The 115,370-nt window shown below is 40.4% G+C and overlaps 6 protein-coding genes across 8 annotated transcripts in view; 5 read left to right on the top strand and 1 right to left on the bottom strand.

The window, feature by feature from the left end:
- Positions 1-9,024, top strand: part of LOC147221736 (tetraspanin-15) — an 11,282-nt gene extending 2,258 nt beyond the window's left edge. Inside the window, exons 2-8 of the mRNA XM_086169577.1 lie at positions 2,984-3,169; positions 3,769-3,843; positions 3,993-4,088; positions 5,438-5,551; positions 6,317-6,367; positions 7,156-7,272; positions 7,810-9,024. Of these exons, the coding sequence (XP_086025703.1) occupies positions 2,984-3,169; positions 3,769-3,843; positions 3,993-4,088; positions 5,438-5,551; positions 6,317-6,367; positions 7,156-7,272; positions 7,810-8,145 (975 nt within the window). The 3' untranslated portion in view covers positions 8,146-9,024. The remainder of the gene's footprint in view (positions 1-2,983; positions 3,170-3,768; positions 3,844-3,992; positions 4,089-5,437; positions 5,552-6,316; positions 6,368-7,155; positions 7,273-7,809) is intronic.
- A 6,406-nt stretch (positions 9,025-15,430) lies between these two features.
- slc4a5a (solute carrier family 4 member 5a) lies at positions 15,431-51,797 on the top strand. Its single transcript, XM_086169525.1, has 26 exons — positions 15,431-15,594; positions 18,967-19,025; positions 20,065-20,277; positions 23,847-23,976; positions 25,977-26,137; positions 28,229-28,381; positions 28,802-28,918; positions 30,898-30,953; positions 32,438-32,595; positions 32,687-32,774; positions 34,864-35,018; positions 35,242-35,370; positions 36,122-36,296; positions 38,779-38,912; positions 41,514-41,785; positions 42,659-42,693; positions 43,028-43,219; positions 44,280-44,393; positions 45,014-45,175; positions 45,343-45,521; positions 45,706-45,778; positions 46,598-46,666; positions 47,113-47,286; positions 47,941-48,114; positions 48,233-48,291; positions 50,977-51,797. The coding sequence occupies exons 2-26, from the start codon at positions 18,968-18,970 to the stop codon at positions 51,140-51,142; spliced, it is 3,396 nt and encodes a 1,131-aa protein (XP_086025651.1). The 5' UTR covers positions 15,431-15,594; position 18,967; the 3' UTR covers positions 51,143-51,797.
- A 1,936-nt stretch (positions 51,798-53,733) lies between these two features.
- On the bottom strand, positions 53,734-60,508 carry ogfod2 (2-oxoglutarate and iron-dependent oxygenase domain containing 2). Its single transcript, XM_086169528.1, is given in 8 exon segments — positions 53,734-56,238; positions 56,240-56,466; positions 56,911-57,168; positions 57,691-57,815; positions 58,879-58,978; positions 59,057-59,167; positions 60,176-60,232; positions 60,374-60,508. Coding segments are annotated over 8 exon segments (1,050 nt in total). The 3' UTR covers positions 53,734-56,201.
- A 321-nt stretch (positions 60,509-60,829) lies between these two features.
- LOC147221739 (gypsy retrotransposon integrase-like protein 1) lies at positions 60,830-66,186 on the top strand. Of its 2 annotated transcripts, none has more exons than XM_086169526.1 (8): positions 60,830-61,164; positions 61,883-62,076; positions 62,177-62,288; positions 62,380-62,518; positions 63,401-63,455; positions 63,556-63,813; positions 63,894-64,010; positions 64,692-66,186. In XM_086169526.1, the coding sequence occupies exons 1-8, from the start codon at positions 60,834-60,836 to the stop codon at positions 64,947-64,949; spliced, it is 1,464 nt and encodes a 487-aa protein (XP_086025652.1). In that variant the 5' UTR covers positions 60,830-60,833; the 3' UTR covers positions 64,950-66,186. The 2 variants fall into 2 exon arrangements, with proteins under 2 accessions (XP_086025652.1, XP_086025653.1); XM_086169527.1 differs by having other exon boundaries at positions 63,894-63,998.
- Positions 66,187-67,981: 1,795 nt separating this feature from the next.
- On the top strand, positions 67,982-79,269 carry abcb9 (ATP-binding cassette, sub-family B (MDR/TAP), member 9). Of its 2 annotated transcripts, XM_086170043.1 has the most exons (12): positions 67,982-68,098; positions 68,631-69,272; positions 70,308-70,422; positions 72,044-72,174; positions 73,687-73,892; positions 73,981-74,178; positions 74,261-74,389; positions 74,486-74,674; positions 76,179-76,352; positions 76,816-76,975; positions 77,558-77,694; positions 77,822-79,269. In XM_086170043.1, the coding sequence occupies exons 2-12, from the start codon at positions 68,639-68,641 to the stop codon at positions 78,134-78,136; spliced, it is 2,388 nt and encodes a 795-aa protein (XP_086026169.1). In that variant the 5' UTR covers positions 67,982-68,098; positions 68,631-68,638; the 3' UTR covers positions 78,137-79,269. The 2 variants fall into 2 exon arrangements, with proteins under 2 accessions (XP_086026169.1, XP_086026168.1); XM_086170042.1 differs by having other exon boundaries at positions 68,081-69,272.
- A 2,397-nt stretch (positions 79,270-81,666) lies between these two features.
- Positions 81,667-98,748, top strand: vps37ba (VPS37B subunit of ESCRT-I a). The gene is made up of 4 exons (XM_086170044.1): positions 81,667-81,928; positions 88,924-89,095; positions 94,316-94,398; positions 96,136-98,748. Exons 1-4 carry the CDS (start codon positions 81,824-81,826, stop codon positions 96,610-96,612), a joined length of 837 nt encoding a protein of 278 aa, XP_086026170.1. The 5' UTR covers positions 81,667-81,823; the 3' UTR covers positions 96,613-98,748.
- The last annotated feature ends 16,622 nt before the right edge of the window (positions 98,749-115,370 follow it).

Raw genomic sequence — 115,370 nt, forward strand, 5'->3', positions numbered from 1 at the left:
CAAGCCATTCTTTACGTAAATCAGACTCACACATACATTATCTGAGGTTTGTATGGGTCATGATCACTGTTGGGCAATAAATTGGAATATACTGAATATTGTACTTCTATACTATTGTGATCGACATTTTTACTGCCTATATTCATATATTAAGTGCCCTTTCACCTATTTGGACAATACCTGAATGAAAAAATTGAAAAATGCGTTAAATTTTCTTCAGCAAATTTACTGTGTTTTTTTTTTACAGTGTTTTTAGAAACACTGTAAAGTTTCCACTGTTTCTAAAAACACTGTATTGTTTACAGTGTAAACAATAAATGATCTTGACGATGACTTTAAAGTCAAAATTGAAGAAAAATGAAGAAACTTCCTAAATTAAATTATTTTCTTTATTAAAGTAGGAAATAACTGTTAAAATCACAGTGTGCATATTCCTTTTAAGGAATAAAATATGAACCTAAAATCACAAAGAAAGTCACAAAAATCATTCAGAGATGTCCTGAAACATAAGGAATTGGCCAGATAACAGTTGAGTCACTGAATATTTACATATGAATTTTTCCACATCAGTACCTCTTGTCTCTGCACAGTCCCACCCCAAATTATCAACACTGTTTAAGTCTTGCACATAAACTGTGCAATTGCAAAATCATGGTGGTCATCATCTTTCAATCAAAGTTTAGGCACAAGACAGCCACTATTTTTCCAGTACTTGGAACCTTGCAACATATAACCAGATCCAGAGTTCACCTGTTCCTCCGCACAATCTCTCGTCTAGCATATAAAAGCTGTTACTCAGTATTGTCTTCTCACTGCAGCAGTGTTAAGGGTAGGGTGACATTAGACACACAAACCGGGTCATATGTGTCTCTCAAAACTTTATGGATGGACGTGGGCACTATACGTGTTCTTGTAGATGAACCTCTCTCTTAAGGCGGATTACCTTCCGTTTCCAATTGAAAATCAATAGCACTGAGGCGTACTCTTTATTACCACTCTCCTGGAAATACATTAGTAAAATAAAGACGTGCAATCAATTGTCTGTATATGTTGAGCAAAACCATCAGTGTGTCAGCAGAAATAGTTGGATTGATCATCCTACAGTTAATGAGTCAGCGAAGTGATGTTCAAATTTGGCTTGTATTTCTGTCTAATGTAGCACCACACCTGGTGCAGGATATCATATCCTATACTACCTCATTGGCAAGTTCCTACAACTCACTGTAACTTCTTCAAAATGTTCCAGAACTTGTCCGGCCTTATTCAGTTCCAAACAAACCAATCTACCCCGTTGCTCAAATCACAAGTTCCCCCCGTTGGTCTTTCATCAAATTCCGGTCCTTGATGCTTGCTGACCTAACTGAATCCTTCACTCAGGTCTTCGCTCCCCTCAGGTCATTGCACTCGGCCATGAAAAGGCAACTGGCATTTCCACCTCAACAGGTGCAAGTCTCTCTTGCCCTTCTGTTCTGTAGTTTCCCGGTGAGACTGAGGACCTAGCTCTTTCGCAGACACCTCCACACTCCACAGATTTTAAAAATAAACCTGTTCCTATGCGTCATTTCCCCTCCAGTCGTCTGTGTTCTGTCAGAATAAATCTTTGCGTCACATGTTTTTTTTTACTCGTGTTTCTCGTGATTAGTACCTTGTAGGTGTTGTAGGATCTCGCAAATATAGATTCAAGACCATAAATATTCAGTTGGCAAGGGGGTGTCGTGCAGTTTTCTCTCTACTACATAACAATGGATTTAAATTGAGGCACCAGAGCACAAACTTTCACCTTTAATTGTATTATTTGGTAAATATTACTTTAAGCCTCAGAGAATTACAGCTATTTTGATACATAGATCATACGTTTCGATGCATCAAAAGTAACTGAACATTTGATAGGCAGTTTCATGGTCTGTAGAGGGATATTGATCCAAAAGTTACTGTGAAAGCCTTTGAAGAGTATCCCATGGTAAAGAAATTGAGTATTATTTAATGGCCAAGGCAGTTATTTGATTTCAACTTAGCAGAGCATGCTTTTGTCTGCAGGAGCCAATCCCAGCTGATATAGAGCAATTACCCCGTAGATCCAAGCTATATTGGGCGATGCAACCGATGTATGATTCTGGACCATGGGAGGAAGTTGGAGAAGCCACACAAGCGGGACGAGGATGTACAAACTCCATTAAGAAATCCCTTCGTGTTTGAACCTAGAACCCTCTTGCTCGGAGGCGTGAGCCTTCACGACAATATAGGTTGAAATATAGGTTGGATAGTCACTGCTCTTCATTTTGATGAGGGGTTAGATTCTAAAATCCCAACAGTGTTTATGTAACCCAATTTAGCGTCTTGTCACAGAGTGTTCTCTGACCATCATCATGTTTGATTTGCCTTGTATTATCACTCTCTGTCTGATCCCATTTAAATAGCCATCTTTTTTTTAAGTGGGGAGGCTTTTCATTCACAGCATGATCCCAGTAAGTGCTTATGTCGGCTCTGTACCTGCCGCCTCATCCTTAGACAAGCAGACCTCAAGGAGCAACCAACCTGCTTATTTTAATTTGAATACATTTCAGATTATTTTATATTCCCATCAGTCTCTGAAGAAATCAGTCATTTGATTCAAAGTCATTTATTTATGCGTTTGTTTGTTTTTTATTTCCCGGAAAATGCGATCTTCTTATGGGGATGAGTCAATGTTAAGTCATAGGATAAACTATTGAATGTTGTCTTTTCGTGACGGTCGAGACAATACAAACCATCAGATCGAATCAGCAGTCTTTTCAAAGTCCGTTTTGTTATGAGAATCCTCATCAGATTGGCTTCTCTCTCATACAAGTGCAATATATTTACAATGGAGACTACAGGCAGATAAAAGATGCTGGTTTCTGCTCAATAACTGCATCGGTTCATGTCCGCCCTGCTTTTAAATGTCTCTTTTGAGGTTATTTGATATACCGACTTCCCAAAGCAGTTTGTCCCTTACCCTCCCCAGCTGATGGGTCTCTGTGTGCTGTGCGTGGGGGTGTACGCCGAGGTGGAGAGGCAGAGGAATCGAACCCTGGAGGGTCTTTTTCTGGCTCCTGCAGTGGTTCTGATCCTGCTGGGTCTGGTGATGTTCACCGTGTCAGTGGTGGGCATGGTGGGATCCCTAAGGGACAACAAGACGCTACTGCATATGGTGAGCATGGAAAATGCACTGAGAGTTTGTGTGTCTGTCTCTCTGTCAGAAAGCATATATACATATAGATAACATGCAGTAAATGGATACTTCTACGAGCTTGTTAATCGCAAATCATATGTCAGATTGTGTATGGCTGGGCCATATGGTTCTACTGTTGAAATCGTAAATGTCATGGCTGGTACAGAAACGGAATGGAAAGTCAGGAGCGATCACAATCACTTTATTAAAAAAAAGTGTGAGGGAGATACTGTATCTTAATGTAATGTAACCAAGGCGCACAGCTTATAAATAACTCGCTTCAAGTATTGCAGTTTCTCTCTGCCAACAAATTATGCACTAAAAGTCTCCTACCACTAAATTAGAAGACTGTCATTCTGCTGATTCAGGGCAAATTATTTGACAACCGTATGGCTTGTTTAAGATGTGTAACCACGGTGATGATAAAACACATTTCAGGGATTACTTGGAGAACATAGTCTCAGTGCCAAGGTTTTGTCCAGCCTTTCACTTTGCCCTAATTTCAGTCTGTATAATTATAGAAAGACGGATTTGGAGATGTAAGGAAATGATCAGTCGTTGTCTATCTACCCCCACAGTTTCTCTGTGTTCTGTGTGTGCTGCTGCTCCTCCAGGCCATCGGCCTCACCACAGCGCTCATCTTTGAAAAGAAGGTTTGTTTCTCTCCTGTAAACATGCTCGCACACCTCCTGCCGTTAAATATTTTGGCTGCTCATAATAATCGCCAGGACCCAATCCATTTCGCCATCCATTTCCCCATTGTCTCTTCAAGCCAGCTAAAAACTCTGCGGGTGTCTTTCAGACGTCTGCCTTATTCCAGAGCAGCATACGGGAGGGAATTAAACACTACTATGACGACCTGGACTTCAAAAACATACTGGATTATGTGCAGCAAAAGGTAGTACTATTGGTTCTTTTGACAAACTTGGATAGAATGATACAAATCAATGAACTTGGCGTGGGATATATTATCATGTCACAGTGGTTGGGCTGCAGTCTGATCTTAGATATGATTTTGTTATTGACCTGAGTGTGACTGAAAAGTATAGGTCAAAGATCACATGATTAGCTCGGATATCAAGCGTTGTCACCAAGAGGCTATCAAAGTAAAATTTTATGACCGTCTTCCCTCGTCAACATGCAGTGGCAAAGTACGAGACTGACTTTACAGCACAACTTTAAGAAACCCAGGAATTTGAGGCAGGGGGAATTAGCTTCTTGTTATTTGTTAAATCTCGACAGTGCACCTCCCAGAGACTACCGTGGGTGAAGTGGCGCAGCAGAGTCTGTTCACCCTACAAGACACAGTGGATGATTGTAACTGAGACCCAACAGTGTCTCAGCTCCACTAATGCATGTGCAAGCAATTATAATTATATTGCGGTTTGACCATTAACAACCATGTGTTTAGAAAACTGTCTGGAAATAACCCCTATTTTCACAGTAAGAAGCCTTAATAATGAAAAATATTCTGGGGTTTCAGCCCCATGAGTATATCTTATCATTGCATGGTGGAATAAATAATTCTGATGCTCAGTTTTCTGAATACATGACTGATATGTTTCTGACTTCTGAACATTCGAGGATCCCCACCAAGGATAATGAAGCCACCGGGTCCTACCGGTTGCCCAAAGCAGTGTTGCTGTCTTGTAACAGAGACCTGGATTAACCCCCTTGATAATATGAGGGAAAACCCAAATCTGATCAGCGTTAATCTAAGGCTAAACAGACAGCTCGTTCTTCGAGTGACCACAGATTTTATCTACATTTCTTGCCTTGACTTTAACCAATAACTTAAGACCAGGTAAAGTTATTTGAATTTATTTTAAATTATTTTTTTACAAAATTTCTTCAGCCCTTCTTGATACTGCTCTCAATTCTAAATTGTTTTTATGTGCCATTATTCTGTTAAGTACTTTTCATTGCTCCTGTCTCTGAAATGTACGATACGACTGGAGGAATCTTGCCTATAATGGAAAATATATGCTGTGGCTCTGTGATGTTTGGTCTGACAGCTTGTTATAAAATTTTTTTTGTACAAGTCGTATAAGGTTCCACAATGGCCTAAGGAGTGTTGCAAAATGTAGCTGATGTGAGGGGGATGGGTTTCGTAACTTTTTGGAACAAATAAATGAATAACTAGATAAAAAGCTGCTCACCCTTTGAACCCATATCCCTGAATCACCTCTCTTGTTTTCCAGGAATTTCATGCACATAGAGACTTATGTTTCTGCATTTTTTATCCAGTTTTCTTGCTGCGGAGGGGATGAATATAAGGACTGGGGTGTCAACCAGTACCATTTCTGCAATGGCACAGGTCCGTTGGCGTGCGGGGTTCCGTACACCTGTTGTGTGCACAAGGTGAGGCGGAGCAACGGGCTACGCAGACACACGCTGTCCCATGAATTCGGTATAACATCTTCGCAAACATAGGCTACAGAAGTAATAACAGATGGTGAACTTTTTTAGCTGGACATAGAGGAATGTCACAACCGGACACACCAGGACTGTTCCCGGCTCCTGGTGCATTCGGTTATATTTCTGAGGAATGGCAGATTAAACAGAGAATAGCCGGGAACATGAATCAGCCCGGATTGATTGTTATTTTGGCCATTAAAATTAAAAACTTCCTTGATTTTGCTTAGCCAGTTTGCTCTCTGCAAGCTGATATCTGCTCTTCACAATCGTTGATGTGAAGAAGCTGTACAACAAGCAAGTGAAGACCCTAAATCTCTAGAAATCTACCCAGCAAACAGGACGCGTGTTTTAATTTAAAGGTATATAGAGCCTTCCATGTATGGAATGGGAGATATGGATTTCTCTTTAATGAAAAAGGCGGTCCCCGAGGGCCTCAGTACTTCATATGTCCGATCTCACCTTTGAAGCACTTACACTTTCTCTGGAGGCAGTGTAGCTGAGCAGGAGAAGTTAAAGGCAGAATGACACTGACACAGCAGATAGAGAAAGAGAGGTTAAACACTCCTTGACTCAGTTCTTGCCTGTCAGGACTCCAACCTTCCTGCACACAGGTACCGGTATATTCACCCCCCTTATAGGGAGCACATATCTCCCCTCTCCCCTGGTTTTTCTATGTCCCAACTTTCTGCATCTATTCTCTCTCCACAGTTGGGTGAGGTCATAAACACTCTTTGTGGTCATCAGACTCTAGACAAGCAGGTAAGAGAACCGCCGCTTACTCTCGAGCTTTTTCTCCTGGAGTTCAAACTTTAGCCAACGTTTTACAGTGAGAATAAGGACAAACCGGGAATTTTCATTCGCTACCACGGTAGGGCTTTAAAAAGATTTGCTTATAATGTAAGATGCCAAAGCATTTACAAAAGGCTTCCTGAATTGGAGCTGAGCAGTATGTTAATATGAAATTAATCTAGTCAATCTTAACCAGGGGGATTTTGTTTTGTAATGCAAGTTAACGCACGGGATTTTACCATTTTAAATGAAGAATTGTGATGGACTGGTATCTCTGCTCGATATCAACATTTTGTACTCTGCATGTGGATGTAAAGAATGAAGGATTTGAAGCATTTACAAAAGGCTAGATGCAGAGAGCAAGGTTTGAAAATGTACCGCTATGTATTACAAAGGAGGAACCTTCAACACATCCATCAAAAATTTTATCTTATCTTTTGTTCAACAACATGGTGTCTTTGGGTACTTCAGTTTAGGGTTGAGAGATGTATGAAAATAAAAAAAAAACTGGATTTTACCACAATATGATGACACATTGCCCAATATTTGTTCCTGTTCTTGAACTATTTATTTTTGAATAAACAACAAATGGCAATGTGAAACGTTCGCCAACGTTTGCTTGCAAATGAAGCTTATCATCTATGGGCCATAACGCAATACATATTCCTGCATGTGACACACCTTGGGAGATGAGTGTGTGCATGTTTGCAATGCCAAGTTGAAAACTGAAAGCTTAAACCCTCTGGTTTGTGTACTAGCGGGAAACCTTGCACGATGTGATTTATGTGCGAGGCTGCATCCATGCGGTCAATCTGTGGATGAGCGACAACATCGGAATAACCATCGCCCTCTGCTGTGCCATCGGGCTGCCACAGGTACTTTTAAAGTCAGAGCGCCGAGTAGCCAAGTCGCCGTCTGACTTCCTTGCCATATTTCATCCGTGTCTAAAAGCCAGTTCACATGTAATATTCATCCTTGCACAAGTTCCCGCAATTCACAAAATCAGTGTAGCGTGAAAGAAAGGTTCATATAGTTAGAGTACCTGCTGGCGGAATATCCAGTGTGTGCAAAAGCTGAGAGTTTGGGAGCTGTATGGTTTTTTTTTTAAATTTTTTTTTTAACCTTTATTTAACCAGGAAAGTCCCATTGAGATTAAAAACCTCTTTTTCAAGGGAGTCCTGGCCAAAAGGCAGCAAAAGATTTAAAATGTAATTAAAATGACATACAAATCACAAAACAGATGTTCAGCTCTGAAATGCATTTTTTTTAATTTTCTCTGATTAGTGTTGCTCGAAAACAATTTATATCTAGATATTTTAGTCCAACCACTAAACACTTCATTTAAGAAGATATTCTTTCTAAGTGAATTGAGAGTGAATCAGCATTTGAACGAGGCTGTGTCTCCCCTGCAGCTGCTGGGCATTGTCCTGAGCTGCGTCTTCTGGAACCTCCTGGTCGAAATGAGCAACTCTGCCGACATGGTGGACTTCAAGCTGAAAAAGACCGAGTTCGAGTACAACGAGCTGGACCTGGCCGGCGCCGGCTGGTGCATGTGCCTGCCGAGGGACGGCGGCTACCTGCCCGTCCCCGCCTCCGAGCCCGAACTGGATCCCATTGACATTCACCTGGAGAAACTGAAGAAGCAGCTGCCTCGCACACACTCCCAGCTTCGAGAACTCCAGCAGTCTAGATCAGCCACGGGGCTAGACGAAGTGGATGTCAGCCGGAAGCAAAAAAGGGAACACTGAGTGGTCTTTTTACCTTTTCTTGCCTTTTGGGTTTTGCATATTATTTTTTCTTTTCGTTCATAATAATTGCATTCGTTCCATTTGTGTTGCACTATAAGGTTGAACCTCTGTCATAGAATCAAATGTGTGTTAAGCTAAAGGAATCAGACGAACTTTGGCACTTTGTTAGGGTGATTTGTTTACACAAAATAATGAACAACCTTTGACACTGGCTTTTTCGACATTTTTTTTTTTTGCGATGGATGACATTCAAGGATCTTCAGCATTATATCACATTGAAGTACATTATTTTTATTTTTTTATATTTTTTTGGCCTTTGAAATCAAGCTGCGTGTCAAGTGCTGAAGCTTACCTCAGGCTGTTTGGAAGCAGCCCAGTCGTCCATGGACAGTTCCATTAGATGTATAAATTAATGGTAGCTTGAAATGAAGTTTTTTCATTGTTGTTGGAGAAATAGGAATAGCAAAGTATGTCTTGCGTGTTGCGTCTGTGGCGGATGTGTACAGTTTGTGGAGAAATTCCTTTTTATGAGTTCCTGTTTTAATTTTGTGCAATCGGTGTACAATTGTCAGACTGATAGTTATGGTTTAACATGGGATGCATGTTTTGTACTGTATATGATGTAAGTTATTGAGGAAAAAAAAAAAGAAATGGTTTCCATGTTAGATTCTCATACAGGGGTACTTGAGTCTTTTCCATTTTTAAATTCAACTTTTTATTCCTTCCACATTTTAAACAAACACCTGAAGGGATTATTCAGATAACGAATTCAGTGAAAAGCATTTGCTTTTGTATCTGAGCACTGTTTTTGAGCTCCCCCCTAGCTCTAGCCTCGTATCAGCTCTACTGATCTTGCCAATAAAGCTGGATTTGTCTACTGACTTGTGTGACGCGGTTCAGTTTTTTTTTTTTTTTTTTTGGTTTGACCTTTGGCCCAGTTTGGCTCTTTCTCATTTTCCATCTCATTAATCCTGAAACATTTGAATTCATGTCATCATAGAGCGGGTGTTCCTTAAATTGTAAGGTTGGCGGTTTGATTCTCAGCTCCTGTCCGCATGTTAAAGTATCCTTGGCCGAGACCCGTTTTCCCCCTGATGTTCACGTTAGCGCCCTGCATGGCAGCCCTCTGCTGCCATCTGTCCAGCAAGTACAGTAAGCTGGACTGGGTTAAAAAATACAGATGCGGCATACAAAGAAGGTCAGAGCGGCCCGTGTTTTCTCAGGAGACTCAAGTCTTTCAATTCTGCAGAACCATGCTGTAGATGTTCGATCACACTGCTGGTGTCCAGCAGCATCTGTGCTGAAGCGTGCCGGGGCAGATGGCTGAAGGCAGCTGACGATAACGTAACCTCATCAGGGAGGCTGGTTCCGTCCTCGGAGTAGAATGTGAGTAGTTAGCCGAGGTGTCTGAGAGGCGGATGCTGTGGATCTGCTCAGTATCAGGGACAACCTCTCACCTCTCACACGATTGTGGAGTCCTGCCAGTTTTTTTGTCTCGCACACAATCAATTCCTCCTCGGCAGAAGCGACGTAGCAGCCAGGCCATGTTATTTCCACCCACACGAGGCAGGTGGATGCGCACGTCTCTCCTGCAGGTCGTTCATCCCTCACCTCTCCTCCCTTGCCACGAGGAGAAAGAGACAGTGGGTGGAATAATCACTGGGGAAGGGAAGGATTTCTGTCTTCAAAACAGATAAGGCCTGTAAACTGGGAAAGGTGTAGGATGTGCACACATCCAAACAAGCTTTGATTGACAGTTCGGACATGAATTTAGTCTGTCTGGGGAGGAATCACATCTGTGGAGGATTAGTGTGCACAGAGTGTACCATTTTTGACTTCAGGCAAACACATGTAGACTGGTTGGGGTCCACTGTTCTATGACCAGGACGAAAACCCTCACTGGATCCAAGATTCAACAACCCGGCGGACCCTCTTCTCCAGCATCGCTGAGTAGACCTTACAAGGGAGCCTGAGGAGTGTGATCCCCTGTACTTGGAGCACACCCTCTGATCCCCAGCTTCAAAAAGGGGGATCACAACCCCTGTCTACCAGTCCGGTGGCACTATCCCTGACATCCACACAATGCTACTGAGGCGTGTCAGTCAGGACAGCCCTACAGCATCCAAATCCTTGAGAAACCCAGGGGGAACCTCATCAATCCCCGGGGCCCTGCTACTGAAGAGTTTTTAACTGCTTCGGTAACTTCAGCCCCAGAAACAGGTGTGTCCGCTCCAGAGTCCTCCGGTTCTGCCTTCTCACTGGAAGGTGTTTTCACGTGATTGAGGAGGTCTCGGAAGTATTCCTGCCTCCGATCTACAACGTCTTGAGTTGAGGTCAGCTGCGCCCCGCTCCCACCGTACACAGTGTTGACAGGGCCAGAAAGGCTCGATAGAACTCCTTTTTCAGGTTGTCAGAATTTGATGGCTGGGGTCCACCAGCGGGTTCAAGGGCTGCTGCCCAGAGAGGCGCCAACTGCTTTATGGCCGCACCTCCAGTCCGCCACCTTGACAATGGAAGCACGGAACATGGCCCATTCAGACTCAATGTCACCCGCCTCCCCTCGGGACGTGGTGGTCGTTCTTCCAGAGGTGAAAGTTGAAACTCCCTCTGACAGGGGAATTTGCCATACGTTCCCAGCAGACCCTCACGTTACGTTTGGATCTGCCAGGTCTTACCGGCATCCTCCCCCACCATCGAAGCCAGCTCACCACCAGGTGGTGATCAGTTGACAGCTCTGCCCTTCTCTTCACTCGAGTGTCCAGGACATGCGGCCGCAAGTCTGATAACACGATTACAAGGTCGGTCAAAGAACTGTGGCCTAAGCTGTGTTGGTGCCAAGTGCACATATGGACACCTTTATGACTGAACATGGTGTTTGTTATGGACAATTAGAGCAGAGACGTCCAATCACAAAACAGCACTCTGATTCAAATCGGGGGAGACGTTCCTCCCAATCATGTCCTTCCAAGTTTTTTTTTTTTTTTTTTTTTTTTTTGGCAAGATGGCGGGCAGGAGGACGCTGGCGCATTTGGCTGCCGCTTCCCGCTCTCCTACCAATCAACCAAACCAAAGACAAAGGCTCACCTGGACAATCTCCAGCAAGCTACCAAACTAGCTTGCCGACCTGAGCAGGCTGGTTCGCTAGCTAGCCTCTCAAAACTCCAGATCCCGACGGTGACCTGAGCAGGCTGGCTGGCTGGCAAGCTAGCCGGCTAGCCTTTCGAAACTCTGGATCTCGACGGTGGCCTGAGCAGGCTGGTTTGTTAGCTAGCCTCTCGAAACTCCGGATCCCGATGGCGCCTAGCAGGACGGCATTTCCATCGGCCGAAATCTTCTTGCTCCTCCTGCTCCACCATCTCTCCCTCCACCAAAAATCCATCTCCGACATCCAGCTCCAACACTTGACTCCTCACAGCAGCACGACACTCAGCTGCACACCGGCGAAGCCCCTCCAGCTTGTCCCTGGACTGGCGCTCATCGCCACACTCTCCAATTTGGACTTCTTCCCAATAATTCTGTGTATGTTTTGTTCCCTCTGTTTTGTTTTGTTTTTTTTTTTTTTTTACTTGTGAAGCGTCTTTGAGTGTAATGAAAAGCGCTATAAAAATCCCATGTATTATTATTATTATTATTATTAAGTTGTTGCCCACGTGAGTGTTGAAAGTCTCCCAGAAGAATGAGGGAGTCCCCGGTAGGAGCGCTCTCTAGCAGCCACTCCAGGGGCCCCAAGAAGGGTGGGTTAACTGAGGTGTTGTTAGGTGCATAGCAACAGGTGCCAGCACCTCTCAAGAGGCCTGGTTCCAGACCCCATGCTGTCTGTCGAGGTGAGTCCGACTATATCTAGTTGGAATCTCTCAGCCTCGCGCATCAGCTTGGACTCCTTCCCTGCCAGAGAGGTGACATTTCATGTCCCAAGAGCCATCTTCTGCAGCCGAGGGTCGGACCATTGAGGTCCCCCACTCGTGCCACCGCCCGGCTCACAGTGCACCTGACCCCGTTGGCCTTTCCTGTGGGTGGTGAGCCCAGGGGAAGAAGGACCCATGTCATTCCTTCGGGCTGTGCCAAGCGGAGTCCCATGGGTGCAGGCCCGGCCCCCAGGCACTCGCCATCGAGCCTCGCCCCCGGGTCTGGCTCTAGTAGCAGGCTTCAGTGACCCACATCTGGGCAGGGGAAAACCAGGTTCAATGATGTTGTTCTTCATGAGGGTCTTCTGAGACGCTCTTTGTCTGGTCCTTCACCCGGGACCTGTTTGCCTTGAGTAACCCCTCCAGTGGTAAGGTGGCAGCTCAAGTGATGTGAGTGGTGTGTAACAGCAAAACTGAAATTATAGTGACACTTCAGAGAAACGGCTCTTTCACAAAATTGGGAGGTTGGTTTCAGAAATTCAAACGGGAACTATAATTGGATGATCCAACCTCTGGAGTGTTATGTTTGTAGTCACAAAGTCATCTCCGCCCATCAGCATCCCCGTTCGACTTGCTTTTGATGAAACAGAACCCCATCACAACCACAAGTAATAATCCGTGAATGAGCAATGGCCACTGCCAAACCAAGCACATAAAAAAATCACGGGAATAAACTTTCTCCTGCGTGTTTACAAACCAGACCGAACAGAAGGTAAACTGAGGAAGACAAGGTCCAACCAATGAAAGAACATTAGGTGTAAAAATTGCCTTTTTGAAAGTTTCTTCCTCCTTCATACGGCTTATGTGTCATCAAATCCCGTGGTCTCTGCCTTATGGACGTAGTAGTTTTATAACTTGTAATTAAACGTGCAAAAAACTGATGGAACTTGAAATTGACCGTAAAAGATTTTACGTTTTATTTCAAAATTGAATTGACAGGCTTCACATTTAGTCATCCGAAAGTAAAAAAAAAGGCCAAGGTATTACAGGGATTTCTATTTTCTGTCTCCAGTTCCACCTAAAGGTCCAGGACTCTTTTCCAGCGTCGAGACAGACACGAATCCAAGGCTCCGCTTATCTTTGACTGAATTATCTACACATCTAGATTCGGTGACACCCCGAGCAATCTGCAGTCAATTTCACACCAAATGCGCTGTGTGCTCAGGGCTGAAAGGCAAAGTCCAATTCATTTTACCGGAGGTCACTACCTCAGGTTGTCAGTGCTGCACATTTATAGCGTCGTCCTTTTTTACTCTCTTGTCTCCCACATTTGACGGCTAAGCCTTTTTGTATCTACGGTCCCGCTTCATTAGGCTTTGGCAGGCTATCTTTAACAACCTGTCTCGTCTCTCTGCTTTCTGTAGCCTTAGCCGGAGTGAGCAAAGAGAGATATCAGCGTCGCAGTCAGATTGGCGATTGACGTCCCACGTGGAGACAGGCGAGACGGAGACATCGCTTGGAAAACCTCTCTGGCGCCCGTCCGCCTACTGGGCTGAGAGATTTCACATGTTAATACGGTTCATTATAACAAGCTCTAACTTTCTGTTCTGTCAGGAACTATTGTGTCCAAATGATGCATTCAAGTTCCTCCAGAGACGGCACGTTAAAGCCTTTATCACATTAACCTTCCTCCTGTGTTAGTTTTCTGGTAGCATCCCCGGTGTTAACGGGTCGGTTTTAGAATACACTAAAAATAAAAACTTAGATTCCAATTCTTTTTCTCATCTCTTGGTTACCTTGTTAGGCTTCCTTATCCATGAAAATATTGGGTTTAAAAATTTTTGTTGTGGTTCTCTGGGCCTTTTTATTGTTATTAGTATACTTCTCGATTTCAATAAAAATCAGAAAAATTAACCTCGAGAGAATAATATAAATAAATTAAGTATTGCAATGGAATGTTTCCCCTCTGCGCTGTTATCAGACATAATTCGTCATACGGGATTTCTCTTCTGAAATATTAAGACACCAAATTTACAAGTTAATGACGCATTCATACACACTCAGCGCGTAGTGTTAGCAAGCAATGGGATTTATTTAGGATATCTCGACAAAATAATTTCATTCAAGTCAGCAGATGCCCCCTTCTCAGGCCCCAGCATTAACATATCATCTAAGTATTGTTTTTTTTTTCAATATTTACTATACGTGTGAGCATAAAAGTAGCATAAAATCACCCCGTGCTTGGTCTAAATCTTATTGTTTTTACAGGTGCCATTTCACTTTTATTTTCCTCCACTATTGATCTGCATCCATGTTTAACCCTGTTAAAATCCACATACATGCTTTCACAGTGCTCTGTTGGCTTTCCATTTATATCAGCCTGCCCTTATGATATGCGTGTACAGCACGCTTGGCTTATGGATGTCAAGGGAACGTGATGAGAATACAGATAAATGTATTAAAACACGAGTACATGCATTGCTGTTCACCTTTATAACCTTCAGCTTGGAAAACATTTGATTTGATCATTCATCATTTTTAGGATGCAATTGTATTGGTAATTCCAAGCGATGGGCCGCATATAAATCACTGTTACGCGGAAAAAAAAAACATGACGAGTTTGTGAAAAATCACTCTTCATAGAATTTTTGGAATTACGAAAAGAGAACGTGAACTGTTTGAATGCTTCAGAACTTTTATTACCATAACAACAAGAACAATAATATTATCATGAATAATAATGATACTACTACTACTAATAATAGTAATAAGGACAATGTCATAACAATGTTATAACAATATCAACAAGTACATCTGTACAGAATGTGTAGTTCAAACACACAAAAAAAAAAAAAAAAAGTCTTGTGCATACATTGCTATGTTATGCATATTGTATGTTTCCTAGAGACAAACTCTCCAGCCTGGGAGTTTTTTTTCAAAGTCTGAGTTGAAACCAGAGAGTGACCTCTCTCTGGGCACAGGTGGATGGGACAGTATACTTGTAATAAAAAAGGGCCAGACCAGTGTTCCTAGGAAGACAGAATTTCTGCACTGATTGACTAAAGGAGAACATCACTTTCGTGGTTGGCTGCGTTATGTATTATGTATTATGTGTCCAGAAGCCACACCAGAGGTGGATGACTGACAGCAGCCGACAGAAATACCTAAAAAGAAAGAGTTTTGGGTTCTCATCAACATCCCATTTAAAACTTCTGCAAACTTGGTAAAGCTTGAACTGAACCTTACAAAAAAAAAAAAAAAAAAGCATCATCATGTAACTTCCTGTTTGTCCCAGAACTTTTTTCCATAATATATTGACCTGATGTGAGTGTCAATCACCAGCTGGTGTCAAGCATATTTTGCAACAACTTCCTGCCTGGAGCTCTCTGCCCAGTCCCAGTTCGGGCCATTATTGAACCGGTCATGACAGATAGGGCGAGAGCTCGACCAGTAGCCGGACAGAGTCGAGCCGCTTCCCCGCCGTCGCATTCTTCCCATCCGGTGGTTTTGTTAGTGTCTCACTGGCATGGTTTTCGTTGATGAGGCTGCACAGGCTGCAAATACCCTTTTTTCTTTCACTCAGTAAAGCCGACAACTAATCCAGGTAAGTTGTTTCATCGTTTCTATTTTTCCCGAGATGAATTTTGGCATTTATGTTTATTCCAAATTATCTGTCATCATCGCCATTCGCAATATTGCCATGGTGAGTATTTAAAATGTACTTTTTCGACCCTTCTGGTCTGAGCTAAATCATCTGAAAAAGTGCTTTCATCTGAATTCATGTCCATTGTCTGATTTTGCTGCAAGTGTTAATCAATTGTAGATGCTCCTCTAAATGCAGGCTCAGGAAACGGTTTTAGAAAATGGAAGTTTACGTTCATCGAACCTCTTTTCAGAAAACCTATTTGATTATTCAAACTGTTCTCTCACTTCATAAAACGAAATTTCTGTGCGACGCGAAATGAAGAGAAACGCAGCGACTGCAAACTAGAAAATGAGAATTTGGTTCGGATTTGGAGTGCTTTGCTTTGAATGTAGTGAGGAACTAATGAGCACAGCGTTTTCTGCTAATTGCAATCACTCTTCAGCTAACACACACACACACACACACACACACACACACACACTCACACAGACTCATTCACATCACGAGAACTGTAAACACCAAAAGTTCTTGTTAAAGAGATATAACATTCCTGCTACTGACAAACACACATCCCACAAATTCCTTATTGCCTGGACTAACAATTTCCTGCTGTTATATTAAGTAGTAAATACTTATTTTAAGAGGTAATTTTTTTTCTCCTCAGTAAATGACTGTACTTGCCACAAGCGCATTATCCCATGTGTACATGCGCATGTTTCTCTGTAAGTGTGAATTAGAGTGGGGTTTGGAGGCGGGAAACCTATCGATTGGCCCGTGAGGGAGGCCGCCTGCAGCTCCTGCTCCGGTTGCCCACTGGGTGTGAAGGACACTGATGTGACAGCGCTAATTACAGACAAAGAGAAACAGAGTTTCGGCTCTGCTGTGCTGCTGAAGTTGTCTCTCTCGCTGTCTCTCTTTTACGCCCAAATTAGACGGAGACGTTGAGGTGAGGAGATATTTTCAACAGGAAATGAAACACATGATCAAAAAAAAAAAAAAAAAAAAAAAGTACTTGTGCGGTGAGACTTCTCAGGGGATATGTCTTAATTGCAAAAATGAAGTGTGAGAATAATATATTTGCTTCTTGACGTCTTGGAATAATTCAGAATAATTGGTTTGTGAAAATGCATAATAGTTCGTTGCATTAAAATCTAGGGTCATTGCTTGATGTCTTTTTTTGTCCGGTGGGTTCCGGCACACTCAATTTCTGATGCTTTTCTTTTTATGAAAGTCAACATTTGGGTGACTTAACTTAAAGCAAGGGTATTCCTGAAGCTCTTGAAACATTGTTTTGACGCCACATGCTCAGGTGGAGAACTGTGAGAACTATTGTTAGGATAAATGTGTTGTGCAAGAAGATTGTTTCTCTGCACGTATAGTTCACTCACTGCTTTCATGATAAGATAAAATATGAAAAGGAAAAAGGACATAACATTTTTTTTATAAATAAAATATTGACATACAGGCTCTGATATTTGTTGTTATTCACACAGTTATGAATTATAAAGTAAGATGCTAAAAGACGAGTGTAGATCGTGTTTATTGCACAAGGGAAGTATCTATATTGTGGTGTGCTATTAATGTTGAACATTGCAAGCGAAGGTAGAGGCTGTCTTTTGATGTTTTCCGTGGGTCCATGAAGGACGGGAAATCTGTAACGTGAATGAGACCTGATTTGCCAGGCTTTGTATCAGCCCTTCCAAGTTCCCTAGCGAAACATTTAGGCAAATTCAAATGTGACGTTCCATCTAACCCACAGCTACTGTGCACCTTCCTGAGGATATCTGTTCTATATACTGTATCTATATAGTGCTGTTAACCTCCCTCAGTGGGAACAGGGTGGCCCTAAACATTGCTGGTGGCGTCCGATGTGTGAATTGGTGCCACGTGCAATAGGTTACCCGCATATTTATTTTAATTATGCACATTTCCATTGACTGGACCTCCCTTTTAATTATTTTCCCATTGATCTGCACAGTATGTCAACATGCAGGTCAATGAGCAACAGCCACCGCTCCTGCCGGTACAGGCCTTCATCCCACATGTGTGCTTACACACACACACACACACACACACATACACACACACACTCCCTGATATGATTCTATAACAAACATACACTTACATGCAATCATGATAATCCATCTGTCCATCCATTGTCTACTGCTTATCCTGCAGTCAGGGTCGCATGGACGCGGAAGCCTATCCTGCTGTCATATTGCAGAAGGCGCAGCTCGCCCCGGACCCGTCGCCAGTTGATCACAGGGCCACATATCCAGACAAACAACCATTCACTCACTCATTTGCACATGTGGGCACGTTTTCCAGTGTGTTCCAATTTACCTCATGTTTTTTGGACTATTTGAGAAAAACGAAGAACAAGATCATGTAACATTTCTAATAACAAATGCTGGATCAAAAAATTAGTAAAAATTGTAGTTTTGACGTGAAAAAGCACTTAGATATGTATTACAATGGCATACACATATTGGTAACTATGAACATGAAGAAATACAGTTTTTCACAGCTAAATCTTTATGCCACCTGAAACCATGGGTCAGAGGCTAATTTGGTGTAAGCTATTGATTTGTACAGAACATAACTACTTTTAATCAATATAGGCTACTGAAAGAGGAAAAATTGCCTGTCGACTAATTCGGACCACGTTATGCGCTTAATGTACGCCAGCGCATTCATGCTCCTAATCTGCATCTCAACCTCAAGTTCTTCAATGGTGACCAAGTTGACCAAGGGAAAAACCAAATTTGAGATTTAAGTGGAAGTCGATCAATTCATATTTTTGATCGACTTAGATCAAAATGTGATATTTTTTGTGGAAAGCGTTTCTTATTTTTTTAAATGTTTACCCTTTCTTTCATTTGCCTTGATCATATTAAGAGTGGAACTGCTGCCACTGAAGTGAGGTTGCGTCTGCTCATATGAACTGATATGCTGGGGCAACATTTAAATTAGCCTCTCTTCCTGATAATAATAACCTAGTCATATAGAAATGTATTCTCCTGCTTCGAAAACTCGAGGACATACTTGATATATGGTGCTGCACGACAGCCAAAACCAGGTGCAAGTTTGCTGCAATTACATTTTGCTTAATTCTACTTGTGACTCGTGAAGAACAGAAACAATTTACAACAGTTCACATGCATTGCATACTGCTCTGCTAAATAGAAAAGCAACCTAGCTCCCTTGTCATTCACCGGACACACGATGCAATGTGTACAGATGCTCTTCCTCTGTCTTATTTTATTTTATTTTTTTAAATACAAGAGCAATGGTACTTGACCCTCACCTACCCTCTCTCTTTGTCGCCAGGATGGATCATGGAGAGCGAGGGATGGGCGTCTCGCACCTTCGCTATGAGGAGGAGGAGGGTGAGTCCAAGTCTCGGCCTATGATGGCAACAATTTTGAGCAAATAGGAAGAGGATATCAGAGAAAGCAGAAGGGCGGTTGGAGAACTGACGTTCCCATTCTGGGAGCTGAATCCAGCCTGCCTGGGTGAAAACCAGGAATCCTAGGAAGACCAGGGGTTGGCAAACTACGGCCCGCGGGCCACATCTGGCCCATTGGTCTTTTTAATCCGGTCCGCCAAAGATTGGTACAGAATTCATACTTGATGTGAATTATTTAATGATTCAATCAATGGATATGGGAGCTCAAACAGGACATTATTTCATTTTTGGAGCTACTTGAGAATTTTCCTGAGCTAAATAATACAGATCGGCTTTGTGATTTAGCCTTTACTGTGGACATACCGACACACATGAATGAGCTGGACGTGAAGCTGGAAGGGAAAAACTGTTTTGTGCATGAAATGCAAGCAAACATCAGAGACTTCAAAACCAAGCTAGTTTTATTTTCAAAGCAAATGTCGACGAGTCTGATATGTACTGTCAACAAACTGTTTTTTTTTGTTTTGTTTTGTTTTTATATGTATCTTATCTTGTGGTGACCCAGCCCATCTGTCAAATTTTAAAAGTCAATGCGGCCCCTGGGCCAAAAGTTTGCCCACCCCTGCGCTGAGCATATGGGAGAAGATTATCATTAAGTATTATATTGTCATTAAACACAGCTTGGCACTTAATGTGGTGAGGAGAAACTTCAAATTAGCTTTACATAATGCTAGTTTGTGTGCTTCGGGTTAATGCTGCGTATTAATAAGCCATAATGAGCTGTTTAACATAAATCCTTTGGTTTGTTCCAAGGTTCAAAACACTCCAAGGTAGAAACACCCATGGGAACGTGCTCATATTCCACACTCTCAACTCTCTACTTTTGTTTTCTTTCATTACTCTCGAAATTACACGCTCACACATTCACACAATTCAAGATCTCAGATTTGCATTTTAAATGGCGTCAACTCAGTGCACGATCTTGTGATAATCTGTTTACTATCCAAATCGCCCCGCAGACCATCAGTCCATCTACATCGGTGTCCCAGTGCCTCGGGGGTATCGCCGCAAGCGCAGGAGAAGGCGTTCCAGTCGGGAGGCCGCCGACATGGACAGAGACAGACACTACGGCCAACACAGACACCACGACGACGACCAGTATAGGGACATAGACATGGAGGAGGGACTCATAGATTCAAACGAGCAAAGTCTGCAAGACATCAACCGCACAGGTAAACTCACGAAATCTTCAAAAGTCCTGCAAAATCTCCTCAGAAAGATCAGCAAAAATCACTCTAACCAAGAGTTGAACTTCATACCTAATAGCCTAAAAGCAAACAGTACATTCTTTTTTTTTTTTCTGTTTGGACACGTTTAGACACCATTTCAAAGAGGAATCACATAAAAGTCTTCATGCCGGATTCAAATTTAAATCAGATTTTTTTTATGGTTGCTCATAAAGCATGAATACTAATAACTGTTTCGTGCTAACATTTCCCTGAATTGGTTTAGTCCTGCTGAGGAGACGACTGGCAAGCAAAGACACAAATATGACATGGGAAAGACGTGCAAATGATATTTTCAACATCATTTGCATCAGACACAGAGGAACAGGAAAAACTGTTAAAAATAGGTATCGCTCAGGACAGATGCGTACAAAATCCGAAGCTTTGCCCTTTCAATGCTATCTGTTGTTTCGTTTTACTTTAGTTTATTTGCACATAAAAGGAGAGACCAACAAAAAAAACAATACCAACAAACAATACAAAAAGGGGGAGTTACAAATTTCAACACAAAAATGAAAAAAATGTATGCAGCCACATTAATTAATCTAACTGATGCACAGGAAGACTATAGTTAATTTTTTAATGAGTGTAGACGGGTGGAATTTAAAGCGATCTGGTAAATGATTCCAACAGAGAGGTACTTTGTGTCCAACTGAAAATCTGGAAAAAGTTGTTGTGGTATATGTCTTACAATATATTCAGAAGCTCTTACAGAATCGCGAAAATGACAACGGAATATCTGAATTCAATGTTATTAATACATTGTTCATTTAGGTATCTGATCAATCTATCAATGTTAATCTACAGGACTGTCTCAGGAAATTTGAATATTGTGATAAAGTTCTTTATCTTCTGCGATGATATTAAAAAAACAAAAATTACTTTTTCATGATATTCTAATATTTTGAGATAGGAATTTTTGAGTGTACTTAAGATGTAAGCCATAATCAGCAATATCAAAATAATGAACGCCTTGCAATATTTCAGTTGATTTGTAATGAATCCAGAATGTATGACATTTTCGTTTTTGTAATCTGAGACAGTCCTGTATATTCTTCTAGAGTTGTCTGCCCACCAGCTATTAGATACAAAGATCTTTCCACCTCTGTAGTGTAATTTTCTTTTTTAGATACATTATCATGAGGTGCTTTATGCAAATTGGGAGTGAGTACCACTAGAGCCCGGGCTCAAATACATTATTCTAATTCTAAAGTAGCACTACAGTATTCTTTCAAAATGTTACATATGTTCAAGGCTGTTTTTTAGACAACTATAATCAGAAGATATTATCTGCTAATTCAATAATTTCTCTTTCTTATCAGATGAACATATGTTGACAGTGTTTTTTTTTCCTTCCTTAATATTCTTTTTTTTCTCACCTACTTTTATTTTGCTTCAAAAAGCACTGGACCTGACCAATACCAAAAATTGGTGTTATATTTGGTATATTGATTGTGTATATAATAAAACACTGTTAGTTTATAGCGATGTAACAATGCAGTACATCGCTATGTAACGATACAATACATTACATTAAATTACATTACATTATATTACATTACAGTCTTTTGGCAGATGCTTTTATCCAAAGCGACTTACAACCACGATAACACCACATATGTCATCACAAAACCATCAATGTAAATTTCTAATTTCTCTCCCACTGTCACACATAATTTATGAGATGAGATGAGATGAGATGAGAACAACTTTATTTATCCCGAAGGAAATTGTTGTGCCAGAGTTTCAAGTAAAACATAACACTAATAGATAATAGTAGAAAGGAGGAAGAATAAGAAATACGATGAAATATAAATTGTCTTAACTGTTGACTGTTAACTACAAAGATTTGAAGATTCCCTGCGGCTGAGGGAAGAAATTTAATATTATTAATATTATTATTTATTTTTAAATAATTAAATAATTTTATTTATTATTATTTAATATTATTTTTGAAATCTAATATTATTATTTAATTTGATATTATTCTTAGAGATAGTTATATGGATATAGATAGATCCACCGGCTCACACAATGGCTGAGGGTGATACATTTAATTAGCACTTTTTATAAATGTTACATTTTCATTATCATGCCTTTTTCTAGGTATGAGACAATTCTACTCATTCAGAAAAAACAACACATTAACCAGAATCAACTGTCAATACAGGGCTTGGATATCATTGATCAGCGATAGCGTTAGAGGACAGCCCAGTGTGTAACTTCCATCCACCCACGTCTATATGTCACCGTGGGCAACCGACAGCTCATTACCCAACAGCACCATTCATGAAGTTGTCAAGCTTCCATACAAATAAAACATTGAAACGGATTTTACATGGAGGCAGATAATTGAATACCTATAGTCGTGTGATCTGGATGTTGGCTTCAATACGTCAATCAATACTACTGATGTGGAAAGGAAATACATGCTCTGAAAGAAAAAAAAAAAAACGGCAGCCTAAAATGACATGCTTATTGATTAATTAGTCAAAGGTGAAAGGTTGAGTTGGAAACATCCTGTCTGTGTGGCAAGTCTGTGGGTCTGCGTATCCTTTATTGAGAAAAAAAACCCTTGTTTTACCCTGTACAGCTTAAATATTGGATTCATTCTTTTCACCGCTGCACAAATATGTTAGAAACTAAAATACATGTATATATATACTGTATATACACATATATATAGACTTTTTTCATTTTAACTCAAACCATCATGTTTTAAACAAAGGCTACGATTACTCCTACGACAATCCTGATAACAGCAATAACTACTAAATAATAGTAACAAAATAATACTAATAATACTAATAATTATAATAATTGTTATTATTATAATTCTATTTATTGCTGTTGTTGTTGTTATATATATTAATGACAAATCCAACAACAACAACAATAGATTATATTGGATAAAATGAGATTACATTAGATTATTTTAAATTAGACCTTTATTTGTCCCGCTGTAGATACAGTAATTTTGTTGTGTTACAGAAACCCAGTGCAATGGGATTCATATCACAAAAGAAATCATGTACAAAAATAATCATAAGAAGTCTTAAGTGAAAAAAACAATGAATATCAAAGGAATAAGAAAATGGTATATATTTATATCATTATATTATAGATGGTATATGTTTAAAAATGTAAAGAGAATTGTGATGTGAAGTTTATACATGTATGTTATAGTGCAAATAGCAATAAGAATAAGAATAAGAATAAGAATAAGAATAAGAATAAGAATAAGAATAAGAATAAGAATAAGAATAAGAATAAGAATAAGAATAAGAATAAGAATAAGAATAAGAATAAGAATAAGAATAACCAACTTAACCAATAGAAAATTGAAATCACATCAATTTGCGGAGGGAACATGAGACTGTAAAGAGATGCAAAAATAATTACTATAATGTGTATTTCTTGTCATATGGTATTTTGAAACAGTTCTATCAATTCTGGAAGTCTCTTACAAAACTAATTGAACGATTTCTTTAAAAAACATCCTGCATCTCAACCAGTGTCTCCAGCGGCAGAGCGACTTCGTTACATCCTGAGTGAAGATGACGACTTGCCCACACCCACACTCTTCACTGAGATGGACACGTTGCAGAGAGAAGGAGATGAGTTGGAGTGGAAGGAGTCTGCTAGGTGGATGCACCCACACACACACACACACACACACACACACACACACACACACACACACACACGCGAGTGCACATGCACACACTCACACTTACATAGTGTGATAGTGGGATACTAATTACCCCGAAATGCAATGATACACAGAGATATACTCCGTGCATGTTCACATGTACACCTCACACACACATTAACTCTCACATTATCTCTCTCTCGTGGTGTCTCTTTTCCTGTTCTCTGACAGATGCTTCCACTAAATATTGAATTATAAACAATTATAATTCCATCACGTATATATGTTTGTTTTTTGTACTTTCATATCTTTGATTGTGTGAATTTGGTCAATAACCTGAATCAACTAACAAATGATCTCTCATATTAATTTTATAATTAGTAAATGAATTAATGAAGTGCGGCCCGGGGCCTGTTCCGATACCAGTTGCCGGTCGATCTCACGGCCACATATAGAGACATACAACCATTCATTCACACGTTTGGGCGATCAAGTTATTACTATCTTATTAAGCTCACGTGCAAACAATACATTCTGTCCATTTCAAGTCAATCGGTATTTTATTTCCACAATTTCTTGCACTGACAAAGGAAATAAAAAGAATTATGACAGTGCCAGCTACTTTTCTTTTATTCCATAAGTTCACCTTTCCCTTGTGGTGATGGGAATCTTTAGTAGACTGGATTGTAATTTCATGTTTGATTTTTAGTGATTTTGAAGATCGGGCGCATGTAGCTGGAGGGTGAAGTCGCGTAGCAGAAACTGGAATTAGAGTTTCTCAACTTCTTGATGCTTACGTTTTTGTTTGCTTCGCGTTTAATGTCCTTACAATCTTGGATCAGCTCGGTCTATATAGGACTAAGGAATAAGAATGGTCATGAAACAATTCTGAATGGGGAATTTTAGCATAATACCACTCGGATTTCACTGCAGACCTTGTTTTGGGGGAAAATATCGGGTAATCTGTAGTGGTAAATGTGAATTAAAAAAACAAACCTAGTTCGAACAACTTCAGAAGTACCTGTTAACCTTCTCTTTTTCATTACAGTTTTCCACACACCCGCAGACTCTGGCTTTCTGTAAAGGGTTAAAACTAGGAGAATGACAAAAATGGTGAATGAAGGATGTAACTGTATTGTAGATTTTCAAAGTAAAGTGAGAGATGAAAACATAAACACACGATAAAGTAAACAAATTGTCTCAATTAAATTATTCTAAGAACCAAAGTTAGTCACTATCATGTGTAAAATGATAGGTGTCACCAAGAAGTAATGTGAATTCCTGCAAACAGTAATTGAATTTAGATAACTAAAAAAAATGCAACTACACCAGAACGGTCCTCTTTTGCACTATTAAAAGTAAATCTGAAGATAAGATAAGATAAGATAAGATAAGATAAGATAAGATAAGATAAGATAAGATAAGATAAGATTTTTTCATAAGATTTTGTCATAGCAGTGCAACAATAGCAATATCAATAAATATAATTATAGATATAAATAAGAGACATTTAAAATATAACAAAATACACACACAAATAAATAGACAGTAAATAACAACAAGGGTTATAGTAGACAGCAGAGTGAAAAAAAAAGACAGCAAAGGTGATAATAGACAACCGAAACGACTACAAGGGTAAGAACAGAAACTGAGTGACAATAACAATGACAAAAAATAAACATGATGTGAATGGAGTGAAACCAACAAGGAAGAATAAAAAAAAAGAAAAAAAAGACAACAGAATCAGGACATGGCGTGTGAATGAGTGATCTAGTGAGTTGTATATAGTTGTATATACATATATATATATGGCAATATATGTTTTCTAAACACCACTTGTTATCAGACAATAGAAGTTTGCACTTCCAAGTGTCACCGCTGTCAATTACCTATTGCAGATTATTTAAGTCTTAATAAGGCAAACACATCCACACTTTTCTCTCCCCAATTTTCTACAGACTTGGTTTCTACAGACTTTTTTCTCTGCTTCCAGGTGGGTGAAGTTTGAGGAAAAGGTGGAGGAGGGTGGCGAGAGGTGGAGCAAACCGCACGTGTCCACGCTGTCCCTGCATAGCCTCTTTGAGCTCAGAACGTGTCTGCAGACCGGGACGGTTCTGCTGGACCTGGACGGTTATTCACTTCCTCAAATAGTTGGTGAGATGCTGAAGATTGAAATTTATTTTCATGAATTGTATTTCTAAAAGTATCCCAAAGTCCCAGATGGTGACTTCAAGAGGAAATGTGTGGAAAATATATCAACTACTGTATCTTAAACAAATGAGAAATTGTCTGATTTTGCTTTGAGTTAAATTGAGAATATCATGAGACTAAAATCAAAAATAAAAAAAATGATAAAAAACAATTTAATTTAAGTTTAAATTAATAGTTTTCTTGACTTGACTATCATTTCTACATTTCTTCAGTGTGTTGTATAATTTCCCCACTTTTTCTTCCGAATCTTTTTGATCATTTTAGTATTTTGGGCAGATTTATGAGCTTCTTATTATTATTTTCAGAAAAAGTATTTGGACAATTTTCAGTTGCATTCGTAGTTTTTTGCGTGTTTGTTTTCCCCCCAGCCACAACTGTTATCCGTTTTCACATAATTCTCTACACGCTCTGTTATCATTGCATTCATGTCAATGGACCATACTCTATTATAATAACTGTATGAATACTCTAAATATAACTTTACAGTAGGCAAGACTAAACTCTATATGCATTTCTTTGGCCACCGAGGGCGGTCTAATCCCCATTAAAAAATCCAAATCCATCCATCTATCCATCTTCTGCCACTTATCCTGCGCTCAGAATAGAATCATAGAATAAATGAAGTGATCACTATATATATATCTTTGGATAGATTTCAAGAATTGAAAGCAGATTAAATATATATTAAATATATAATATGGAAACCATCACACACGTCATAGAAATCCGCTAAGATCCTGCCAAAGGATCTTTGCGCTTTTCACTAATTCATGAAAATATAATAAACTGCGCCTAAAAGCGCAGCCCTCAGCTGAAATTGGACCACAACATTTTGACATGTGTTTTTTTTTTTCATATTTTGGTGGATATATTTTAGAGCAACTTGTGGACAGATCACTGCTAGTTAGCCCCACCCACTCATCCATCCCCAAAACACCAGACACTGCAGGATGATGTGATGAAGCAGGTACATTTTGTAAAGTTTATCAGAATTTGATTAATCTTTATTCAATAATGAAAGTGTGCATCCTAAATTTCACAACTTCATTAGTCTAATTCAATTTTCAGCTGGAGCATTTTCCATTCTGACTATGAACTGATATATGATACATATTTATAGTTTAACGTGGGCATATTGAGAGCAGCTAGCATCAAATCCTTTGTGTCTAATTATGAGGCTAATTCAACCATCTGATGCATCAAGCCAGCCTGAGCTACATCATTCTTGTATGATCACAGCTCAGATGTCTGAAAAAATCTCAATAGTTGAAGCTCAAGTCAATGAATCGCTTTAGCAATGAATAAGCAATTATTGCATGAGCAATAATTTATTTGGCTGCTGAAACGCTGCAATTTTGCAAACAGGTGGATGTGTTTTATCACACTATGAAAGTTATCGACTTGGGCAGGTAATGAAAAACTGCCTAAAGAATATTTATAATTGTTTATTATTTCTCATAAATGAATTATTGTGGGTTGAAGGTGTCGTATTCCGTGAAAATGTGTATATTGCCGCCAGCCCCTGACTGCTGGATCTGATTGGCCTCTTATTTGAACGCTCTCAGGACCTTGTTTTAATACCATTGAGATTTTTTCTTTAGCCAGCTTTGCTCGCAGGACAGTCTCATTTATGATCTTGTGCAATTATCAATAACAATACACTGCTCTGTCCTCAGGGAGACGGACCCCTGAGTTTCATGTAGCGGAGAAATCGGATGGCATTGTTTACAATGGACGTCACAGGGCTTTTCTGTTATGAAACGGAAACAAACAAATTTGACATTCATCGTCCGGCAGTATCAAAGGGTGCTTATATGCAAACAGCCTCGTTGCAAGTTCTGTGTAAATAGTTTGATCAAAAAGCGGGCTCTGTCGTGAATTAAATGAATAAACACGGGCCTGTGACTGAATAGTGAGCTGTCAAAGGGTGAACCTCGCCTCTCACCCAATGATGGCCGCCCCTGAGTGCAGGTTAAGTGATATGGAAAACCAATGAATTAATGAATGAGTATGAAATATGCACTTTGATTTCAGATGACATTATTGAGCGACAGATAGAGGAAGGAATGATCGCTCCTGAGCTCAGGGATAAGATCAGTTTTGTCCTGCTGAGGAAACATCGACACCAGACCAAGAAGCCCATCCACCGCTCGCTGGCCGACATCGGGAAATCAAGCTCCACCACGAGTGAGTGTTCCCGTTTAAAAAAAGGAAAAGAAGAATCGATATATTCCGCAGTAATTTCGCACGCAAGAGTGCAAAGTGTCACAGTTCATTTTCATGATTAATGGCACTAGATGGACAATATGTGTCTGACTGTCGCAGGAAATATCAAGATGAAGCAATTTCTCTCAAATTTCTCCATGTGTAATTGTGCATCCTCTAATGTGTGTGTTGTGAATATATTTTTGGCTCACTTGGAAAATGAATGAATACTCTCCATCTGTCAACAATGCCTCCGCCGCAGGGGAGGAATTAATATTTGATGAGTTAATTATTGCCTCTGCATTACTTCATGTCATCCTGTCACTGCACATGCTACCGAATGAGTCATAGAAGTCGGTCTGCGGCTATTTCCCCCCAACACCCCCTTTCTCCCGCCGCCAGGTCGGACTACGGGGCCGAGAGGTGCTCCTGGTCCGGGGCCAATGGCAAATTTTAATCGGTCCACGGAAGACCTGCGGATAAAACAACAGCAGCAGCCCGCCAGCTACGGACGCCTGCGTAAGTCCATTCGGAGTATATTCGGAGTATAAAACCGAACCGAGGAAGCGAGAAATACACACTCAAACTGTGTTAGGAAGGATCTTGTGTAATTTAGACCTTCCCTTTTCTAAACAGACACCAGATCAGTTTAAGCGGATTCATTTTTTTCTACACCGTGATTTTATTTTTGTCCTGCAAATAATGTACCCGAGCATACAGGGCTGTCTCAGAAAATTAGAATATTGTGATAAGGGTCTTTATCTTCTGTAATGTAATTAAAAAAAACAAAAATTACTTTTTCATGATATTCCAATATTTTGAGATAGGATTTTTGAGTTTTCTTAAGATGTAAGCCATAATCAGCAATATTAAAATAATAAAAGGCTTGCAGTATTTCAGTTGATTTGTAATGAACCCAGAATGTATGACATTTTTGTTTTTGTAATTACATTGCAGAAGATAAAGAACTTTATTACAATATTCTCATTTTCTGAGATAGTCCTGTACATGCAGCTTAAATCTGATAAGACAGATTCCCCCATGATGCTCATGGGGGAATACATGTGATGTAAAAGAGTACGGCCCAGAGATGCTTTATATGTAAACTGTCATGAGACACTTGTGATTTAGCGCCACGTGAATAAAATCTGACTTGACTTGACATTAATTCACCAACTGATGACCCTTTTGTCCTTTTCTTACCCCTATTCTCCCCTGCAGTCTGTCCTTGATTCGCAGTTAGTAGTTGGCTGATAACCGATGTTGGGGGGTGGAGGGGGGGGTGAACCCCAGAAGCTGTCCTATCTGAATCCTCCATTGCTCTTGCTTCATGTTCAGAGCTTTCTGATGCTGATTTATTTTATTGCAATTGTTTCAAGTCGAATGCAGAGCTCTGACTACATCTTTTAAAGTGTCCAAAAGATGTTTGCAAGGGGCTTTAGATGTCTAGGTCATCATTTCACTGTTAGATGATGACAAAAAAAAAGCGCGCGAGTAAGGATGTCGCTCTCTAAAGAGACCACGGGTGAAAAAAATGACCTCTTTGAGGACGACGAACATTAGCAAATCAATAGCGATTTTCTCCTTTTCACTGTCGTCCACGACCTTGTTTGATATCTACAAGCTGATCGGCTCAAATATGAATGCATCTTCCAACAATTGGGATCAGATATCTGGATCTGAGCGGTTGTTAACTGCCTCAGATAGTTGGTTAGATGTCCAAGATCGGATTGTCTTGTTTGTCCCAGGTGGGAGTGACAAGAGGAAATATGGTGAAATAATCAATTCTAACTGTCCCCTAAACATATCGGTTTGATTTTGCTTTGAAATAAATTGGAAAAAAAAGTCTTCAAAATCCATATTGAAGTATCACGAGTTAGACTTTGCAATATGATTTAAAAATGGTTTACTTGAGCTGTTTTTTTAAACTATTATTTCTACATGTCTTCAGTGTTTTAGTATAATTTCTCCACGCTTTGTTTTCTTTTTAAAATTTTTGATCACTACTTGCTTAGTGATACTTGCTTGTTTATGGGTGATTTATGAGCATCTCATTTTTTATCTTCTGAAAAGATTTTCAGACAATTTTCAGTTGAAATGATGACCCTTAGAGGTGAAAGACAGTAAATCAGACATGATTTTCTTAGTCTTACTTTCATCATTGACCTGGTTTGATATCAATCGAGCTGCTTGGGTCAAATATAAATGCTTCTTTCAACAACTTTTATAAAATAACTAGAATTAAGACCTTGCACCCCCACACGATTGTTGTCAAATACTCATGTTGATTAATTTTTGTGCCTTTTGTGTTATTTTTGTGCCTTTTCTTCTGTTCCTTGCTGTTTATATGATTCTGTTAGTTCATTGGCACAGCATTCCTTATATCTATAATGCCATTTTTTATATTTCAAGTGTTTTAGTATGTTAGTTTTACATATACAATATAATTTATGTAGCTTGTAATTAAAGTGATAATAACTACTACTGTTGCCCTGCAGGCCATGCCCAGAGTCGGAGTATGAATGATATTGCAGATACGCCCAGCACAGATCAGGCAAGTCAAATTATCTTTTTTTTATTCCCTATACAAACGAGGAAGAAAGAGAAGGAGAGAGCAGAGAACCCATCCTCTGCAGGGACATGTAGCTCCGACATGCATGTTTGTTCTCCGCTTTGCCAACCTCCATTATTTGCAAGATAACCCGTCTCCGTGAGGTCACCGAATCAGTGCGGCGCAGGGGCCGAGATGAGGGTTGCCACTCTTTTGTTATTGCCAGAAGAGGCGAGAGACAGCGAGCCTGCCAGTGGCAAAGGTTGTGCGCAAATGCATAACTCACTCATTTATGGGTCTGATGGAATAATGCGTCGCGACCTCACTGGCACGTGCGCAGACAGAATGCGCTGACGTGCTGCTGTGTTTTTGGGTTGTTCACTTTTATTGCAATCATTCAAGAGGTAATGAAAGAAGAGTTCGCTTGAATTAAGTGATGCAATATTTAAGCGTTGTCATGGTAACTTAATGACTGGGGGAATGGAACCACCAGAGAAGTACGCTTGTTCAGACTGTGCTTACAGGCCTGCAGTTGGTCACATCTGAGAACAAATTTGTTTAGACCTCTGTGTGTGTGTGTGTGTGTGTGTGTGTGTGTGTGTGTGTGTGTGTGTGTGTGTGTGTGTGTGTGTGTGTGTGTGTGTTTGCCGCTCTCCGTCAATACTTTGCTGGCACAGAGAGAAACATGGATCTCACTGTGCTGTCCGCGTGTTCAGCCCTCACATGTCGCCACGGATTGGGGGCTGCACTTTATTGGCAAGGCTATTCTTATTGTTATTGAGTGTTATTGTGTGACCATCCAATTTCCAGCCACACCTTTGCATGCAATGAAAAAGAGGGGGCAGGTTGGGTCCTCATTCTTCTTTCAATTAGTATGACATTGCAGTTTAAGCAGGTCAGGAAATATAATGAAATTCAATTTTCCGCATTTTCCCCCGCACACTGATCAGTCATGTATTTTATTACATATTGTATCGTGTTCACCAGGAATTCAAGTAAAATAAGATCCGCTTAAATCTGATCTTCAAATGTTTAGATTTAAGGATCAAAATAAATATTTATTTAGCACAATACAGCTGTTTGCTCCAAGTGCTTGAGTGTTTATCTTAATACAATTTTGGTTAGTTTGGTTGTTTTTTTTTGCTAATGACCTTGTAATATTCTTATTAATTTTCTTGTGAGTTTTCCAGTCACTGCTCCTATCATTGCATTTTTTTTCATTCAAATAAATGATTTAATCCAAATTAAAAATAAAAGATAAAATCCCATGACCTATTAATATTCTTCAAAAATGCTGACAAAATAATTTGTTTGATTTTTCAGAAGTTTTCTGCTGATGTTGTTTTTCTGCTAGTGATATTCCTCCGGTAATTTAGAACGAAAATCCTTATTTTTCTTGCTATATTTTGCTATCTAACATGCTTCCGTTATATATCCACACTACAAATTTTACACTGATGTCTTACCAGTATGTTTCACATCTGCAGCTGAAAAATAAATTCATGAAGAAGATTCCCAGAGACGCAGAGGCCTCGAACGTCTTGGTGGGGGAGGTGGATTTCCTGAACAAGCCCTTTGTAGCTTTTGTGCGTCTATCCCAAGCTACAACTTTGGGGGGTCTGACTGAGGTCCCTGTACCCACCAGGTGAAATCATCTGCACACTTTCTCAAAGGCACTTCAAAACCACACACCAATCAACACCCCTCCCACTCATATTTGTCTCGTTACTGCTCAGATTCCTGTTTATTCTCTTGGGACCGCAAGGGAAGGCTAAGTCATATAATGAGATCGGCCGAGCCATAGCAACCCTCATGGTGGATGACGTAAGTGCCTGTTACAGCATTTCAAAATGTTCTTTCGACACCTTGTCTTCATTAGATGGCACCAAGTGACACTTCAGACACAGAAGCTGTCATGTCTGCCGAAAAGCTGAGGACCGGAGTCGCTGGCTGAATAGACGTGGCGTATTTTGCCTTGTGTTTTAAGCCCGAAAGAATACCCCGCCGTTATGTTTAACTTACATCTTGAAGTGATTTTAGTCAAGCATCGCTTAGAAGGAGTCACATAATAATCCCCCATGCTATGCTAATGAATGCAATTTCGGTTGGTTCAGACCCCTACAGTTCCAGCAGACTCTAAATGTGCGATTAAACAGCAGTGCCTGGTAGATTTCTGGCTATATTTAAATGAAAACGTCTTGCAATTTCTTCAGCTGGGCACACGAATAACCTGCTCATCAACCGACCAGAATGTTTTGTGGTCAATGGAATCAACTGGGACTCCATTTATATCCGGTAGTGTCATCTCTGTTTAACAGCGACACCTTTGGGCTACATTCAAGCGTCATAACAGACTCCCGCACAATGTCCGTTTGCAAAAATGTAACTGAAATCAGGATCTTTTTCTTCAATGTAATCAAGTAGTTATGGTGTTAAACTCGTGGAAAACTCATCTATGCATGCCAGACAAAACGGTTATATACCATAAACTGTCCCCTTCAAGATGAATTGCAATAACTTCAGCCATGCTCTCATCTTATGGCATTATTAGTATTTGCATTTATATCTGGAAACCTGTGAAAACTGCTGGGGGTCCCCTTAACCTGCACATATACTTGACGGTATCTTTATGTGGCACCATACAAGATTATTCACACTTGCTCTGAACAACTTTCTCACTTAGACAAAGGTAGTTTTAGTTAACAAAATGACAAATATCACAGATTCATTGTTCAGATAGATGAGCTAGAACTTATATTTAACCTTCAAACACAGTAAAAACATAATCTAAGTGCAAAATGGCGTACTATATGATATCCATGTAGTACCGTGATTATATGTTTTCAATTCTTAGTGATGGCTTCAAAATTTGAAATATTCTAAGAGAGTAAGACCATGCATTTATACTTCTGAGAAACTGTAAAACCTAAACTTTAAGCAAAACTGGGTTCTTGTATTCATAAAACTGAAATGAACGCCTCTTGATTATTAAGTGTATCCTGTTTAATACTGTACATACACAAAGTGTTAAACTGGTGAATATATAAATGAAAAATTAACAATAACTCCCTTTTATAACTAATGTGTGATACATTGCAGTCACACAACTGTACCTTATATGTATATATAAGTGGAGTTCAAACCTCATTGACTGATGTAGCAAAGGTCTGATATTGTCAGGAAGTTTCTGAAATTGCTGAAACTGCCCCTTAAACCAAATGTAAAACACCTAGCTCAACAGCTCCAAGTATAAAAAACATTTGTCTTGATCAGCGCTCACCTTATTATGAAAACTTACAGTAAGGGTAATTGCCGGCAACTGGCAAAATCCATACACGGTTATGAACTGGATTAAATTAATTTCTGAACTTGGCAGCACGGAGGAGAAAAGCTCCAGAATGGTCACTGATTGTCCCATAGACTAAAATGGAGTCAAGCTGTTTGCTTGGGACGGCAGAAAATCAATGAATATACCTCACATTTCCCTCGGGACTAAAAAAAAAAAAACTAAAACCTTTCAGTCTCTAACAGCTGCAGATACCGTCCACTTTTGAATGCGATGTTCAATCCATGCATGATCTCTGCTGCTCTGCTGCTCAGCTCTGCACTAGAGCTGGACTAATGCCCAAGTCATTGCCAATTAGAACCGGCTCTTTCTTTCTTTTTTTCTTTTTCTTGTTTGGTCTTCCGAACTCGACCATTTCCACAGCGTGATTAGTTGCAGATGTTTTTGAACGTAGACCGACTCAAAAGTGTCCATAAGGCGTTCACATTTTTTGTTTAACAAGGCCTCAGGAGAGGACGGGGAAGAGTCGAATCTGTCTTATTAGACACAGCAGCGCATACTGATCGCTACTGCATTAATCACATGAAATTGTGAATTGCTTTTCCTCTCTCTCCCTTTCGACACTAGCTCTTTAGCGATGTAGCCTACAAGGCCAGAGATCGGGAAGACCTCATCGCCGGCATAGATGAGTTTTTGGATGAGGTGATTGTACTTCCACCAGGGGAATGGGATCCAAAAATCCGCATTGAGCCGCCCAAGAAGGTCACCTCGGCGGACAAAAGGTCAGCGTTTCGACATAAAAAAATCTCGAGTATACAGCCATTTAGTCTATCAGACCATTTACTCTTTATAAGGCACAAACACCTGTCACTAGAACTTATTTTATGCTAAATATATAGCAACAGTATCAGATCCTGTGCTAAATAATCCAACCAGCACTTTGTTGGAGTAGCCTTGGAACAATCCCAGATGAGTTGATTTACCCTTCTGTTCGGTTTCCTCTAGGAAGTCCGTGTTTTCCTTAAATGAGCTGGGGCAAATGAATGGCACTGCTGGAGGAGGAGGAGGCCTGGCAGAGGATGAGGAGATGCCAGTGCCACATGAGCTTGGAGAGGAGCTGGCTTTCACTGGACGGTACAACAAAACAGTTTGACCCAGAAGATTCTGTCATTTTTGTTCAAATCTAGGCCTTTGACAGTGTGCCAAACAATATCCTGGAAAATTGTGTGAAAATTACTCCATCTCAGATTATTACAAGTTTTGATTGCAAAGTCCAATTTTAGATTAATCTCTGGGGCTTTTTTATCTGCCTCTAATTTGTTTACTAGCATTATCATTAATTTGTTCTTTTGTTCATAACCAATTGAAGTATTACTGTTTCTTGGCTTTCTCCGACATATCTATAACAGCGTGGATCAGTCATAAATGTACATCAGTAACCCTATTTAAGAACCATAAAGGGCATAAATAAACACAATAAAGCATTCAAACATTGGGCCTATCATAACTTGAAACAGGAAATCTAAATTTGGCAATATTACCATGTTGTTTTGGGTACAGTTTCTGATACACACAAGGTGTGGATGCTGATGAAGCTATTTTATTGTGGATGCATAAATTACATGGAAATGTATGACACACTCATTTGTCTGAAGATCACTTCGGTCTGTTTGTAGTTAAACACTTCATCCCCCGTTGCAGGAAATGTACTCCAAAATTAGATCAGAAACGTAAATTTCTTTTCCGTAGCAAAGCACCTACAGTACAATATGGTGAGAAGGGAGTTCCATTCACTGCCGCTATGGTTACAGTAATATATGCCTGTACTGAAAATAGATAATAGTCATGAACGACATCTTGGTCACTGTGTTCCTGCACCCAATAGCTTCTGCGGTGGTCTTTTCCTGGACATAAAACGAAAGTTGCCATGGCTGCCTAGCGATTTCTACGAGGGTTTCCACATTCAGTCCATCTCTGCCGTGCTCTTCATCTACCTGGGCTGCATCACCAATGCAATCACCTTTGGCGGCCTGCTGGGAGACGCCACGGACAACTACCAGGTAAAATGAAAGGCTCTCTGCCACAAGTCCTTCAGGAAGGAGACTGATTCATCCTCTTGTGACAGTGAATTCAAAACATGACATCGTGCAGCTATTTCTGGTTTCCATTTTTTAAGTTGTTTGCACTGTTTGATAATGTTTGAGTCATCTTTCTTGGGGTAAAGAACCTTCTTACAAAGCGATTCTTGGATGGTAACAGCTCTCCTGGTGGCTGTATGTTTTAGGCTTTCAGCCATTGAGTCTTCAAGGCAAACATCTACCAGGTTGTTGAAGCACAAGCCATCCTCCATAAGGCATTATAATATAAAATATACAATAATATATATTATAATACAATATATAATTGAGGTTGTTTAAATTTTGCCATGCTGCTAACATCGCAAAAGATATTTTCCCCAGCATGATAATTAAAAAATAACATCCTTGCCTTGAAGGTCTTTGAATACACATGTGTAATACCTTATACTTTGCATTTTTAATATATTTATCATAGTATTATATATTATATAATATTTATTTACAAAAATGCACTCTGCAGAAGCAGAGATGCTGTGATATACATTCATCAGGAGGAAAATTCACACATTTCCAGCAGCAGTGATTTAAAATGTCACCACTGATAGCATGAATATTTCATTATCTCTCCAATATAAACAAGTGCAGACTCTTGCAGCAGTTCAGTCCTTAGCTTACATTATTTTCGTTTATCATGCATCCAAGCAAGAAATGTGGTTATGCCATCATTTTTCACACATCCTAAAAAAAGCAGGATACATTCATTTGACTTTCAACACATGGGTTTTTCACTACATAGAAGGATTGAAAACACAGGCTAGAAGAAAGAACAACAAGGCCTAGGAATTTCATTGTTAGTTGTGTCACATTTTTAAGAATAAGAATAAGAATAAGAATAAGAATAAGAATAAGAATAAGAATAAGAATAAGAACAACTTTATTTATCACGAAGGAAATTGTTGAGCCAGAGTTTCAAGTAAAACATAACAACAATAAATAATAGTAGGAAATTGTATAAAGTGCAATTCTAGAATTTTCCGCTAGGCGGCGCACTATTTTGGTCAGAGTAGACGACAATCTGCATCACTGAGACGGACCAATCAGCAGACGTCATCAATGCACCACCTGTTGCTTGTTATGACGATTTTCTACCCTGTTCTCTACCTCCCCGCTACGCCCTCATTAGCCAAAATGTCGTTATCAAAACAGAGAAAAGTAGTTACAAAGTGTAGAATTTTCAAAGAAAAATTGACTACGTCAACCTTAGTGCTTAGCGTGTTTGCAATAAGTTTCGGAGTTTTAGGAATACAATATACGGCGCCGCTACGAGACTCATCAGAGCGAAAAATATGACAGCTTGTAAAGACAACTGAGAAGAGATAAGATCAACGAATTGCTGGCGGGGGTGAGGAAACAGCGTCCACTTTCACCGATAGCCGAGAAATCAGTGACGCAGCGGTAAAAGCCAGCTAGCTAATTGCTAGCGAATATGTGCAATATAAAGTTAAGTCACCAGCTTCACTACAAACTAGTATGATGGAATTCTACTGTTCATGCAACTCCATACATTTTCAGTATGTATTGTATGAGTATGCATGTTTCATGGATGAAGTTTACACATTTACAGGACAGGTGAATACTCCAATCCTTACACATTTAATAGCACCCTTTTTAGTTTGGAGGGTGTAGGCAGGGATTCAATTTAGATTTTGTATGCACATGTGTAAATGGTTTAAAATCATTTTCTTTATAAATCCCATTTAATCTTAAAGTGCATTACTATATTTTTCAATACCAATTACTTGTTAAAGTTTTGTGCCTTTGTACGATCAGTGGGATCACCTGATTGCAATGCATACATGTGAATGATAGAAGTAAATTGCACTTTTCATGAAATGTTTTGTAAAAGGATTGGTCATTAAATTCCAAGATTTTCTAAAATCCTTGCACTTCTTTACATCAAAACAGAGGAAAGACATGATATTTTGGTTATTTATTGTTGAATAGGCTATTATTTTAATGGTCCGGCCAACTTGACATCTACCTTGGCCGTATGTGGCCCGCGATGAGAAATGAGTTTGACACCCCTGGTATAAATAGTAAAAAAAAGAAAAAAAAAGGGGGAAGAATAAGAAATACAAATAAAACTATAAAGTGTCAAAGTCAAGGCTATAAAGTGTTTTCAGGTCTTAAGTACAAAGATTTTTAGATTCCCTGTTGCTGTTAACTAAGATATGTCCTTGGTTATCTGCCTCTGTGCTCCTGTGTTTTGTGTTATCCTCATTCAAATCAATTCCTGCTTGTCTTTTTGCATGAAAACACATACGTACGCTCTCACACACACAGACACACCATCTGCTCCTCAAGTCATCTGATGCTTGACCCTCTAACTTCACTGATCCCACAGCACCGCCGCTTCTGCCTCCTGTCTTAAGTGAATGTTCATTTCCCCTTCCTCCTCCAACAGGGTGTGATGGAGAGTTTCCTGGGTACTGCTCTGGCTGGCTCTGTCTTCTGTCTTTTTGGTGGTCAGCCCCTCATTATCCTCAGCTCTACTGGTCCCATCCTCATCTTCGAAAAGCTCCTCTTTGAATTCAGCAAGTGAGCCTCTTTAAAGTGTTATGACCCTGAAGCAGAAAGACAGACAGAATGTCCTCTACAATGCCAATTCGATTTCTTAGATGATAATTGCATTTTAGAGAAAAGCATTATCTTGCTCTTCAACAAAAACTTGACTCTTTCCATTGCGGTTACGATTTCATGATGTCATTTTACCAATAGTAAATCTATGTACATCCATTTTTGTAGGGTGTCTAGTATTGTTTTTTTAGAGTGATTAATTTAAAATCATTTATGTGTGATTTTCAAAGTGAGCAATCCTGTCAGTGATTTTCTTAATTTTCTAAATCAATTTTGGACATGTTCACCTTATTCTGTAATACACTTTTTTTATAAATTTAATTCTTCCTGGTGCATTACAGAGCTAACTAGGTGATCATTTCTCCTGAGCATTTTGATTTATTTGATTTGATTATGAAATACCTGTAGGTCAGCAGGTCAAGGGAGAGGAAGCATGTGAAATAATTAGATTGAAAAATTAAAGAATAAAAATGCAAAACATTGTTGCCCTGCACTGTGAGACTCAAAAGAAATTAAAAATTAGCAAACACATATGTTGTAGTAGAACCTTGACGAAAGCAGGAATTTGGTAATGGTATATAATGTGATTTTCCCGCAGGCACAGTGCTTAGAGGTGGCTTGATGGGCTTTTTTTTTATTATTATTGGCTTATCCTTCATGACCCAAAAAATATATTTATTTTTGATCTAATTTTTACTTTCTGAGGTAAGGGTTCTAAAATAAATAAATGCATGATTTAATTATCTAAACAAGATATCATATCTAAATATGTTAAATACATACAGTATATGCAAGTCTGGGACAACTGGCTACGGTATTTTCCATCCCATCATATCAAAGTGCTCAGGAGCAGGCCCAATGTTTGAAAAGTGAATCTGTATGAAAATACACCACACCTGGCCTCAGTTTGTATATCCCCTCAAGAATTGGGGTGGTCCTCCCCCACCATCTAAAAACTACATTATTTTTTGACATTTAGCTTCAGTACTATGATATTTTATACCGTATATGCCCACGGCATCCTCAGATTGTGTAAAACTCAGAGGGGTAGCAAAAGAGAAGAGACAGAGTCAGATAGAGACGGGGACAGAGAGTGTTACTGCCCAGTCAAGCCTGTCTCATCATTACCAGCAGGATCGTTCGAGGCAACATGGAGACAATTAAGTCTGACAGAAAAATCCAGCTCAATGTCAGTCCATATTAACTTGTGTGATTAAAAGGTTCTGCCAAAATGATATTGGGCCAAAGAAACCTGAACTTCTGGCACATCACCTGTATAATGAGACGTCCATTCAAACGTTGCAGATTCAGATTCTCTCCTGGTGGACTCTCCAAATTCCCGGGGCCACTGATGTAATGTGTTTTTCAGTAAAAGTTATGATGAAGTTTAGAAGTTTTGAATATCTTTTAACATGCTCATAGCACTTGTTAAGCCTAGTCAAGTCAAGTCAGATTTTATTTACATGGCGCCAAATCAAAACAGTTGTCAAATTACACTTTTGTCTGGACCACCCCCTTTAAAATTATTTATAGAAACCCACGGATCTCCCATGACCAAGCACTTTGGAACAGTAAAAAGGAAAACTGCCCGTTGTTGGGAATAGAATCCAAGCTCAATATGGGCAGCCTTCTGCCTTTACTGGTTAGGGTAGACTGTCGACTGTATCCTGACTGCTGCAGTAGCTCAGACCACTCTAAAATCAGAAGGCCCAGAGACTCGAGAAGAAAAGAGGTTACTATTATGCATTGATAGGAGACATAAGAGCAGACAAGAGGCGGAGGAATGTGAGGAATGAATCATCAGTTAATACCTGGTTTGAAAATTCAAATTCAAATATGGTTTGTTATAAGTTGTGAATTGTGGTGCACAGTGGTGAATCACTGTGCCGCTCAAAATTACAGCTCAGACTTGCGTTTCATATACTGTTATGCTAACAACATCCTATTAAACCCACAGAACATCCCGCTCAGCTCTTGTCATCATATTAATGTATACAGGAAAAGTTCCTTTCCATTTCTCCGTCGTCTAATGTTAGTACTGTAGGTACAACATTCAATATTCACGAACAGGTCAAACTGGACAGTCAATCGATTTTTGGCTAATGGTCTGTTCTAAGAAAACATCAGAGGACTGACATTAGTCAGCAACTGTACAGCAATTAACAATACATTACAAACTATTACATCAATAATTATGAAGAAGAAATATCACCAATAGCTCATGTTAACCCTTAAAAACCAAAATAATAAGGTATGATAGACTATTAAAAACACTGTCAAGACATCAAATGGCCAAACTTGATTGACTCCTGTAAGTCAAGTCCACACTTGAAAATAGTGGCTAAAAATAAGGGGACAGGAGAAAGTGACTTAGACATGTTAAACCATGATCAATTCGAGAGCAGACAGACACATAAAACCTTCTGTCGGTTGATCAAGGCCAGTTACAAGTTACCACATCATTACAAGTGTTTGAACTGTAAAAAAAATGAGAAGATTTGTATGTCGTCACTGTGGTTAGATTTGCTGACCCAATGCATCTCCATTTTGTTGCTCCCCAAGGAATAATGGCATAGATTACATGGAGCTGCGTCTGTGGATCGGCATCCACTCCTGCCTACAGTGTTTTATCTTGGTGGCAACAGACGCCAGTTACATTATCAAGTATATGACCCGTTTCACCGAGGAGGGCTTCTCCAGCCTAATTTCCTTCATTTTCATCTCGGATGCCATCAAGAAGATGGTGGGCTCCTTCAAATACTACCCCATCAACACCGACTTTAAACCTGACTATGTCACCACCTACAAGTGCGAGTGCCTGGCCCCGGACCCGAGTGAGTCCATCCCTTGGCTCAGGGAGTTAAGGGGGGTTTTAATAAGATAATGGCTTGGTGCTAGTTTGCTTTTCAAAACTGTGAACCCACGAGTGTTGACTTATTATCAATGCTATTATTAACTGTCTCTTCAAACACCTCTCTAACTCCAAAGCATTGTCATTAAGTTTAACTACATAATGGCATAAAACATTTGTTTTATCTACCCAAGTTATTGAATATTGCAGCATCAGAGAAACTAATTTCTGTGCAACTGTTTTTTTTAACAGCTTTTAACTTACATATATGTAATCTTTCATATGCATACGCTATCTTGATGTAGGTATTTGCATTGAGAACAAGAGGACGTATTCTGTATCTATTTAGCAGAATTACAAACTTTTATAAATATATATATTTGTATATATATATATATATATATATATATTTATAAAAGTTTGTCCATACGTCTTGTGTAAATAACATGTAAAAATGACATGTTTTAAGGTTAAGTTAAAAATTAGGTCAATCTCAGATTCCATTATGTAATAACTTCCAAACATTTTCACCAATGTATTTACAACTTATTGTGTCCAGCCACAGGAAATATTCGTTGACACTGATTTCTGTAACTGATTTGTATCTTCTCTTTATTTTCACTACGCATTGACAATTTGGCTTCTGTCTCTTGCAAGTAAGTACCTCTTTCTTGGTCAGCATGGGTGGCAGAGCGCTACCTGCGGTGTCCAGCAGCCAGATTCTCATTATGTTTTGCATTTCTTCTTCTTTCCCTTTTGCTTTCCCCCCCACATCCCCTCTTCATTCTGTGTCCCACGAATCTCGTCTCGCCATCCCGTTCACGAACAGTGCCTGAAATGATCTTCAATGGTTTAGTTCCATTACCAGATAACACCTCTAGCCTCTCTGGGGTAAGTTGTTTTCATTCAACTTTCATTTTGCAATTTTGTTTGGGATCAAATAGTTGTTTTTCCCAGAATTAAACACAGGAGAGAACCGAGAAGCCCGACTGTATTGTTATCTTGGATAATAGTGTGTTCCCAGGTAGCCCAGGTGAACATATTAACAAAAGAAGCCCCTTTGCTCTCCCATGTGCCTCTTTGTTTATCACCATCAATCCCATCACCCCACCCTCACCCCCTCACGAATAATAACTCTTTGTTGTCTGTGACTGCATTTGACGCAACACAAACGCTCTTCTTCATCCTCTCCTGTTTCTCCAACCGTCGCCACTTGTCGCCGCAGTTGAATGTAACAGGTCTGGACTGGAGCCAGCTCAGTAAGAAGGAGTGTCTGAAGTACGGGGGCTCTTTGGTCGGAAAGTCCTGCAAGTATGTGCCTGACCTGGCACTCATGTCCTTCATCCTCTTCTTTGGCACCTACTCCATGACAGTCTCCCTCAAGAAATTCAAGTTCAGTCGTTACTTCCCCACCAAGGTACGGCGGATAGACATGCGCGTCCATCCCTTCAGCTGAGTTCCATTGTTGCTAAGAAATATATTGCAATGCAATGAATAATGTTTTAGTGACTTAGTCTACGTTTTTTCACATCTCACCTGTGGTTATACAAGATGGTAAAAAAAAAAAAATCGGGCAAAAACATAGCATTTTGTTTTTGACAATGTGTTGATACACGTAAAAGCAGACAGGTAGGATAATCGCAGTTTTCCCTTTGCAATGATCACCTCATTGGAAAATCGGTTTAAGATGAAGCAAAATGGTAATCAGAAATCATCAGTACTTTCCCTTGAACTTAAGAGAAAATTGCAGAAGAGGTGGATGGTTAAATAAAGGTTAAATAAATATATGCGGTGGCCCAGTGGTTAGCAATTCTAGAGGAAGGAGGTCCCTGGTTCAGTTCCAAAAGGGAGCCTTTCCGTGTGGAGTTTATGTTTTCTGCCCAAGTCATCAGGGGTTTTCTCCTCCAAAAACATGGAGTAGGTTCAGTGGAGACCCTCAATTGTCCAGATGTGTAAATGAAAGAGTAAACGGTTGTTAGTTTCTATATGTGGCCCTGTGTTTGATTGGAGATCGGTCATCCAATGACAGTTTGGACAGGCTCCAGCCCCCTGTGAGTGTCTAAGCATAAGCGGTATAGATAATGAATAAATGGATGTATTTGTTTAATATACGTTTACAGTGTGGTGAACAAGTATTTGATACTGATTTTTTTAGTTTTTCCCACTTGCAAAGCATTCAGAGCTCTGTGTTTTTGTCACAGGTACTCTTCAGCTGTGAGTGATGGAATCTAGATCGGTAGAGTGTGTGTGTGTGTGTGTGTGTGTGTGTGTGTGTGTGTGTGTGTGTGTGTGTGTGTGTGTGTGTGTGTGTGTGTGTGTGTGTGTGTGTGTGTGTGTGTGTGTGTGTGTGTGTGTGTGTGTGTGTGTGTGTGTGTGTGTGTGTGTGTGTGTGTGTGAGCAAAAATAAATATTATAAGAAAGTGTATAAATGTACGTCTTCAATGCTTCATATGTGTTTTCCTGTCTTTCCCAAACAGTTGAGGAAACTCATCAGTGACTTCTCTATCTTCATGTCTATCATGACCTTTGTGGGCCTCGACATGCTGATGGGCCTAAAAACCCCTAAGCTAATCGTGCCAACCGAGTTTAAGGTAAAAAAATAAAATAAGATAATAAAATAAAAAAATAAGCATTTTCATTCAGCCCTCGAAGCAACTGTTTACATCATTACGATTACTGATCAGTCAAATGACATATATCCTCGTCATAAATTGGTATATTCAACTTTTTTTTAAATTAATTTTAATGTGCACAGCGACTCGGTTACACCAAACTTATGGTCATTTGCATTTCAGAAAATGCCCTTAAGCTAAGAGGGAAATTGTTCAAGATACCAGGAAGACATTTCTTAAGAATCACCAAAATCATTTAGCTGAAATTGTCCAACAATTGCTACTACGGTTCAGGTATTGTGAGATAGTCTATAAAAGTTTCTCACTGACTGGACCGGAAGTGGGCAGGATATTTTAAATCACACTGCTGTATTTATCGGCATTCCTTCATTCTTCTACACTTACTCATTTTAAAAAATTTGGGTCTGTTTCATAAATTCGGTACAATAACAGCATAACAAGTAGAACTTACAGCATGCGTACATTTTGAGTTGTTGCTGAAAAAATGATAAATCACTTAAAAGGTGATTTCAGCTCATTAGTATCTTAACAGACTTAGTGATGCCAAGTCTCACACACGGCTTCTCTTCTCCACCCAGCCAACTCGGCCAGATCGCGGCTGGCTCGTGATGCCCTTTGGAAAGAATCCTTGGTGGATTTATCTGGCCAGCTTCGTGCCTGCTCTCCTTGTCACCATCCTCATCTTCATGGACCAGCAGATCAGCGCCGTCATCGTCAACCGCAAGGAGAACAAACTCAAGGTAGGTTTTCATGAGGTTTCACTGATGGTTTCCCATTAATGACGATACAATCCTCCTTCTTTCAGGTTGTTTTATAGGGCGAAAAAGTGATACACAAAATTCTGTGTGAGTCTTATTGTGTGTGTGTGTGTCTGTGTGTCTGTGTGTCTGTGTGGTGTCCGGGGCAGAAAGGTTGCGGCTACCATTTGGACCTTTTCTGGGTGGGCGTCCTGATGGCCACCTGCTCCTTCCTCGGCCTGCCCTGGTACGTTGCTGCAACTGTCATCTCCATCGCCCACATCGATTCTCTGAAGATGGAGAGTGAATCCAGCGCCCCCGGGGAGCAGCCTCAGTTCCTCGGCGTGAGGTCAGTCCGCAGAGAAATAAAAGTACAGCAATGTAAACAGACAACTGAGGCCTGAGAAATAATCCCTTTAATCTTCCACCTAATATATAACCATATGTGAGAGAAATACTTTCAAGTCCTGTGCAGAGAGAACCCTCGTGAGACTGACTTGACGATCTCTTGTACCTTATCGTCCGATGTACAGAGAGCAAAGAATGACAGGCATTTTGGTGTTTGTGCTCACCGGGGTCTCCATCTTCCTGGCTCCAATACTGAAGGTAATGACTCTGTCTGCGGATTGAAACTGTGTTTTACGTAGACAATAAATGCCTTCAGTTCAGCTTGAGACCCCAGGGCCTCCTCTCTCTGTGTGTTGCTACATATTGGGCTGTAAAAGAATGGAATTTTCCTCATATGTCCAATACGTGGTCAAATTCTAAAGTGTATCATAAACCTCCACTCGACCTGAACTCCGCTCGCTGCATTATTTTATTTATACTACATTGCGGTAATTTACTCTGCCAAACATTAGTAGTCTACATTTATGCAAGTCCCAATTAATAGAGTGAGCACTTTGTTGGAAGTTAATACTGGGCAGAAAACTGCACTCTTAAACATTTCATCAGAGGATGGGCTTAAAAACCTATTCAATACGGCCATTACCTTTGACCATCGTGTTGTGTTCACTTAATGCTTAAATGCAAGTGGCCATTCATAACCATCTATCCATTATCTAATGCTTGTGCTGCACCGAGGGTTGCGGGGATGCCGGAGCCTATCCCAGCTGTTACTGGTTACACCCTGGACCGGTCGCCGGTTGATCGAAAGGCCACGCATAGAGACGAACAACCAGTCACCCTCTCATTCGCACATCTGGGCAATTATTTTCAATTTACTCCTGCATGTTTTGGACTGTGGCGAGAACTCGGAGGAAACCCACACAGCAACAGGGAGAACATGCAACCTCCACACAGAAAGGCCCCATTTTCATAACAAATGAGAAAAAACATCCTGAAAGCTCCTGAGATATCATGTTCACAAGCCTAGAATGGAGAGATGTCTGTTGACTGTGTTCAAAATTTGTCTTTCATTTGTAGTTCATCCCCATGCCTGTGCTGTATGGTGTGTTCCTCTACATGGGTGTCGCCTCTCTCAGCGGGATCCAGGTAGGAAAGCCCAGATAGGGAGCATATAAAAAAAATAGTGGTAGAACAAAAAGTTGCGTTGGATGGAGGGGAGATGAGAAAGAGGATGACAAGCTCTGCTTCACTATATATCAACTGCGCCCCCAAATTCTGAGCTCATGCCAGAGCAGGGGCTCTTTGATAACGGCTCCATGTCCAGGCAAGCTGAGCTAGGATTCACACTGATCAGGCGCCCAATCACTCTGGACCGGCCATTTATATCATCAGTCAGCATAGCATTGACCTGTCTCTCAGATCTTCAGCCCGTCTCAAACCACTGCCAGTTGCTGATCATAATTCATGATAATGCCAATGAGGGCAGTTTCAGACATGATCAATGTTTATGTGCCTTGGTTGAACTTCTGTATGGGCCCAGAACCTGACCTGACTTGAGTCCGCTTGGCGTTTCTCTGACACCCCCTTCACAGTTCTGGGACAGAATTAAATTGTACATGATGCCGTCCAAACACCAGCCTGATTTCTCCTTCCTCCGCCACGTACCTCTGAGGAGGGTCCACCTGTTCACTCTGATCCAGATCATGTGTCTGGCTGTGCTTTGGATCCTCAAGTCAACCTTTCTGGCCATCATCTTTCCTGTTATGGTATGTATTTGTGGAGCATTGAAAAGTGATATTATAGTTTATGTTCTTATATTTTAGTTGCCACTAGTGAAGAAAATGCATTTTTGTTATCTCTCTGATAATGACTGTGCAGTAAAGCAAAGTTAAAATAAGCAATAATTTGGATGAAAACAAAAAATTACCATAGATGGGCGGGTAAATTTCCAAAATATGAGATGTGATTGCCATATTCTTTGATGAACATGTGCAGAGGAAGGATAGGACTATCTGGATATAGCGATGCTTAGGTTGGAACTTCCTAGAGGAAGACCAAAGATGAGATTAATGGACAGAGTGAAAAAGGACATGAAGTTAGTTGGTATGAAAGACGAGGATGCAGAGGAAAGGGTTAGAAGGAGGCAGATGTTTCATGAAGGACTCGCCAACCGCCATTATCAGTGCACTTTATATTATTGTTGGGTTGCAAGTGAGCGAAAGAGTGAAAGCCTTGTGTTGGAGGGTTAATGCAGGCTTGTAAAAGACGGAGCTTTACTGTGTAGACCAGTGATTCATAGTCATGTCATCTGGAAATGCCATCCAGCTAAATCATCTACAGTCCTCTACCTCCTCATGAGAAGAATGCCAATAAGCCCCCCGCCCACCTACCGACCCACCCCCTTTTGTCCAAATCCTCAGATTCTGGGTCTGATGGTAGTCCGGAAAATGTTGGACATGGTCTTCTCCCAGCATGACCTGGCCTGGCTGGACGACCTCTTGCCCGAGAAAGAGAAGAAGAAGAAAGACGACGACAAGAAGAGGGGGAAGGAAAAAGACAAGAGGAAACCAAAGCCAGACGGCAGTGAGGAGGAGGTGAGTAACTCGAGCCTCTGCTGCCCCCCACAGGAGGATGGAGCGCGGTCGGGAGTCCATAATGACCCTTTTTTTTTTTCTTTTTTTTTTTTTTTTTTTTTTTTCTGCTGTCTTGCAGGACAAATACAGCCCCTACGCCAACCATTCCCCCAGCTCAGATTCAGACTTGGATCGCAGGTACTGTGTCCTCAAACTGCACATTCCCTACAAAGACCTGGTCTACCCTGACATGGCTCAGTCTGAGTGGGGAGCGCTATGCCAGTCTTCTGCCACACACATACCTCCAGCACACACTCACGCATAAAATCTGTTGAAATGCTGTTCACATGGCAACATCTCGTCATAAACTGTGTACAGAGTGATTTATAGTATTTGCTCTTGATTCCTAGTAGCTGTGCAGTTGTGCAGGGAGGTTTCAATACCCTGGTTTTGAAATGGATAGCCAAATGTTTAAATACATCATTGTTAATGGTATTAATATGTTTTACACATGAGAAATAGTAAGGGACACTTCCAGCCGATACAAACGTTTCACAAAACACCATGACAGAAAAGAAAAGGCTGTTTTTGTTGCTGTTACATCCTCCATCTCACTCCACTTTTATGTGTAAACAAATGAATGCATTTGTAAAATGAGATATACTGTCAATCCATTTATTAAGCCTGAATTAGCAGGACTCACATCTGCCCAAATGACGCAAGTCCCTCATCAAAGTATAAATGATGCTCTGTAGTGAAATAGCAAAAGGGGCAAACTCTACTTATCTCAACGCATGATGTGATAGAAGTTTAAAGATGCTGCATAATGTCTCTTCAGGATCCTTTTCTAGAACGTGCTTCCAATCAAAATATTATGCTGAGTGAAGGTAAAGTGATATCTGTCCTTGTCTATGAGAGTCATTCGGCAAGGACACATAGCAGCCTGAATTTTATTACAACTATTTAGAGCTAATGCATGCACAGCGTGTTGGCTGCAGGAAACGGAATACATTATACAAAATTCAATTCCCTTTGGATTCTTAAAACACAATCAGACAGTTCAAAACACGGAAGGAGCCCAGGTTAAAACCATCTGCACGACTGCCCGCCATTGCAGGTATATCATTCAAACTAACTTTGTCTAATATAAGTATAAGGCAAACAATTGAGCAGTTTAATAGTATATCATCCTCAGAGAAGTATTTAAATATTAAAATGACCAATGTTGACACCAAGCTTGACAGCTATTCTATTTAAAGTAGATCGTTCTTTGTCAATATGTTAAATTATTTCCCTTCCCACCGCGGGGTCAGCTGTATTGTGTCGTGCATTTCCCTAAGATTCTGTTATTGCTTCATTTGGCTTGCTGTGATTATTCGTAGCCTTTTATTCTGTCCTTCACAATGTCCCTGTTTCGTGGTAAATGGTAAACACACCCTGTCCACCTTCGTTTCCACCGCCGTTTTACCCAGCCTCAGGTCCAACTTCATCGAGGCTCCTCTCCATGCACTTTAAGGCAATGCAGATGATGCAGTAGTAAATCTATCGTGCTCCTCCTGTCTCCGGTGCTAAATGTCTCTTTGTACACACAGTTCACTGTTATTCTTCCTTGATGTGTATTTCCTTTTCATGACCCCAGGCGGGGTCCATTCAGTTCCATGTTGTACAGCCACTGATGTGGGGTCTCTGTTTAGATAAACGAAATACATGGGATAGATAAATAAAACTCAAGTTGTGTGATGTTGAGCCTCTTCTGCATCTAGTACATGTTTATGTAGAGGTCTCCTGGTCAGCTCAAGTCTACAATCATGCATATGCATCAAACATCATTGTTTTGGTTGTTTCTTTTTTTCTCCGCATGCCAAATATGTCAAGCAAATGGCCTTACCTGCAAAAAATAAACAAAGACCAATCCCGCTGCCCCTCCTCACCCTCTGATCTGCCTCTGCTGAGGTCATCTCTTGACCATTCAAATTGACAAGTGATCTGTCATGTCTGCATTGCTTTGAAAGAGGCATGGTTTGGAAATGACGGTTCATTTAATCTATATGAGTATATATTATAGTTGTTTGGCAAGTGAAAAATGATTAAGCCTCCCTCTCACAAGAAATAAGTGCTTCTGCCACCATACTTCACAAGTGTTGATTTAAAAAAAAAAATCTACCCCTTTAGTGCACTGGTTTTAAAAGATCTGAAATGTAGCTAAATCTATCTAAACTGTTTTTTTAAATGATTATTCTGTGATAGTGCATGGAGGGAACCAGCCGATGCAATGCTTGACGGGTAGTCTGACTTAGTTATCACAAATGATTTTATGCAGTTGTTAAGTGAAAGTAGGTCAGTAGAAAGCGCTTGAAAATATACAGGGTAAGTGAGAAGAAGAAATTATAGAAAACAAGTGTAGTACCTTACAAATGTTACCTTCTCCAGCATTTTTGGCTGCAGCAGCGTGACGTGTTCTCCTTTGCTGTGGAGAGAACATGTAAATTGCTTTTTGGAAATAGTGCATTGTACCCGACCCTTAGGTCCATAAAAATAATTCTGTTTTTAATTTTAAATTAAAAAAAAAATAGATATATGGTCATACACATTTTTTCTAAACTTGCTGATAAAAGTTTTTCCATTTTTAGTTCATTTTATTGGAAATGGTGAGTTTTCTGGTCTTTTTCGCAATATTATATGTCTTTTTTGCTCCGTTTTCGATCGCACTACAACCGCTTTTTGGATCTGGCCGCTTAATGCTTCAGTGCGCTGGCTGAGTTGAACATCAGAGGTCATAATGTCCCATTACCGAGCTCCTCTTCCCCGTGGCCTCCACCCTCGCCCGCTCAGTGTCTCTGGCTGTGTGGGTGTGTCTGGTAACCGGAGCTTGCCCTTCCTCAGCATCACCCTCCACCTGAAGATCTCCTGCCCGTCGTCTCCGGCCGTGCCTCTGGGCCGAGGGATGGCCTGCCCCGTTCCACAGGTTAAGATCGAGATGGAGTCGGACTATGACTCAGACATCGACCGCCACCGGCCGCGGGACATGAGCAGCGAGACCACGTTGTGAGTGGAGGCCGGAAGACTCGATGAAGGAGCACCGTGCGGGGAGGCGTGGAGGCTGCAGAGCCCCGACAGACAGAGCACAGGAAATGGGAATGATCCTGTTAGTGTGAGAATGGATGAAGTAGGACATAGTGAAGTGAATTTACTTGTATGGAAATGGCCATAATGAGAGAGAACTTTTATCTATCCGTGTTGTAAAGGAAAAGTTGTACTTTTCATTTTAATACTATGTAATTAATCATATAAATTTGAACTAAACAGTATGTCTATGTTTATTGTACAATTGTTTTACATCAGCCTGTGTGTACAGAGTGATTTCCGGGCAGGAAATGTGGAAAATAACACAAACCCGCTTTATTTCCAAGAACTATTTCACTGCACAAAATATTGTCTTTTCTATTCTGTATGGTGTGTCATGTACATCCCTCTGATCCCAGTAAAACCAACTCTCCTCTCACCCTGGGACTTTTACCTGTAAGAAAAAAGAAACAACCAAAGGTCCTGATGTTCTGATATTGCTGAAAAGGAAATTTTGGAGTTCAACTTTGAGGTGTTGCTACTCTGCCCGTGATTGTAATAGAGAAACAAATGAGCATGATTGCATTTGAAACACACACGCACACAATATTCTGGAATAATTGATGTTATTAAAATATTGTAATTCATGCGTGGTGTTTTGTGTTGCACGAGCTACTTGTTAGGTGTCACACATTCATGTCCCTGAAGTGAAATCCTGGCGAGTATGGCTGGCATCCTGCTGATAGCCTGGGGTTACACGCTCATCTGTGTTCTTTTTAGAACTTGTCGTGTTCTTTAGCAGTATTCAAAAAAGTAATGACCTCAACGAGCCAACTGCATAGTATCAGCTGTTTATTCAACTCTTCTTCGCCAGCCACCACTTATATGGCCTCATGCCACAGCACCCCCACATGGTAACATGACGCCCGAACTCCCATAGCAAAAAACGCTACTATGAATCAACATACAATAATACCACATCTCCCCTTTCTAGGGTAGACTACCTTTGTCTCATCGGACCTTGAAGGGTTATTATGCCTCTTTTGAAGAAAGGTCTGTTCCGGTCTAAATCCTGAACGAAGGAACACAGTAAACATAAACCCTTTAGTGGTTGTTCACTTGAATGTGAACAATTACTGTTTCTAAAATTGTCAAATTATAAAACGACACCAAATAGCAGTCACATAAAATGTCCATTATACTACATATATATATATATATATATATATATATATATATGTGTGTGTGTGTGTGTGTGTGTGTGTGTGTGTGTATATATATATATATATATATATATATTTTTTTTTTTTTTGTCAGATTAAGTTAGGTTTAACTATGGCTGTGCCAGTCCTGGTTCTGGGAGCAGGAGTCTCTACAGGTGAGACTTGGGGTAGCACAGCAGGTGATCTGGACGCTTGTGTTGGAGATTTTGCTCTGGCGTCTGCTGCGGTGCTGGTGAGCTTCTGTCTTATGCAGGTGCATGTAGAGGTATCAGGTGCTGACGGTTTTGTCTAACCACACCCTGAGCTAACCCCATCAAGTTTAACCTCGGTGGTGTGGTGCTGGCGTACAATTCCCGATGTCTTTACGTTGGTTACCCTTACCCACCGTCCTGGTGACAAGTCACCGAGAGCTTGGGCACGGTGACACCTGTTGTAGTTCCCAGCATCTGCCAACTCCTTCTCCCTTTCTTTCCTGGTGAACGGGACACTGTCAAGCAGTGCAGGGTCCAGCTGGGAGTGAAGAGTTGTTACCATAGTGCAATGGCGCCACACTGGAGAGTGGAGCAAGGTAGGGGTCTGCTGATTTTTTCAGGTTTTTCATGGTCTGGACCACTCGTTCTGCTTCTCCATTATTCTGCATAAATCCCGGGCTAGTGAGCTCACCATGCAATCCCATAATTGCAGTATTCTGCTAATGCAGATAGGGCAGTGCATCGATAGTCTCATTCGGTTCCTTGCACATATTACAGCGTGCACGTTCATTAACAATATCCTTTTTCACCATGAAGAATGATTGGCAAAGGTCTACATCAATAAGCTTCAAAACATCGTCCGCTTTGTCTTCCATAGAGTAAATTAATGTATTTGCCTGGTTTTCTTCAGAGCTTGCAGATTGGTCACTTGCTTGATGAAATCTTCCAAATCTCCTTATCCATTTGACCACTCGTGCGGCTTGGAAAGGTCAAATGGCTCTAGTGGATGAATACTAAAAGTAACGCTAGGCGTGTTAGCCATCCTACTAGCCTTTTCCCCAATGTGCTTGTTTTTCTCCGTCACTCATTTGAGTTGCACACCAAAGCTCCTCTTTTTCTTCCAGATAGACCGTTTCCTGTTCGGTTACAGAGTCATAGCAGTTCTGACACCATGTCATGTTCTTTAGCAGTATTCAAAAATAGATAATGAGCTTTTATACTTTCAATAGTAATACATAACATTCAAAAGAAAAAGAGAGTCTGCCATGATTTTTAAAATGTCATCAATTAGAGATAAAATTCAAAAAAAATTCTTGGAATAACTTGGAAATTTTGAAAAAAAAATGGTCAAAAACCAAATATTTTGGATGGGATGTATTGTATTCCACTGTTTGTTTGAATGTCCGATGAGCTTTGCTGTTACTTCCAAATATTATTGAAACTTTATTAATTAGCCAGAGACCAAAAAAGTAATACATTTCAACTTGAGTCATTCCAGTGTTTAAAATAATACAGAAAATAATGGAAAATAACAAAAAATAATATGTGTCTCCATTTTCTGATTACTAATGTAAGAAGTAAAGGAAAAACTCAATATTAGACAATATTTGGATCAAATGTTGTGGGGACGTCACTTAAATACACATTCTGACAGGCCAATTATTTCCATGGCTGAGGATCAGAAAGAATATATTCCCAATATAATCTACATTAAAATCACAAAAAATAGACTAAGTTGTAGTGAGGACCAATAAAAAAATCTATAAGTGCAAATTTCAAATATCTTCAAAAGTTCAATGTGGAATACAAAAGTACAATTTAAAATACTTGTTACTCGAATACAGTTACACAACAGTTACTCCTGTGTAACTGTTGACACTGGAAGAGCAGCTGACCTGTCTGTTAACTGTGCCAAAATCATTTTCACACTAAAACTCCTGCCACTTTTTTCTGTCAGACACCTGAGTGTCTGAGATTTGCCCTTTATCTGTGTAGGAAGGTGTGAACTTGACCTTTGACCACCAGTTCATCCGAGTCTAAATAACATAGCCCTGAAATGTGTTGATAGCTAAACTGACAACTGTGAAAATACTAACCTGTCGAGAGTTGCTCATCACTTACAAACATCCAAAATCAAAACTGACCAGGTGCAGTAGGAAATTAGTTCTGTTCAATTTTAAGATAGCATTTTCAGCCAAATAAAGGGGAGGTGCAGAATTGCGGCAACTATAGAGGGGTAAAGTTAATGAGCTGTACAATGAAGTTATGGGATAGAGTAGTGAAAACTAGACAGAGCAGAAGTCAGCATTTCTGAGTATTTGCTTTGAGAATGCTAATAGTGAAGTACAGAGAGGGCCAGAGGTAGCTGCTGAATTGTGTTTTTGTAGACCTAGGAAAAGCATATGACTTGGTGCCAAGAGAGGAACTCTGATATTGTATGAGGAAATCTAGAGTGGCAAGAATGTGTGTTAGACTGGTGCAGGACATGTATGCTAGCTGTGTGACAATGGTGTGGTGTGCTGTAGGAGTAACACAGAAGTGTAAGATGGAGGTGGGACTCCATCAGGGATCAGCTCTGAGCCCCTTCTTGTTTGCAGTGGTGATGGACAGGCTGACAGGTGAGGTTAGACAGGAATCCCCATGGACCACGATGTTTGCAGATGACATTGTGATCCATAGTGAGAGCAGACGACAGGTTGAGGAACATCTAAAGGAGTGGAGGTATGCGCTGGAAAGGGGAGGAATGAAGGTTAGTCGCAGCAAGACAGAGTATATGTGTGTGAATGAGAGAAACTCAGGTGGAATGGTGAGGCTACAGGAAGTGAGCCTCAAGAAGTGGGAGGATTTCAGGTACTTGGGGTCAACAGTCCAGAGCAATGGAGAGTATGGAAAAGAGGAGGAGAGACAGGTTCAAGCAGGTTGGAATGGGTGGAGAAAAGTGTCAGGGTACTATGTGATAGAAGACTATCTGCAAGAATGAAAGGAAAGGTGCACAAGACAGTGGTGAGACCAGCGATGCTGTATTGGCTTGAAACAGTGACAGTGACGAAGAGACAGGAGGCAGAGCCAGAGGTCGCAGAGATGAAGATGCTAAGGTACTCTTTGGGAGTGACCAGGATGGATAGGATCAGGAATGAGTCCATCAGAGGAACAGCACATGTTAGATGTTTTGGAGAGAAGGTCAGAGAAGCCAGACTGAGATGGTACAGTCATGTACACAGGGAGGAAGAATATATTGGTAGACGGATACTGGAATTGGAGCTGCCAGGCAGGAGGTCTCGAGGAAGACCAAAGAGAAGATTTATGTATGCAGAGAGAGAGGATATGAAGGTAGTTGGTGTGAGAGAAGAAGATAGAGAATAGGGTTAGATGGAGAGGGTTGATTCGCTCTGATGACTTCTGAAGGAAGAAGCCGAAAGGAGAAGATGAATATTTCAGTTATTATTGCTATTAGTAAATGAGGATGAGGAGGAATAGGCTTAACCACTATTTGAATTCTAAAAATACAATAAATTAAATATTCTTGTTGATTAAAGCTGTCTATAAAGAATGCATGTTTAGTTTGCTTTTTATTTGATTGGTGTTTGAATTTCTGGAGAAAGACAGCCCTTCAGGTCTCTGTGTAAACTGTTCTGACACTCTGACAGAAAAAAACACAAAAGACATTCATGTTAGAAAAAAAAGACAGAACCCAGAAGGTTTTTTAGTCATTTTGTTGTTAGGCATTTTTTGTTTGCACAAACATGTGCATTTTTCTTCAGCTACCACAGTCAGTAGGCAAAAAAGACGTCATGGTGCCATCTTTGGTGTATTGCACACTGGTTGTATCTCAATGAGAACTCCATAATGGTCAGGTCAGAGGGCAGGAAGCATTCAGGAGTGGGTCAGTGTTTGGTGAATCCATCAGCGAAGCCTTTCCCTTCCACCAGCGTCGGCCTCTTGTTGCACATGGGGCACAGTTTGTTGCGTTCCTGTGAGGCTCTCATCCAGATGATGAGGTTCCAGCGCTGGCCTGAGGAGATGGGCAGGGCCCCATGCATGTGCTGCCCCCGGTGGAGGAGGCCCTCTGTCACTCTGTGTTCAACCTCTGTACATTCGGTCTCACTTAAAGGCTCCTGAAGGCAACAGAACAAATCACTATACAAAGCGTCATTGTTTATTTTAATTGTGTGATTTCACATGTGACAAGTGGGCCCTGCAGATATAGAAAAAAAAAGTTATCAAAGGTTTTAGAAGTTAGTTAGTTAGTCCTCTTGCACGAGATGCGTAGAGCCAAATGAGAGTTTTAGAAGCCTCTTCCTGAAACTGTAATACTGAAAATATAGTTTCAACAACAGAATAGAAAATCATGTCAAATAGACGAGACAAAAAAATGAAATAGAATTGATAGTAATGTAATGTCCAGTCATTTTTGAAAGACATGATTGCACATGTGTAGAGTCAATTTTCTGATCCAAGATTTTCAATGAGAAGATTTTCAATGAGCTGAAAATGCTTAGATGTCATTCAAATAATTTCTGATGTATTACAACTATCAAAATCCTCTGCAATAAGATTACCTGTCTCATGCCGCCGAAGAACAGGTTTCCTTCAGTGAAGTTACTCCCCAGAGAAACATTAAGCGTCACCTCAGCATTGTCATAGTGGTAGCTAAGGTCTAGGTCTTCATTAATGTCATATTTGACCACAAAGACCTTGTGGCTATCAAGACAGCCCCCTCCGCAGTCCGGGTACAGCAGGGCAGTGAGTGGGCGAAGATACCGCTCACGGAGGGGCGTGATGAAGCCCTCGTCGAAGCCCAGCTCGTTCAGGAGGATCTGCAAGAGGGAACGTGAGACAAAAAATGTAAATAAAAGGCCTGTTAATGAAGACCCCGTCACATTCAAGAAGGTGTGAGCTGAGCAATTTTGGGAAAATGTCGATATTCAAAAATACAGAAAACTCAGCCTGGAGGAACATAAAAACTTGGGCAATAACAGTTAAATAATTCTACTTAAAATGTGTTTAAATACACGTACACACAAATTGGAGTTAAATTCTTGATGCAGCGGTAGTTTCCTGCTGTTTTCTAAAGTGACTGACGACTAATGAACAGTGCCTGGGTGTGAACAGTGATATTACCGTAGACACTGAAATGTCTTGAATTTGTGAAAAAAATATATCAAACCCATTACGTCCTTCTGGGTTCCTGTCTGTTAGTGCACACTCTATTTCAGGGCAGACTGGACACAAGGAGGAGTCAAATACCAGTCTCAGTGCAGATGAAAAATGGATGAAGGTGCAGTAGATAAACAGGAAGTCAGGGGGGGAAGTTGCTGCGGGAGGTGTAGGGCCATTACCCCATAGTTGTTCATGGTATTGGGCCGTCCTTTGGGTGCAGACGAATGCTCAAAGTGCTGCAGCTCCTCCAGCAGTTCCTTGCAGAAACTCCTGCTGAACACGGGGAAGCGATAGACCCTTGGAGCTGCAAAAAAAGCCAGGACTGAAATGAAGATGCCCTGCACCTCATAGCTGCTGCAAACAACATCATTATCAAATTCTGCTCGCTATTTTCTTTTTACACAGAACCTACACAGATTACATGCCAAAAAAAAAAAAAAACACATCTGAAGGGTTAGGGAGTCTCACTAAGGACTGTTTAATATTTGGGTTGTATTATAATAATTATTATCATCACAATATGACCACTTTTTCAGAAGCACTAAATACATATTGCACTTAGTTACATTTCTTAAGATGAGAAAGCATGTGCCACGAACAACAAGAGTATATTAGAGGGATTCCCCAGATTATGAAAACATATATATATAGAGAGAGAGATATAGATATGCAATCAAAGAAACAAAAATTACTTTTTCATGATATTCTAATAGTTTGAGATAGGATAATTGAGTTTTCTTAAGATCTAGGCCATAATCAGCAATATTAAAATAATAGAAGGCTTGCAATATTTCAGTTGATATGTAATGAATCCAGAATGTATGACATTCTTGTTTTTGTAATTGCATTACAGAAGATAAAGAACTTTATCACAATATTCCAATTTTCTTCTATTTTTGTGTGTATACACATACATACACACGAAATAGTGCAGATGGACAAAAACACATACATATTATATTCTATACTATACTACATTCTATAATTTGATGATTTGATTACTATATTCTACATGATAGGCCTTTATTCAGGCCATGAACCTTTAGATATGGATTTAATTTCCAAATCTAATACTGGCGTAACTTTAATGCTAGAGCAGCTCCTCATTTACATTCATGATAAGAAAAGTGTGTTTGTTTTCCATTTGTCAAAAAATTGCAAGCAAAACAATTCCATGCACAGTTATTGCTGTAAGACTCACCATAAGCTGCCAAACTAACCAAGTCAGTCATATCATAACACAGTAAAACGACTCATTAATCATCATATCAGACTAAGATTCAGAAATATCTAGGTTTCCCTTTTATAAAACCGAGCTATCGGCTAATGCTGATCTTTGACATCAAGAAAGGGGGATTCTGGTTCACCTGCCACTTGCTCAAGCAGCTCCAAAAGACCCTCCTCACTGGCGCTACTGCTCTGACAGAATCTGACAATCTGCTGGAACTTTGGATCAAAGAAGGAGTCCTGAGGAGAGGCAGAAAACAGCTAAGACTCAGAGCAGCTATTCATGATATCTTACTAATAACAGTCTTCACAAAATACCTGCAGATGATAGACGTGAGGGTGGAGAGGACAGTAGATTTCTTTTATAACTGCAGCTCGCTCACTAGATGACACAGCCAGATGTCTTCGCCGGTCAACTTCCTTGGACATCTTAACATGACAGTACCACTTCATCCATCAGAGAAGTTGATCGTTTTGTTTGCAGCGCATAACTGGAATCTCAAAAGGCTGCTATTTATGACTTGTCTCATTGTCAGTATGTGCCTAAACAATGCTGTTTACATTCCTTAAAATACTTTAATGGCACTTTTGCTAGATGGAAACAAAAGAAAATGGAAATGGAAACACAATCAAAAGCAACGTATTTTAGGTGCAAGATTTTCAATTGAAATAGTAAAAGCTTACAAAAGAAGCATCCCATTCATCATTTTTACCCAGTACATTCTCTGAAATGAATAGAATAATTTCCATCTTTTCTACTTTTAGCTACAGCCCTAGAGGCAAAGGTAGTCATCCTTCATTCCTCCGTTAAAAATATCTGTTCCTTTAAACCCAAGTTGGCCCACAACATGGGGCATAAATCAGTTCTATCAAATTGGGAAGTTTTTACTATTCATTTATATGGGGTTATCTACTGACACACATGATAGCAATAATGTCACTCATTGCAAACGACGGCTTTTGTTGTTTTTTTTAACCCTTGTGTTTTCTTGTGCGTCAAAATTGACCCACTACCATGTTTAGCTGTAGAAAAAACACCTTACCCTATTTTTTTCCAACTTTAAATTTTATGATTTTCCTAAAGAGACCCCATAATTAGAAAAAGTGATACTTCTTTTTTGTTTCTGTTTCTATATGGGCTGTACACCACTCGGGCACAAAGATTGTCTTATGGGTCATTTTTGAACCGTAGGACAAGGGGGGTAAACACAATGTTAAGATCGCATGAGGGTTAAACAGAAAGTTGAAATACTTCATTTACACATTTATGTAAATTTATAGGGTACAAAAAGTAAACATTACTGGAGGCTCATCTCTCTCTCTCTCTCTCTCTCTCTCTCTCTCTCTCTCTCCCTCTCCTCTCTCTCTCTCTCTCTCTCTCTCTCTCTCTCTCTCTCTCTCTCTCTCACTCACTCACTCACTCACACACACACTTGCCTTTTTGAGGACATCCTGATACTGTTGCTCTGTCGTGCAGCCATATCTCTCGAGGAGCTGTGGCATGTAAACATCAGTTCACAGGTCAGAAAGGTGAACGCCTAACAAACCAGCAGATCACCCCAAAACAAACACACACACGCGCGCACACACACACACACACACACACACACAGAGCGGAAATTAGAGGCCACTCGCCTCCTTATAGTCCTGTCTGAACTGCTCCTCCGACACGAAGCTGACATGGAGTTTGTAGTCCACCAGGAAAATATTGTTAGTTGTGAAACAGCCGCAGGTGTAGAACCGTGTGTTTTCCTCCTCCCCGCTTTTCATTGCGAACGTGAATGAGATCTAAATGAAGCAGATCAACAGAAATACATCGGAGCCAGTGCAAAAAAATTAGCTAAACGGCTGCTGTTTGGCTAGCAGTAACTAGCATGGGTGACGCTTCCGGGTTTGAGACTATATGTCTTTCGGAATTATTTTGTTAAACTTAAAGGAAAGAATAACTCGAGTCTGAAAACCTTTAAATGACATTTAAAACTATATAACTGTAATAACCCTATCCCAATGGTGATTTTTTTTACAAACGTTCGGGGTTCGTACCCTGGCAAGTAGACGTCTTTGCAGTAGGAGGCGCTAACGCCGAGAAAGTTCTATGACGCCGAGATTCAAATATGCAGTAGAAGAAGAAAACGACCTCACGTTCTGCAGATTTTTCTTGTTTTGTTTTTGTTGTTATCTTCAAGTAACGCTCGTCTATACTGCGGCTTTATGTTCGCGGAGGTGCACAGTCGCTGTCCGATTGTTGTTTGCGGAGATGTTAAGCGTGGAGTCGTTGCAAGTGGCCGAGGAGGAGGTGGTCGAATCGAGCTCCAATAAACTCGGCGACATTTACACTTTTGTGGCCAAAGGTTGCTTTCCGCAGACAATGAATCCTTTAAGGAAGAAGAATCTCAAAAGATACGCCCAGAAATTTATCATTGACGGTAAATGTTACTTTGTAGTATTCTTGCTTTGCAGAAACACTTGACTGTGCATTACTTTCTTCTTGCCTCTGGAACCTGTTGTCATGAGGAGCTTCCATTGCAGCCGATTTTAAACGCCTGCAATATTTGCAAGCTTGAGGATTTTGGATATAATTACATGTAATATCATATATTCAAGGAATTTAAAAGCGTCTGTGAAAAAGTCGGCTCGCTCATTAACTTACAATAGAATAACCTTTGCTTGTTATTGCAGACTTTTACATCGATGTGCCATTTCATAAATGTGTGTCTCACTTTTTAAGTTGACATATTGAATACCAAACAGGACCATGGATCTCAGATGTGTATCCACATTTTCAGTCGTCTCCCGCCAGACTTTAAGTTAATTTTCAAATGATTTGCATCTGCTTTCATTGTTATATCTTCAACAGTATATCAAATATTGTTAGACATTTTTGTTGTTGTCTGAATAACATAACTAGATAATAACTGAGTAATAACAGGTAAATAATGCAGAAGAGCACAATGTGTTAGTCCCATTAATCAGACTAAAGGGAATATGCTTTTTTTGGGGGGGTTTGCTGTAGCAGACCCAGTAAAAAATCTCGGACGGCAAAATGCTTGAAAGTTTTTGTCGGTGTTTCAAGTTGTACCTCAGGCTAAGCATACCCAGCCTTGCTAAACCAAAGTACTTTATACTCTCACCTTTGTATTCAAGAGGGCAAGTTGTACTATGTGGGGCCAAAGAAAGAAGAGAAGAGGGAGGTGGTGATCGAGGCTGACAGGAAGAGGCAGATTTTTCTCGACTGTCACTTCAATGACATCGGTCACCATTTGGGTCAAAAGAAGACTGTCCACAGGATTCAGAGCAAGTACTACTGGCTGGGCATCATCAAGGATGTTGTGGATTGGGTACAGATAATATATATATATATATACATTTGTAGGATCCTGTTGAAAATGATAGTTGTAATTATATTTGGTAGTTTGACTCTGTTTTCTTTGTCTTTAGATAAAGGTTTGTGAGACATGTCAGCACACAGAGAGGAATAAAAACCTTGCACGGACAGTTCGGCCCATCAAAGTGGATGCACCGTGGGATATAATCGGAATTGACATATTAGGTTTCTGTCTCTTCAACTGAAATCCCTTTTTTTTTTCTGTGTGTGTTTTTTCATCCTCAAGTATTGTGGGTTTGTGTCCCAATGTAACCAGGTCCTTTTCCTGAGAGTGAGCAAGGCAACACCAGCGTCACCATCCTCATAGATTATTTCAGTAAATGGCCGGAGGCGTTTCCTGTGCAGAAAACTGACGCCCTCTCTGTTGCAAGATGCATTTCCAAATGTATATACAGGTAAACACAGACAGCTAATGCTAGGAAGAAAGCTAAACGATAGCTTCAGGTTACACATCTCGGTGTAATCTTTTCCTGTCCATGCAGCTTTCCAAACAAACAGTATATCTTTTCATGCAACCGTTAATCAGTTTGAAAGCAAAACTTAACAAACTTTTGTTAAATCAGTGCTGCATTTCAAACAATTTTTCTTCAATGATTCAAAAGTTTTATTGTGTAGTTATGTTCTCATTTCCACTGGGATGAAAATTCTGTATTCGCAAACACTGTTCCCCCTAAACTGCGCGTTTGCGCAAATGCGCACTGCTCCAGCGTTCTCAGGACACAGCAAATGTATTCTGCGCACAAAATAAAATCCAAGCTTCACTGTAAATAAAATGTGTTTGATTCATTTACAGTTCAGCTTTGTTGTACGCCAAGAACGCTGGAGCAGTGCGCGATTGCACAAACACGCGGCTTAGAGGGAACAGTGTTCAAAAACAAGACATTCGAATCTGATTCAGTATTCACTACCTCATCTTTTCGATTCAAATTTTTACACTTAAACCCCATTTTATTAACTTGCTCAGAAACTGTTTGGCATTGTCACACCTTGTTATAATTAATTGCACAGTCAAGATAGAGTATATATATATATGTATACACACACACACACACACACACACACACACACACACACACACACACACAAAGAAAGATTGGAAACTTAATATTTTACAAGTAACAAAGAATGTATATGGGGTTTGATTATATTTAATGGAAATGTAGATCTACTCATATGCGTTGATTTTTCTCAGACAGGCATCGAAGAAGAGATGTTTGTTTTCCAGAATTGTCTAGCCATTTCACAGACATTGTTTTGCCGTTATCCCTTTGGATCAGGTTTGGAGCCCCTAAGACAGTGGTGTGCATGCAGACAGCAGACTTCTGTGATGAGGTGAGATGTAAGTCACTAAGTCATTGAACATGCCTTATTAAAACACGAGTGATGCCTCGTGAGTTGGTTTTCTGGGTTTCTTAAGGACATTCTTTCCTAGGTGACGAATCTGCTGTGTGACAAATGGAGCATTGTGCAGAAAGTCTCTCCTCTGGATCAGCCTCAGCTTAACCCACTGCACGACTGCACCAGCCCGTTACTGAAGGAGGCGGTCATGCAGATGGTGATGGAGAAGCAGGTCAACTGGGATGACTTCCTCGACCCAGTGCTGTTTCTATTCAGAACTTCCATTAACCCCACAACCAAGTTCTCGCCTTACTCCCTCATGTTTAACAGGAAGGCAAATATTCTCAGTGAGGTGATTAAAGAATATCGGTATGGCACGTTTCTCCCTAGGCCTTGGCCTCTACTCACTAAACGGAATTTCCTGTCCTCTAGACAACACTTGGGCTGCTCAGTTTTGACGATCAAGAGCGGGACGGGTATTCCACAAAGGAGAAAGACACGACATATATGAGCATCATGCAGGAGCAGCAGAACACGGTGAAGCAACTGGTATCACAATTATTTTGTTTTTGAGCTTATTGTTTGTTTCTGCTACCGACATGCAGGTAAGATGATTCTTGGCGCAGCAGGAGCCAGTGTCTCATGAAGTACTGTGGATATAAGTTTCTTGTTAAAATATAATGTCCACCTTTGAGCCAGGAATTATGGCAAAAAGTACTTGATATAATATACCGTAATTTCTGGATGATAAGCCGCGATTTTTTTCACTTAAACAACGATCCGGCTAATATATGGATTTTTTTAGGGGAATCTTCAAGGAGATTTGAGAAAAAAAGTTAAGAATTATCTTAAAGTAAGAAAAGTATTTTGTCAAGAATTGCAAAAATTGTTCACAAAAATGTAAAAAAATCATGGAAATTGGACAAGTTACAGATATCGTAGAACATTATGATATCACCGTAGCATAAATGACAAGAAAACAATTTAGCGATGGTTTGAAGATTAATATTTAAAGGTCACATATTTGGATTTTTAAACAAAACTAAAATCAGTTTTTGTTGAGAATGTAAATGCTATGAACCCCCTGCCTTAAATAATAAACTCCTCTTAAGTTATTAAAAAAAATTTAAGAATTTTTTTGAAAAACACAACTATATTCCTCCATACTTGTTACCTTTTTTTAGGACATGTGTTTTCCTCTTTGAATCTAAAGTTGTTTCTTATTTCAAGGTGATTGCAAACATGAATGCAGCCTACAAACAAGAGAAGAAGAGAAATGGCAAGCGCAGAGTGCACAACATGCCCTCTGTGACTCTCAAAATCACAGATCCCCTGTGTGGTGCAGGAGATGCCCCCTCCCCTAAAAAACTGAAAGAGAATTTATATTTGTCTTTCCCTGTGGAGACGGTGCTGGCCACCGAGCAGAGCAGCTCTGAAGACATAAAGACTGAATTATCATATCACTTGTCTGAGGCAGACGTGCACTGAAGATCTGGGATGGAGTGAACAGTGATAATGAAGGTAGTGGGACCGCATGTGTACCGGATCGTCTGTCGGTCGGGGCCAGAGCTACAGATGGGACAATCGGAATTACCAGTTGAATGAACTGTAGGTGGAGAAAATAGCAATCTGATGAATCTCACTCTTGAAGCTTTATGCTTAACCAAAAAGAAAAAAAAGTGAAAAATTTACAAACTTGATATTTTTTTTTTTGCCTTTTGATGCTATTGCCTCACCAAGACATTGGTTTCCCTAAAAACGGTTAAGTTATTTGTATCCACTATCTCATACAGATAAGGACTTAGAATGCTTTAAAATAAAGACATTGTCTAATCCGCGTAGCCTCACAGTCACTATAATGCTCTAGATGTTCAAAAGAACCACTGTGTCATTTTTAATATTTATCATTCATGTATCATGAAAATATAGAAGTAGAAATTATTCTACTTCATTCTTTCCGGTCCATAAGGAAAATAATGATCAAAAGCAGCATGACACAACAATATTGCATGAGCAAAGCTGTCAAACCATATTTCTTTGAGTTAAAATATATTTTCATATATTGAGATTTATTACTCAGGATCACCAAGTAGGTTCCTCAAAGTCAATTTCTATTTATTTGCCAAATAACCCACAATTGTTTTTTGTGGTTCTCCTTTATTGCAGCAAAAAAGCAATCATATCACAGACTGAGCAACACCTAATAACAACACAACTGTTGCAACTCTGAGCAGAACGGTTCAGTTTGTACTACTTTCATAACAAGTGATCAATGCTTAGTATGCATACCAGTGTGATATTTATATATAAAATATCGTATGATGTGGAGATTTTTTTCCCCGATTGCCTTACACCATTTCAAAACCTTCAAAGTAGAAACACTATACACATATGCTTCTGAGTAACTGTGAAAATAGAAACATTTGTATAATTTTAAATACCATATTACATGAGTATAATTACTTTTTTAAACCATCCTTGTTTATTTAATACCTGGATTCAATCCTGGTATAACTATGAAACTTAAAATTATTGATAAAACTTTCCTTGAGTTCGATTTCTTTGATTCCTCCTGTGCTTTTAACGCCATTCAGCCACTGCTGCTGGGTGAGAAGTTGCGGGTGATAGGTGTCAACAGTTGGTGATCTCTTGGATTACTGACCACCAGGCACGCAGGCCAGTTTGTCCATCTGGCCAGTAATTGGTCTGATGTGGTGGTTTGTGATACTGGAGCTCTTGCTTTCTCCTCTCCTCTTATACACCTTGTACACCACCGACTTCCAGTACAACAGAGTCGAGCCACTGACAGAAATTCTTTGCATAGGTCTTTAGAACTGAAGAAGCCTCTCAAATGAGGGGTGAAACATCTTCAAGTGAAGAAATTTAATTGCCAAGACAAGATGATTTCGACAGGAGGGGGAGTTCAGGATGCTAGAAGACAGATTTATAAACCGGACTGAATGTAACCACTTGAGGCTGAATGTCAGCAAGACCAGGGAGGTGGTGATCAACTTCAGGAGGAGGATGGACACACCGGCACAGTCTCTACAGATCAGGGGTGAGGTGGTAGAGATGGTTGGGGACTAGAAATTCCTGGGAATCATGATTGATGACAGACTGGACTGGAGATCCGACAGGAAAGGTGTGCGCAGACAACTTCCTCAAGAAGCTCAGATCATTTCATGTATGCACCAAGATGTTGGAAATCTTTTATTTCAGTGTCATCTTTTTTGCAACTCTGTGTTGGGGGAGCAGCTCATATTGGTCTCAGGATGGTGGAAAGGACGAGGCTTACGAAACTCATCCATCATGACACCTCACATCAGGATCGACAGCGGAGCAGATTCTCCAGCCAACTTCTCCGACTGCTACATCCCCACTGTTGAATGGAAAAATACAGGAAATCTTTCCTACCTCATGCCATAACCCTTTACAATAACTCACTCTAATCAGTTACTGCACCACTTCACATAGCCACTTTGCTCATTATTTATTCCTGTATATTGGTAAATATGCAGAGACATTGTTGCGTTCGCAGCTTCTTCGTCTTCCATGTTTCGGAAGGAATACACAAGTTTGCCTTGTTTGAATTTATTCTCTTCACAGCTCTGGTTATCAACATCTGTTGCCATGGGACATATACAATGCAGAGAAAGGAAAAACTCCCGCTAGCACCACTAAACCAAAAAATGCTGACCTGAACAGTTGCAAAAACCAAAACAAGTCCCAAACCTTGTTGTAAAGTGGCATACATTTCCTGAAAGCAAATACAAATACAACGTATCTTAATATGTAAACTAAAATGTAAAGTCAAATAAAACTAATGAGATCACCTATCTCAACAGACATTCTATTTCTTCATTCATTTATACTTTACATTTTTAAACTTCAGAGGTTATTTTATTTTACTTTTTATTTTTAGCCTGTCACTGTCTTGTCTTTGTATGTCTTGCTGCTGCTTCTAAACAATATCCCAATCATGGGGTCACTACAATACACATCATCATCTAATTTACTTGAGCAAAAATTACAGTTCAGCCCTATATTTTATGGATACCCACGTTCATTTTGTCATCTAGATCCAGTTAAGTCACCCCTCCCCCCCCCCCCCCAAAAAAACAACAAAAGACAAACAAACAAAAAAAACAGTGGATTTGTCACTTCAAACTATCTCCATCGCAACGCTCTGTCAATGGAAAGCTTTCAGATGAAAGTACTTGTAATTCAGTTGTAGATCACAGCGTGGTGAAACGCAATGAGTCATGATCACAGTTACCTTTGTCCCGCGTCGGAACGGTCTTGCGTGTGGTTGTCGTCAGGTTGCGGTGCATCACTTGCGTGACCCGCCTGTGGGCGGGACGACACGCCGTCCACTTCCGCAACAATCCCAGAGCCATAGAATGAGTGAGTGAGGTGTCATTTGTCCTTTTGGAATATGCCTTCACTTTAATTCAGTGTTATGTTATCTTATGCTAAAGACATCTCACGAGTGTGGCATTTCATTCTCAGTTTCCACCGCCGGAATTAACTAAGTACTTTTTATTGATGTGTCATTATTTTATTGTTTGTATCGCCCGTTGGATTGTGCTCCCATTTTTACTGACCGAACAACAAATATTTATTGCAAATTAAACAAGGTGGGTTTAATGACGTTCGTTGTAGTATTGAAGGCTTCTCACAGGCGGCTTGTGTAGCTCAGGTCGAGGTGAGACTTATTTTTAGAAGGCAACACGGACAGCTTTTATTTTTCTGTATTCTACTGTGAACACACGGCTATTACAGCAGGTTACTGCATTTTTCACCGGGCGTTACGGTATTTTAACAATATGTTATCGTTGAAAACCTTTGTCGCGGGCTAAAAAACAGGAGAAGTAACTGTCCTAGCTTGCAGAAGCTGTCGTTGGGAGCATTTTTTTTTGGCTAGTTATCAGTTTGACTATCCCGGTCAATGTGATAGAATAAGCTAACCGCTGAAAACGTGTTAGTTGCACCGGTACTAAGTTCTTTTTTTATTTATTTTCTTACCGGTCTAAGTTCCCCTCGTACGTCACGGTTCCATTTCGTCATCGGAAATGCGTGACTTCAAAATAAGAGTACGTGTATGAAAAGCTTCTGTCAAGCCCTTCGAGGTTTTGTTTTGAACTTATATCCCCTTATTTCCACCTTTAGCCATCAGCATGGGCATAACAGTAAATGTGGGCTGCACCGTATTTTACGTCATCCTGGACGTGGCTGTCACCACAATCTTGTACATACATGGGTCAGACTTGGAGCTTTTTAAAAGAGAGACGCTGCAATTCAGCCTCTTGCATTCAGGGCTGGACATATGGGGCATCGTGCTGCTCCGAGCCACCCTCCTGCTGGGTGCCTCCATAGGGGTGACATGGAACAGAGTGGATGGCCCACCCAGGGCTGCCAAATACACCAACGTGATTCTCCTAGTGTGCCTCATCATCATCACCTATAGCCTGGCAAAGCTGCTGATGCTTACCGAGACATGGTCTCCATCTGAAAAGCCGTGGCTCTTGAGCCAGATTTGTTGGAGCTGTGCTTCCTCCCTGGTTGTCTGGATGCTGTGGCAGCTCCTGGGCAAAGAGTCCAAATCTTTGAGCCGCAGCAGTGGATCAGGGCGGCAAGAGGACGCTGAGAAGCTGGTGGAGGAGGAGGAGGAGAAGGAGGAGAGGGAGAAGCAGCAAGGAAACCAGGAGAATGCTTGTTCCAGAGCGACGCTGGGACGGCTGCTGAACTACTGTAGGAAAGACTCTGGACTGCTGTCTGTGGCCATCCTCTTCCTCATCATCTCAGCTGTGTGTGAGTGGCCATCATGTTTACATACACAATGCATGCACTCTTTGCTTGTTACAGTGTTGCAGCGCATACATTCTCAATTCCGAGATTCCACTTATTATAGCAGCTGAGAGATAATCCAACTCATACAGAGTGATAGAGGCAATGCAATGACCAGATGAATGATTTGCAAGACATTATTTATAAACAAATGTGTACAATCACCCTGTTTTAAATAAAAAGGGTAAACATGAGTAACTAGACAAGTCAGTTACAGCAAAAAACAAGTGTCCTGCATTTTTTTTCAGGAAAACTTAAACCACTACATTTATATGAATTATGTTTAATATATCTTCTTCTGGGTCCTATCCAGATCTTTGTTTTCTTTCAAGATTCATTCCCCAAATCAAAAATTGAAATGTTGAAGAAAAAGTAAGCAAAACATAAATATATGTAAATCTGAACACACCCATTAACTATTATAAGCCATATCAATCAGTTGAAAAAAAGCCAAAAAATATACAGGTAGTTTTTATTTTTCTGTATTCAAGTGCAACTTATGTACTTTATAATTACAATTGTTGTAAATGTAATTATGGACAGCTAAACAAAGGGCAATATGTTTGCATTACTTTTAAAGTCCAGTTATGACATAATAAAAGGAAATTTCATTTGACAAGCTGTTTCACGATCATCTTGATCATGAATAGTATTCACTACTCTGTCATTGTTTGGGACCAAATGTCTATTGGAATGATAAGGATAATAATTGTTTTTCTTTTATTAATTGCTAGTTTACTTGCCTGCATCAACGTGGATGCCTAAACATTGGGATACTATTAATTATATGAGATTCCAAAGTATATCACAGCTGTTCAACAAAACTTTAGACTATTCCGACATATGGTAAAGATCTGTCTTAAGGCATTCATTGTTTTAGTCTGGGGAAAAACAAAATGGGACAGAAATGATTGCACCTTCAGATATTTATCCCCATAACAACCATCATCTCTGCATGCTGTCTTGACATCATATTTAAGTCTGTGTGCTTCCACGCAGGTGAAGCCTTCGTACCTCTGTACTACGGGAAGGCCATCGACAGCATTGTGGGTCAACAGAGCATGGAGCACTTTGCAAAACCTGTGGTCATGCTGATGGTCCTGGCTTTATCCAGGTGTGTATTTGGACCCTCAAGTGGTAAGAGGTGCAACGAATACCTGGAATTCAAAAAAAGCCACTAGCTCAAAGGACATGATTGGAATATACCGGCAATTGAATTACTTCATTACAATGATGATGGTGAAGGTGAATTAAACATCTGAGATGCTTTGGTACAAGCTGAGGCTGCAGGAGCAACTAGGGATGTGACAGTTGGAAACCTGGAACCGTGCACACAAACGAAAAAAAGGGAGAGGGGGGCTGAGCCTTCTATAGTTGTTTCAGCCCCAGACTGATCTTTTGCACGAAGTAGCGCACTGACGTGGCGGGTAAGCTTTGAGTGCCAACCTCTATGGGGAATAAGGCTGTGTGCCACCCTTTGGTGCTGGTCCTGGTCCTTCTTGTGCTGGTGAGAGATGGCAAGTCTGTCCTCCCAGAGCACTGTCAATTCGGCCATGATGATGTTCTTTGCACTTCTAGAAGGATCATGTCTCGTCGGAATGTGGTTATGACCTCCCGCAGGAAGACCAGCCTCTTCTTGAGGTCCACATTCAGCTCCTGGTCTGACACCCAATGCAGAATGGACAGCGAGTTGCTTGGCTTCTTTTGCTGCCTTCTGTTTGTGAGCCGATGCTTCTGAGTGGTGGTGCCTAATGTTTATTGGCCTTGACTCTCTGGAACTCAGCCTACTTTTAAATCTCCGTCAGAACTTTGTCATTCCTCCATCTGTAGTGTCCATCAGCAAGGGCTTTTTGACATGCAGTCGGGATGAAGTTCAGGGTGCAGAGACTTGCTCTGCACTGACTGCAGGATGGATCCTCCTTCTTGCCCCAAATCTTCAAATCATTTGGAGTAGGCAAGAGGTCAACTTGCCCCGGTCCATCCCCCCCAGAGCTCCCTCCAACACAGCGGCTGCTCCATGGCCTCATCCTATTGTCCAGCAGGTCTGAGAGACTAGCTTTCCCGCTTTAACACGCCGTTCCTCTTCTGCTGTTCCCTAGACCTTTTGTATCTCAAGCTCTTGTCTCCCTCTGGCATCAATCTTGCAGTACCAACTCTTGGTACCGTAGTTGCCCAGACCAAGGCCTCTGAAGCACTATGCCAATAATTTCTTGGTGTCTCCAGTACACTTCCGCCTCTTTGACCGCTTCCTGAGGTTTCCATTTTCTGCCACACTTAATGTCATTACCTGTGTGCAGGAAGTTCTCGTCCTTGGACAGGAGCGGAGTACAGGCCGCCCTTGCTTTGGTGGACTTGAATTCTTCCGCAATTGAAGCAAGTGGTAAATGCTGCAGCTCTGCTGTAGACGTCCTACAAGGAACTGGTTAATTAACAAATTTAGAGACAAATCAAGAGAGGCCAGACTGAATATCTGGGTATAGGGATGCTAAGGCTGGAACTGCCAGGCAGCAGGCCTAGAGGAGGACCAAAGAGAAGCTTTACAGTATATATGGGGCAAAAGAGGGCATGAAGTTGATTTATTTGAGAGAAGGAGATACAAAGAATGTGGGTTTCTGCTGAGTCGCTGATGCACAACATTGAGTATAATGTGACCAGATATTTGAGTCTGTCTCATGTTCCAATGAAATCATCATTTCAACAGCTCACAGAAGCTAAAACTTCTTTTCCCACTTCAGTTCTCTTGCCATGGGAGTGCGAGGAGGAGTCTTCACGCTCACATTTGCCAGATTAAATCTTCGGCTCAGAAACAACCTCTTCAGAACCCTGATGAGACAAGAAATAGCCTTTTTTGATGAAACCCATACAGGTGAGATACTGGCATGAGACACTAAACATCCATGAATCTGGGAAGATTTTTCTCCTGAAGCAAATTTAGACAATGCCCCTTGCAGAGTACAAACACCTTTTAAAATGACTTCATATTGTCCTTTCTTAAAGTTGCATGGCTACTTTTTTGCTGAATTTTGGGTTAATTTGTCAAATTCTTTCTTGGAAAATGTCTTGCTGATATTTATATATACTTGCTGATATACTTGCTTTTAGCCATGTTGATAATTTTAGCTAAGGTTTTGCAGAAATATATATATATATTTGTTTTGTTTTTTTTCCCTGACAAGAAGAATGTTACAGGGTTCATGGACTTAAGTTTTAACTGCTGTTAATCAGTCTTTTTGGTTTCAGACATGTTTTTAATATATGTGAAAACCATCTTATATTCCTAAGCCAGAGAAGATCTGCAATTTTTTAAATATAATTACTGAGCTGGTAATATGATTAGAGGAAGGAAAGCACAAGGCCATTGCCCTGTTCCCCCTCCACCAGCTGTACTCTGCTTGTACCTTGATTCTCACAAAGCAAAATAATCTTTTGCAGCCCCTGAAAGGAAACAGGAAAGGAGAGTGAGCCAGAGATTACTTTCTTTGATGTTCCCTTTTTTGTCTCACAAAATCAAAGGGAAAAGTCAAAATTGATAAAATACTGGTGACACGAGTCTGGGATGTTGAGTGGTAAATCATCAGCATAGGAAAAAAAACTCTTATGTTCCACTCAAGCTCAGCCTTGGCGTTAAAAAATGTACAGGATTCAGACGGATGCGCCATCATGACGGAGTATTGCAGAGGGGCTGGGGGAAGGGCTAAATTTCTTCCTCTCATTAAAGGATAGGAATTGGAGTAATGAGAATCGGTGTCGACAAATTCAGGAGAGCCTCAACGTTTAAGTTGTATCCAAGAAATCAATTTAGGCTCAAAGCCAAATATAACTTCAAACAGGAACATTTCCACTTGCCCCAAATATGTTCCCCGCATGCATTTTTATCCAGTGTTTACAAGTCTCTTGATATTAGATCATAAAAGCCTTGTTTGGTCTTTGGATGTTTTGCCAGACCATTATTGATCGCTTAGACTTTGTTTGAATTTGTTTGCAAATGAGATTCACAAGCTTTTTTGCTTGCAGCTGCTACACTCTTCAGGTTTCTTGTTTTTTTTTTTTTTAATTTAATCTAATCTAATTTAACCAGAAAACCAAAAAAAAACTTAAACTTAGTTTAAAAATCTGGCCAAGACAGGCAGTAGCACATCTAACAGAGTTACAACAAAGATACAGAGAGATAAGCCAACAGCCACCGCAGCTTCCTTTAGGGCTTCTGCATGATTTTGAAAACAGTCAAATGAATTGCAGTTAATATGCGAATATTAAACAACCAAAAATAAAGACAATCCCTCATCAGTAGCGAAATAAAGCAAACAAAAAACCTACTAAAGGAAAGCTTCAAGACATTTAGAAAGTGCTAGCCTGAAACATTCTGTCTGCACATTAGGTGACATCATTTCACGCTTGTCAGCTGATACCACCCAAGTCAGTGACCTCATAGCCCAGAATATCAACATCTTCTTAAGGAGCACCATCAAGGCCGTCGGCTTCTTCATCTTCATGTTCAAGTTGTCGTGGAAAATGACATTGGTGACCATCATGGGATTCCCTTTCATAGCCCTTGTAGCTCAGCTTTATGGCGATTATTACAAGGTAAAATACTTTCATTGTTACTGTGTTGATCACTGACCTTGGAGACAAAACACACATCTATATTCTGCCTGATTTATACTGTCTCTAGAAACTGACTAAAGAGGTGCAAACAACCCTGGCAGAGGCCAATAAAGTTGCAGAGGAGACCATTTCATCCATGAGGACAGTGCGAAGCTTCGCTAATGAGAGCGGGGAGGCAAACTCCTACTACGCCAAGCTCTTAGTCATGTTCCAGCTCAACAAAAAACAAGCACTGGCCTATGCTTGCTATATGTGGTCCAGTTGTGTAGGTACCAGCAGTAACCTCCAGTGACCATGGAACTGGTATGTTAAAGTGTGATTACATTTCTGATTTCTATGCTTTGCAGATCTCAGAACTTGCTCTTGAGGTTGCAATTCTCTACTATGGCGGCCATCTTGTGCTTAGTGGTCAGATGAGTAGTGGCACACTGATCTCTTTTTTCATATACATGCTTGAAATTGGTGAATGTTTGGAGGTAACACAATTTCTCTACTTTCTCTATAAATATGTGCATTGGAACTTATTTTTTAAAAGCATGGAATTGCTCTTTCCATCTCTAACCATCTCATAGAGCATTGCATCAGTGTACACGGGCCTCATGCAGGGAGCTGGAGCTGCTGAGAAGGTCTTTGAGTACCTGGACAGGAAACCTAAACACCCATGCAATGGTACAGAGGCTCCTGACACATGCAGGGGTCTGGTCGAATTTCAAGATGTCACATTTGCTTATCCCACACGTCCTGACAGTGACATCCTCAAGGTTAGTGCAAAGGGGTTTCACTGTTCCAAAACAGTTCTTCAGAACTTTGAATCATGGGATGTATCAGCTTGTCTCATTAAACAGTATTTGTTTTCTGAAAGTCTATGCTGAGATTCACACAGTACAAATGAACTCCAGATTCCGTAACAGGTGGCTCAAGAAAAACATCTACCATAAGATGGTAGTTTGTTTTATGCAGGACCAAAACTAGTTCCAGATGCCATGTATGGAGATGTATGGGAATAAACTCCTCCTAAAAGTGCATACTTTGTGTATTTCTTTTGGCAAGACAAGTCATTTTGTACTTCTTAGCATGAATGCAGCAAAAAGTGCTTCACAAAAAATACATCAGAACAAACAAAACTTATCAGAATAAAACATTGATAAAAGCAAACAATGATATAAGAGGAGAAACGCAGAGGTAAAACATGAGCTAAAATGTCAATTTTTTTTTTGTTAAAGTTCAAAATCTAATCATGTTTAAAAGGTACAGTGTATTGTTTTTAGCTAAAATGATAACCAGAATATATTGTTAAATAAGACATTTAGAACTATTAAGAGTGCAGTGCTGGTTTTAAAAACAGCCATTGAAAATCTAATCAAAGACAGATGTAAACAGATGAGTCTTTAACATTGATTTAGTTGACAGTTTCTATGGCCCTACAGTTTTCTGTGAATTTGTTCCAGGTTTGTGAGGCCTAAATATTAAAACATGCTTCCTAATTTATAAAGGATAAATTATTATTATTATTATTACTTGTTTCCTACTCTAGGGTCAGATAGCAGGCCTGTATTAGAGGACCTGAGAGGTCAGGATGGTACATAGGGTAGAAGGTCATAAATTGTATTTAGGCCCTAAACCATTCAGCGCTTTATAAACTGGCAGGAGTATTTTAAAATTTGTCCTCTAGGAAACAGGAAGGTATGGTGGGGCTTACTAACCATAATTACCTGTTATAGTTAAATTACTTTTTTAACGTCTTTCTAAACCATGATTCATGAAGACGAATAAGCATAATTGTCCATTAGTGTGGTCTACAGGGAAACTGACTTCTGTAGTGATAATGGTGAATGTCTACAAAATGAAATGATGAATTAGTAGCATGTATCCACCTCTATCAATAATGTGTTGATCTTTAACACTTTTCTACTACGACTAAATATATCTTATTTTATGAGGAGTATGCTTGAAGCTTTGATCACTGACATTCATAGTTTGGTCTGAAGGGATATTTCACTTGTGTTAAACCTGGATCATATATTTGTTTGAATTTGAGACATTTTAGAAAGAAACACTGCAGAGGCTGACCTCTTTTTATTCTTTTAAGATAGTTCCTTGCAGGTATTCATGTCACAGTTAATTATTATTTTGTATTATCTTGTGCAGAGACGCTTAACTTGCGCAACACACAAACTGATCGTGTGACCTCAGTTGTCTCCAGCTGTCCTCTTTTCTCTTGGAATTTTGTCAAAGCACTTCAAAATAAGTGTTTGCGTATTGCAGGGCGTGTCATTCACTCTGCGGCCTGGCGAGCTGACTGCGCTGGTGGGACCTTCAGGCAGTGGGAAAAGCTCATGTGTAAGTCTTCTGGAAAACTTCTATCCTCCTCAGCGAGGCCAAGTGCTGCTGGATGGGAAGCCTGTTCACACTGTCCAGCATGACTACCTGCACTCAAAGGTAAGTTGGCATAGCAGAAATACATATATATAAATATATGGATGAGACTGGACGAGAGGCACTGGTCGCCATTCGATTGCAGCGCCATATTCATTTATTTATCAAAAATAAAATGAAAAGTGGTTGCTTCGTGATAGAAATAAAATAAATGTCTATCTTCAAGTTTAGGTATTTTATGCTTAGAAGACCAATAAATGTATATTATTGATAAGAGTAACAAAACTACATCAAATAATTGTTTGAAAAAATGATTTTAAAAAAACTTAAACTGTTTGAAGAATCATGAATAAATCTCTTGGATCTGAGATCTCTGGAATTTTTTTTAGGCACCTGATCAATGGTTTGGGGCATATTATTTACACCAGATACAAGTTTTTTTAATCTTGCAGCAGGTCACCAGCCTCAAGGAATACCAAATACCGCTGGGTTAATTTATGTGTGTGTGTGTTTTTTTTTTCCCCAGATAGCTCTTGTTGGCCAGGAGCCTGTTTTGTTTGCCCGGACTGTGGAGGAGAACATTACCTACGGTCTGACCGGCATCCCCACGGAGGCTGTTATTACTGCTGCCTCCAAGGCCAACGCTCACGATTTTATCAGCATCCTCCCCAAAGGCTACCAGACAAGTGTTTATCACATTTCTTTAAATCCTGCAAAACATACTATGTGGGAGAGATGGGTAAAATGCATAGGCATGAGGAATTTGAGGTGAACTTTTCCCGTGAATCAGTTTTACAGAGTGCATTTCCTATTACCTGATTGATTGATGAATGAATTTATTTCTTTTTAAAATAATTGTGAATCATGATCGTAGGTGAGACAGACAATAACAGATGTACGGTAATCCCTCCTTCTCCTGCTCTGGGTGTGCATAGTTTACATAAATACAGAAAGGAAACTTATAAAAATAATAATAGGAAATTAAGGAAGAGCGAATAAAACATAAAAACATGGAATTAACATTTTTCAAATTAAAAAGGTGGAAAATAGGAGGTCATCATTCATCTTTTCTTAGTGTGAGAACAAACAATGTCTGAAAGTTAGGGATAATCTGATGAACTGACTTGAAGATCTTGGCTGGTGTGTGTGATTTTAAGATTTAATTTAAGGCTTGCTTCCAAGAAATTATAAATTTGCAAGACAGGAGGTATCATGACATTCATTACATCTGGTTAAGATCACATTTTTTCCATTTGTTCTACCTTAAGGTGTTGGCGAGAGGGGCACCCAGTTATCTGGGGGTCAGAAGCAAAGGGTGGCCATTGCAAGAGCTTTGATCCGCAACCCTCAGGTTCTGATCCTGGATGAGGCAACCAGCGCCATGGATGCAGAGAATGAACACATTGTAAGTGAGAAACAAATGAAAGATGTGTCATGCAACCCTGTAACTTTGCCCCTGAGGAGATGTCGGACAGATATGTGTCTGAGAGATGTGGGTCCAGCTGAGTGATTGTTCTGTGTATGTGGTGCAGGTTCAGCAGGCTCTGAGCAATGTCATCAGGGATCGTACGGTGCTGGTTATCGCTCATCGGCTGAGCACAGTGGAGAAGGCAGACAACATCATTGTGATCGACAAAGGTCAAGTGGCAGAACAAGGGTCACATTCTCAGCTGATGGCCAGAGAGGGACTCTACCACAGACTGGTGCAAAGACAGGTCCTTGGTACTGAATCAGAGGCGGAGGCCCTCAGTCAATCTGAAAACTCCTCATCGAGGCCTGATTTAGGACGCCCGCAGAGCAGACAGAACAGCAGCAGCAGTGAGCCAGACTACAATGCTCGATACTGACTGTTGAGAAACAATTGGACAGCTGGAGGGTTTGGGGAGGTTCTCAGTGGCATTATTCTTACAGTCCAATTATGGTAACACTAAGTGAAGTCCTTTCAAACCTTTGAATCTGAATCGGTTTTAAGGAAGGAGTAGAGAGGAACTGCAAACCACAGATGAAACCACAGAGCATCCAAAACCCTCAGGAGCATTCCTTTTTTGAATGTGCAATCTGACCAAAATAACCATCTTTTCGATTATTAATTTTACTAAACACATAATAAAGACCTGGCTTTTATATCCAATATTGGGATGGGTATCGCAATTCAATATAATAACAATCATCTGCACATTTTGAACATTTTGATTGATAGTTTATTCCCTATTGTAGGGGTGATGTGGCGCAGGGGGTGGAGCGATCCTCTTTGAAACCAAACATTCTTGGGTCGATTCCTCCTAGTGTGTCGAAGTGTTGTCGAGCAAGACACTGAACCTCTTAACTGCTCACCTAGCGCTGCTAGATGCCTGCCAGCTGCTTATGGTTCATCCATGGATAAAATGCAGAGAGGAATTTCCCACAAGGGATTAATAAAGTGTCATTAAAAAAGAATTGGCGGGGATGAAATATGGTGCATTTAGGTTAGTAATCATAAATTATGACTCTATAACATTCACAGCAACAATAAAATTGATAAGATGAAGGCAAGGAAGTGTGGTTATGGTAAAAACTCAATGCAAACATACTTTGGCATCTGTATTTATAAAATCACAAGATGAGTTATACAGATATGTTGACTTAAATGAAAAACTTGAATAACACATTTGCTCTCAGTTGAGCAATGTGTATCAATGTCATACCCTGTATAAGAATGGGTCTTTGCATTATACATATCATCTCACAACAGATCTATGATTTATTGTCCTATGCTACTGAAATATAGTTTTAACAATATATTTATGGGGCTGTTTTTTTGTCATAGTTGGTAAAAAATTTTTAAAGTGGCTATTTCGTCATGTTTTTTGAAAGTTATTTTTCCACAAATAAATATGTGTAGTACAAGCTCTTTACATCTCCTTGATTGTCAGTCGCAAAGAAGCCCCACATTTCACCTCTGTAAAAGCTATTTAAATAAAGCTTTATTCACGAAAAACACAGCCAAAGTTATTTTTGCATGAGATTCTTTATAGATTTATTGAAGTGTTAAAATGGTAAATGTTTATTTGTTGTCTCAGTAGTACCATTCATTATCATCAGAAAACAATATGGACTAGAATGTAAAATGATTGTTGTTTTATCTAAGCTGTATTTGCATACTGTACTTTCAGGCTCCTTTAATAACCACCTGCAAACGGCAAATAAAAATGGGTTGTCGGACACATCAAGGAAATAATTGAAGCATTGATGGATCTATAGTCGAAAATGTATGTTTGGGTGTCTTGACACCGACGGCTATTTCCAAACAAGTTGAACATTTTCCCAGAACTCATTGAAAATCCATAGACCTTGGTCATCAAGCAGGATTTGCGATATTTAGCATATGTAGTAGCCATTGAAACATTCAAGACAAAGTGGCTGAAAATATTTGCATGTCCAGGTATTTTGGGACTGACAGCGGACACTGATACTTCTAGACTAGAATACTGATATTCTAGTCTGAAACCAGTGACTGAAGATGGCATGGAAAGAAGGCATCCTACCTAAGGCATGGTGAAAGGCAGGGGGATCCTGATTCCCAAAGAGAATTCCCCAACCATCAATCAATTTTGCCAGATCAGTCAACTAAATGTGCAGGGAAAGATTTTCTTGATTGTCGTGGCCCAAAGACCCTTAGCATTTCTGCAGAAGAACAACTACGTCAATGCCTCAGTACCTCAGGAGGCATTGGCAAGGTCTAAGAATGACCTGCAGATCTTTCTTTTCCTTTTTGGCAGTTTGTATGTTTGTTTGGCAGATGTGTGTTCCAGCCATCTTGAAAAAGCATTTATTCCTGATTTTGGGAATACATGCTTTGACAACAATGACAACAACTAAGGCATGCTCCAAACACATGCTTGACAAACTCCAGAGAAACATCAGATGGGCACGAATGGAAATTAAACCCATTAAATCCTGAAGTATCTCCATTGTCAAGGGCTGGCTTGCCAGCGAGAGGTTCCACGTCAACAATGAGCCAATTCCAACCATCAATGGCCTTTAGCAGATCAACACCACTGCACTAGCAGTTCATCCCACTCCGGTGGAGAACTAAACGCTTCAGACGCTCCTTTGTGCCCACGGCCATCAGACTGTACAACAGCAGTCTGGACGGCACACAACTCTGACTGGCCAGAGGGGCATCTGGGCAACCACTCCCTCACTATTGTGTCCTAATTCGGTTATCTCTTTTTTTTTATCCTTGTTGTCACTCTATTCTTACCCTGCTCATCCAATTTTTCCCTTGTTGTTGATGTTTTTTTGTCAATTTTGTTATCTATTCTTATCCTTGCTGTTGTTGTCATTTGTTTCTTCCATTTTGTATGTCTCTTCTGTATTTATTGATGTTGTTGTTACACTGCGGTGACAACAAATTCCCCCAATGGGGATCAATAAAGTACTATCTTATCTCATTTTAAAGCTGGAGCTCTGGTGCCTTCAGTTTGCACAGCTGCCCTGCCTCTTGCCGCCAGTTGCCACTTTGTATATATAAGGTCACCCCAGGCCACACCAAGCAGCTGGAGCAACTAGTGAATGCACAGGTGAGGAAGTGGCTTGGACTACCCAGATGCCTCACCAGCATAGGACTGTATGGTAATGGAACCCTCTCCCTACCAATATCAAACCTGGTGGAGGACAAAAAGTGTTGCAAAGCAAGATTCGAGATGATCCTCACAGAGTCCCTGGATCCCTTTGTCAGAGGTGCAGAGAAGATAGAGACCAAGTGCAGCAGTGGTCCAGGCAAAAGTTTGCCTCAAGACACTGGTTAACTGATCCGGTACAAAAGTAATAGGTGCCAAATCACATATTTAGTCTTAGCACAACTTCCACAACCTTATTTTCAAAACCAACCATACTCGAGATCTCAAACCCCAGGACCTCCCCAACACCAGTGCTGATTAATCCAGGGATAAATCCGTCTTAGTTCTAGCAAGCATTGTTTTGGGACTGGCTCTGGACAATGACAGCTGTACTCTTTTCCCACACAGCCCATGTATGGAGATGTTTTAGCAAAAAGAATTAGTTGTTACACAACAGACTACAGTATTATGTTGGGATAATTCCTCTGCCTGATGGTAAAACTACAGGTGGAAAACTCAAGTTCTAGTGCATTTCAAAAAGCAAATAAATATCAACTATCAGCAAAAACTATGACTATTATTGATTTGTATGTTTTTTTCTCTCTTATTCTTCTAGCATTTATTTCGTGGTTAACGTTGCATTATGAATTACATACACGCTTTCAATTTTTACCGTTAAACGTTTTTCCGCAACAAACCAAGCGACTTTGAAATATTCGTACGTTAGCGTGTGAAAGGTAATGTCGCTCCAACAATTAGCAACGGAGTTCCCGGAATGTTAGCGCTGTGGTTGATAGTAGCCAGTTTTCCGAAAGCACCTGAAGGCAGCACCGGGCCTGTATTCCTTCTACTTCCTGTACAGGGGGAGCTCAGTCAGCTGTCACAAACTGAGGCGAGCGGAGGGGGCACAGGAATAAGCACACAGCCGTTAAAATGTCCACTTTTTCTAACAAGTTTAGCGCTTACACGATGACTCAGCTCAACGAAATCCTGGAGGACGACGACAAGCTCACCAAAATGGTACAAGAGATGGATGAGGTATGTAAAGTCTCGCTTTTATTGCCCGTTGCTAGCTCCGGACTCCTCTTTCGGTAAATGTGTTTTTTCCGCCCGGGTCCTTTGTTGTACCGTCCTCTCAGACGCTCTTGTCTCGTCATAGAATCAATAAAATCTGCTTTCCGGGGTTATTTCTCATAATAGTAACCACTCGGTTGTATCTGAAACGCTTTCAACGCGTAAATAGTCGACGTAGCGTTAACCTTGGCCGGGTAGCGGGGGCACGCATTGTTTCAAGTTTGAAAACACGGAGACGGGGAGTTTGCTCCAGATAACCCGAACACTTCCCCTCTCCGGCTGCCAGCCGTCGAACGGTCGGACGGTTGGACCGCACTTTGGAGGAAGCTCTCTCCGGCCGGCCGAGTCGTTTCGTCGAATATGTGTCCCCGAGTGTTGGCCTGTGGGCGAGGCTTTCAGGGACGGCTCGTCGGGCCGAACTGCGCCCTGGATGCGAATGACTGCGCAGGTACACCGTTCCGCGCAAACCGATACTTAAAAGTAAATCACTTTTGGAAAAAAAAACAAAAGGGGGTGGATGGACATTGTATTCCTCCGCTCGCTTGAGGATTAGGAGCCACTTAACGAGTTACCTTTTAACTACCTAGAAGTTGCTTTAACCCGTACATTAGGTGTCAGTTCCTAAGGGTTTGTTGGATCGTCTTCCTGCAGCACAAGGACAGTCAGCAGTCATCTTGCACCTGCACAACACCGTTGTCATAAAGCTGCCCTGGTCATGATGACCAGATGACAAGTGTTGGTTTATTTTTTCTATTTTTCCATTCAGCCCTGGAAAGGTTTTTCATTACAGACAGAAATGTGGCATATCAAGAGAGGGTGGGGTGGGGGGCACTGACCGATTAGAGGGATTTTCATGCCGGATTTTGTGGTGTTTCTCGTACAACTACAGTGTACGATGTCCTCTTGCTGACACAGTTCCTCCGTGGTGAGAATATTTTCCCACCACATTCAATCTCTCTGTTTTCTGTTGCAAAAGCTCCCCAGGAAACACTTCACCTCCCTCTTTGAAACCACACCACGGCGTGGACCCGATCAGTTACAAACATTAAACACATTGTCAGGACACAGGAATTTTCCTTGTCGGTTGTCATGGGGCTGTGGCTTTGACTCTGGCAGTCTAATTAAAGCTACTTTTGCATCAGAGTTGGCCTGATAATTGTGAAAAAAACAAGTCCCTTGTCCCAGACCAAAGACGCTCGAATCTCCTGCTGCCTGTCAGCGTACTGGATATTCTTCCCTTTTATTGTCAAACTACTATGAGCTATCCTTATATTGTGAGCTCTGGTTTTGATCCACACCCAGAGCGATAGTCTCCTAGGTTTCCACATCCCATAGGTTCAAGAGAGGGAGGGACTTATGTTCTGCAATGACACTGCAGTTGTTGTTTCAAGTTAGTCATGAGATTATGAGAAGCATGGAAGAGGATCAGTCAAGTAAAGACTTGCCTGGGTGGAACTGTCAGGGGAAATGCTCTCTGTGACGCACAGGATGGGAACAAAGGCTGAGGGTGTCATCGGGTATTGGGTGAAATTTGAATGAGCTGAGAAGTACTGGCTGTACAGCTGTACTCCATCAACACAATAAACCTCTCACATTATGAAATGTACCTATAAAACTCTGCGTTTCTTGTGCCTTTTTTGAAATAATGCATATTGCGTTCAAAATAGAACCCGTGTGCAGCTTGTGTTGTCAAGTGAATTTAACAGAATTGAATAGTGTTCTGCACTAAAACCATCAAACTAGTGATTTGGATGTTTTTCAAACTGTGATATCATTGCGGGCTTGTTTTCGGTGTTGCAATTGAGAAATTATTGCAAACAAAGAGTCTGAAGTTGTTTTTATTTCTTTTTTTTGTTGGTGAACTTCCTTCACCACCCTTACTTTGTCATTTTAAGCTCAGTGGTAAATTTCCATCTGGAAATTGTCAACTTTCCTGTAAATATCAGCAAACACAAGCTAAGAAGCAGTGGTGACCAAAGTTTTTTTTTTTTTAAATGCTTAAATAATGACATTTCAAAGGTCCAGTAAATGGGATTTATTTGTGTTGTGTATTAGTAGGGCGGAGGTTGAGGGGGAGAATAATACAGCAATATATCCTTATACTTCCCTTTCATTAATACTGTCGTGAAGATACATACACACACAGCACTTTATTTTTCAATTCAAAACTGCTAGTTTGAAAACAGACCTTCCTGTCCCTGTTAGACATGTTGTTTGTCAAAAGTGCATGAAGTGCAATGTCGTACTTTGTTTCATTCCCAATTATAAAGGTGTGTGATAAGAATTGTCTCGCAAAACATTGATAATGACGGAAGCACTGATTATGGTTGTTCAATTATTCAACAGGTCAGACATTTGTTCAGTTCAGACATTTGAAAATATACTTTAGTATCAATTGGTTATAATACCTTTTTAAGCCTAAAGCATGGCTTATCTAATGAATCACGAGATATTGTCAAATTTGAACCTGTTTGTTATATTTCTATTGCTTACTGCTATCAGAAAATGGTAAAAAAAAAAGCGATGAAGGCAGTCCCTAAGACATGCATTTGCATAAGTACAATCTGATAGGAATGGTTTGGACCTTTTGTTATTTTGGAAACGTCATTTGACTATGAAGAAAAACGAAATTGCCTGCTGTATTTTTAACATCTGCCTTACAAAACCAATTATTGACTCATTAAATTATAAGACGCAACCAAGGCTTTTTCTTGGGATGAAGCTCTGACATGTGAGCCCTGTAGACTATCTGGTGCTGCATTGACCTCACAATTCAGCCTTTTTTTTTATACTTTCGGCAACATGTTTTTATTTAACATTCAGAACCCAAAGTTTTGACATTCACAAGCAGATTTGGAATAATAGAAAATAGGAATCTGACATGTGAAGTTTTTTGCTGCAAATGCAGACTGCTACAGTGGAAAGAATTATCTCTCAAAGTAGTTTAGTATTCAGTTGATTTCACAAACAAAACACATGACATAGGTTCGATCATTTATGTAATTTCTACATTAATGTTTTACAATTATCCATGAAATGCGTATCCATTTATCCCTATGGATAGGAGGTTCATCTCAGAAGCAGGGAAAACGAGTGGATTTAAATTATATTGACATATACCATGGTATGCAGGACAACAAATTAGCTGATGACATCAATTGCTGATTACAAAAACAAATAAACAGTAAACTAGTCTTCCTCCTTCATATCCATAATCAAAGCACAATCATAGGAGAAACATGAACAAATAATTATGGGCAAATCTCACCTGCTTTTAAAATGTAACAGCTGGTACATGAAGCAGCACCAAAGATGGGTCTAAGCAGACTCAAGATCAACCTTGTATATGAGTCTGGTACCTTTTCTACTATCACACAGTGTTCACTATATATGTTTTCAATTGTATAAAGGCCCTTTATACGGGTAATGTAAAGAATGCTGTTTGTTGCAAAAAAGAAGAAATGACAACTTTATAATTTTTGATATTTTCATTTTGGACATAAGTAGTTGTGATAAATATATTAATTTCCATACCGGTCCTTTGTCCAATTCATTAATTTGAAATAAGCTGATTTTGCTACAATTCTAAAATAAAACTAAATGTTCAAACTCTGGGTGGTGGTCTGGCCAGTGTATTCTCATAGTGTTGTGATGTGGTATCATGAGTTTGATGTCAAAGTATTGAAATTATCAACAAATTTTACTACATACGTCCACATAGGTCATTTTAAAGTTGTAGAAAAATGCCACAAGTAGGGTTGCGATGACCTACATTTTGAATTATCTCCAAAATCAGGAAGAAACTTTATCTTTATTTACAATGTGTTTCCACATATCAGTAGTGTAATATGATGTCACAGATCTTCCTTGTAGTTTAAAGGAAACACCTGCCACCGGATGATTGAGTCTGTTGTGAAGAGAAAGACTTAAAGACATCACTGACTGGCATGCACTGAGGTTTTGGTGCATAAAACTGCCTGCAGATGTGCGGCTAGCCAGGACAGCTCGCACTGGTCTGATGTACCAAAACGGAGAACCACAGAATACTAAGGGTTTTTTTGCTGGATGTTGTAGGAACCTACTGTATGCAAAAACCATATACTCTCAACAAGCATAAGTCAAACCACTTCTCCTACAGTGCACCAGCAGTGCTCTTAGATATACTTATAAAATATTTATGTAACTCTTTCAATTACGTGACCAAAGAAACAAAGAAATTACACCTCACTGTTCTCTTGTTTACTAGGTGTTATGGAGACAGTCACCTAATTGCACAGAAGCAGCAATGTTGTTACACCTCAAGCTTTTTAAGACACACAGTTCAGTGCAAAGATTGACATGTGAGAAAAGAGGAGAAACTTCGAAGCATTGTGATGTAAATGTTTGCCATTTGACTTCATTTACAGCAGTCAGAAGTCTTGAGTTTTTTTATGAAAAAAAATGTTTCCTAAGCTTCTTTCAATATTTAAAACAGACCATATTCAATATAAATTGGGCAAAATGTAATAATTTATTACAGGACACATGTCATTATGTCAACAGAATAGTAATTGTACTTAGTTTCTTAGCCTTTATGTATTTTGGCACATTATTGTGATCTTACTTTGTAGCTGTTCTCATAATTGTTGAGTACACCTGAAATCCATCGAGTCAAGTTAACCTATATTTTTTCTGATTACCGGTACCTCTCCTTCATGAAGAGACTTCAGCACTGGTCAGAAGTTTGCACACCATAGTGACATGTTGCAAAAAGCCCTGTTTTAGACATTTACATTCAGACATTACTCAAGGTGAGATGAGGAAATAAGTTTCAGTTTGGGAAAAAGAATACTTTACCAAATTCCAGTTTTATCTACATGCAGTATTTTATAATTTCATCCAAAAATTGGTGAGTGTAAACTTAATCAGGACTGTCTGGCAGTGGCAGTTTGTCCTGAGGCAGAAAAGTTTTTGACAGCATTCTCCTCCAGCTAAGCTTGTTATTTAAGGTCTGCATCTGCAGAGAGAATTATAATGTAGCTAATTGGATCTTGCTAAAGCCAACCTTAGTCATGACAGGATGTGATGGTGTAAAGTGCTGTGATATTACATATTTAGCTCCATCGCCTACATTTTTTTTTTTTTAATTTATTCAGTCCAACCACCAAGACTGAGCCGGTCTCAGTCACTTTCCAGAGCATATTCCACTGTCACCTATGCTCTATATATTTTTAAAATGTTCTAAATGCTCCCGCCCAGACCTACTATATTTGCACACATAATGAGAGCTGTAGGATATATGACATTGGTCACTCTAGAGGCACCATTCTTACTGCACCATGTTTACTCTGCTGTCGGCTCTCCTTATGTTTTCAGATTGAACGTTCCACAAGGGATGTTTGAAGCGCACTCAGACTGGTGGTGATGGCTGGATACAAAGTTCAGCCCAAAAACAAAATTCTGTGGATTGAGTTGGTTTGATGTCACTCGCCACTCTGTATAAACCTCTGGTAGCCTTAATTTTCACGTTTTGTCAGACTTTTATGACACCAAATTAGTGAATTATTCTCCAACATGGCCATGAAGTCTTCATTAAATTTGAATTTTTTTTGTGTGGATTGTCTGATTCAGGCCTGAGTGTATTCTGCTTTTAGAACACCCTGAAAAACACAGCATTTAACATATACAACAATATGACGGAACACACATCATGATGGGCCAGAGAGATGATGAATAGAGGCATTCATGCCCTGCTCCTCTTGAACCCAATAATCCCTCTGGACCTCCTTGCTCCACTTGCTTGCCCTGTGATGTTAGCTCCTGCTGGCCTATAGACATTGGCGTTACTTGCTTCTGCTTAATCCATGTCAACATCAAACCTTCTTTTCTTTACCCAATTTATGTACCGTATGCAAATCTTGGTTTAGCTATAGCTAAGACAAGACTTGACAAAAAGCTTTGCATCTATGAAAATAATCTAGAGGCAGCATCCAGGATGTTTCATGTTGAAGGCACTGTAAGTGTCCCATTATGCAAAAATAATCTATACAACACTGGAGATGTCTGTCTCTGACATCTGGTTTTAGTCTTGGCTTACTGAGTGGGCTTAAAGTCAGTTGATTTTATGGTCCTTCCCTTCTCTTTAAACATGACCCAAGTTTTTGAAGGTATGACAGCTTAATGGATCTTCAGCAACAAAATAATTTTGGGCCAAATGACAAATATCGTACGTGGGGTTAAAATGCTTGAAATGACAAAAAAATAATGCTTTGTGTGCAGATGCAACACAACATTAGAGACATTAAAGAATCCCTGTCAAAGGCTCCAAGATCTACTGTTGGTGATCTATATCTTATTTGGTGTTTCTTAATATCATATTACGTCTCAACAGCTGGGCTTGTGAAACGTAATGGGCCTTTTGATTTTCCTGCAGATTATCGGGGGACATTTCTTCCCTATGCCATTAAATTTTTTTTTTTTTTTTTTTGCTTTGTTTTTATTTTCTGCCAGTTTATTTCAGGCAAGGTGATTCATCTGTACTCTTGGGTCACCAAAACAGAAAGCAAAAAGCCCATATTCAGCTGATTGTGTAAGTCTGTTGCCCCTGAACACCAAACGGTTATTGGGCCACCCCTCACCCTCACACTCAAAGAATGAGCCACTGCAGGCGGGCATAGACGTCCCCCTGAGCATAGACTAAGCTTTTTTTGTCTCGTAAGAAGATACACTGTACTCTATGCTCTATGGGTCATATTCATAAATGGTAATACATGGAATGAAATAAAATTCATGTAGTTTGCATTGAAAAACAATTTTATTCTGGAATGTTTTGTTAATGCCGCCCATATTTTTCCAAGTTGTGGTTACAGGATACCGTGTTCAATTGACCCAGCTGGAACCACGCGGTGCATGCTTTGAAAACACCAATGTCACAAGATCCTACACAGTGGAAGAACTGAAACCATGTATGTTTGTTACAGATGCAGGGTGTCCAGCAAAGCAAGGAGATGACATTAGCCAACAACAGAACCCTGGCAGAAGAAAACCTTGCCCTACAACCCAGACTGGAGCTCAAGAAAGAGGAGCTTACCAAGAGATACGGCTGTCTTCAAGAGAGCTTTGAGGCCTATCAGCTTCGCAAGTCTACTTTAGGTACTGTCTAGTCAATGATCAGTTAATTTCAGTGTCTTGCAACTGTAATGTTTCGCAGGCCATTTAAAGTTTTTTCTATGATGGAATTGAGAATAATATACCATATTAAATAGGTATTTTTTCATAATGAATAAATACATTCCCATTCCAATCCAAAATTCAGATAATTTTTTGATCATTTTCATATCATTTAATTTCTCTCTCGATATATATTTTTTGCTTTGAAGGGGGCATTTTAGATAACTTTTGGATTGCAATTTGCAAATTTAGTCAAGGCACTGTTGCCTGACTTTTTATTTATTCTTTTTAAACAGCTATATTGTGACTAGCTTCGCAATAAGAATATTTGAACCGTCCAATGAAATTACAAAACCACATTTAATGACTGCGAGTACATACTGGAATTAAAGGACTGATTGCACTGCTCCAATTCTATCTAATTAAAAAAAAAACTACTTGTTATCAGCTCTTACGAGAAAAGCCAGAGATATGAGATCATGTTTTGTCTCTGTATGATTACATGCTGAAGAGACCAGTTTCTCCAGTTCCCAGCCTGTGAAACAACGTTACCAGAAGTCCTGTTGACATGTTGCTGCAGGCATCACTCCAGTGGATCCCTGTTTTGGGTTAAACAAGTTCCATATCTGACACAGATCTGTGACAGGACCTATTGAAATAGAAAAGGCTGTAATCTCCCAAACACACCTTGTACAGGACTTACACTATTTGAAGAAAACGGAGTGACGATCCTTGTAAATGTGTTGACGCAGTGGTTGCTAAGCAGCCCTCTCAAAATAGCAACCTTGCTGTTCAGCACTGTGTGCGCTGACAGAAGTTTGATTTTTGCCTGCTTCCCAGCAAGCTTTCTGTCTCTATGTGTACAATAAACACAAAGGCTATCTTTGTACACTATATATTTTGTTTTCAGGGTAGCATCTAGACAGAAATACTGTTTTTGTGAGAGGAAGATGTTTGCACCTCACATGTGTTGCATAGAATGCATGGTTCTGCCTTAGTGGACAGCATCTCTAATACAACACTGATGCAGCTTCCTTGTGTTGTGTTGTTCACAAGAAATGGCTTTTTTCAAATGTAGGTTACCCAGTGTCCCCCCGCCTTCTACGCACTCTGCGTCCTAGTTGTGGATTTGCTGTTGAGCAGCTGGGGCAGGACAGTGAAGCTCAGTGCTGAGTATAATGCAGCCATTTGACCTAGATGAAGGATTCAATGTACAACATTTTACTGTGTATATGTGACTACGTATACACCACCACCCTGATATTCCCTACCCCTCCTTGCTCCAGGAAATTTGTGGCCTTCACAGTCCATTACCCTTACTGTCCAAAGCAGGACTTCCTCCTTCACAGCCACCACAGTCTGCTGCTTATGATGACGCCAAACCATAGTGGACCATTGTGCTGCCAAGCAGGCTGGTATAAAACAGGAACAGTGACAGGGAGTGGTGCATGAGGAGAATTTGGGTGGGTGGGAGTATGGGGAATGGTGGTAGCTCAGGCCAAAACCCTTCCTTATATTTACAGTAGTGGTCAATATACTATATGACCGTCTCACTAGTGTGATTTTCTTCGAAGCACAGCTGTATGGAGGAGGGCTGCTCAGAGACATTGTGACCTGTTCTGTTGAAGACAGAATGAAGAACAGAATGAACAGAATGAAGACAGAAAAAAGTTTATTCTAAATTCCTTTGTGTCAGGGACCTCGTTTGAAGTTTTTTTCTCTAATTAATGTGGCTTTTGGATCTCGTGGCAGCAGATCAAAAGTAAAATGAAATTGCCTGTAAATCTTGAAGATCAACCAAAATGTTAGCATCTTTAAAGCCAAATACTACAAAGTCTTTTTTCCATAGCCAACAACTGCTAACATTTCTTAACCGGTTGTATAATGTCTTTTTAGCTGCTCCCCTCACATGATAACTTTTGACATTTTGAGCTCCTGATACTGAGGGAAACTCTGTTTGACAAAGAAGGCATGCCAAACTGTGTTCTCGTTTTGCTTTTTTTTTTTTATCTTATCTGACCATTACTGACATCTCCATCTCCACTTTCAACTTTTCTGAGATGTTCTCTTTGTTTAAAGGGTTATGTGATTTTTTTTTTTAATTTTTTTTTTAAATGAGGGGCAGTTTCCATCTCCTGAATGATGATTACAGAATTCCTCAGTCGTCTGAGTCTTTCTTAAAAAGGTGCTAAATGTACATACTGTATCTTTGCAATATGTTGGCAAAGTGAACAGTGGACTTTTGTTGTCACTGGGACTTGAACATTGGTTTATTGCCTTATTAAGAATACTGGCCACATTGCAGCTTAATTGTGGCAATCAGTAGATTGATTACACTGATCAATTTGGCAGTTGCACTGCATGACGTGGAAATAGAGGAGATGATTGCTTAGCCAGTTCGAAGGTCAGTCTCTGACCCAGAGCTTCCTTTTTTCTTTTATTTTTGTATTTTTGCCTTTCAAGCACTTGAGATCATTTAATATTTTTGTCCCTTTCGTAACCAGGGAACATTTTACATCATAAAAGAAACTCCGAGTTGAGATACTAGTTGAGATCAAACCAAAACGATTACTTAATTAGAATTGTATTATGTTGGTAGTTGTTTATAATCTACCCAGATATCCTTCCAAACCGCAGGTCGTCACTGTATTCATATAATTGTTAAAATGTTCTGTAACAGTCATCACTGAAAGGAAGGCGAGGACCTCAATCCACAGTGAAAAGTTGCGAAAGCTTAGGCTGTCAGAATGTTTTATCACAATCAAGCTTGAGGATCAGTTTTTTTTTTTTTTTTTTGTCAGAGTATTGTCAAAATAAGAAACCAAAAAAAACGGGGGGGCAGTAATATCCGCCTGACCTCTTCGGCTGTTGCCACAGTGAATCATCTTGGAATCAGAAAAACTTTGTTTGATTCTGAGATGATTCAAATCTGCATTCACTCAACCACATTTACTTCATCCTCTTCATGCACATCTACTAGATTCATTACCTCTTTCACTACATCCATAAATCTCCTATTTGGCCATCTAGGCCTGTTGTCTGGGATCTTACCTGTAGCTCTAAACATATTCTGACCATCTTAGTCAGGCCTCCCTGACTAGATCTCTGACTGACTTATTCTCAAAGAGCATCTCAACATTTTCACCTCTGACTGCAGAAATATTCTTGAGTGTGTTAAATTGTTTTTTAGTTGAAGCATGTGTTTGAGTATTTGTGTATAATCTGATCAAAATATGAAAATGTGTTGGATATGTTTTTGTTTCACTTTCTAATCTTTCAAGTATTTGTATTACATTCAGGATATTGAATACATATTTTCTGGTTCTAAGCAAGTTTCTCCAAACTACTAACTTGCAGCTCCTAATAATTTGATGTATAATACAAATCATACGCACATGTTTATTCAGAGGCCATGAGCTAAAAGCACTAGAATTGCAGCAGATCTGCCAACTCTCCAGAAAGTGTTTTTGCTGTTTTATTTCTTTCCCTATTTGACTCCCGATGTCATCTCATTCCAAATAATCACTGCGATGATGTAATGGCTCACAGGATCAAACATCCATCTGAGGTCAGCAAGTGATATGCGAATGTTACGCGACTCCATCTTGTCATTGTCAACCTCTCAAAACAATTCAGTTCCCGAGTCTTTATTTACAGAAAAAAAACATACGTGCCAACAGCTGTTTGTTAATGCAACTGGATGTTGCCACCAATCACCGATTTCCTGTGTCCATCATCTATAGACAATGATGTAATTTTGGCGGACGCCACTTCGAATATATTTTTCTTTCATCCATACAAGCAACACATTTTAGATCAAGTGTCATTTGCTCCACAAATTTGGGCAGCTCTTTCTGTAGAAACGCACAAAAACACACATTCATTTGAACGCATGAATGTTTCAAAATCTTTGTTCACTTTGTGGCTAAGCAAAGAAAGGAGCCTTGAATTTGAATAGACTTTCAGGTAATACTAGATTGTCTGCTGTAATTCAAGAGGTACTATATTGTTTCCGGGCTCAGCAGTTTCAGATAAGTCTTGTGCTGTAATGGAGAATGCTTAACTGGTGATTTATCATTGACTTTATTGTCGAGTGCTTCCTTGTTCGTGCAAGCTCAATCCCATCCACAATATTCAGTCCTGCCTAGGAACACAAACAAAACAAACCTCTTTCTCAGAGACGTCAAGTCATTCACAGTTGACTCAGCAGGGTTTTGCAAGTTAAGGGAAACATTTGTTTTGACATCCCAGTCACAGGGCTGCAAGTGGCACATGTCACATGTTGCCATTGGTCCGACAAAATCTATGTAACATAAAACGCTAAATGCAATTCATCCTGTGAGAAGCTACTCAGGAGGTATTGTTTGACTGTGTGGCAGCCAAGAGCAGAGGCAGCACTTCAACTCAGGCGTGCTTCAAATCTGTTAGTGAGGGTCTCACTCTAAACCCCCTTCGGGTCACTTCATACATCGATCGATCGACCAATTGCTATTTTCATAGTCAGAGAAAATGTTCTAAATGTCTCTGAAGTAGTCCTTAAAGTAAATATTAACTATGGATATGGGTTTTGGGGAAGGAATAACTAAGAAATGTAGTTCCCAAGTTCTGTGTGAGCCTAATTTAGTTTGAGGCACCTGACAAGCCTGACCCTTGGCGCCACCAAGTACATACAAATATAACTGTTATTAAATTTAGATTTCTTGAAACTTTGAAGAATGTGAAATGTGAAATTTTCTAAAACACGTGCATCTCTGAACTATCTTTGTCTACATCCAATGCATTTAATACAAGGTCCACCAGACACTTTTTGCTTTGATTTGTAATTAGGATCATTTAGTCCAGAATCAATCTGTGTTGCTGAAAGCAACGTGTAGATGTTATGGCTAAAACTTGTGACTCGAGTGTGGTAAATACTGTGTAAAAGAGGTAATGAGCTGGTTCGTATTCTATCATACTTTCCAAGCCTGGAGGAGAGACAAAGCTGTCATTGTTGCAGAATATGTATAAGTATGTAATGATAAAAACTATAGGGTGAAACTACTGTTTAAGATTTTAAAAGTGCTGAGAAAAAAAAAAGTCAGATTTCTGAATGCAGCTCTCTTTGTGTGTCACCAATCCTGTCAGGCAGAGTTAGGTCTGAAAAAAACTCTCCTCAGATTAAGCCCAGCAGGGCAGTAATTCTTGTGTTTTGTTATTTTCTAGACCACAAGTCAGGTAACACCTCCCTGGACATACTGCTGGCTCTCCTGCAAGCGGAAGGGGCCAAAATAGAAGAGGAAACCGAGGTGAGTTTTATGCAGCTTTCAACATGGATGATTCATGTGTTCACCTTATGACCAGACAGAAACTCTTCTATCTGCCCATTACCTTGATGACCAACTGAGACATTCTTCAGCTCAACTGTATACCAAGCAAAACACTGTATTCCTAATGATTTTGTCAAAAAGCTATTTCTTTTGGGTTTATTAGGGGTTTTGTTTCAATGGGAATGACTCTTGATTCAAGTACTTGTAAAGCAAGAGCAAAGAACTGTTTTTCCTGGTAAAATTATGAAAAAATAGTCCTGTGATCTGATGCAGGTCATGTTTCTCCATGAACATAAAACTGGTCTTTCTGTGTGGTTGAGTCAGATTCCACCAGCATTCAAGTTCATCTTTATCTTGATGCTTTCAACCTGCTTTCATTATTGAAAGGGACACTATTTGATAAATGACCTTCAGTGTTTGTTGTAGTTCTCTTTGCTTCCTTTTTTATAAAGGGAAGGACTAGAATGATGGATAAAGAGGGAACTACTAAACTTCCATCCTCAGCTGGATTTGCTCTTTAACTTGGGGCATGTTAGTTTTGGGTCTGATTTAAGAACAATATACAGCCCATGTCCACATGGTGCTTTGTGTGAATTTCCCTGGTCGAACTAAGGATTGGTGAATGTGGACATATTGATAAAAGATGTAGCTGCTGTCCTCACTCAGAGCCTGGACACTCTGAGAGTTTCAGGTTGAAAAATAACCGAACTTTTCAGCATCAACTCTTGCAAGATTACCATTATAATTATTCTCTTAAAGTTTCAAACTCTGTAGGGTACTGGTGTTCGACGTCCTAATTGAAGGTCCTGTGTAGATTTAGACAATTTTATTGGGCCTGGGTTTTTCTTTCCTGGCACTTTTAATACATATTTTAAATTTGAGATGTTTAGCTCCTACAAACTCATTTCAATCTTCTGCACTGCGTGTCGTGTACAAGGAGGCTTCAAACCACATTCAGACTTCAAGTTCTTGTGGTAAGCATAGATAGATAGGATGTTAGGTAAGCGACATCCTGTATATAATGATGAGATAACTTGATTCTGAAGACTTTTTAGATCAAAGGTTGATTTGCTTTTTTAATAAATCCCCTTTTAAGATTAATAGGTTTTTCAGTCATCAAAACTGAACATGTAAGAAATGTGTTTGATTTGGAAATGCCTTTAAAAACAAAATCTATTTTATAAAGTAAAACTCTCCGGACACAACTGACTGTTTCTGCACTGCATTTTGATTAGAGTGATAACAAATACAACAAATCGAAATTGAAATTGATCCCACTATTAAGACTTGTATTGTTTGCTGTCCTGAATTGAAAGCAAAAAAAGACGATTTGACCTCACCCTTATTTTGCTACTAATCAAAAATTGATTAAAACTTTTAAGGAATTATTTTTTCAATGAATTAGTTACATTGGTCTTCCAAACACCAAAAATAATTAGATAAATTCCTCAAAATTAACTTAAGTAGTATTTATTTTGAAAGGAAAATTAATGATGGGATGAATATAGACCACTAAGAAACCTATACATGTCGGTAACACTAAAGGGTTGTCTGTAAAAAAAATTCCAGAGATTTTTAGAAAGAAACCTGAAATGTTATGTAGATGAGTGATCAGCGAGGTCTCCCCATCATTCTCCATGGACTATTTTATCTTTCTGACCGATGGCAGGTTTACCTCTCTGTGCCGCTCTCTGAAACTTTGCCTCTACTCAACAGAACATGGCGGATTCTTTCCTGGATGGTGACATGACCCTGGATGCCTTCATCGACGCTTACCAGAGCCAGAGGAAGTTGGCCCACCTGAGAAGAGTGAAGATCGAGAAGCTGCAGGAGATGGTGCTGAAGGGCCCGCAGCTTCCCCAGGCATCTATCCCCCCATCACGATCTCAGGATGTGTCAGCATCTTCCCTTCTCAGTGAGGCGGGCAGCAACTTGTCCCCCGTACCTCAACCCCGGAGAAAACCCCCACCTCCTCCATCCCAGCCAGCCCCCATTCTAAATCAAGTTCCCACCTCTGCCCCCCAGCCCTCTCTCTTCTTCACAGCGTCGCCGTACCCACCTGTACCTCCAAGAACGGGCCAACCGTTCCCCAGCGTCCCTTCCAGCTACCCCTTCCTCTCTCAGTACCCCCCTGCTTTACCGCAGAGGCCCTCACCTCGAATGGCCCCGCAGCCCGGCTTCATCATGCAGTAAACCACACCATCACCGCTCAGAGGTGACAGCGTCAATCCTAAACCTCCTCTGAGAACAATTTTCTATTGTGTCAGCCTTCATTGGACTATGACCAATCACCATAGAAGAGGTAAGAGGCGCGCTGGCTGCTCTGCTCACGTTCAGCTGAAACGGATCTCGGATAATCTGCGGATCACTTTTAGCGCCCATCTACACTCCGTAACTGCCGCAACAACGCCAAACAAAAAAAAAAAAAAAACAGCAAAACAAACACGGGAAGCTTAGCCCGGGCTCATGTTCGTCGTGAGAGTGGCTGAACCAAGCTCCATCCTGCGGGTCTCTGAGCTTGCCATGTATCAGCACTTTCTGCCTCTAGATGGCGCCCTCAGCTCTGCATGCCCTTCAGTCTGATGTCCCTCAGTCCCCCCAAGGCATGTTCCTCTCAACCTGCTACTTCTAAGGAACATTTGAGCTAAAAAAAAAGGGCTTAATTAAGATTTTACCTGTCCATCTGCAGTGAATAGATTCTATTAGTAATGAATATGCAAACAAAGAGACGCCAATTACTGTGCAGTTTGGATGAAAATACAATTTCCCAAAACAGATTCAGGCAAAACTGCATCTATGCTGTGATATTTTTTTATTTTTTTTTTAATTAATGAAAAAATTCACAAGGTACATAGGGATATTTTAATTTCATCATGTTTTCATTTAAAAAGGTAAATCATAGTTGTGTAGCCAAAATAGATTAACATCTAATGGAGAGCAACATGTTTCTCAAGAGGGTTTAAATCTGCCTAGCAGAAGATGGCGGACTGTGGTCCATCTCAGGGCAGACGTCAAAAGGGAGCTGAAGGAGAGAACTAGCATTGAACTGTTGTAACGAAGGATGTGGCCTTCAGAGGTGTGTCTGAAATGAAGAATTTGTATGTTGCCATACACTTGTGTGTGCGCGTGTGTGTGTGTGTGTGCGTGTGTGTGCTTTCCCCTAACACTCCTATATGTCTTTAATAATATTTTGTCAGGACTGGAAATAATGCCAATGGTTATATGGAATAGGATAGGTTCTGGTCAGTTTTTTTCTGTCACACTGAGCACCAAAGGCTTTAAACACCACTTTGTGTTGGACAGTTGTTTTACTCCTTTATCTTGCTTCATTTTTTTTTTTTTTTTTTTTTTTTTTTTGTAATGCGATTGAAACCCTTTAGAAGCTAATCTGCCGTCATTCCCAACATATCTGTATCTGATATTGAGCCAAAACACTTTTTTATCGAAATGCAAACAAGATTTCTTTTCTTTTTTCTGGATCTTTGGACAGGATCTTCCAGTCTGGCTTTTTCTAGTCTGAAATCCTGTTTTTGTTTTCTTCCCCCCTTCCTTCTGACTGCTGTCGCTGTGCACTGTTGAAGAGCCACGAGTGCCTACACTTGAAGTGACATAGATCACGTCCTGCTGACTGCTTCTTATTCCTTCCACTCGGGAGAGGTTAAAACCCACCCTGGATACTGTCAGGGGGAAAAAAAAAACAGTCTGATTTTTTTTTTTTTTTTTAATTTTTGTCTTTTCTTTTTTTGTCCTTTTGCTACTGAGTTTTTTTAGCCCCTCCAGGAGGCAGAAGAAGTCAGCATGTGTCCGGCTTTGCTCTGTCACAGGAAGCAGACGGCCCGACTGGAGTGTGATCGAAGGTGCGAAGCATCCTCGGGCTGGCTGTCCACTGGTGCTTGTGATTCTCTTCCATTCTTCTCGCTTTGTATCAGGGTATGCCTGGGTAATTTCCAAGGTTTTTTGCATGTGGCTATGTTTCTTAATATCGCATAAGTAACGGGGCTCTGATATGTCGTCATATCTCTGGTTTGAAGAGATAGAAGAAATAGAAGCTGAACTGTTGACATCTTGATGAACCAGCATTTCTAACAACTGACAAATGATAATATTTGTGTGTATTGCCTTTGTGTTCAGTCTGATGAATCCTTTTTTTTTTTTTTTTTTTTTTTAGCTGTTGAGCTGCTTTTTTTTTTATATTGATTCCTGTATCCATGGTTTTATGTGGTTGTCGGTGATATTTTCTGTGTAATATTGTAGGTGTAATGAATGTTCAAGTGGATTTTTCTGTTTTGTTTTTTTTTCCAGTACAATAAATCTCATTTTTGTATCTTGTCTTGTGTGTTTGATCAGTATTTTTCATTTACAAGAAACTTGAGACTGAGATCAAATGCAAGTCATTAGACTATTTGACATAATAGCAAACCAGTAGTCAATACTGCACTGAATACTGTGTCATTCCCAATCCTTACATAGCTTTTCATTTCGTACAACAGTCTTGTCTATTGATTATAAAATTTCACTCCAATTACATGAAGAGGGTGAACGGACACCCTGATTTCAGTTTAGTTTTGTTGATTGATGGGGTACCCCTCCCCTCCCCCCCGTCCCCTCTGGCTAATTTCCACAGCAACCTAAAATAGCTTATTGTTTCTCAATTTCTTGTTAACAAATGTGCTTTAAGACCTTAAGCTGAAGAGTTTCTTTCAAAATTGAGTGTGACAGCCGCAAAGTGTCTATGGTAAAGCTGAGACACCAGCCACCTGGTGTGTATCTTTGAAATCGCAAGAGTCTCCACCTGAATTACTGTAAAATATAATTCCTTGACTGGACAACTTAAGGTGCTTAGATTTAAAGGTGTGGGGTTGATGGAGCCGAAGCCCAGCTGTCATTGGGTGAGAGGTGGAGTTTAACCCATTTAACCCACCCGTAAGTCAGAGCCAAATATTGGCTTTCAGCCAATCCCCCCCCTTTGGACAATATTGTTTTCAATTAACCTGCTACCTACGGTTTTCTCTGGCCAACCAGAGAATCCACTCAGGAATGATACAAACTAGGTAAACAAGTGTAAAGAACCTTCTTGCTATTAGGTGGGAGTGCTGACTACTGCATCACAATGCTGCTGAAAAAGCATTTTCTTTTTTTAAATAATCAAAACAACTTTGTGACGTGTCAAAGTCAATGATAAGGGATTTTTTTGGTTAATCTTAAATTATTTTCTTTTTTTATAGAATCAAGAGGGACCACCAAACTTTGAAGAATCTCTGTCTGCCTGAATTTCAAAGGGAGGGAAGCTCAAAAGAAGAAGCACATGTTCACCTAGTGTGGAAAGAACCAAAAAGTGGAAGCTGAAGTGACATCAGGCGAGGAGACTATAGCTTGGTAGTTATGAAGTCAAATAATGGAGCATCTGTGTTGCTGTGTGTGTGAATGTAAAGAGTGGTGATGTCATACAGGTAAAGTACACACATGCAGATACATAAACTCTGAATGGGGGGCTGTGATTTCATTTATCATGAAATTGCATTAATCCATTTATGCTATATTCATCCAATCTGTTTTTGTTTACGATAAAATAGTCCAATTTGCAGAAACCTTTTTTAAATGAGCCATGGCAGTAGTTAAAGCAGATGTGATAATTGCTTGATAATTCTAAGTTAACCAGTTATCGTTCTATTATGCTAACCATTATGCTCAAGGTATAATAATGTTTATGTGATGGGTAAGTGCAGAATGCCAACTGGTCATAAACACTCACAGAAGAACTAATGAATACATCACAGCATATCTGAACCAAATAACTATTAGATTGGGATTAATCAAAGGAAAATGGAAATAACATGAAAATGATTAAAAACCTGTTTTTGTGTATATATATATATATATATATCAGTTATTTTAAAGATAAACATTCCAAATGGGAAGGAAAATATGATGTTACTTATCAAAGTATTAAACAGGTAGCACCCACTCCAGTCTCCTCAGTATAATGTGATTACGTCACAGTTATTACATTTACATCACACACTCAACACACACATGCGCACATGTGTTCACATACAAACACACTTTTAGAGAAGGGAAGAGTGGTAAAACATGTTAGAGAAAAACAGAGCTTTGTTACACTTTGTTGGTTTTGCTTGCCAGAGGGCAATTTTTTGAGCCTTCATAAACGTGGTGTGATCGTTTTTTGTAATATGGGATGGAAGCTCCTGGGGTCAAATCAAACGCGTGGGATGAGGAACTTGAGGGGCTTAGTTAGGCAGCTCCACACAGCCGACATACATCTTTGAAAATGACATTTCTTTTGCCTCTTTGGTCTTGTATGAATTTGTAAGTACTTGATAACGGCATCATCGAAAGAGGAATCCAATTCCACCGCAGCTTGCACAATTTCTTTTGCAGTCTTGAAGTCCTTCAAGAGGTCCTTGATAACACCTAGAACTACTTTCTTGAAACTATATAGAGTTTGCAAGGCCTCTAGATTGCGGCTGCTGATCTTTTCCACCCCTTTGCATGACAGCCGTTCTATGACCGGCGTGAGGACAGTGGTCTGCAGCACTTTTTGATAGTTTTGTGGGAGGCGTTCGACAAGCATTAACATCAGACTATGGATTAGACTGTAGACCATTTCTTTGTTAGAGTTTGTTGACAACCCTGTCAGCCTGCTGCCGGTTTCGCTGGGCTGCGTCATTGATGGCTCAGTCGACCCCGGCATCACTTTGGTCAAACTCATTTTGGAGTGTAGTGGTTTGAGGTGGATTTGTAAATAATTTACAACAGCCTCATCGAAATTGGAATCTGATGCCATAGCGGCCTCGACTAAATCTTTTGCAGTGTTAAAGTGCTGCAAAAGGTCCTTATTAACAGCCTTGATTACTTCTTTTAACCTGGGGAGAGACTGCACCGCATCAAGATGGTGGGGGGTGATCTCGATCAGCCCTTTGCATGATAGTCGGTCCACAATTGGCTCAAGGTCATCTGTTTGCAGCGCCTCCTTGAATGTCTGTGGGAGGCGCTCTACCAGCTCCATCATCAGACTTTGAATGAGACTGTTGATCAACATCTGTCTTCTCGATTCTGCTGACTGATCAGAGGAACATGTATCAGCATATGCACTACCAAAATGCAATTCCTCTTGGCCTGCGTCATCGGGTGTTAATGTCTGGATTGAAGCAAATAAACCCGCACATGTGCTACTAGTTTTACTGGATCCTATGACTGATGGCTGTGTCTTTATGGTGTCCAATGGGTTTTCATTATTCTCTGAATCAGCTTCACCAACATCTTTCAAATGATGCACGTGTAATGAGACCATCACCTGCTGCATGAAATTTGCCACTTCGTCCTCCAACATAACAAAAAGAATTTCAGGAGTCACATGTACCTTCCCCTGCCCAATGGTGACCGGATCTGACCATCTTCTTTTCAACGGGACAGAGGGCATAGGGCTTCTCCGTCCAGCCAAATGGCTATACATTTTGCAAGCAAGTTTCCTCGAGAACCTCATGAGCTCAGGACTCACGTCCGTTTTTTGCTCGTATGGTTTCCACTGCGGGCTGTGCTTCCTCAGCCAGTCCACCACATCCTCCAACATGGTGTCCAGGTCTCTGCAACGGGTCATCAGGTTGGTCCAAGTGTCCGATGTGGATACGGGTCTGGGTGACTCTGGGACAGAGCCTGGCAGGGAGTATTCTGTTGCGTCCGCTATCACCCTCTTTTGTGTAGACTGAGCGCTGCCGGGCGAGTGCTGCACAAACACCAGGAAGGCAGCGTCCTTCTTAAGGAAAATTCGAGTCACTTTTTTCTTAAAGTTTTTAAAATGAGCTTTGATGATGTCACTGTTGCTGTTTTTAATTCGTTGAGCCGAGCCACGTCGCTCAGCATCATCAGTCACCAGACCGTTACTCATTTGAGACAGATTTCCAAGCAAATGCGTTTTCAGCATTTTGGACACCAGATCCCCCATCTCACTGAGTCCAGCCATGCTGGAAATGGTGCTGGGGATGTAAAAGGTCTGCTTGAAGGTTGGATCAGTGCTGCTGAGAACCTTAGTTAAAACTGAATTCACCTTCAGGGAAACCTCTTTCTCCACCAGTGATGTCAGTTGATCTGCACTCTCACAGGTTCGCAGAGGGACGTTTAGCGCATCAGCAAAGGTCTCGGCAATGGCGTTTTCCAAGTTTGGCGTATAAACCATGTCGGTCGTCCTTGTTGGTTGAGCATTACTGATGTTCTTCAGAAGTATGGGCACCACGATCTTCACTGCATTGGCACCGAGAGTCTGAACAATTTCACAACACATGTCTGCAATTGTTGCATTAGTGATTGCGTCCAACTCTCCAAGAGTCAGCATTCTCCACTGGGCACGAGAGAGCCTCCTGAAATATTTCTCCACCATTGTGAGGAGAGCCTCCCTGGAGATCAGGTTGTCGTCCATCTCAGGTCGTATTTTGCTATGGAGTCAAGGATGTGATGTTGTGAGCTTCGCTTGTTCACGGTTCGTGTGTTCAGTTCGAAATGTAGATCCGCTGTAAAGTTTCTCGATCGGCTGGCCAATTTATCAAAGTAAATCTATGTAATCTTGTGTTCGCTGTGTAGTCAGCAACATAGTTGTAATACCACTCTGGCATCCCTTTTACATGTTTCTGTCATGACCTAACGCCACAGTTCCAACCTACTGTGTAGCGTCACACAGTGTACATGTTAGATCACAGAACATGGCGTTTAGGGTCACTGTCAAGTTGTGTGACGTCATTTGTTTTACTCTGAGAGAGACTGTGAATGTCATCATACATTATATTATTTTGCCTTGTACCCGAAAATTAGCCCCTCCCTTCAGTTTTCATGACTTCAATGATATGTCTTGTGAATTTCTACAAAGTGATTTCTCTAGCAAGTCCACTCTGCTATAGTAAAGATGGATACAAGCGAGGGTGCAGGTTGTTGGATAACTGATAGTTAGTGATCATAAAGTGATGTTACATGAAAGCTTCTGCACTGTTTTCTGTGAGTTCTTCACAGAATTCAAAGGTTGAAATAAAGTTCAAATTGCCCCTTTGAACTGACATTGTAGTGGCCAACACATTTAAAACACACATGCACGGTCATTAAATCATAAATGTGCACAGCTGGCTGCCTTCAGAGGGTTAGCTCCTCATCTGCAATCGTTTTATCTGTTGTGTATTTGTGAACAATGCCTACTTTAATACTTAGCAGCGCAAATATGTTATTGAAAAAAAACTGAAAATAAAAATTGGTTTGAGTAAGACAAACAGGGCATATTTAATTCCATTGATCATTGATTCCTGCATTTTTCCGGAGGATGAAATTTATTTTTCTGAGGATTTTGCCTTTTTTTTTTTTAATCATAGCATTGCTATCAGACATAGTTTGTTACTCTTGATTCATTTTGTGTGCGTTTGCAGCGAGCAGGTAGCAGCTCACATGCTGTCTTTATCTGGGGGTTTTGTCGGCAGCTTAAATCAACATTATAGGACATTTTGTTCAGATAATTATTTGAATGGGATTACTGTGCAGCCCCGTCTCATGACATTCACGGAGATTATAGGTAAATGAATCTGTTCAATTGTAAATAGTGATATAAATGTTCATGTCAACGTGTCCTTGAGCAGCGCACCGACCCCAGATTATCCAGTCCTGCATCATCACTGCATGACTGATTTCTCAGATGTACTTCCTTTGGATACAAAGTTGCATAAAATAGAGCACAGCAAATAGTACATTGCTCAGCAATAACTGCTTTTCTTTTTCTTTCAAGTATCATTAAAATACTTCTCAGGAGTGAAATAAATTGAGAGGAAGAATATTTTAAATGTTAAAACTTTATTAGGCTATCATATGTCACCGTATCCATTGTAACTGTTATACAATAAATTTTTAACTCAAGCCATCCGTGCATTTCGATATATATAACAGAATAAGTCACTAACCCAACAAAGATTCCTCCCGAGGAATTGATGCTTGAATTTTCACTTTTTTATGTATCTATTTATTTAAAGCAGCAGATTCTATCATTTCTTTTGTACGCCAGTTCTTTTGTTTTGAATATTTAAAGTGAAAAACTGCAAAAGACAATTTAGCACTACAGAAGATTAAAGATGTGACCATTGTTTCTCATCTATTCTGGTAACTTAAGGTTTAGTATAGTCAGTTTTGAACTGCAGTGGTGTTGATTTTTCACATGATCACTTCTTTTTTTGTTTGTTTGTTTGTTTGATCACTTTTTAGCAACTACTTTGTGAACTAATTTTCTTTCCCATTTAGGTGCGGTGAAGACGAGGATCTGTTTTCCCCATGGGATGCATGACCCAAATGGTGGTACATTTCAAAAACGATCATATGAAAAAGAGGTTTTGGGGGAAAAAAAGTAGGAAAAAGTGAACTTATTTATTCATATTATGTAGCTATGGAAACATATTAATGACAACAAGTTTTATCTTAAAACAACATGTCAGGATTTCTGATTTTTCTGTAAAAAGAGGCAGAAACCCATTTATAATAATTACAGTGTTTTGGTTATTCATGGACTGGAATAAATGCCTCTGCTGATTTTGTGCAACGCATCACAGTGGAAAACACAGTACTGTCCTTGTCACAGTTCACTCCAGTGTGAGGATGTTTGAGTCCAGTGGATTGAGTTCCTCAGTGATATCTTATCCATTTTTACCATTTGTCCTAAAATGCTGAATGGTGAATGACACCCTCACTTGTGTCACAACTTTTGTCACTTTCCCTTGTACATTCCCGTGTTTGACGATCATTGGACATGACCATCTTCTTTCAGAAGGAAACAAGGGAATTGGTTTTGTCTGTCTGGACAGATATTACATGATTTCACAACAAAATATCATTGGAAAAATTCCAGACATGACAACTGACCGCGGTGAAGAAATGACAGCCCGACAATCGCCTGACGGCATTCGTGAACTTTACTTTGGAGCTGTTTGTGAAACACGACAGGACATCTTAATTGGAACATTTGAATGTTTGTTGAGAAACACCATTTCCCAAGGAAACTGTCCAGCGTACATACTGAATTTTTCTTCTTTTCTTTTTATGAATTGAGACAAAATACATTTCCAAAAGAAAGCCCAGGAATATGAGGAGTGATTTAGTCTTTGGAGGCACATAGATACAGAAGCTTGAAGGGCTTGGCCAGGGTTCTACCTAAAGTTTTAAGAAACCTACAGCCCCCGAACTGTCTGGGCCTCGCTGGTTTGAGGTGAATTTGTAAATACCTGAAGAGAGCATCATCAAAAACCGAATCCGATGCCATCGCAGCCTCCATTAGCTCTTTTGCTGTTTTAAATTCCCGCAAGAGGTCCATTTTAACAGCACTGATTACTTGTCTTAGTTTGGGTACAGACTGCAAGATTTCTAAATGGTGGGCGGCGATCTTTATCGAGCCTTTCCTCGATAGACGGTCTACGATTGGCTCAATGTCATTGGTTTGCAGCGCCTCTTTGAATTTTTGCGGGAGGCGCTCCACCACCTCCATCATCAGACTGCGGACCAAACTGTTAATCAGCATCTGTCTCCTGGATTCCATTGAGGAGGGAGTAGAAACACCGAAAGAGCAACTTGCTGTCTTTTTCTTTTCGAGACCTTCTGTGTTGGTCGAAGATATGTGGACTAAAGCAGAAGGCAGTGTTTGCCTGACGCTGCTTTTCCCAGATCCAATCCCGGTCGACTCTGACATGACAGTGTCCCAGTCCCATTTGGACTTCTTGGGCTTTTTTGGTGCAAGGTAGATTTGTAAATACTTCACAACAGCATCATCAAACTTGGAATGCGAAGCCATGGCGGCCTTCATTAGCTCTTTTGCGCTGCTAAAATCCTTCAAAAGATCCTTATTAACAGCTTTGATTATTTCTTTCAACCTAGGGAGGGATTGCAACGCATCAAGATGGTGGGGGTTGATCTCAATCAGACCCTTGCATGATAATCGGTCTATGACTGGCTCAAGGTCTTTAGTTTGCAGGACCTCTTTGAATGTCTGCGGAAGGCGCTCCACCAGCTCCATCAGAAGACTTTGGATGAGACTGTTGATCAACATCTGTCTCCTTGATTCCTTTGACTGGCCGGAGGAGTGAGTGGCAACATGCAAACTGCAAATTGCAGATTGTTTCTCTTCCAAGTCCTCTGGCTTGGGTGACATAATCTGGATTGAAGCAGATGTTACGGTCAGGCTGTTGCTGGTTTTGCTGGAGCTAACCACCGCTGCTTCTGGCATCATAGTGTCCAAATTGAATTCCTCATTTGGATTTGGTTTTTCGTTAAGCTCTGAGTCGACTTCACCGCCATCCTGCAAATGCTGCATGTATAATGAGACCATCAACTGCTGTATGAATTTTGCTACTTCATCCTCCAAGATAACAAACAAGATTTCGGGCGTCACATGCACCTTCCCCTGCCCAACGATGACTGGATCTGACGATCTTCTTTTCAACGGGATCGAAGGAATGTGAGTCTTCAGTCCAGACAGATTTTTATAGATTTTCCCGGCAAGTTTCCTCGAGAACCTCGTGAGCTCCTGACTGATATCCTTTCTCTCCCGGAGTGGTTTCCATGGTGGGCTGTGCTTTCTCAGCCACTCCTCCACATCCTCCCAGATGTTGTCAAAATCACTGCAACGGGTGATCAGGCTGGTCCAGGTGTCAGATATGGACAGAGGCCTGGGTGACTCCGGGACGGAGCCTGGCAGATAATAATCGATAGCTTCTTCAGTTAGCTTAATAGGTGTAGACTGAACATTGCCAGAGGGGTGCTGCACAACCACGAGGAAGGCAGCGTCTTTCTGGAGGAAAATTTGAGTCACCTTTTTCTTAAAGTTTCTGAAATGAGTCTTGACGATCTCATTGTAGGTGTCTTGATAGGTGTCATTTTCCCGGTTGGCGTCTCTCTGAGAGTTCAGACTGAAATGCTTTGTCTTCAAGTCATTTCCACCCAGATGTATTTTCAGGATTTTGGAAACCAGATCTCCCATCTCACTGAGTCTGGTTGTACTGGAGATGGTGCTGGGGATATAAAAGGTCTGTCTGAAGGGTAAATCAGTGCTGCTGAGAACCTCAGTTAGGACTGAATTCACCTTCAGGGAAACCTCTTTCTCCACCAGTGATGTCAGTTGATCTGCACTCTCACAGGTTTGCAGAGGGACGTTCAGGGCATCAGCAAAAGTCTCCGTGATTGTATTTTCTAAATTGGGCGTATAAACCATGTCGGCTCTCCTCGCTGACTGCGCATTCCTGATGTTCCTCAGAACTATTGGCACCACGATCTTCACTGCATTGGCACCCAGAGTCTGAACAATTTCACAACACATGTCTGCAATTGTTGCATTCGTAGCTGCGTCCAACTCCCCAACGGTCAGCATTCTCCACTGGGCTTGAGATAGTTTCCGAAAATATTTCTCCACCATTGTGAGGAGGGCCTCCCTGGAGATCAGGTTGTCATCCATCTCAGGTCGTATTTCGCCTCGAAGTCAACGTTGTGATGTTGTGATCTTCGCTCGTTCACGGTTCGGGTATTCAGTTGGTATATAGATCCACTGTAAAGTTTCCCGATTTCTCTCACAGTAAATCTATGTAATCCTATCATCACTGTGTAGTCAGCAACATAGCTATAACACCACTCTGGCATCCCTTTTACATGTTTCTGTCATGACCTAACGTCACAGTTCCAAGCTGCTGTGTAGCATCACACAGCGTACATGTCCGGTCACAGAACTCGGCTTGCAGGTTCACTGTCAAGTTGTATGACATCATAGGTCTTACCATACATCATCAAACATCAAAATACTTTTGTTGGAATAAACACAGATTCCTTGATTTCGAGCGATATGTAGATAGAAGTAGAACCCTATGATGGTGGAAACAGCTTGATGGATGTCAACTGTTCTAAACCTCTAAACCGAAACCAAATAAACATAAGACACACAATTGTATGGTTTTTGGAAACGCAAGAGATAATAAAAAAGAAAAAAAAACCTCCAAAAGGAGGTGGTAATACATTATTTTCAAACCTCTTACAAACTTCAAATGAAGTTCCGCACAGTATGAACATCCTTTTTTTCAACCTCAGAGAAGGAGAGATACTCGCTTCATTTAAAAAAAAAAGATTAAATTAAATATATTTATGCCGCTTTTCTGTTTCTCATTCTGTATTAATACCCTCTACAAGACAGGCATATTTTGAAATGTCCTGATCCCAGGCCGTAATTTGAATGAAATGAAACAAATTGAACGTGGATGCTTTGATTAAATCCAAAAGTGCAGATGAAAGGGCTTCTCACAGGATTTAGAAATATTTCATTCATTCTGCAAACAAAGAAGAAAACTATTTAATGAAAACTTAGAGTTTGAATATCATTATTTTATTACTCAGGAAAACAGAAACCTTATTTTGCACTGAGCAAATACCTCTTATTCACACCGTTTCACGGATGGCTCAGAGATCTGCCTCAGTGAATCCTGTTGTTGGGGATCGTTTAATAAAAAATGTAGACAACTTATTTTGGTGTGGAGGTTCTCAGTCATCCAGGTCACGGTAAATTCTTCTCGAAATCTTCTTGTCCTGCTGACTGGACTTGAATTCACCATGACCACCATTTCATGTCCAGTTGCCACGATAAGATTTCGACAACTTCTTTTTATTCAGCAAGTTAAGTTATCTCATGTATAATTGAATTAAATTTAATTATGAGCGATTCAAAAGATAACATTAGGCTGTGATAGGCTACACAGCTCACAAATGCAGGCACTGCACTTTTTTTTTTTAAATAAGTGTGGCATTTTGAGATACCCACAAAGATCAAAACTCCCAACATAGGTAGATGTCGCTAGCCCTCTAAATGGTGCGGGTTATCTTTATTAACACTTTGCAAGATGCTTTGTTTTTCACTGGCCCATGGTCATAAGTTTACGGTCACAATCATAACAATGTGTATTGGACTATGAGCTGTGGATTTATGACTCCTCCCCCAAGTGAGGAGAGGCAAATATGCAAATTGGCAACTAGCAATTCCTATACCCATTTCCTTCAAATGGCGTGTAAGTAAAGAGACCATTTCTATCTACATGAATTCAGGCACTTTTCAGGCACTTTTTTTATTACAAAACTTACAGGAATGACAGACTGACATAGTTTCCCTTGCCCAGTGATGGCCATATCTGACCATCTTTTCAGAGGAACCGAAGGAGGTCGGGTTTCAGGCGAGATAACAAGGCAAATATTTGAAATGTTGTGCCCCTCGAGAACTTTAGGACATTATGACGAAATGATGGTGGTCCGGACATAACAAGAACACGCAATTGTTATTTCACAGCAATGTTTAAACCACATTAGGACAATGGAAAAAAAAAACAAGTCAACAGTATTGCTTGGAAATGACCACAACCAGAAATAAGGGGGGATTTAGTCTTCAAAAGAGCATGGGTTGAGGAGCTTGAAGGGCTTTACTAAGACCTTACCGACAGCCGAAACAAACCTGCAGAAAACTGACTTCTTGGACTTCTTTGATTTGAGGTGGATTTGTAAATACTTCACAACCGCATCATCAAAAACAGAATCTGATGCAATTGCAGCCTCAACTGCATCTTTGGCGGTACTGAATTCTCGCAATATATCTTTATTGACAGCCCTGACGACTTCTTTTAACTTGGGTAGAGAACGCAAGGACCCTAAATGGGTGGGAGCGATCTCGAACAAGGCTTTTCTCGACAGTCTGTCAACAATTGGCCGGAGGTCATTAGTTTGCAGCGCCTCTTTAAATGTCTGTGGCAGGACCTTGACCAGCTCCATCAGCAGACTGCGGACTAGACTATTGATCAACATCTTTCGGTGTGATTCTATTGATAGCTCAGAGGGAGGAGTGGCGAGAAACAAACCATAGACTTCGAAATGTTTGTCTTCCAAGCTGTCTGCTTTAGTTATTTCCTGATTCAAAGATGTTGGTAGCGTCCATCTGTGACTGGGTTTACTGGATTGTATCATGGATGATTCTCTGACCAAGTCAAATTCTTCATTTAAAATCAGTTTTTCAATGTTTTCCAATTCGGCCTCACCAGTGTCCTTCAAATGTTGTATATGCAATGAAACCATCACCTGCTGCATAAATTTCATGACTTCGTCCTCTAATATCAAAACCAAGATTGCAGGTGTAACATGTGCTCTTCCCTGTCCAATGATGACCGGATCCGACCATCTTCTTTTCAAAGGGATAGACAGATTTGGGCTTCTCTGTCCAGCCAAATATCTGTGAATTTTGCCAGCAAGTTTCCTCGAGAACTTCATGAGCTCAGGGCTTAGTTCCATTTTCTCCCTGAATGGTTTCCATGGCGGGCTGTGCTTTCTCAGCCAGTCCTCCACATCTTCCCAGATGTCGTCCAAGTCGCCAGTGTGTGTGATCATGTTTGTCCTGGTGTCAGATAAAGACACAGGTGTGGGTGACTCTGAAACAGAGCCAGGCACTAAATACCCATCCTCTTCAATCATCTTCTTTGGTGTAAACTGAGAAACGCCAGGAGAGTGCTGTACAAACACGAGGAAGGCAGCATCCTTCCTAAGGTAAATTTGAGTCACCGTTTTCTTAAAGTTGTCGAAATGGGCCTTGATAATGTCACTGTGCATGTTTTTCTTTGTTTGAGATGAGACATGTTGCTCCGTGTCTTCAATTACGGTGTTAAGTCCCGACTGAGGGTTCAAACCCAAGGACCTCGTTCTTGACTCATTTCCATGCAAACACGTTGTAAGGATTTTGCAAACCAGAATCCCCATTTCACCGAGCCTGGCCATACTGGAAATGGTTCCAGTGATGTAAAAGGTCTGTCTAAAGGGTAAATCAGTGCTGCTGAGAACCTCATTTAAGACTGAATTCACCTTCAGGGAAACTTCTTTCTCAATCAATGATGTCAGTTGATCTGCACTCTCACAGGTTTGCAGAGGGACGTTTAGAGCTTCAGCAAAGGTCTCTGCGATTATGTTTTCTAAGTTGGGTGTATAGACCACGTCCGTCTTCCTTGCTGACTGCGTATTCCTGATGTTCCTCAAAAGCACGGGCACCACCATCTTCACTGCATTGGCACCCAGAGTCTGAACAATGTTACAACACATGTCTGCAATTGTTGCATTTGTGGCTGCGTCCAACTCTCCAACAGTCAGCATTCTCCACTGGGCACGAGACAGTCTCCTAAAATATTCCTCCACCATTGTAAGGAGAGCCTCCCTGGAGATCAGGTTGTCGTCCATCTCAAGTCGTATTTCGCTCACGAGTATGTGTCGTACTATCAATAAAGGTCCACTTATTCAGGCTTTGTTTGGAATTGTTTATGTTCAAGTCTCTGTTTAGGGATCTGTTTGGTTTGTTAGTTTCTAGTTTTCTAGTGTATATTTTCACAGGATTTCTCACAGACCATTTACATATTTCTCTCCTGACTTATTCATGTCAATTCCGAGCAGCTGTGTGACATCAGTGACTGTTTCAACGATTGCATGTGTGCTATAAAGATCCATGAAGTCATATATAATGCTGTGTGAAGGACAGAGAGACAGCGATTACATCGTTCATGTTAAAAAACACAAGACAGAATCTGTTACCACTTTTTGCCATAAAACCTGACCAGACCAAACCGCGCCAGCTCATGAACTTATGAATGTCAATCTCTGTACTCAACAAAGATTTGACATCTCTGCTCTCAATGATCACTGCTCGCACACAAAAAGAAAGAAGCTATTAATCTGGTCCTTATCTAACTCCCTGCTGTGGAAACTTTAAAAAAAAGCTGAAACATTACTGTCCTTATGGCACATTATTACCATCTGTCATTTTCCAGAATAGTACGCTTGTCCTTTTCTTATGTGAGGATTCACTGTGACCTTACAGCCCACCTTTCACCACGTGCCGGGACCCCTGAAATGGCGTCTCGATAAAAAATGCACATATTCACATACTTTCGGTAGAGATGTAAGATGTCCATTGAAAAGGCAATAGTGTTTTTCCCAAAAGGATGCAATATAAATATCAATAATAGGCATCACAGATACTTCTCTAAAACATTCACAGAAAGTCAAATTATGATGTAACTTCACAGTTGTGCCATGATAGGTCACTCAGGAATTCACACACATAATTAGATTCCTGGACTTCATATCTGTTATCTATGTTAATATCTGTGTGCATGCATGCACTTGCACACACACACACTAACACAAACACACACACACTCTCTCTCTCACATACACATAGACGCACTTGGTTCGTGGTTAGATTTACATTTTTCCCACAGAAGGATGATTGAAGGCATATTCTGTTCTATTCTATAAAGAGCTATAACTTGTCAAGGCAATATTGTAATTCTATCTTTAACGTGTAAACCTGCGTACTCATGATCACAGAATAAAAACATGCATCACAATAAAATAATTCAAATTGATTGTCCCATGAAGACAAAGAAAGGGGCAATATCTGCAATGAGTTGGCCAGTGACTGGCTTAATTCTTTTCCCAATGACTTTTATATTCTTCAAATATTCCACAGACTGCTAAGCAAGGGACAGCCAAATGTCTAACTATGTCAACTTAATATGTTTTATGAAAAGCGGAATTTCAAGACTAGATTTCAAAGAAAAACTGCTACGGATTGTTATTGTTTCAGTGTGTGTATGGAGCCAAATGCAACACCAGACGCTGTATTAAACGCAGTGTTTACTTCTGGTCCAGCAATAGATGAACAGTTATCCGAAAAACAGGTGAGGGCAGGAATGAGAGGCCATGTAGGGGCGCGCGGTGGACAGCTTGCTGCAAAACAGAGGGGCGAGTCCATCTTCGCCACCTCAGGGGACCTTCAGTGTGGGAGTCAGGTGTTTGACACACACCGGTTTCCTGACGGGTAGGTAACAGAAGAGGCTACACGGGGACTAAACTTGATGGGAGTTTGCGTTCCAGTTTCCAGTCTCCGCATGTGTAGGAACAAATGAGGCTATGTAGGGACTAGACCTGATATGGATATGCAGTCTGATCTCCGGACTCTGGATGCATAAGGAACAAGTGGAATACATAAGGACTCAACCTGATGGGGGTTTGCACTCCTGATCCGGTCTGTGGTATTTTGGTGGGTAGGGGCGCATCAGGACGTGTACAGAAGTCGTGATGATTGAGTAAACAATGACCCAGCAACCAGTGCGACTTTTGCTTTTGAGCCCTCACCCATTGATGGTAATTTGTGGCCAATGCATGGCTGCTGTGAAGCAAACCCCAACACAGTTATTGATGTTTAAAATGTGTTGAAAATGGTCTTACTTACTCATTGTGGGACATTCATGAGCCAGATGAGCAATACAGTATAATCCCTCCAGCCTTTTCTAGGTTGTCCATTGCGCTTTTTGGACTACCCAGGAACATTTATTTGATGGCTTTCCTCTGCAGCTCAGCTTCCTCTTCCTCACCATAGACCCATGCAGCGCCTACATCACTGCTGATGGAGCACTGATTTGCTTGTCCTAGTTGCACCCAATCTTAAGGTAACCTGTAAAAAAGGCCCTAGGATATTTCAACTTTTTTAACATTGCGGTAACTCTCTGGAAGAGAGTGAAATGGCCAGGATTCATAGGTACAAAGGATCATTTGGATCCATTCCCACACTTCTGCCACTGCCCATTTGGCATGACAAAGCTAAAAGACTCACATCCTGATATTCTCTTAAAGGACCCCGTTCTTCCCTGTGTTTACGGTGACTGGGTGGCTCACTAAAATGATGCCAGTTCCCCTTACTCTGAGAGTACCCGCCAAGTTATGTAGCACAGTTGGCTGTCCTCAGATGCTGGCATACAGTTAGATCAGGCTTCTACAACAGAGGTGGGCAATTGATCATTACAATATTAGAAACCTGTTTGGCTTTGGAGGGCCGAACCAACAATAACAGGAAAGCAACACAATTGTGAAATATGAACATGTTTTGTTATTGTCTGCTGAGGTTCTCAGTCACCCAGGTTGTGGTGAATTCTTGCCGAAATCTTTTTAAAATAATTCAGGAGCGACAAAGGAGCCCCACTAAAGTCGCTCCTTTGTCCCAAACAAACGACACCCCCACTAGCATAACAACCCCCTTAGACCTAGTTTCTTCTCCGTTTACATAAGGAGCCACCATAACCTGGACCTGCCCAAAACACTGACAGTTATATGCAGGTCATCAGAACGGAAGAAGCCCTTTTTCAAGTGAAGAAATTCAAGCCCCGTTGCTAGGACATATCTTCAGGATATGGTCAAGCAACATGTCCCTACTTATCCCCTCCGATCTGCCACCTCTCGGCGAATGTCCACACCATCATTCCGAGCCCTTGGCTGCCGATCGAACCGGTCTCGGCTCTTCTCGGTCTTGGTGCCTCAGTGGTGGAACGAACTCCCGGTAAAGGTCAGAGTCGCTGCCCATCTTCCGCCGTGTTCTGAAAACGTACCTCTTCACCCAGCACTACCCCACTAATCGCACTTAGACCCCCCCAAAAAACCCAGAAGAAATGAATGTATGCATGTATATGGTTTTGAGATGGTTATTTAGCAGAGTGGTGACTTCTGAATAACGACTACTGGTACTTTGGATTTTCAGTTATTGAATTGCACTTTTTGTAAGTCGTTTTGGATAAAAGTGTCTGCTAAATGACTGTTATGTAATGTAATGTAATGACAAGAAGAGTTAGACAAGAATGTTTTGTCATTCATGTTCTAATTAACCCCACGTGGGGCCGACAGGCATAACCAAAGGGCCACATGTGGCCCCCGGGCCATAGAATGCCCTGGTCTGTTCTACAATCAAATCCAAAACTTAAAGATATGTCTTAATGTTGTTTTCGACAGGAATGTTTGGCGGCTGTAGCCAGTGTTTTTCGGCATATGCATCCCCTTCGGAACCCTATTGAGCTATCCTGTGATTGGAAGAGATGGTC

This window comes from Fistularia commersonii, chromosome 22 (assembly GCF_037954325.1).
Source record: "Fistularia commersonii isolate RoL2024-O1a breed Wild chromosome 22, RoL_Fcom_v1.0, whole genome shotgun sequence".
Classification (NCBI taxonomy): domain Eukaryota; kingdom Metazoa; phylum Chordata; class Actinopteri; order Syngnathiformes; family Fistulariidae; genus Fistularia; species Fistularia commersonii.

Bases quoted from the DNA above. Each gene is read 5' to 3' on its own strand.
- slc4a5a (XM_086169525.1), top strand. From the start codon at position 18,968: ATGGATCATGGAGAGCGAGGGATGGGCGTCTCGCACCTTCGCTATGAG. The intron at 26,138-28,228 runs GTGAGATGCTGA...CTTTGATTTCAG, and splicing joins TTCACTTCCTCAAATAGTTG to ATGACATTATTGAGCGACAG. The intron at 42,694-43,027 runs GTAAGTTGTTTT...TTGTCGCCGCAG, and splicing joins ACACCTCTAGCCTCTCTGGG to TTGAATGTAACAGGTCTGGA.
- LOC147221739 (XM_086169526.1), top strand. From the start codon at position 60,834: ATGACGCCGAGATTCAAATATGCAGTAGAAGAAGAAAACGACCTCACG. The intron at 62,077-62,176 runs GTACAGATAATA...CTTTGTCTTTAG, and splicing joins TCAAGGATGTTGTGGATTGG to ATAAAGGTTTGTGAGACATG. The intron at 63,456-63,555 runs GTGAGATGTAAG...ATTCTTTCCTAG, and splicing joins CAGCAGACTTCTGTGATGAG to GTGACGAATCTGCTGTGTGA.
- abcb9 (XM_086170043.1), top strand. From the start codon at position 68,639: ATGGGCATAACAGTAAATGTGGGCTGCACCGTATTTTACGTCATCCTG. The intron at 70,423-72,043 runs GTGTGTATTTGG...TTCCCACTTCAG, and splicing joins ATGGTCCTGGCTTTATCCAG to TTCTCTTGCCATGGGAGTGC. The intron at 74,390-74,485 runs GTAACACAATTT...ACCATCTCATAG, and splicing joins AAATTGGTGAATGTTTGGAG to AGCATTGCATCAGTGTACAC.
- vps37ba (XM_086170044.1), top strand. From the start codon at position 81,824: ATGTCCACTTTTTCTAACAAGTTTAGCGCTTACACGATGACTCAGCTC. The intron at 81,929-88,923 runs GTATGTAAAGTC...TGTTTGTTACAG, and splicing joins TGGTACAAGAGATGGATGAG to ATGCAGGGTGTCCAGCAAAG. The intron at 94,399-96,135 runs GTGAGTTTTATG...TCTACTCAACAG, and splicing joins AAATAGAAGAGGAAACCGAG to AACATGGCGGATTCTTTCCT.